General features: G+C 44.7%; 1 protein-coding gene across 1 annotated transcript; it reads left to right on the top strand.

Moving 5' to 3' along the window:
* Nucleotides 1-88,861: 88,861 nt before the first annotated feature.
* LOC149857762 (endogenous retrovirus group 3 member 1 Env polyprotein-like) lies at nucleotides 88,862-127,576 on the top strand. The gene is made up of 2 exons (XM_090063563.1): nucleotides 88,862-93,295; nucleotides 124,877-127,576. Exon 1 carries the CDS (start codon nucleotides 89,011-89,013, stop codon nucleotides 90,139-90,141), a length of 1,131 nt encoding a protein of 376 aa, XP_089919689.1. The 5' UTR covers nucleotides 88,862-89,010; the 3' UTR covers nucleotides 90,142-93,295; nucleotides 124,877-127,576.
* The last annotated feature ends 16,603 nt before the right edge of the window (nucleotides 127,577-144,179 follow it).

Raw genomic sequence — 144,179 nt, 5'->3', positions numbered from 1 at the left:
CAAATACGTTGCACCTGAAAGTTTCTTCCTTTTGAATGTACTCCTCCATTTCAGTACCCCACAAGAAAGCTAAGCCAATTACTCATGGACACACTGCAAGTCAGGGGCCCACTGGAAATATAATCCAAAGAGTTTCATTCTCAGTTCTCTGCTTTAGCCACTTAGTGCTGCAATGCAAATGGCCTCACCAAGACCAGGGTCTGCACTTCTGGGAGATCAATTTTCCAAAGTGATGGGGCATCCACATCTCCAGCTGAATTTATTGTCGAGATTCAATGCCACTGAAAATCAAGCCTACTGTGTCTTGAAATGGGCAACAGACAGTTTAGTCCTTCGAATATTGGAGTCACCCCCTTGAAGATGATTCTCTGCAACCCAACTGGCATGGTCACTGAAATGAGTGCAAAGTCAGTTGCCGGTAAACATCCCCTGAATCAACACAGGCATATACGAGTGCAGAAATTGCAACGCCAGTATCTATCTATCAGGCTCCCCACCTCTCCTGGAAGTGCCTGGGCTTTCAAACATTTCTCTCTCCAAGCTGGCATCTATTTTCTCTAGTGGCCTGTGTTTTACACGTGCTCATTTGCAAATAAGAAGTGGGGAAAGGAAAAGAAACACAGATCATATGCCCTTCTTCTAGGAGGAATCTTAGACAAGACAGACACTCAACATATTTTACTTGCCAAAAGCAGTCACAAAGGGAGGCAATACGTTTCTACTGTGCTCCAATGGACTCAGTCAGTCACACATTTAATTTAGATTTTGATCTCTTAAAATCTTTCTATGATGAGTAATATACTTCTGCTGGCCATAGCCCCTCTCAGGAGCATTCCCGTGCACCCTGCACATTAATAGGTTATTAATAACCTTGAAAATGCAATGAGCTCGCTGTCACATTCCTTGGCCCTCTCAACAGAGAAAGGCTTAGGGAATCCTTCCTTAAGATGCTCTACCCATACTATTAAGCAACTGAGAAAAACAGCATTGGTTGTTTTACCCGTATTCATAACCAGGGCTTTCTTTTCCGACTGCGTGGTTAAAATGTATCAAGTTGTCTTGATACATGTGCCTGAAGAACCAGAGATGTTCAGACAGAAGTTTATGCTGTTCATCTGATCCCTTCTCTCTGCCAGTGAAAGGTTCCTCCTACTGAGGACAGCAAAGCTATCAACTGAGGGAAGAGGGGGGCTTCATGCCTATTCCCTTCAGGGGTACCACAGCAGGGTCAAGATTCAGATACAAGAACGTGGACTTCTCCCCGGGGCTGGCCCCTCTACGTGGCTAGCCCTTCCATGTCACATCATCACACGCAATAACAATTCTACGATTTAACTTACAATTCCACCGATGCTAGACAATAGGTGAGAATTCAAGTGCCTTTATTTTTCTTTTCCCTGGTATTTCTAGACTGATGATAAAACTCTATCCCCTAAGAAAGCATTACCAGCAATAACAGAGAAAACTACTCTCTCTCCTCGGGTACTGCAGTTCAGAAATTTTTCATCAGAAAGGCTGGAATGGAAACGACCATCATTGTCTAAATTGAAACATCTCAAAAACATTCTTTTAGATAAAAATCTCATTTTGAGAAACATTGACCTGACATTTACTGAATGGGGCATGTCTGTTTATTCATTTTAGGGTTACTTTTTAAAATAAATTATTACGTTTTTTCCTATTAAAACATTTTAAAAAGGGAAAAATGAGATTTCTTTTCAAAATGGGGAATATATCACAACAAAGTATTCCCTTAGAGTGTATTTCAGGGCAGGGAGATTTCAAATGTTTTCTTTTATTCTGGGTTTTTTGTGGTTTTTTTTTTTTTTAAACAGAAAAAAAGAATATGGGAAAAGTGGAATTTCCTGTGAGATGGGAAATGCAGTTCCCTCCCAGGTTTAACTGCAAGATGCCCTCACTTCACACAGAAGTCAGTGGGAATGAAGAACTGGGCCCTTCTGAGTGGTTAAAAAAGCACGGGAGTCTAGTCTCTCTCTGAGCCTTGTAGGTCTCATTGCTATGGAGAGCAGCATGCATCCTCATCTCTCCAGGGGAGGGCAGAGGGACATGATGGGGCAGCACAGAAGAACTGGCACATCTGTTAACGCAGCTGTACCTGTGCAATGGATCAGTACTCCAGGGCTAGTTTGTCAATCTGGCACTTGGCACATGCACTGAATTCACTTACACGGATGCACTGTGCCCAAGCAGAAAGTTGCCAACAGGAATAGATGCAAACTGAATGGAAGACCTGGTATCACTAAACTTACAAACCCTCGGGGCACTTGCAAATGCACTACATTGAACCCTCCAGCCTTTCATAAGGAGGCAGATGAATACTTTGAAAAAAGGGAAATATCCTCACTGCAGACAATGAACTGCTGTGCAGACTGAAACCCATATTTCTTATCTCCCAGTCAGTTTCTGTCCGGGTGCCATTAGTACTGAATTCCCCTGATCATTTATAAACGTCCTTTGTAAATCCTAGTGCCATTGTTCTCTGCAGAGTAGATTACAGGGTCTGCTTTCTTCTTCCTTTAGATTACAGAACATGCCTTGGGTTTAATAAGGACTGTAGCATATTTTCTTTTCCAGGTGGTGGTCACCAACTGCAGCCCTTGCTGTACTAGGATGAACCGGCAACTCGGGTAATTCCAGAAATACTGCCGTCTCGCAAGCACCCCAGGAGGCAATGCGGGATATGTGTCCCCCGGATCTGTGCGCAGGGCCAGGGCAGGCTACTGCTGAGGGCTGGGGCAGCACCAGGCTCTTCCTAGTAAGGGGCTGGGCTGGGCTGCCCTTGAGGCAGGTGGCAGCAGCACTGGGAGGAGGCTCTGTGGGGGGGCAGCCACCCCAAAATTTGCTGTAGTACCCCCCTTAGCCTCCCCTCCCACCACCACTGCCCCCTGCCCAAAGTGCAGCCTGGCCCAACACCCTTGCACCCTCTGCTGGGAAGAGCCTGGTGTTGCCCTGGTCCCAGCCTGCCCTCAACCACGTGCAGATCCAGGGGCACATGCCCCCCATGCCCTCCTGGGATGCATGCAGTGGCAGGAGCCACCCCCCACCTTATAACCCCCGGACAAGCCATGGCTGCATCCTGTACCCCACCCTGACTGTGCAGCACCTACCTCTGCCCCTCCTTCTCCTTCACTGCTGGGGCCCCAATCTGCCCTCCCTCCCCTTCCCTCACAACAGACTTACCAGCTGGACCCAGATACTTTCCATGCTGCCGGGCAGCACTCCTGGCCACTGCCTGCTGCACTGTACCTGCGTACATGTGCAGGGCATTTATCAGCCACATTAATCAGCCACATCAGCCAAAAAAAGCCAATTGCCAATACAGTCAATTTTCCTTATGTCAGTGCTGATCCGATAAGGGACCGTCATATCAGTTCACCTCTGTAAAACAGTATTTTTTTTCTCATTTGTTCTGCATATCCCCTACAACCTTTAAGTACCCCTAGGGGTATGCATACTCCTGGTTGACAACCACTGCCTTATACTACAGTATACCCTGGTTTGCTTAAATGGAAAAAAAAAAATTCCTGTTGACTTCAGTGGACACAGGACAGGGTCCAATCCTGCAAGAGAGGTCTGACCAATCTTTAAGTAGCATCTTTCCTGTTTCCTTGTCCCCTGGGATTGCAGATGAATAATGCCCAGATCCTTAGCCATTGCCTTAGCTACACCAAGGAGAAAGCAGGGTATCTTTGCACCTTGTAGCTACACCAGCATAGCTGCCCTGCTACAGATACCTTGTGGACTCACACTACACCAGTTAGGTGCATTGGCTTGTATTGGTGGAAGGTTTTTGCTTTCTGTCTTCGGTTGACAGAGTACACAATAATGACAACAACCACTTTTAGGAGTCCAGCTTCTCAGCTGAGCCCAAGCTCTTCTTAGATGCAGCCATGCTAAATTTGGGACTACAAGGGCATCAGACATAGCTTGCAGGCCACAAGCCATCCAGACTCGATATAAGTTACAGCTGCAAAGGAGGTGCTATAGCTCCTGCCTTTGCAGCATTGCCATAGCTCACTGCCATAGCTCATTGACATTATACCAATGGAGGCTTCAGTCCATAGCACTATCCTTTCTCCTGAAAACTGACAACTGGCACAGATGGCAGTTACACCACCATAGCCAGCTTCACACCTAAAGAAAGTCCCTCTGCATAGGGGAATTCTGTTCTGACAGCTTCCAGTCTCTTTAAAGTTAGCTGTCTTTCTGGTTGCCAGATACTCCTCTAACTTCTCAAACAGTGGAGTTAGCTTTTCATGTGGCATAGGTCATGGCTTTTTTTTTTTTTATTGGGCCCATTACTGTGACGTTAAAAGCCTCTGACATCCAAGAGTTTTGCTATAACCCCGCAAAATTTACCTCAATCATTTATTTATGGCTCTAGACCTCCTACCTTGCTCTTCTGAATACAAAAGTCAACTATTTGGTAACCACGTCCCAGATGCATTTTAGCACTTCAGAACTTATCACATAGGCAGTGCAATCAGTCACTCTGTTTTTCATATGAGCTCTGATCAAAGCGAACAGCTGTTCCAGGTTTGCTTCCCTGTATTTGTTTCTGGGATTCATTGCCTCCCAAATGTTGGCATGGGTGTAGTCAGCATTTATTGAAAACCTCCCATCTTATTCTGGCTATTGCATCTTTTACTGGACAAGCCAGTGATTCATTTGTAATGGGACACATTCTCACATGCATCTTTCAAATTGAAATTCTGGTTGTCTCTCAACACGTGTCGCATAATTCTTCTGGGATTGTGGTCAAAGACAGAACATCTTTGAATAAAGTTAAGGAGATGTCACAACATTTGGACTTCATGTTATTTTATGCTATCTCTTAGGGTTCTCCCCACCCCCTTTCTCTAAAGAATATTATGTTTTAAAAATTTCAGGCTAGAACTGTGATAAGTGCATTTTACTGACAGTGAGTAACACTTACCCCAGTGATGGCACTACTTTGTTATCACACTGCTCCATGTGAGTAGGGAGATGACAATCAGGCACCTTTGCTTTGAAACAGATTTACTTATTATGCCCCTTCCCTGATTCAGCATTTATGAAAAAGAAAGATGGCATTTAGACTGAGCCAGCAGCACTGGCAAGGTATTCTTTTAAGGAAAAACTATGGATTTCATGAGTAGTTGCCAAAACTGATCTGGTAGGCCACAGTGGCAATAAGATTGGGCGTGTGGAGATTATGTCAGTAGGATAGTGGTATGAAGGTATCTGGCAACTCAGGCTGCTGGCAGGTTATCCAGCCACCAACGCAATGGCATTTTAAGTGCCTGGAGTATAAGCACTGCTCCAGTAAATGAGTCTCTACTGTAAATGCAGATCCTATGTGCAGCTCCTCTCTGCGAGCTGCAATACACAGTCCAACCGACTGTCCCAAAGTAGTTTAAATGTAGCTTTTCCCAAAATGCTGGCTGAAGGTGTGAGCCTTCCTACTGGCGGTTCAACTCCTAGAACCAGGAGAAAACAGGACTGGAAGGGACCTCCAGAGGTCAACACAAGATCATTTCCGACTAAACCATCCCGGTCAAGTGTACGTCTCATCTGTTCTTAAACTGCACTAACAACCCCCTTGGACAACTGTCAGGCACAATGCTCCGAACCACCAAGAACACCCAAGCCTAATAGGTAAAGTAAGGGGATGAGGATCTAAACACATGGTTGCTTTATTCAATACATGAAACATGAGAGAACACATAGCATCCGAAAACAAGCTTCCTGGTTGTGGAGGACACCCTTCCCTTGGGAGTCCCTGGGGGCATGTCTGTATTTAACAATGCAATCCTAACGCTGTCAGCCCCCCATTGTTCTCCAATTTAAGCTCCTGAAAATGGCTCAAAATGCCTCACCTTGAGCCCTTTAAATACCTTTCACTTCATCTGTCTGGTGACTCCCTGATTAGCTTCCATCATATGCTTTTCTTGCCAAGGACACATCAACTCTGACAATTCAATTCCCCCTGGTGACAGCTACTTTATCGTGTTTGCACTCATATAGAGGACCTTCTCCTTTTAACGACTCTCAATTCATAGGTCTGTGCTACTGCCCTTTGGGCTTTGAGTCACATGTGGTGGTGCAGAGAAAACAAAGGAGGCTAAAGGCAATACATTCACAATGAAGCTGGAAGTTTGGTGAAGACAGTGGAGCTTGCAGACTTGCAAAGAATATATAGGCTGTATAGAGGAGTTCTCTGCATCATCGCATGGATGCTACCAACTTCATGCTGATACTCTGCTAAAGTACTTGGCAGAAGGCTGGGTAGATTTGCAGTATACAGATTAACTAAATCAGAGATGTATAGCATCAGCTTTCATAAGCAGAGGACTCATTTCATCAGCTGCTGTACTTGGTTCAGCATGAGGACGCCCAAGGTGTTGGCTTTGTTAGAACTGATCTTGGGCATGTCTTTGAACACCCGACCCACTGCCCCCAGCTGTAAATTGGAGTGGATGATACACAAAACGTGACTGCTACACTTAGCACATCCTCACTGCTAGGCTGCTCACATCCCTCTCCTTCCTTGATATTAAGCACTAAACCTGCTAATAAGGTGGGAATAGTACATAAGAAGAAAGAAGAATATCCAAACTAAGGATCAAACCAAAAACCATCAGCTACCTCAGTACTAGGAGGCATCAGAAAAAAAGTGGCTGCTTGAGCTCCAGAACTGAGATGAGAGGGGGGCAAAAAGCAATTAATACCAGCTTTCCATTTAAAAATATAAGTGAAAGAAGACCTTCAAAGTTCATATATTTCCCTGACAGGGATTCAAACTCAACTGGAGAAACTGGATAATTTTCAGACATGCCCTAGGTATGCCAAACATTTTCCCTATGTAACATTTCAATCTGTTTTTGTATACTGCAACTCAGTGCTACGTGAACTGTGACTCACTCAGCAGGCTACATCTGCCCAGTATAAGGTGGTGGAGCTTTAAAACCAATAGACTGCACTTGCTTGCAAGCGTGTTGAATCTGGCTGGACGCTCAGATAAATGATGCCGTGTTTACCAAAGTATGAATGTGCACTACCACCACAGTGCTGACTAACAATATTTACTAAGCCACTGCCTAATCCAAACAAACAAATTAGTATAATTAAGGAATCGTGTGCACAAATGCAATAAATAAAAAGAGAAAATAAATACACATCAGTTCATTCTCATTCCTGTCATGCGGCACTGTCCTCTGATTCCTGTTCTTTGCAATCTGAGCATACTGGTATAATTGATGGCAACATTTATCATAACAGCAGCACAAAAGCATCAATCGCTTGATAAATTTATTTACTCCTGTCCAGAAGTGAAGCGGGGATGGGACCGCTTTATAACTATCAGATGATGCAGAACTGCATCTTATTGCACATAGAAAATAGAAGCAGGCATGAGGAGGTGGGGGCTAAAGGTTTATTGAACGGACAACCTCTTTGATTTGGGGACAGCGATTATATTTTGAGAAATATTCACACTTTGCTGAACACATCCCTAACCAGCAGCTGCAAAATTATTCACCTCTTTCTTTAGGAGGTTTCTTGTTCCATGCAGTGTTTCAAAACCACAAGACTCCCACAGGGAGGGAGCTGTGAAGGAAGCATCAATCTCCCAGCCCAATGTGACAAGGTCTATGGGCTTAGCAAAGCAAACGCATGAGCCACTTTCAATTCCTGTTCTTCTGAACCAAAAAGGACAAATGCCAGGCCCTTTGGGATGAAATAACTGCATGCACAAATACAGACTGGGAAATGACCAGCTAGGCTGCAGTACTGCAGAGAAGGATCTGGGGGTTACAGTAGACCATAAGATGAATATAAGCCAACAATGTGCCCTTGTTGCAGAAAAACCAAAAACGTCCTGGGTTAGCAGAAGTGTCACTTACACATGGAGGGAAGTGACTCTTCCACTGTCTCCAGCAATCACAAGAATTCACCTGGAGGATGGTCTCCAGTTGTGGGCCCCACACTTCAAGAAGGACGTGAACAAATCAAAGAGTCTTGTGGAGAGCAACAAAAATGATTAGCTGCCTGGGAAGTATGACTCGTGAGAAAAGCTTGAAAGAATTAGGATGGGGTAGGCAACCCCTGGCACAGATGCCAGAGTGTGGCACACAAAGACATTTTGCTTGGCAAGCATGCCTCAGGGCGGACAGTGGGGAAGGGACCAGGACTGCACTGCTACAATAAGGATCAGGCCGCTCATGGTTCCCCCACTTTTTGCCCCAGCATGCCAACATCTCACAAGTCAAAGTTTGCTTGTATTTTTGGCACCCTACCCAAAACTACTGCTTACCCCTGAACTGAGGTTATTTAGTCTGGAGAAGAAATAATGGGGGAATGGGTGGGAAAAAGACGGGGGAATTTGATAAATCTGCAAATACCTGAAGGGCAAATATAGAGAGCATTAGAGATGGGCTTTTCTCTGTGGCTGCAAGGGACAGGACTAAGGCCAATGACCTCATACAGCAACAGAGGAAATTTATGTTGGGGAGGAACTTTCTGACCACGAGGGTGGTCAAGCATTAGAACAAGCTACCTGGAGAAGTTGCAGAATCTCCATCCCTGGAAATATTCAAGATCAGGTTGGACAGACACTTGCCTGGGATGGTTTAATCAGGAATGATCCTGCCTTTATTGGGGACTAGATCAGATGACCTTGTCAGGTGAGGGCCCCTCCAACCCAACTTTCCTTTGATCCCCCCCACACACACGTGCTCCACACAGAGATCAGGGCCATGCTCTCTACTGCCCTGTGCTTTGCAGAGTCAGTCATACCTGTTCAAAGTCCTTCATTCTGGATTGGGATACATCACATACCCTTTGTGCCCTGATGACAATGCTACCTAGAGAACCCAGTAAACTCTCCTTTTGACATATGTCCACACTTGCCCTAGCTCAGAGTTGAACTGGAACTCAGGTGTCAGGCTCAGTTCAGAAGCAATGAAAGAAAGCTGAACCAAGTACTTCTCTTTAAAATTTAAAACATGGCAATTAAGACTAGGGTGAATCTATGTTGTCTCTTACAACTACCCAGTCCCCAGTGGCTCTTTTCCAGAGCGGTTGGATTAGGAAGTTTGCATTACGACCAACAGGCTGCTATTCCAAATGGATTCAATTCAGTTGCCCACATCCCAGCAGCACAACTAGGCATGAGTTCAAAATCAAAAGCCATTTGAGTTTCAGTGGGAGCTAACAACCCACCCTTACTGGCTCTGTCTAAACACCGAATATGGTGGCTAAGATTTTGAGGAATGTGGTCTATAGGTAAGGCTAGGAATCCACGTTTAAGCACCTGTATGTGTGAGCCCAAAATGCTGAGTACAAGTCACGCCTATTGTTTGTTTTTTTTTCCTTTTCCAATGACTTCAGCGAGAGGGCAGAAGGCACGGTTGAGATACATTTTATGGATTACCTAAATATGAGATGCATAAGCTTTTGTGAACCTGAGTTCACTAAAGGAATAATAAATTCACTTTAAAGCAACTGTAAAAAATTATAGACACACACATTATATATCCCACACACATTATATCTATTGATCTATTGATATAGCGATAAAGATACAATGCGTGGGGGATTATATATATAATTTACAGTTCCTTTAAAGTGAATATATATCCTGCACACACACATATATTTATTTATATGTATGTATCTATATGTATATAAAATACACACACACACTTCTCTTCAGAGAGCAACAGTTAGAAGTAAAACCACCTGGAAGTTACATTATGGACATTTTAACAAGCTTGGTAGCCAAACTGACTCACTTGAAGAAGCCTTCATTCATGCCTCAGGAAGACAGACTTAATAGTGAGATCACTGAACACTCAAGCCACACTTGCTTTCCATGTCAATCTTTAAGGGGCACTTGAAGGCAGGTTCTGTTTCTTCCACCAAAAATGGGTTTTGTGCCAAAGTCAAGGGCAACGTATGACCTTTCAGACCACAAGACAACACGAGCACAATGGTGTATGTCAAGGAACCAGCTATACCACTAGACAAAGAGCTGGACAATTTCCATTTCAGGAAATGGGGTGAGGACATAATGGCTGTCATCTTGCAATGCCTTCCCTGGTGTGCGGGGCACAAGATAGCATGAGCTATACTACAAATGCGCATGGATGCCATGTATAGACAGCAATGAAGTTAAATGTTATATGCTAGGCTCTGCCCTAAAGGTGCAGTCCAACGTGCTTCAAAGTCTATGGAAAGATTCAATGCATCTTCAACTCCTAAATTGGAACAGGTAGGATTATCAGAAAGCTGTGTGTGACCAAGGAGCCCAAGACCAACTTACTTTTTTGGGACTGGAGCTCTTCAGTGATTTAGCCGCTTTTAACAATTCCAGCCCAAAGCCCTAACCACCGTCTCTGGCACAACGTGCTTCCCTGGGATACATCCACCCACTGAGCCCTTAATATACATGTGTTTGTTTACCCAGAGCCTGATCCTGTCCACACTTGCTACTGGGAGGAGAGCTTGAAATGTAGCCCTAAAGGGGGTGAACACACTATCTCTGATTGTAGGTGTGCATGCTGGATAGGCCTTTAGGCTATAAAGGATCATCTATTATTGTGTCCTTCCAGTTCTGTACTGGACACAGCACACACCGATCAAATCAAGAATGATCAAAAGTCATAGCCATACAATGCTACTCTACTACATTAACCTATGCCAGACAAATTACGAAAGGCTTTGTTTCCAGTAAGAGAGGCATAGGACAAGGATGGATTACACAGACACACAACCTACCATGTCCTGCTGGAATCAGCTGCTGATGTTACATGCACAACACAAATCGGATGACAGCAGCGAAAACAGTTTTGCCCATTTGTGGCACAGTTTCCATCCTCTGTTAGTCTGCTGAGCACAGGAATTACTTAAGTCAACAAATAATTAGTCCAACCCCCAGCCAGTGCTAGGGATGGATAATAATGCAAAAGAAGTGCCTACAAAACCTAGAGTAAGCAATTTTTTGCTGCCCTGGTTGCTCTTCAAAGAGTAGCTCATCTGTACCTTTTCCTGAGTCTGCTAAGGATTATTTCACAGTGGTTGCAGAATGTTTTTATTATAGCAAGAAACAGCCCCTCCTCCTTCTGTAACTATTGTCTGGAGCTGTGGTACAGGCTTCCCAATGAACACAAAGCACTCTGCTTAGCCAAGATATTTCACACTGGCTAAAATCAGCTGCAAGTGCAGCCCACAGATAGCTTGGCACTAGTAGGATCTTAACCAGGCCCTTCATGCAGAGGCTGCACATACTCGATTGTGTGTGTGGGGAGCCTCCCTCTTGCTGCAGCTGGGACCCCTACCAGGAGCCTGAGATCCCTGGACAGCCATTCTGCAAGCTGAGCCAAATACTCCTCCATTCACCGATGCCAATAGGTGCCACACTAAGCCCGTCTCGGTGGGAGGTCACTGTCTGCCCATTTTACATAACTGCTTTGTTTGAGGCAACCGAGCTCCAAGCAGACAGACCGCCAAGCAGGCGCTTACCGTTATGTAAAGCTCCTTGGCGTCCCCTACACCCGTCTCCAACAGCCATGGCTGAAATTTTTCAAAACACAGGAAGTTTTCAGCACATCACAGGGTTGGACTAGATGACCCTTGAGGTCCCTCCCAACCTATAATCATAGTTCTGAATGTTGATAAGAAGGGAATACACATCTTTACCAACTCAAACCCCAATCCCCCCTACCCCACTTTTTGGCCATTAGGGTTGAGTCCTCAGCTGGCTTCCTTAGCAGTTTACACCAGCTAAGGACCTAATTCTCCTGGTGCTAACCTCAGCTCCACAGTCTTCTCTGCTATTCTTCTCTCTGCCACTGCCACTTCAACAATGGCAAATGAAAGAGGCAGAAAAGGCTTCACAGTGCTGTTCCCTGTTCTTGGCACTAGAAGCTGATGGAAATAATATATCTCAGGAGCTTCATTTCAAAACTGAAAAGAAGCTCGTCGCCAAGGGAGAGCTGTGTCTGTGCGAGAGCAGAACCGTACAGGTGGATAGTCAGCTGGCTGGTTGTGCACAGCAGCAACGGAAGACCTGGATGACTGACATTTTACAAAAAGGAGGAGAATGCCTTCCTTAAGTCACTTATGTTCTTTAAGTCCTTTTTAGGATAGGCACATGAGTGCAATTGCAGCAGCAGCTGTGAGCTTGTCATCTTGTGTGCACAACGTTGCATGTAAAACTACGTTACACACACCAAGGTATGCACGGGGTGGGGGTGGCTCCCAAATCCCATCAAAATGAATTATTTCTCGTTATTCTAGGCTGTGTTTGCGAACACACTATTGCAGCAGTTGCTCTGCTCCAGTAAGTGTTTACCCATTTCCCAGACATGTTGCTAAGCCGAAAGCAGCAACAAGCCCGATTCTGCAAACCCATTCATTGCACACCTACCGCTCAGGGCTGCAGTTACTTCTTCCAATTTCCATGTAAGCAAATTTGCAGAAGTGGGCCCCATTTCTATGCCCGGCCACGCAGTGGCTGAGACTGTAAGAGAATTCAGGATGGCTGCCTCATTTCTCTGGTCTGTTCCTGCTCAAGACAGGCAGATTGAGCTACAGCCAAGAGAAAGCAGCCCGCTCACTTCCCAATAGGCTTGGAAACTTCCTGACAGCAAAAGTCTGCCCCAAGTTTTCCCTGGGAGAGTGAAGGTCTTCACCAACCTGCTCTATCACTGCCTAAGCGCTGCAATTCAACTGTTTGTTTTCCATGACATGACAGTTGACTTGATTTCTCTGTAATTCCTACGAATTAGGAAACAGAAAGATAACAGAGACTTGCCCACGACTGCCTAGTTGGATAAACTGCCTTCCTTTGCCACGGTTTGGAAGTCACTGCTGGGACAGCAAGGTATGGAAGGAACGCCCACCCTAGTCTAAAACTAGCCGTGGCATAAAAGTCAGTTCAGTTTAACTGCTCAAATATTTCCCATACTTCTCAGGTGGGTTTTACAGCCCTCAGTGAGCTCCAAGCTGCTGTGGCTAAACAGCGACTGCTACCCAAGACTATAATTTAGACATATTCTCAGAGGCACCAGAGAAAAGGCAAATCATTACAGGCCAGATTTCTCAGCTGATGTGAATCAGCCTGACATCCAGGCAGGTTTAAACCAGCTTAGAGGACCCAGCTTTACCACTAAACAGTCCAAGATTCAGGCATTTTCTTGCTCCCCTTGCACCAGATGTTTCAAGAACCGAGCGTGTCCACTTTTAATTCCCTTCCCCTGTTCAAAGTCAGGCACGCATTTCACAGAACTGAGACAGATTCACCCACATTGGTTTTTTAATTGAATTCATTTAAGCCAACAGCACTGTCTCAGATTGTTCCCCCCTTCTCCAAGTAGCAAAGGGAGCATGCGCTACATGAATTGCATAATTATATCTGCAAATTCAGCTTCTTTCTTTCTTTTTTTTGCCATTTTCCCAACTTGTGAGGTAGATATTTTTTCCCCTGCAGAACTCCCCAAAGAGATGCCACAAAGCAAAGCAATCATGCAAAAAGATTTATGACAGTCATTTGTATACATGAGTATGCTCATAGACATTTGAGTTCCCTCTTCCGTCTTCTCATTTTATTTAGTGTGAAAGCACAAGCTGTTCCTGACTCACATGTATACATTTTTCATAAATCAGGTGCCACTGATATCATTTTAGAAATGGACTTTTTTTTTCCTGGGGTCCCAGTGCATTTCATGCCTTGCCTGGAACTTCTGGCAGACATTGCATTTAATACAAAGGGACACTCACCTTGTGGTTAACATTGCCCTGGAACGAGCCTTTGCTCAGTGCCTTGTATAAGAGCTAGCACTAGCCGAGCTGCCTGGGGAAAGAACTGTGATTCAGTCACATCTTCAGTGAGACTCTGTGGCTCCTTGCTGCAACTCTTAAAGGACTTCAGGTTACTTCCCCACTCAGGCTAGCTCACCTCCCCCAGCTCTTGGCTTCCTCTTCAGCCCCACACTATCCTCCCGGCCAAAGTTGCAGGCAGGAGAGCTAGGTACCTGCAGTTCCCTTCCCACCCAGTGCTAAGTGATGAGCATCCATCAAGAAAATGCAGCAAGCCTTTCTCATGTGCTGCACAGTATTTGGCTGTGCCCAAGAATAGTACAACCGAATGATTGGGAGGTGCAGGGAGTGGGAAGGGGTCTCCTACAGTTAAAACACTGGACTTGAGAGGCATGCCATTGTAAGCATGGTCTTCCCATACACACCCTCCTTGCCCAGTTCAGGTAGCAAATCAGGCCATTGAGCCTAGAGACTGAATTACCTTTATGTCTCCAAAAGAAGGTTTCCCTATAGAAGAGTCTCAGTCTCACATGCTCGTACGCTGCAAGTTTTCTTCTGAAGTAAGAAAACCGGACTCACAGGCCAGGTTTGCAGCTGATGCAGGTCACATCCAGGGATTGCACAAAATGATGCCAGCTGGGGACCTAGAGCTTGAAGCCCTCTCTTCACCCACCTCACAGGTCTTGGCATCAATCAGCTTCTAGGGAGTGCAGCAGGCATGTCAGATGCTACCAAAGACCTGAGGAGAGGCTCTCTGTGCCTGAAAGCTTTTCTAACCTCTAACATCATTCCTGGCTATAAAGTTAGTCCAACAGAAGATGTCCTCAAGCAACTTTGCTTTTTAACCTGGGCCCTCCTGATTACAACAGCACTACCAAAGCAGAACGGCCACCTCAGAAAATGGGCGGCGTATGCCTGCAGGAGATACAGCAAAGCAAGCCCAGAGGGAGTGCAAGGATTGAGCCCGTCCAATTCTGGACAGCTGGGGGAGCTGAGAAGGGCCTCTGATGTAATTATGACAGCTCCAGGGCTGTAGTTAATTCACAGGGGGCTGCACGCCAGAAAGTCTAAATTAACATGTACTATGTACCCAGTTAAAGGTGGTTGTCCTACACCTTGCCTTGCCCCTCATGGAGCAGAATGGCAGCAGGGGGGAGCAGAACCAGAAGCCTTGCACACTGCCTTACATCCACTTTACACAGGTATAAAGGACAGCCACAAGTGCCAGGTGAGGCAAGTCAAATCATACACAAGTCATCCTGAACAGATGGCCAGTAACTCACTTCATTACAGCATAAAGTAGAAATGCAGGAGCTGAATACACAAGTTCCCAAGCAGACCCCCTCCCTTATTAGGGAGGGAAACACCACCAAATAGATATCAGAAAATATAGATCTTACTGTTTTGCACATTCCTGTGAACATGTGTAGGCAGCACCTTTAAACAAAGGACAGAAGGAGATTTCAGACTGTCATAAGAGCAAATGGATTTAGACACTGCATCATCACATCAACATAACTCCTCCTTTTGCTGCTTTGTTCGGAAATGAAGGCTGGATCTGGGAGCAAAGCAGCTGAGAATGGCTCAGGGCAGCTGAATTATATTTCCAATACTGACACACACGTCTTGCGCTAGTCAAAGCCAGGGGCTTACCCCACTGCTTCCATTTCTTCAGCTCTACAAAAGGCCAGAATTAGAGCTAGTCAGAAAATGGAAGGAGCTTTTTTTCCTTTCTCCTGCAGAAAATTTGAAAGAAACTGTTTTCATTTTTGCCAATATTTTCAGGGCATTTTCCAGACTTTTTCTCCCAAAAAAATGAACTCTGGCTAAACCCAATGAAAACTTTAAAAGGGGGCAACTGCTTTAATTTTTGTTTTGTTTCTTCTTCCAACTGAGGAAAAACTATATAATAAATAATATAATATATAATGTATACTGTAATAGTATATTATATATTGCTACACAATTCACAATATATATGCTATATATAATATATAGTAAATAGTGTGCGTGTGTGTGTGTATATACACACACTATATATATATATATAAAAAATATGGTTTGTGTGTGTATACACACTCTCTATATATATACACATACACACACATACACGTGCGTTCTACAGCCAATTTGAATTTAATTGAAAATTCAATCGTAACCAGCCCCTAGAATTAGCACTTACATGTGGCTATTGAGCCTTCATTCACGGTTGTGGGGTCCATTGACAAAAGAGACCTTTTTTGTATAAAAGCAACACTATACATTGTTACAAAGGCAAATAGTTCAAAATAACAAGGAAACATCAAACCACTGGCGAAAAGAAGTGAAAGTAAATGGTGCTAAAACTGATTTACACCAACTGAAAAGCAGTGTCTGGATTTGAGTTCTGGGTATAAATATCTTCCATACTCAAATAATATTATTCAAAGCTTAGCAGGGGGGCATTATGTTAAAATAGCTGATCTCTTTGTTTAAAAAAATAGAAGGATAAAACTTATAGTGGAGAAGAAAAAAAACAGATAATGGATTAGACAGAGGAAGATCTTATAGATGAAAAATAAACCACAGTATTGAGCTAAGCCTCCTGAGGTGATTTCATTTCTAATCACTGGAAAAGTTCATATGGGGTGTTGTAAACCTAATCAAAATGTGTCTCTTTCTGGATCTATGGGATGTACAGGAGGTGGAATATTTCATTAGAGGAACATCTTCTAGCCAGAACAGCAATTGCTAGTTTAAATAATCCAGTAAAGATAACATGTAATGCCCTAATTAAAAACATTTTCCCATCAGGTAAATCATTTTAAAGGTATCTGAGGCTGAGCCTATGGGCATTAGAAATACCGAAAGCTCCACTTTGGGTCTATGCCAGCAGCATGCAAGTACATAATTTAATCTAATTGATCAATTAAATTAAAATAATCTTTTAAACAAGCTATAAGAAGAGTTGTATAATTTCAGTGCTCATATTATTTTCCTTACAACTTTTATCTCTTCTATTGCACTAAAATATTATTAGAGGTCCAAGCAGAATAATAAAATGGCAGCCCTGATGAATTCAAGAGAGGGTAGATGAGTGAGATAATGGCATCTGTCTTCATAATTAAAGAGGTAGATCTTCGCCTGCTCCTTAATCCTACATAGACTTACGTAGGTGCTTAACTTGAACTACATACTGTAGCCCTACAGACTCCTCTAGTCAACAGGTTAACTGGAAGCTGTTCGGAGCAGGTATCATCCATGATCCTCTCTTAGGGCCTCGAGGTGTTACCACAATACACATATGTGTAATAATCCTCATCCCCTGGTGCAAGACACAGCCCCATAGAGAAGTGGAACTGCAAGGGACCTTGGAAGATCATCTAGTCCAACATCCTACTCAAGGCAAGATCATACCTGTCAAAACCATGCTAGCCAAGTGTTTATCTAACTTCCTCTTAAAAACGTATAATAGAAATACCACATCCTCTCTCAGTGAAACTCCTTTGGTGTCTATGGAACAATGCTGATTTATACCAGTTCAGGATCTCATCTATCATGTCTGATGAGCAATTTTGGTAAATGCCAATGTCCATCGAAATACATGGTCCTTTAGTCTTCAAATGCAATGGTGGCTCTCTGTCACTGTAGAGTTCCCTTCCTGTAGGATTTTGCTGCTTTAAAGAAATTTGCTTAAGCATTCTGGACATGTTTTGTCACTCTTTTAAAGGAAAAATTTAATGTGTAAAACAGAAAGAATGATAACATCCTACTGTCATCTAGCACCCTTCATCCTAAAGAACTAGAAAACAGTGGGATAACAGCTCCAATTTACAGTTCATAGATGCCAGGACTTCAGCTTGGCTAGGGAGCCCCTGGGTGGGAACATGAGTACTTGGGCATGATGAGGAAGAAGGCCAAATGATAACCCCCAAACCAGCTTTCAGCTCCCAATCCTGAACTAGCCTACAAGAGTCCAGTCTCATCCAGTGTACTTTGAAGAAGCCCAAGGGCGGTTCTCTAATTTGACTTGCTGCCTAGGATCCCAGGGACAACTCCAGACATCATTATGTTACAGGGCACTAACGCGCCTGCTCTTTTAAGAGAAGAAACTGCCTAGGGAGATGGCTCTAGGAGCCAGGCAGAAACCCCACAGGTGTAGGGTACTAGGGCAGCTATTTAACAAGGAAATTAGCCTGTACCCGCAACCGGTCAGCTGACCGGAAGAAGGCAGGGCCCTGGGCACATATAAACCCCAAGGCTGAGGCTAGTAGGGGCTGGTTCTTTGGCAACAGCCAGGGGAAGGCAACTCTAGAGAAGAATTTCCCAGGGATGCTGTGGCTGCCTGATAAGCTGCCTATAAGACTAATAGGACTCCAGGAGCCCAGCCAGTACCCTGGGTTACAAGGCACTTAAGTCTAGGTGGGGAGTTTGACTCTTTTAAAGGGACATAGAACACCCTGAACTAGTTGTATTATGTTATAACCCAGTGGCTCATATTTTGGTTGCTGTTTATTATACTGGTGGACCAGACCAAAGCTATTGGGGAGGAGCCCCCATTAGGGCCACACTACAGTGCAGAGAGCCCAGCACCAGCATGGATGCAGAGACATGGCTGCGGAGAGCCCAGGACAGGCTGAGCTATATCAAGGCCTCAGAGGGACAATGTTTACATACTATCCCCAAGGCTTGGGGCATGGTAAAGGGGTGGTTTTGGAGCCACACATCTAGCCCATAAGGCTGAGGGTGTCCCATGAGGCATCCATTTGGAGTGGGACCCAAAAAGGGGTCCACAAACCCACAGGGCTCAGTGGGGTCCATCAGGCCCATGCCCATACATAAACTCAAGGGCAGCCTCCCTATATTAGAATTACCATCAAGACCTGGCAGACAAGGAAAAGGGTGCCCATTGGACAAGACTGGCATGGTCACGGAGCCCTAGGAGTGCCACTGCCATCCCTGGGGACCCCACACCATGACACTAGAAGACACATAAGGATATTTTGGCCCTAATTTCATCTGCCCACACCAAGTGGGTCTGATGCAAGGTAGGGTAGTCATGGAAGAATGGCAGGTCTATGCTAACCAAAGAGGCCCTTTGAAGGTCATTCACAAACCTGTTGACTTGGCTTATAGGGAAGCTTTCTCAGATGAATGTGCAAAGTGACTCCAATCCACACAGAAGAGAAGAAATGAAAGTCAATGGGAGCTGTAGTAAGCCTGACCAAGTCATCTTCAGAGATGGCACTTTTACTTTTATATAAAAAAAAAAAAGGAGCCCTTCATATTTTATAATCATTTCCCTAAAACTTCAAGGTAAATCTTGAGCAGTTGTTCTCAACTTTGTCAGACTCAACTCAGAAAATCCTACTTCTTAGCTTTCACTCATTTTTTCTGTAGTCAAAAAACAAAACAAAAAAAAACAGGGCAATTCTTCCTTTGCAAAAAACTCAAAAGGATCACCACAGGTCAGAATGCTTTGGACACAGTAGATTCCTAGTTGAAATCTATGTTTTTCTTGTGAATCACGTGTAGGGGTGTCAGTTCCAATACTGCGTGACACCCTTCAAAGAAGCACACAACCCCTGAAGGTGCCCCGCAGCACCATGGCTAAGAGTTGCTGGCCTGGTGTCTTGCTCTAGACAGTGTCTCTAATTTAAGAGCCCAACAGTTGCAAGCGTCTGTCCAGAAAATGACAGCACTTATTGGAGCCTGTCTTGGGAGGCTGACCTGAAGTTGGTGCATTGGGCATGATAGCCTTACAAATACCCAAAGACCAAATCTGTTTGTTCACATGAGTACAACATGGACATTTGACTTCAATCACTCAAGATCAATTGCTGGTAAAAAGATTCTGGAAATAGCAATGCAAAGACTATTATGATGAAGTTTTGTACTATAGATCACAACCATCGAGAAAGTCCTCAGTCATGGTCTGAAATTTATTCAGACGTTATAACCACCTTGCCTTACTCTGACACTGGGACTCCACCTGTCTCCTCTTGTTAATATCATTCGGCAACAGCTGCATTATATTAGCTGTCTAAAATTATTAATTCAATACTGTTTTAATGTATATTTATCATTCCACTGTCAACCGCAGTCAACCAATTCTGTTAGACATATTGATTTCCTGAAAAAAAAATTAAATGAAAAATATCTGTCATGACTTTTTCACAGACAATGCAACGATTGCAGACACTTGGCTTTCTGTGACACACTTGCTCTTTTAGTTCCAATAGCCTTCTAAAGACATTGGAGGGAAAGAAGTGCCACAAACTATCTTCTCAAGCTTTATTTGGTTTTACCCACCAGTAAGAAGTATGGCATTTTGCTGGATCGGCTTGCTTTTCCCATGGGATTGTTGCAATTAACTTCACTGGAATTCTTCATGTAGAATACTGCTTCAGCAGAACCATGCCCATGAATACGATAAGAAGTGTTTAACTGACCATCAGAAATAGCCATGTGAATTTCAGTAAAAGGCTAAAATGGTCATTAAATTCTGAAGATGACATGGTAATTAAACAGCTTATTTCTTTGGACCTTTCTTCCCTTGAAAATAAGAGATAGTCCCATGGACTTCACTGGGAAGAACCCAGAACTTTTCACCACAGGTCAAGTGCTTTTCAAGCACTGATCGGATAGGACTCATACCTGTTAGTAATGACTATGCATCATAAAATAGAAAATTAGGGTTGCAAGGGACCTCAGGAGGTCATCTAGTCCAACCCCCTGCTCAAAGCAAGACTATCCCGAACTAGATCATCCCAGCCAAGGCTTTGTCTAAGTGGGTCTTGAAAACCTTCAAGGATGAAGATCCCACAACCTCTCTGGGAAACCCATTCCAGTGTTTTACTACTCTCTTAGTAAGAAAATTCCTCCTAATGTCTAACCTAAACTTCCCTTGCTGCATCTTGAGACCATTGCTCCTTGTTCTGTCATCTGCCACCACTGAGAACAGTCTGGCTCCATCCTCTTTTAAACCCCGCTTCAGCCTGTCCTCATAAGCCAAGTATCTCAGCCCCCTCACCATTTTTGTTGCCTTCTGGACTCTCTCCAATTCATCCAAATCCTTTCTGTAGTGGGGGGCTCAAAACTGAACACAGTACTCCAAATGTGGCCTCACCAGTGCTGAATAGAGGGGAATAATTACTTCCCTTGACCTACTGGCAACACACCTACCAGTGCAGCCCAGTATGCCATCAGCCTTCTTGGCAACAAGGGCACACTGCTGGCTCATATTCAGCTTATTGTCCACTGTAACCACCAGTCCTCTTCTGCAGTGCTGCTCCCCAGCCAGTCAGTCCTCAGCCTGTACCGGTGCCTGGGACTGTTCCATCCTAAATGCAGGACTTTGCATTTGTCCTTCTTGACCCACATGAGATTCCTTTTGACCCTCTAACTTGTCTAAGTCATTCTAGCCCCATCATCCAGTATCTACTACCCAACTATTTGAGTTGGTCTAATAAAAGATATCAAATTTACCCAAATAATCTTGTCTGCTTATGTCCTTAGCCCAACACGGCTACAACCTATACCCCTGAAAATTGCTGAAGGTGCACCCTATTCCATCTTCCAGGTTGCTGATGAAGACACTGAACAAAAGCAGCCCCAGGACTGACCCCTGGAGCACTTCACTTGATACTGACTGCCAACTAGACAGAGGTAGTTGATCACTACCCTCTAAGTCTAATGCTCCAGACAGTTTTCTATCCACCTTCCAGTCCATTCATTCAATCCATACTTCCCTAGCTTGCCTGAGAGAGTGTTATGGGAGACTATCAAAAGCCTTGCTAAAATCAAGGTACATCACACCCACTGGTCTCCCTACATCCACAGAGCCAGTCACTAGGGCTGTGCAAAAATTCAGTCCCTGATTTGATTCAGCCCGATTAGGTGGCTGAATTGCCTAATTAAAGGCTGAGGACCCTTTAATCTCTCCAAATTGAATAGGAGCCCTCCAAATTGATTTGGAGAGACTCAGAAAGATTCAGTGATTCAGATGCAGACACAGCTTTAAATATTTTTTGCTACATAACTCTAGGTAGCAGGTGGCTTGTGAATGCTGCAATGCTGGGGCACATGAAGTGTCCCACAGAAGCGTGGGGGGCTCCCCAGTGCACTCGGCAGCAGACCTGGAGGTGGACCAGAAGCACTTCTGATCCACTTCTGGGTCCACCAGGGAGCACTTGTGGGGGCTCCCTGTGCCCCCACCCCCAGCTCAGCAACTGATGCCACCTGGGTCTGGGGGCACGGGGTGGGCACTCAGGGTCCCCCCACAGCTGACTGCTGAGCTGGGAAGGCACGGGGGAAGGGCAGGGTGCAGCTGGTGGACTCAGAAGTGGACCAGAAGTACTTCCAGTCCACTTCCGGGTTTGCTGCTGAGCACGTGGAGGCCCCCCCGCCCCGTGAGACACTCCATCTGCCCCAGCACCACAGCAATCACAAGCTGCGCTGGTACCTCGAGGTATGTAGAAAAAACTTTTATAGCTGTATCTATGTCTGAATCGCTGATTCTCTGAGTCGGCATCAAATTTTATGAATTGAATCAGGGACAGTGATGGGCATCAACTAATCAAATCGCTGTCCCTGATTCGGGCTGAACCCGAGTTGAATAGGGCCCATTTTGCACACCCCTATCAATCGCTTTGTCGTAGAAGGCAATCAGGTTGGTCACGCATGACTTGTCCTTAGTGAATTCATGCTGATTGTTCCTAATCACCTTCCTCTCCACGTGCTTCGAGATGGACTCCTTAAGGCTATGGTCCATGATTTTTCCAGGGACTGAGGTGAGGCCGACTAGTCTATAGTTCCCTGGATCCTCCTTTTCCCCTTTCTTAAATATGGGCACTGTGTTTGCCTTTTTCCAATCATCTGGGACCTCTCCTGATCACCATGAGTTTTCAAAGATGACAGCCAATGACTCTGTAATCTCACCAGCCAACTCCCTCAGCACCCCCAAGTGTATCCTGTCCAGTCTCATGGACTTGTATATGTCCAGGTTTTCTAAATAGTCCCTAACCTGTTCTTTCACCACTGTTGGCTGCTCACCTCCTCCCCAAACTGTGCTGCCTGGTGCAGTAGTCTGGGAGCTGACTTTGCCTGTAAAGATTGAGGTGAAGGAGGCAATGAACACTTCAGCCTCTTCTGCATCCTCTGTCACAAAATCGCTTTCCCTTTTCAATAAGGGATCCGCACTTTCCCTGATCCTCCTCTTGCTATCATTAAGACTCACTTCCCAGAATGGGAAATGGGTGCAAATGGAGAAGAAGCAAGTGTTAAATCAAAGGGTCCATAGTGAGCAGCTGCAAATATCACATGCAGAATCCAATATTCTGAGAAAATAAGCCATTTGCCAAGCAAGCTCTTTTATCCATTTGCTTAAAAGAAAATGATAATCAAATTCACCAAGCCTGAAGCATGAACTAAAATCTGTGGAGACTTCCGGAGGATGAGAGATGCATTAACATGGTGCCAATCATTTTGAGATGATGCTGAACGCCACTTTAGAACTGCAATAAAGTAAAGAGCAGCACAGCATAAGGGAGATGCAGCCTACATATGGATCATTTCTGTTTCCCAATGCTGGATAAAATAGCCAAACAAGCCCAGAGAAGTTTTATCATCAGTTCCATTCTGCTCTTTACAATGCCAGTTTACCCATCATTGTTACTAGTTGCTTGTTAATCTTTCCTAAATTTCAAAGGGCCAAAGATGCGAAATGAAGTTTCTTTTCAAAGACTGCACTGCCAGTATTTAAGACAGATGCTTTGTTGAACAATACCAAATGAGCTGTGGGAAACGAGCTGTTTAGGGCTGGACTTTCCATGCCATACATCAAGCTTTTAATGAGCAGAATACAATGCTTTGCAGGTGCAGTTTATTGCCTGGGCTGAAGAACATATGTGAGATGTTGCTGGGCTGTGTTACAGCTACAGCTGGGCAAATTACTTGAAGCATAAGAGTTAGGCCCTGATCCTACAACATGCTGCCTGCCAGATGAACCTCGAACTCCTGCAAAGACAGTCGTAGAACTAGGGAATTTATGGGGCACCATTTTCCAAACAGATGTCACAATAGGTATTTCTTCCCATTATTTATCTGGCTATTCATACGTGCATTTGCCCAATGGTAAATCTTTCCACATACAAGACTGGATTAGTATTTTTTGCCCGTAATTCACTCACTGCTGCAAACAAACATATAAATAAGTCAAGTAACAACTATGTCTAGCTTTTGCTCAACTTAACTATCCTCACTTCTGATGGGCATAGTGGAAGAACAGGTGAGTGCAGAGAAGGGCTTTGAAGGAGAAGGAAGGAACAGCATTATACAAAAAGGTGAAAAGAGTGTGCAAGGCATAAAAGGCGGCAAAATCACACCCATGTGCAAGAAGCTGACACCTCTGAAGTTGAGTACCAGGGGGCGAGATAAGACTAACAGAAACAGTGAGGACCACTGAAAGAGGACTGTAAGAAAAGAAACATGGTCAGACTGATACAAGGAAACTGTGCAAGTGTACAGACCAGAGAGAACGAGGAGGACACCAAGGAATTTGAAGCGGAGAAGATCGTAGTAGCTGTGATGAAAGGTGAGGAAGGTCTGGACAGGAGTTGGGGGGGGGGTGCGGAGAAAGTATGACCAAAACAAAAAGAACAGTTCCTAAAAATATTAAGGACAGAGGACCAAGGTCAGGACACAGACTACATAGCAGGGAGAGCCCAGAGAGGGAAGAGGTGATTCCCCACCCCCAAGTAACAGGCCTGAATAGAGTCCAGTACATTCCTGTGTATCTATCTGGAGAAGGTGTGAGGGTTTCACTGCTTCTTTTTCAGAAGAAGAGGCTGACTCTGCAGTTTCTTGCAGTGTTGATTTCATTCTCCTGTGCGACCTCCAGCTCTTCGTGTTTGACATTTCCTCAGCAATTTTTTCTGTAATCACTGAGACTCACAACAATGCTACTTATGCTCTAGTTATTCCCTACTTTGCTGCTGCTATTTGCTCTGGAACCAGTGCTCTTTACTTTGTCCGTATTGACTAAAAACTCCCACAGCCAAGAGCTATACATACACAATTTTCTAAAACTAAACAGTTAGATACTAGAATACTTTAACATCTTTCATTCTCTTACACACACAGCTTTTGCAGCTTGCTCCTATTGAAGTAAATGGAAAAAATCCCCACTGGGAGCAGCAATGGCCTATTTTTATTCCTTCTTCCCAGTGTTGAGCATCAGAGGCAAAAGAACATAAGAAATCCCCAGATAGTAAGAACAGTGGCACCATTTAGGTTTCATCCAGGGCCCATGCAAGCGTTCCCTTCCTTTCTCCAAGTAGTCCATAGGAAAAATGAAAACCTTAGAAGTGCGAGTGAAATTGTATTACAACCTCTAGCATCTCTTGAACTTGATACTGTTCTAAATACTTAGACGCACAGCAAGAGAAGCCACCTCAGTATTACTGCAGGGATTTGGGTGGATTGGCCTGGTGACAGGCCTCTAAAGTCTGCTGTTTGCCAATATGTAAGATATAGGCTCTGACATCTGTTACATGCCTACATAGAAGAAAGAGGAGCCTTATATCTTTATGGGAATTACCTAGTCCATACCTCTAGCCAAGCAGGTAGGTGTCAGTAGGAAGTAGGCAGGGATGGTTAGAGGCCCCCATGTCTACCAGCTGACAAGCCAGTGCAGCCCAGCTGATACTGGGAGGTATCATTAATATGGAATAGGCCAGAAGCAAATGGCTCCCCACAAACTTCCCCTGGAGCAGCAGACAAAGAAGGAAAGGAATTGCACTGCAGAAGGATGCCTCTGGGTCACCAGGTCTCTGAGGTCCACATGATGCCATATGCTTCAGGGTGCTCCTGAAGGCAAAGTTAGCCTTAAATGACTCTACTGGGAGCAGCTTTGACAGCTGGAGTTCAGCTCCTTGGCACATTGGTCATACCTGCTTGCCCCAAATGGGCAGTATTTGAAGTTCCAGCTGCAAGCGGAAATGCCACAGAAAGACAACATATTGCAACAGCAGCAAATGGGGGAAGAAATCGCCTTTCGTTAATTTTCCATAAGTAGATTACACCAAGCAGACTGTAAACAGTCCCATAGGCACCAATTACCAGGCTTATTCTATAACTGAATTGTCCTAAACAAGCACCATTTTTAATTTGAATATCAAATCCTTCACACAGCAGGAAAAAAAAAAGCAACAAAACAAACAATGCATTTGTTAGGGATTTCTGCAAAATTGCTGGGGAAACCTCAATGCCTCTGGTGGCTGCATGTGTACTCCCACTGCAAACACTCATTCTGTACATGCTGAACAATGGAATGAGACAGCACAGGTGTGGGCCAACACAGCTTACCATTAACCAAGTTCTCCCCAGACTTTTGAGAAAGTCAGATCTGTTAAAGCACCCCCAACCTCTTCAGTGCCACTTCCATTCCCAGACCCCTGACACAAAATTGGAGTCAGAGCTAACACCTAGTTTTCTGATTCAAGTCTTTTCCCTTAACTGAAAGATAATCCTTTATCTTGGATTCAGTCTCTAGGGAGAGTAACACCCCTAGAGGATGAAGGCAGGACAGGGTAGCACCTAAAAGACAATGGGTAGAAATGTCCCCTGATGTCTCATTTATGCTGCCATAAAAAAAAATTATGATGACACAAGTGGTGAGCAAGCAGAGTTGATACCCTTTGTCATTAGGCCTGTGCAAATACGGAAGTACTCTATTCTGATTCAGCCGATGAGGAGAACAGTGAATCAATCTGGAGGTTCAGATCACTGTCCTGAACCAGTTTGGCCAAATCAGCTGCAGGAGATTCTGTGCTTATTCAGAGAGATTTGGTGATGCGGATTGGCCAGGGAGAGGCAGGCACGGCTGGATGGCTGCATGTTCTCTCATGGCTCCTTTGGCTGTGCCTGCCTCTTCCTGGGTGGGGGGGAGCCGCAGGAGAAGCCCCCATGGCTGCCCTGCCCAGCCCCATCCCCCGCCCAGCCCCAGCCTAGTCTCTGCATTTAAAAAAAAAAAAAAGCCCCACACTCACTGGATCCAGCAGCAGTGATTGGGGCCTCTGGGCACTCATGGCAGAGCCCCAACCCATGCAGTACAGGGTGGTGGGGGCCAGCCAGGGGGCTCTGCCACGAGCGCATTGCACAGGTGCAGCATGGCTTGGTATGGCTCTGCGGACTGTCTGGGAACTGGAATGGCTCCAGCAGTCACCTGGAGCCTGGCAGCATTCAACTCCAGTGGCTCCAGCTCCCAGGCAGCATGTGGTACCCTGCCAAGCTATGCTGCACCCACATGATGTGACAGATGCCACACAGATGCCAAGCAGGGGGGGCAAGGGGTGATCCCTACTGCCCAGCACTGTGTGGGGGGACTCTGCCACGAGTGCCCAGGGACCCCAATCCTCGCTGCCAGTCGGTGATTGTGGGGCTTTTTTTAAGAGCCTGGAGGCTGGGCCGGGCAAGGGATGCGGCTGGGCAGGGCAGCATTCCCTCTAAGCTGCGTGCACAAGTAACCACGCACAAGTAAAAATCTTGCCACACAGAAACTTTTTAAGGCCGCGTATCCACCTGGAGAGGAGCTGGGCATAGAGTGCAGCAGAGGCACCAGGGCGGCATGGCACACTTACGGAAGCTCCTCGCTCCTCATGCAGGGCAAGTAGTGGCTCCAACCTGAGACAAGGATGGGGGCTGGAGCTAGCGCAGGCTCTGCTGGCTCTGGGGACCTGCTCCACTCCCCTGCATTGCCTCAGGGAGCAAGGAGGCATATGGCATCAGGGCTGGGAGTGGAGCAGTTCCCTGGAGCCGGCAGAGCCTCACGAGGGGCAGGCAGTGGCTCCTCCCTGAGGTGAGGCAAGGGCTGGGGCTGAGGGCTGGTGCGGGCTCCGTCAGCTCCAGAGAACTCCTCTACTTCACAGCACTGATGCCATGTGCCTCCTCACTCCCCGAGGCAATGAGAAGGAGCAGAGCAGTTCCCTGGAGCCTGCGCAGCAGTTCCCTGGAGCCTGCACCAGCCCCCCATCCCCACCCCTGCCTCGGGGAGGAGCTGCTGCCTGCTGTGCATGAGGAGTGAGGAGCTTACCTTTGGTAAGTGTCCCATGCCAGCCCCAGTGCCCCGTTTCAGTTCTATCGATTGATTGCGTCTGGCTCATGGCTGAGCCACAGCACTCCACTGTGCTGCTCTGGGCAGCAGTTAGCATGGAGAAGGATGGTGGCTGAACCCTGCCTGCTCCCACCTGGACACTTACTTTGGGACACTTACTAGCAGACCGCACTGTGCCAAAAGGGGGAGGTGGGACCAAAGTGGTGTGCTCATGAACCAAAGCAGCATGCTCATGGACTGCTACTCCTTAGAGGGAACATTGGCCATGGGGGCTTCTCCCATGGCTCCTCCAGCTCTGCCCCGGTGGTGGGAACTGTGGGAGTGATGCCCTGCTGCCACTTACTCAGCTAGCGTGGGGGGAAGGAGGGATACAATGCAGGAGGGGCTCACTCCAGGCAGCAGCAGGGCATAGCCCTCATTCCCAGTCTTGCCACACCCACATCAGTGCTGGAAGCAGGGGCTCTGCTCTGCTGCCACTTGCCCCCTTCCACCTGGAGTGAGCTGCACTCGCATCCCACCCCCCTGCCCCGGCTGGGCAAGCAGCAGCGGGGTACAGCCCCCCGCTTCCAGCGCTGCTGTATCTGCATCCCATGCCTCCCCACCTCCTCCTCCAAGTAACGTGTCCCCCATCGTGGCTGGGCAGCTTGTCCCTGCTCTGTGCCCCTTCCCTCCCCCACCCCCAACAGATTTAACCAGCTGCCTGTTTAATCTATGGCCAAATCTCCAAATTGGCTGAATCTTTTCCAAAGCTTTTCTGAATCGATTCAGATGCTTCAAATAGATTTGGAGCTTTTACTTGGTCTCCTGAGTTGATTCGGAGATTCAGTCCCCAAATTGAGCCAAATCAGCTCTGAACTGAATTGGCTACAGAAGCTTCGCATGGCCCGATTTTCATATCAAAGGAAAATCAGTGGCATGACAAAAGGTGGTAATAGCCTCTTCCACATTATTGATGCAGACATCTATTACTCCCTAGGCAGGTGCTCTGTGGGCTTGAAGGCCCCTCAAGCTCTGAGACCATCTGCCCACTTTTTCTGTGGACATTGAGAGGCACCCTGAGATTTCCTAGGGTTGGGGGTCCCCATTCAACTAGACCTGTTCTCCACGATGGCAGGGGAGCAGGTGTGGCTGCTTGGGAGAAGGCCTTGTTTTTCCTGCTCAGACTCATGACTGCAGGAAAACAGGGATGCTTGAGCAGGGAAAACAGAGAGATCACATCACCTCTTGTCCTGCACCACCAAGGGCGAATGGAGCGGGTCAGCTGTGCCATGACACAAGTGTGTTGTGGTTCATTGGACTGGTTCATTTGATTACATCTATTTCTAGCAAAAGAATTCAGACCAACATGGCTAAGTACCTCTTTATCATTGGAGGAAGGCATCCAATGATAGATGAGAACCCCTACTGATCTAAATTTCCAATACTGCCACTGACGAGGCACATTTTTTTTAGAGTATGTTTGAAGCCTCCTTTGGTACAGATTCAGCATTCCTCCCACAAGATATTTACCACTGAAATGATATGCACTGACAGACCATGCTGTAAATTGAAAGCAAAGTGTTTGCTGTACAACTCTTGAAGAAATAATTTGGTTCCTAGGTGAAGACAATGATGTTAATGTAACAGAAGCTCTGAATACTAAACAGCCTTTTTTTTCTGCCAGAAACTTTCTGTTCTTTTTTGTACAATTCACAGATGAATGGACAGAAAAGATCAGTCTTCCGGAAACTCAGTTTGGTCTTTGTCCAAAACCATTATTCATTACTGCAGTGGTTCTCAACCTTTGTAGACTCAAGGCACCCCTAGAGGGAGCTTGATTGGTTGGTAGAAAAAACACCCCATAGAAAATGCCAGCTCTTTGTTTTCACTTGCTTTTTCATTACAGAAAACTAATAGAGCAATTTTTGTGTTGCAAAGAACTCAGACCACAACAGGTCAATGTTTTTACCAGTATAGATTCCTATTTGAAATCTCTGGGTTTATCTTGTGAATCATGTTTGCATGCCTGTCAGTGCTAACACTGGGTGGTACTTAATTGCACCCATGAAAGAATATCCAGGTACTCCAAAGTGCCATAGCATCCTGGTTGAAAATCACCATTACCTTGTGACCATGGCAAAATCTGCATGTTCCTGCCTTATGGCTACAACATTTAAAGGAAAGGCCCCAGGGAAATTGTTATACATACAGTAAAACCTTTGAAGTTTGCACCTCTTCATCAGGTGTATCAGAAAGACAGAGGGAAACTTTTAGGATCTTTTCTCACTGGATCAGTACAGCGGTCCACGGAAATCACAGCATCCTGTTTCCAACCCTGGCCAGTACCTCATGTTTCAGTGCTTATTCCTTAAGGTCAGGAGGCCTAACATGGTTTATCTCACATATGTGTCCCTCCCCGTGAAGCAAATGATACTCGTCACTGGCAGAGATGAGGCAACTGGATTACATGGACCATAGATCTGATTCAGACTTGCAATAACCCTGTTCTTGTATCTTGTAGAAGTTTAATTCCAAAGGCAATTTTGAGATGTGTAAAAAAGCATTTTCTTTCATTTGTACTTTGTCAGACGTACACAGAAGAATACACATCTCTGCTATGAGACGCTCACTTTTCATAAGCATTAAATTCATGCACAAGTTTTAAGAACTGTTCCAGGGAAGACAAACTCCTTCACCTCAATGGAGGGGTTATCTGGAATGGCAGCCTCTGTGGGGCCTCCCACTCTTAAGCTGCAAGCTCTGGGACAGAACTGAGGCAGTATCTTGTCTCCGGCAGTGGAGTAATTTTGCATTAGAATTACTGCTGCTGTACGTGCTCTGTGGAACAACAGTGTATGATTTCAAAACTGAGGACTTTTTGTCTGGCACGTATAGCAGGGATTAGGCCTGGGCTTCAGCAGGCCCTTAGCTTTAGGTAGTCATGATGCTTGAGCTTGGGAAAATGCTGCAGTTGGGGTTAAGCTTTACTTTACAGGAAAATCCCCCTGAAGCTGTCTCCCTCACCCTACTCTTTGTCTTTTAATACCACAGCAGTGTTGAGTCATTAGAAATTAAAAGCACGGTGCATGCACTTACAGAGACCCATCACACTGGCCTTTAAAAATAAGCATGCTGATACAAGTCAGTGGGATCGGCAGGGCGTGATTCCACCCTGTTACATGCATAGACCTGCCATGCCCTGCACTCGGGCCCTCACTACATAGACTCTGTTCTGCATGTGCAGAAGTTGAGGCAGAGCATCAAGGGCACTGCCACACACCTTCCTGATGCACACCTGCAGAGGAGGTCCTGAGCGCTTGTATGCGCAGGAGAGGCAGTCCCTTTAGTCGCAACCTCCATCATACTTAAGGGCTGTAATGTTACCAGATCTGCCAGGCTGCTACAGGCACTCCTAAACTCTATCAAAATGACAAGTTTTCCCATTGCACCTCCCAAAAAGGACTGATTTCTGAAGCATGCGACTGCTTTTTAAGCTGGTGTTAGAGCAGTATTTCACTCTATACCTCACCCCTAGTTTCGTCAGATAGAAAAGTACTCTGTCCTTAACTCCCCACTTTCCAGCTGTGTCTGCACTAGATACTACATGGACATTTGCCCTCCTTACACTGACAGCAAGGGTAAAAAGATCCAGAGCCTGGGCATCATGCCTGGTCCCCAGTACGTCACCTAAGCTAAGGCCTACTTATCCTTGCCTGTGACACCAAGTGGTTTTTACTGCAAATGTAAATTGGGGTCTCAGTCTGGATTAATGCTATCACCCCTGCCTTGCCAATGGAGCTGCAACATTCGGCACACAGCAATGGGAGATCTCATGTCGATCCTGCTTTTGTGTTCTACATAAAATGGAGGCTGCAGCCACCAGAAGAATTCATTTTTCTATTTTATGTTAGGGAAACACACAAAACGCCTCCCATTGCCAGCACAAATACCCCTTTCACGAGTGAGCACAAATGAATGAGCTTCTGGGGTACTATGCTGAGAAAGTACGTACATTGTCCTAACAGGGTGATAGGATGGGCATGGCATTCAGCCCCTTACAAGCCAAGACAAGAGCTTCTCCTACATCCCAGAAAAGGTATATACCCTGGGGATGGTGGAACAGCAGCTTCCCAAGGTATATACCTTTTCTGGGTTGTAGGAGAAGCTCTTGTCTAAAAGGTTTTTAGATGCTACAGGGATGGGAGACTATAATTTCCTTAGATAGACTGTTACCAATCCTTAGGAGAGCAATTATATGGAAGTTTCTTTGCCTGCATTTATCAGGTGCTTGAGTGCATGTGCACTAAGTGCACACTTACACGACCTTCCCTTCCCAGTCACCACCATGTCCAGGCACCTTCTACGCTATGTTCCAGACCATGTCCTAGAGTCTCTGGTTCATTCTGGGCGATGAGATATACCACACTGAAAAAAAACCCAGGGCAATGAACAAATTTTGTCCGCCTCAACAAAGGGAACTTCTGTATATTTAGGACTCCAACATGTAAAGACTTCCTTTTCCCCATTCAGTTTCATTCAGCAATGGCTGGGGAGTAAAGCCCTACCCTAATGAAATGGCTTGTAATGAAGTAGTTGAAGAGGAAGAATAAAGTTGGGTTTTTCACATTACTTCCAGCGGGAAATAGTAAATATCTACACTATTTTATTTGCTACTCTTCATTTTTTCACATTCTGCTGTTTCCTACCCCCAAACAAGACCCTGTGGGATTAATTAAATTCCAAAAAAGGTTCAGAAGATAAGAGTTTTCTCACTATTCCATTGTCAGTTATTTCACGTTTGCAAGAAATGTTGATGAACAGAGATGGAGGACTCTGTACGGGAAATATGAAATGGGTCTGGTCTGCCATACTCTGCACAGCCAGGACAAAATCCTTGGCTTGCTGTTTGTATACTACCCAAGGGAGGGCAGAAGACAATGGAAACAGCCCAGAGCAATGTGCTCTGTTGCATTCTTTACTGACGCTCCAAACTGGAGAATGTGACTCTGTTTCCACCCCAAATACCTCAGGATGCCATGGATTAGAAGTAAAGTATCACTGAACCCATTATCTAGCCCATCCCAAATCCTGCATAAGCTCCCAGCAGAGTGATTTGAACTGTGTCCACCGATGCATTAACCTAAAGCTATGTAATCTGGATTCAACAGAAAGGATGGTTCAGTGGATAGTCTAATAGTCTGACACCTACATTCAAACTCCACAGGTTCACTGTGATACTTTGGGCAGGTCACTTAGGTTTAGGATATTAAAAGGTAGTCGGAAGCAAGTGAGCACCTTCCATTTGGAACGAGGCACCCTGGTGATTATCTGCATCTCTAGGTGCCTAAGCACACCTGTCTACAATCAGACCTGTGGACTTCCTGAGCCCTGATCCTGTATGAATGGTAACATCCCTGCCTCAGGGGAATTTAAAGGACAAACAGGTTAACAGTTGTCACGGAGTCAGACGGTGTTGTAATGGCTATGTAAATGCAAGAGGTAGGCAGACAATGTATCCTCTTGTTCTTCCTCCGCTGCCCCATGCACCTGGAAGTCAGAGAGCAGGAATTTGGGTGGTTACTTCTGGCCATTCAAAAGTAAAGTAAAAAATGAAAATTATTCCCCAACAGTGAAAAACCTCTTTTCAATAATAATCCCTCTGCAAACCCAGCCCCTCTACTTTAGTCTCATAAAATGCTCTGTGCATGTTGAACACATGCTAATTTGCAACAAGATTAGCTACCGTTTTTGGGTCACTTGTGCCAGTATTGGTATTAACACAGCTCAATCCTGTGAGCTGCAAACTCTCCTCTGCTAGACAGTGAGTTCTTTCCGTCTCAGTGATGAGTGCTAAAACATAACAGTTATTTCAGGAGCCATCACTTCGATTTGGCTGTGAGCTGCTGCATGCCACCTGGATTTTGGGACCCTGGCTTTCTATTGCCAGACTGTAGCTCTTGGCAGCAGGCATAGGGTCAGGAGAGAGAGAGACAGGGAGTCATAGTACTCACACAAAGGCTCCAAGAGGCTAGTCTATCTATGAACATTTAGGTGAAGAGCTGCTTTGCAGTTCCTAATTAGGGGACCTTCTCCCTTCCACACAGCTGGTGGCCAACTCTCCTGGCTAATGAGGAGAAGGAGGAGGGCCAGACTGCTGGCTCCTCCAGGCCCTTCCAGGGAGCTGCCAGAATTGACAAGTGACCCAGCTGACCCTAAAAAGGGAGCTCATCTTGCTGCAAATTAGCATGTGTTGAACATATGCAGAACAACACACAAGACTGCAGCAAGGGGCCGGACGGTATTGAATTCTAAGATGGTTTATTTACTCACATATTCCAGTCCTGGAACAGAGGCAATTGCAAGACATCTCTTTTCTTTGGGAACCTTAGCCTAGGACCACTGCCTTGTTCCCAGAAAATAGCTTTCCTTCAAAAATCACATCTGCTCAGGGCACAAGACAGAAAGCAAACTCTCTTGTCACTTCTACTGTTCCTTTCTCTCAGAATTAGTTCTATGCAAAAGCCTGCATAATAGGCCTGTGCAAAGTGGCTAGTATTCGCTTTGGATTCAGCCAGTTCGGGGGACAGTGATTTGATTCGGTGATTTGAATCACTGTCCTGATTTGATATGGCCGAATCTCCGAATCAGCCAGGCCCATACCCTGCCTACTCTCCCAGCCCAGCAATGGCTGCCCTGCCTGCCCCAGCTCCTGGCACTTGAATCCCCGCCGCCCCATGCTGCATGGGGAGTTCTGCATGAGCCCCCCTCGCTCCCCCAGCCCTCCCACGAGTGTCCTACCCAGGTCAGCTCTGGCTCTTTGAGAAAAAGAAAAAAAAACCCCAATACCCCAGACTTACCATTCCTGCCAGCGGGGTGTTATCCCTGCTGCCCCCCATTGCCCTACCCCATGTGGGGGGCTCTGCACAAGCCCCCAAGGCCACTGCAGGAGCAGTTAAGTCCCAGGGGTTTTCTTGTGGGGGGGGTGGTTCTTAAAGGGCCAGAGCTGGGATGGGCAGGGCACCCATGGGGGGGGGGCTGGGGGAGCAAGGTGGGGTCGGGGGGGCTCATGGCAGAGCCCCCCCATGCAGCATGGGGCAGCAGGGATCGCCCCCCTGCCCGGCAGCACCCAGTGAGCACTGGGGTTTTTTTTCAAATACTGGGAGCTGGGGTGAGTGGGGCAGACTTGGGGGGAGGCAGGAGGGTTGGGGGAGGTCAGAGGGGCTGGCAGGGGTCCCGCCATGGTCACCTCCCCCACCCCTAGTACTTACCAGCTCAGAGTCAGCTGCAGCTCCCTGCTGCAGCCACCAGGGACTGCCTAAATCATGGAAGCTCTCTGAATCTTTTCCGAATATTTGGAGAACTTTGAATCGATTCAGACCTTTAAACTGGTCCCCTGATTCGACTCAGATTCAGAGATTCAGCCACCTAAATTGGGCCAAACCTCCTCTGAACTGAACTGCCACCCAAAGCTTCGCATAGCCCTACTGCATAACTCAAAACTAATAACCATGCTGCTCATCTTCCCCGGAGTCATCTTCCCAAATGTCCACACTAAGAACATGGACAAGTATTTTGAACAGCACCACTGGTGATACCCATATCTTATCAGTCCACAGAAAGCACGTCCTAGAAACCATACTGATCCATCTTTGACCAAGCAGCTAGCCAGAGTTCAAGATCTTGCAAAGTTATTTCAGGTCAGAGAAGGAATCAATAATGAAGGCAAGTCTCTTGGCTGCTTGATGCCTTTCTGTTTAATTACACGCACATACAAAGTGCTGCTTTCCTGGATGCAGCAGGAATTGGATAAGCCAAGATCATTCTCCTGCTTGCAGCTTCCAACCTGGAAGCTTTCTTCTAGCCTATTCTCAGGGCCACATAGGTACTGTTCAGGCTCTCCCTTAGCTCCCTGTGCTCTTCCCCTTCACTCGCTCCACACAAGCTTTTCCCAAACATTGCCTAGCTGAAACCTCTTTTCTGTAGCATCCTACACCTGTACAGATTTTCATTTGCCTTGTTTTGGGGAACAACGTGTGCTTAAGTATCTCTGACAGTTATTTTAAATGAAGGGCAGTGGTTAACATGGCTTAGTCCCACCTCAGACTCAGGTCAGTATGTTTAAAGCGGTTCACTTGTCATGTCCTGTGACAAATTAAGATTAATACATACTTTGGAAACATTTTAAAAGGAGGAGCTCCAGAATAAAAACTCAATAGGATGCCAACTCGCCAGGATCTCTCCTTGCTTTTACAGGCAGAAAATCATTTAAGCTAGCAGACTACTGTCAATGTATTTTTCATGATTTTAAAATATGGTTGGATTTATTTTTGCACTCCCTGTTGTTTTTAAACCAACACCTTGAAGCCTGAGACTGAAATCTATTTCTTTATTAAATTCTTTTTATTTTCCCTCCATCACCCATGCACAGTGGTTTGCTTATTGAAGGTCGTTCATGTGTGCTGGGCTGCTGGCATTGATATATTTTGTTTTTTGTGCATTTTTAGGCATGCTGGTACATTTATTTTAGGATGGTGGAGGGAGAAAATAAAAAATTTACGCCAGTTCTAAAAACAGAATTGAGAGATGAGAAAGGGACAGGCAATGCTCAGGGTTTCTAAGGTCTTTGGCTAGGCCAGCTGACCATTTAGACTGTCCCAGGGCCAGGGCTGCCTGCACTTTCAAGGTTGATAGCTCCAGGTTTCTATCTCCTTTCAAAGGGCATTCCATAGATTTTGGTTTCTCTTCTTAACTGAAACAACCAGCTTTTGAAATATTAAAACAGAATTAACCATTCTCTGCTTAGGCTCCACCCACAAGCATTCCCATCATCCCTGTATACACTTTTAACCGGAGGAATGACCAGCTTGGCCCTCAGAGAGCCACGTACCTCAATGCTCCGACAGAGAAAGAGATATTGCTCCATCACACATCATGGCATGTTTCAGACAGAAAGGGGCAGAAATATTGTACTGTCCTCCAGCTACGGACACCAGGTCGATAGATCTAATCCAGTGGTTCTCAACTTTTTTGGGCCCAACGCACCCTCCATAACTTCTGTGAACTGACAATTTATGTACCAGAACACACCTGAAAAATAACATTTTTTCCTGCAGGTCTACTTACTCAGGGCTCCTTACAAAAGGTTCTCATCATCTCTACAACTTGGAGGATCAAGAACTCAATGAGTTTGACATAAATCCACACTGGCCATCATCTGGTTAAGTGCCATTGACCTCTTGGTTTCCCCAACAAAAAATGGGGAATACATTTCCTCCAGTGATACTAAAATATTGTATCCCCAGGTTTTTCCAGCTAAAAAGATATACATTCTAATAACAGTAAGTTGGATGAAGCTCTTCAGGTAAAGCAACCAGCTCATCTAGTCATACCAAACAAAGCCAATGAGACTCATGACTGATCATTCTGCGACCACACTCACAATGCCAACCCTACCCATCCTAGAAGCCCTGACTTGGGGGTTTTCCTTTCCCTCATCCCCACCCCTCACTCTGAAAATAGATTGAAATCTTTTCTAACAGGTACATGCTAGATTTAGCCTTCGGCTCCATACCCATAGGGTGAGACTAGCATGGTAAAGAAAATTGCTTAGGACACAAATCATTCACTTCATGTATAACTGCAGTTGATCCACATGTCCAGAAAGCAGCATCAAAACTAGAATGAAAAGGTCTTTGGATTGGCCCTAACTTGGGTAGCAGGCCTTAAGAGCAACAAGGAGTTGACTTCAGTGAGTTTACCTTGTGGCAAGACCAGAACTTGGTCTTCATTGTTTTTACCTTGGTATAGTTTGTACACACGATGGTGTCTGAAGTAAAAAATGCAATTTTCATAGTAATACAGAGAGGGCCTGAGATTCTCCAGGAGACTGGACATAAGCCAATTCACCTGTTCTCCTTTCATCCATTTATCAGTTCACTAATACATGCCTCATTCTAAGCACTCTTCATAAAGAAATGAGCAACAAGTTGTTTGTAAATGCTCCTGTATTGGCATCACTTCACAGGAGCACTAACCTCTGAATGAACTGGTAGTGCTCGAATGATCTGTAGTTACATGCACTTAAAATGTATCTGCAGGCAAACGTACCACATGTAAATTAGCTCTTGAATAAAACTAGCCCTTGGGTCCCCTTAACAGAAAACAGTTTCTTCTAAGCCTTTTGGTTAAGATCACATGTAGATTACTTTCATAAAGGATACTTCTTCTACCCAGGAGTTATATCCTATATTTGAAGCAAATGAATGTAATGATCCAATAGGCCTTTCTATTCCTAACTTTTATTACTAGGATTTAAATAATTTAAATGAAAGGTAACTGTGGTCCAAACTAATCCACCTATTATGTTAATGAAATGCAAGTACATGGGAGTGGGCAGTGAGGGCTTGTCTTTACTACAAAAAAACTCTACACATTTACCTCAGGGTAACTTGTAGGTATAAACCAAGGATGGGCAATTTTTCAGACCCAATGGTCACACAGGGAGTTTTGGTGATCTACTGAGGACTGGATCAGCACCACCCCCTTTTCTACCCACCCCTCCCCCACTCCCGTGGAGGGCCAGTCGGGAGTGCTCCTGTGCTGAGCCACCCACCCCACTGCACCCAACCACCTTCCAGGCTCCAAGTGTCTTCTGGCCAGATGTGAGAGGGTGCCTCACATCTGGCCGACCCCCTTCCTGGAGCACACCCACTAGCCTGGGGGTAAAGCTGCCACCACCCAGAGACGGGCTTGATTCTGGCACTGTACCCCCTGGGAAACACATGCCTAGTAGCCCTCAAGGGTACTTGATTCACTTCAAGAACTTGGGATGCTTCCCCCAGGCAGAAGCACACATAGCGGTCTCCCTTAGTCAGCCGAACCAAGGGGACCCCACGGCATAATCTAGACCCACTCCCAATAAGTCTCCCATGCTAGGTACAAAGGAGAACTTTATTGGTTACAAGGAGTAGGGTTGGAATAGGGTACAGAGTTGAGTAGTATCAGAGAAATCCCATAGAGCAAACAGGGTGGCTGGAGTAGCCTTTGATCATGCATCTGAGTTACTGCAAGATATATAGCTAGTTAGATCTCAGGTAGCTTACTCACCAGTATCATCCAGAAGCAGGTGGAGATTCCCTCTGAAGGCAGGCAGTTCCTTGACCATGAGTTTTGAAAGAGAGCAAGTTTCAGATGGTCCAGCTCTTCTCTCTCTCTGAGTCTTCCTCATGGCTGCTGTCCCCTTCCTCCTAGGCAGTCCTTAACTTATATAGCCCTCATGACCTCATTTACCTGGTCCAATGGAGGCCAGCACCAGTTTGCTGTCAGCCAACCAATTTGAAATGCATCACTGGTTGCTGGGTAGATTGTCAGTCTCTAGCCCACCAGGGAGCCCAAGCCCAATACCAAGGTCTGTGATGCCAGTCATGTAGGCAGAGGGAGCATCTAACCTCTGTACACACGATGGTGTGATGGTGTGAGGACTCCCTCAGGAATGTCTCCATCTCAGGTCACCTAAAGAGATAGGGTAAGGTGTGTACCCCCTGCAGGGCCCATCCTAACCAAATTGTCACAGAGCAGAGTTTTTGGGGAGAAATAGAGGTGGCCTTCTGCCACACCCCCACCCAGGCAACAGCCCACTAGAACTCCCTATGTGCCCCAGGGGTGGCATCCAGGAGCTGGATGGGTGGGTGGGATTGGGGCTGGGATCACAGGGCAGTGACAGCATGGTGTCAGGCAAGAGCCATGATCCTTGCATGACAAGTGCTGGTTTCATGGGCAAGGACATGTGGGGAGAAGATCACGGTTCTGTTCCAGTCCTGTGCTGTCACCGCCCTACGATCCCAGGCTCTTCCAGGACACTGTCCAAGACCCACGTGGGCAGGGCACGTGGCCAGCTGAACAGGACAGGGCAGTGGGAAGGTGAGGAGCTGTGTCTGGGGCCCGGGAAACCCTGGGTTCTTGGGGCAGTGACAGTGCAGGGTCAGGGTCTGGGGGAGAGCCGTGATCCATTCTGCGCAAACCTCTGGCCGCGGAACCAGCACCCATCGCAGGACCACGCGGGGAGCAGACTGTGGCTCTGCCCCAGGCCTGGGCCCTAGCAGTGCACTTGCACCACCCCAAGATCCCGGCCCCAGCCACTCGTCCCATCTGCCTGCTGCACACCCTGCCCACCCAGGTCCCACCCCTGGGGTGGATGGACCCGGGTACTCACGCAGCAGGGCCAGGGCCAGCAGCAGTGGCAAAGACTGGCAGCAGAAACTGGAAGGAGCCATCACTGCTAGGAAGAAACCCCATCAGCTGCACCGCCCCACCCCACTGTGCACCCAGGGGCAGCGGGACCGGCTGCACGTGCTAGCGCCCAAGCTGTCCCATGCACCGGGGCTCAGCACGCCCAAGGAACCTGCTGCAGGCGGACAGAATCCGTCGGCCATATTTTGCCCACCCCTGGTGTAGCCTATCCTGAAGTACAGACAAAGGAAGGACAAGGCAAGTTAGTGTTACCATGAGGAATACTCACCAAAGACAACCCTAGGTAAGGACGTAGCATTGACATCTACAAATTTACCTTATGGTAAAATGAAAGCCCCTTCTCTTCATCGTGTTCTTACCTTGGGATTGCTGACACGCATTACGTAGCCTGAGGTTAAACTCACGCCTTTTTACTGCATAAAGAAAAGCTTTCCATGGGCTCTACATCAGGCCCTGCATGCCGGATCATTTGGATATGGACACATACTTCTCCCTTCCTTACTATTTGTTATTCATATTAGAGCAGTGCCCAGAGGCCAAAAGGAAGCTTGAGGCCATGTTGTGCTAGTCACCCAGAAAAAAAGCCCTGCCCCTCAAGCTATTGCAGTCTGAGCAGAACAAGGACGGGAGAAGCAGCAGAGACAGACAGGCTTCCCTCGGGTCACACAGCAAGTCAGAAGCAGAACCAAGAATAGCATTCAGGGCTCCCGTGTCAGCGGCCAGCACTGCTCTTTGGACCACACTGCTTCTCAGGGAGTCCTGGGGCAGACATCTGGGCAGGATTTCTTGGCAGATACTCATTGCCATGTGATTAGACATCTTTACAATTCTGGAGGGAAATGTGGACAGAACAGTAATTTCAAAACCTTGCCTTAAATATGACTGCATCTTAAAAAGTTGTTCAGCACTGGAGCTTCCCTCACTGCAGCCCTCCTGTTGAGGACTTCAAAACCATCACACATTTTTTTTAATCTTTGTTCAGGAAACAAGGCTGTCACCCAGCTGCTACAATGGCAGGCTTGTGCAGTGATGAGATCTGCACTTTTAAATGTCCTCTAATTATACCATCTTTCAGGGCTATGGACTTTAGTGCACACCCTTTCTTACTGAATCTTTCTGCACATTTGCACATAAAAATAGAAAGCAGATCTCTCTCTCTCTCTCCCCCCCCCCACAAGTTTGAATATACACATTTTACCATCTGCATGCAAAAAATATCATGTGTGCACCCAAACAGAGGCTACCCAAAAAATTTAATCTGCAGCAGACAAACTTGCTCAGACATATACCAGCATCTCCACTGGAAAAAAAAAAAAAAAAAAGGAAAATAAAAACCCTGTAAGAAACCTGAGAATTTCAGACACTGCTTAAAGTCTCTTGTAATATCACAGATTATTATCCCTTCATATGTGTTAGACGAGTTTGGGAGAAAGAAGGAGGACTGCTGAAAATTGGCTTTTAAATCTGGCTTCCCCTGAGAAAGATGGTCATGCTCTGAGGTTTGTGGTATTACTGGATAAGCGGTGATTAAAACAGTAATCCTGAATTGTAATCAAAAAGCAGTCAAGGCTCTGAAATTACTTTTCACTAAGCTTTTTCCACTCTCAAAGACAGCCCTGTATGGGAAAAGATAATACAAACACAGACGCTTTTCCAATTTCATTTAGAAATATTTGATCCATTAATTTATAGTTTGGAAAGGTTTTTTCCTCTTCTGTTTGTCTTTAAATCCTCATCAAAAGCAGGCTCCATAGTCTAGGAGGCTGGAGGAAATTCTTTTGGAGACTGCAGCAGCATCAGAAAGAACGCCTGACATTTTTAGATGTCAGCACAATCTGAAGTTGTGCAAAGGTCTCCCTTTTACTCGACCAACTTTAGTCATTCCAACCAATATAGTGTCATCCTAGCCCATGTCAGAGCCAGCAGGGTAAAACCCTTCCCTAATTGAAATGGTTTCATTCAGAGAAGCGGGTAATCCGCAATTGATTTCATGAGTAAAGTTTACGGCTCTGACTTCAAGATGTTTTCTATGGTATCACTCGGGTGAGGATGACACAGAGTGGCAGGATTCAATAAAACTTTGACTTCAGCTCAGCTCTGCCAGAAAGACCAGCTTATATTCATTTTGCTCACTGCATCAAACAATTCCCTTACAACTCCAAGCAATTAACCATATTCTTGCTCGGTCGGCCCATGTTACCAACGTCTGCTGCTCCGGGGATGGGATTCCAGCTCATGACAGATGGATGCTGAACATGGCAAATGGACAGACTGCTGCTCAAGTCGTTTTGAGTGATGACCTATTGGAAAAGTGTCCTTTAGCAATGAAGAGTGGGACTTCTGAAAGTGCACAGCACATATGAGACAAGTCAAACACAAAACTTCCATCGAGTTGAAGGCTTTGAAAACCACCTTTTGATCTGGGTAAAAAATGCGGGGGTTCTCTGGTCTGGCGCACATTTTGCAGAAAGCTAGTATAAAGGAAAGCTTTTTTTTTTTTTTTTTTTTTTTTTTTTTTTTTTTTTTTTTTACTGTTAGCTTGGTGAGTTTTTAATCCCTCTTAATGGAAGGCTGGGGACACTTACCGCATCTGACTGTAAAAGGCACAAACTATTGGTGCACTTTATAAACTTGGTAAACATTTGCAACATCGTCACAAAAAGTAAAGACATTCACAATCTATTTCAATTCCAGCACCAAACAATTCAGGCCGTGGGCAGAAATGTTTGCTGCATCTTGTTTCATTGCCCCTTCATTGCGAAGAACATTTCTCCTCCACAACCATTTTGAAAATGATGACTGCCTTTAAGTTTGTCAGCTACCAAACCCCATTTTTGGCCAGGGACATTTCTGACTCGTAGGAAACAAACTGCCCCAGTAATTACAGACATCCCGATCAATACCGAATTGATTATTACTTAAAAGTTAACAATCTAATCTCAGCCTCCAGCCTCAATCCTTATTGGCAAATTATGGTCCACACTAATAATGCTACACAGAAGGACTAAAAAAAAGTGCTGCCATTTCCAATACACATTCAATTAAATCCAGCATTCTTGTTTGTTTTGCTCAGAAGAATTTCTGAAGCCTCAGCGATTCCCTGTGGCTCGTAGATCACTCACGGTCTGCAAAATGCACGAGACGGTCGACGGTAAGGAAGTTGGTCACATGTCGCTGCCTTGTTTCCGATTGTTCTGCCACAGAACGGATTAAGTCAATGCTTTTCTAATTGCACTTCCCTATATATGCAACTTCTGAAGTTGCAATAGGGTTGTTAAATGGTTGCACACATGAGGGAGAGCGTAGGGGAGATGGAGCCTGAGTGATAGCAAGTAGAAGGAATGTATCTATAAAACACTGAGCTATTAAGATGTGTTTCACACTCTAAAAACATTGAGAACCCCAGAGACCTGAGAGAGAGCCTACAAGGTTTTTTTTCCCCCCTGTATATTGATAACTCAGTCATACAAGTCAGCAATCCTAGTAACAAAACTCCTATGCCTTGATTTAAAAGGATTTAATAATAAAAACCCAAGCTATAAAATAAACGATGCTAAAACAGGTTCTCTTGGTTGAGAAATGCTTTATTTCAGTTCCCTTTAACACAGCTATGAAGTGAACAGGAAAACAACATATTCTATCCATTGACTAACTCAAAAAGTGGCCTGCATAACATAATTAAGGATATAAATCCTACAATGCAAAAATTCCCACCTGCTCTCAAAAGGTGAAAGTTGCCCAGTGAAAGAAAGTTAGAACGATCAAACTGATTACCGGTATATGCTACTAATGGGCATTCTGGCTTTCTATTTTCAAGCAGCTAGAAGTTGTTTTCCTCAATTTAGTATGGAGGAACAAAAATCCCAAGATGCATTTGTGTTTTATGCCAGTCTATAAAGCCAGCAAACTGAAAACTGTAAAATGGCTTTTAATCTGGCACAAGTTTACTTTATATAGCTTGAAACTACCATCCACAAGAAATGCCACGGGTTAAAATTGGAAAACATAACAGTGCCTGAGAAAACAGTTTCTAATGTATGGGCTATGGGATCCCATTCATTCTCTACGATTAAAAGTCCCGGAGCAAATAGCCTACATCATTAACAATAACTGGACAGACAAGTTAATATTCTTCTACACTAGAAGCAAAGCTCTATCCTTTGTCCATATGACTAGTCCCACTGGATAATGTGTGTGAATACAGTGAGCAATATACGATTCACAAAACAATTTCTACATAAAAGAGCGGTAACAAATAATGATTCTGATTTGCGGCTTTAGTCTCTACGTTTCTATGCTATTTGAAACCAATGTAAACAAAATAAATGTAACAGCATAAAAAGAAAACAGCAAAGTAATGAGCATGGCCCGTTATGTTGGGGATTACAAATAGCCATGGGTGAATCAACAAGACTTACCATTTATTTTAAAGAACCAACTTCAGGGAAACACAAACAATGAGCTTTGGACAGTGAAGAAAACGTTTCTATGGATTAGACATCTCCCTTCTTAAGTCCTTGTCCAAAGACATCAGCATTAAAATGCTGAAAGAATGGCTAGCTCGAGTAGCATGACCCAAAGCGTAGTCTCAGTGTTTACACTGAGCTGAACCACATACAAAACCCCAGTTACATATTCACCCACCTTCTCATAGACCACATGCATTGCACACCTTCATTGTTTGAGGTAACCTAATAATAATACAGAAATGTGGGAGCACAATCTGAATTGTTTTATCCACAGAAGGTCATTGGTACCACACTTGAAATTCAATTTAATCAGACAAAGTTTCCAGCTTAAATCGGACACATTTTAAAAACCTGAACTGGTTATACTGGATACCCAAGAGGATGAACAATCTGGGGCTAATACCATCCAATTTATGCTGATGCTGTTCCACGCAATCTGGAACATTTAATTATGCGGTTTAGACCTGTGCAAGAATAAACCACTTTGAACAGAAAGTATTACACAAGATGAGTTTTAAATAAAAGTATGACATATGTCAAAGTCTCGATGTGTTAAAGCTGATACGGTAAAGATGAAATATGTTCAAGAAGCGAAGCTCACTCCATTGAATTTATCTAACTGATAGCAGACAACATACCAAACCAAGCCTTAAGACACTACAAGGGCATTTCCTCCACCCTCTCCAGAAGGATGAATATAAACACAGTTATGTGTTGCTGGTTATTGTTATTTGGTATGCTGTGAGTGCAACTACACAAGACACAAAACCCATGCTAATATGCTACTGCACAGCAGTATTAAGCTACTGCACAGTTGCCATCTGAAATCACCTGTGTGCCTCCGCTACTCCACAGTGGCCCAAGTTACTGTGCACTGATTTAGTACTTGGTTATCCAAATATTAAACTTAAATGTGCAGTAACTACAGTGCATTAATGAGCCTGTAGACACACCCTGTGGTAACAACTTGCTGCATCAGTCAGGGATTAGACACAGTGGCACTAGGTACTGAAGAGCCTACAGTCTTTGAGCTTGGACACATTACACATTTTTACCAGTGTAATCACCCAATATGCCAGTGTAACCAAGAAGTGGGCAGAGAACATACACCTCTACACACTGCTATAATAACTGTCTCAGTTCCTGGAAAAAGTAAACCACAGGAAAAAGCTGTAGCAAGTCAGGTATACGTGTCACCCGTCCCCTATTGCCAGCAGGTGCTGTATTACAGTGCTTTCCCACCCATCTCAATGCTGGGCATGGCCCCATCCCAGCCACTTGGCTACACGCCCTACCCTCACAGGTCCTGCCTTCGGCGGTGGGTGCAGGGCGGACAAGCCGGGGTGCCCAGGCAGCAGGGCTGTGTCCAGCAGCAACAGCCAGAAGAAGCTGCCACCACAGGAGCTGCTAGGAAATGGGTCCTCCGCAAGCCCAATTTGGCCCATGGTCTGGACTTTGCCCACCCCTGCTCTACAACCATGCAAGACCCCCCTCAGCCATAGCTGTGTTCAGACAAGGGAGAACAAGGCTATGTGTCCACTGCTCCCCCCTGGTGAATCAATGGAGAAGGAGTGGCAGAGTCAGACCGTATCTGAAGAGAATTCTTGCTCTGAACTCCTTGGCTAGGTTGTGGAGCCTCCATCCTTGGAGGGTTTTTTAGACCCAGCTAGACAAAGCATTGGCTGGGATGGTATAGTTGGGGAGGGTCCTGCTTTGAGCAGGGGCTTGGACTAGGTGACCTCCTGAGGTCCCTTCCAACCCTCATTTTCTATGATTCAATTATCTAAGTTACAGGTATAGACCAGTTTCCAATCACTTATAGCGGTAAAAGTGTAATGTCTGTACCTGGCCCTTATGTCCCGAAGGGAACTGATTAATGTGACCCACTGGTCTGACCCAAGACAAAGCTCGTAGCCCCTTATCCATCATGTTACTCTCATGGCACATGGAGTGCTGCAAGCAATAGAAACCCGTGAGTAAATTAATCATTTTCTGTTTCTCCTGCACACAGAAAATGGACTAGGCCAGTGAGCAGCCAGTGCTTTATAAGATCAAGCTAATCGATAAAGATAATTAAAAGCCCCCAGTTAATATGCCTGTATTACTGTGCAAGCAGGCAGAATTTCAGCACAGCAATAGTAAAATATGCACCGTATATGCGGCCACATTCTCAGGCTGGGTGAAATGGGTGCAGCTCCCTAGAAAGCAGTTAAAATCTCAGCTGAAAAGTATAACATGGTCCCCACTGAAAACGACAAACCTGAACTTTTCTGAGCACTGAAGCAGCTCAGATCTAAACTTAGATCTTACCATCTGCTCCATCTGGATAACCCTGGATAATCTGGAAGACCAAGGTAAGAGTCCTTGATGTGTTTTGGTGATATCTTTTATTGGACCAACTGAGGTATGTCACTCATTTGGATTTTTTTGACTGATTTCTTTTTTTTTTTTATTCTCGTGACAGTTTTTGAAATCTCACATTTTGCAGGTTGAGAAGAAGGCCTCCCACTCCTCTCTAGTCAACACGCAGGCACAGAGGCCTACCCCCACAGACCATCTGGTAGGTCACAGCCCTGATACCTTGGGTCATCTCTACTAGCGGGAGAAAAAAACGGAGTGCAAGCAAGCCCACCAACTGAGGTCAATGGCCCCAGACCCACATCAGAGTAATGTGAGACTGAGAGATACAATTTAGACCAAAGTAGAAGTGAGTGCAAAGTTTCTTGCACTACTTTCAGCTGTCCCTGCTAGAAAGCTCCTCTTCTCTTTTAATTCTGAGGTATCTAAGGTTTTGATATTTAATTCCTATGAACCATACAGTTCCTCCCAGATCATCTCACAGCCCTGAGCAAAGAGGACAAGATAAACATCTCCGGCAAACAACAAGAAATCTATGGACCGCAGGCAGATCATCCAGCTAATCTCCACTTGTCCCACTTAAGTCAGGCTTTTTGCAAACAGCTATTGATTCGTTGTTCCAGAGGCACAAATCCTCAGCTAATTCTCAGTGAGAAAGCATTTTTGGGGAGAGAGAGAGAGAGAGGGGAACGGAAGTTGAAACAGCTCAAAAATGTCTTCAGTCCCTCTGCTACTTACTCAGAGACCTATAGCTTTTCCCTGTCATGCTGAGTACACATCTTTGGTTTGTACTTTCCTCAGTTAACCTTTTCTCCCAAAATAGGATTTTGATACGTACAGGCCTCTTTGTGGACTCCCTGATGTCAGTTCCACTTTTCATTCAGCTCATGTTTCAGAGCCTCTAACTTACTCTATTTTCCCTGTTTACCCAAGTGCCTTTTCTCTGGGACTTCCCTATAAAGCTTTTGTGACTTCCCTTCACTCCTGTATAATATGTTTCTCTCCTGGTGTCAAAATCAAGGTAACAGTCAGTGTTGATGACTCCATTCGAGTTGTCATCCTCTCATTTTTGCAAGTCCCAATATGCCGACACACATAGCAGCAGCTGGTCTAAGTTTTGAGGATGATTCATTGTTGGCTAGTAAAATAAATAGGTTTAGCTTTTCATAAATAAGAGATAATACCTGCTTTGATAAACGGTGGGGGGGGCAAACACAAACCAGTGGGAGCACTTGTAAATAAAATCTTTTTATTTTTATATACACACACACACACACACACGCACACACACACACACACACATATATATACTGTTTTTTTTCCCCTTCACCACTCCGCTCATAGCACTGTTCCTATTGCCACCAGCACTTCACAGCATGTCTGAGCTGATGCTATTTTCACATCTGCTGCTGAATTCTAAAAAAGTTGTTGAAAAGCATCAAGTGTTTTGAGAAGGGGGGGACTTGACAACTCAACCTGGCATCAACCCTTAGAACACAAGCAGAATGCATAGATGGAAGCAATACAGGGAAGAAACCGAACGTACCCAGGTAAATGCCCCTTCGTGATAAACACATGAAAGAAATAATAGAGAGCTTCATCCAAACATTCAGGGTCCTACGGCATGGATCGTAAGGCACTGCACCCTCATTCCCACTGCCGACTGATAGGCGCTTAAGTTCTTCCATTCCTTTAGTCCCACCAACTCCTTTTGCTTTTACATTGCTCAGGTGGACCTCAGGCCGGAAGGAAGATTATCCCATCAATATACCACCCCACTGACTCCAGTGGGCAGCCCATGCAGTTCCATCTGACGAAGGACCTTAAGCCCTTTGGGGCAGGGACCTGCTATTTTCCAGGTCATAAAGATACACGTTCTGCATATGCTGTGGGATACAGTGGTTAAATAGTAAAAGTATCGGGCTATGACTCAAAGTCATGGGTTCAATCCCCACTCTAGACTCAAGCCAAAGACTCCTCCCAATCAACCTAGCTGTAAATTGGCACTTGGTCATCTAGGCTGGAAACTAAAGGCACTTGGAGAAGATGACAGTGTACATCATTCCCTTGTGAGCTGGTGTCTACAGAAACTGGTGCACCTTGACTACTTCAGCCCTCCTGGACCTGGATGGACCTTTGACCTTTCGATAAACCTTTGTTTACCTCTCATCCAGGAGATGCTCAGATATGCTGGTGAACGGGCACTGAGACAGAATGGCACCTAGAGTTTATCTTGGCTTCACAACCAAGGTGGGAGAGAAGTAGATGGAATGGCCCTGTAAAGGAAACCGATACGTCCTTTTCACAACTGCAGTAAAATTTTGCCTCTAACAAGACGCTTTTTTCTTTATACGAAGTGTGTTTTGGAACTGAAACATTATTTAATGTCGAGTCCCTGTTGGCAAAGACTCTGAAGATCCCTGGCACCTTTTGAAGTTTTACTTAGGCCTATATAAACACACGGCACCTTCAAAAAACAGACTGCCCAGGAGGGCATGATTTTATAATCATCCTTGCAATTAGATAAAATTAGCTTTCGTGGCTTCCAGGCTACCTCAGGTCTTTGAAACAGTTCATCAAAACTGGAAGTGGAAAAGACCTAAGCAGTTCAGCTATTCAAGCTACTTTCAGTCCTGCTCTTTATGAGCAGAGGAGAGGTTCCTGCATTTATTCACCCTCCACAACACTTTGGCTACTCTGGTTCTAGAGGAGCGGCCGTCACCCCATTTTTCAGCTATGGTCCCAGGCTAAATCAGAGTAAGGGGCATTGTCTAACCCAGAAGTGGCCACAAGAAAATTGCAATGAACTCCAGCTAGCTATGTGGCTGGTGCAGCTTCCTTCCCCCTCTGCAGTGGCATGGTTGTGCTGTCTATTCTCTAAATCAAAAGTGCCCATGGCCCACCTGCATGGCCAGGAGAGTAGGCTGCACAGCAGCTGCCCTCTCCTGTGCTTTACGCCCTTTTATTTCCTCATGAGGACACAATGAGGAAGTGACAAGATGGCCCTTTGAGAGAGGTATTAAGCTAGCACATGGGATAAACAGTATCAGAAACATTTCATCCTCCCCCCAAATCTACCTCCAATCCCTTCTGGTTGCAAATAGAAATAATTAGGAATAAGCATGTAGGAAAATAACCATTAAAACAGCTTATCTAAAGTAACAGTACTGTTCCTCATGTAAAATTTTCAAAGAAAGTTCAATACCTAAATCGTATTATAATCCAGCCATAAACTATTGGCTTTAAAGCAGGAATTATGGGTGAAATTCTCTAGCCGGCACTATTCAAAAGGATAGAAAAAATGGCCAAAGTGGTATTTTTGGTCTGAGAGCCTATAAAATAAGGACTAAGATGCTTGAAGCAAATGAAAGGACTCACCATGACAGAAGTGTGAAAAGTGAAATATTCATAACAGCCAGTTATAAGATTCACGAGAGAGAGAAATCTCAAAGTCCAAATCATAAGACTGAAATTTATTTCACTGAATGCAAAACTCTACATCTGCAGAAAGAGTCTTCCATATTTTTTGTGTCAACCAGAAAAAAATACCATTTAATTGTTTTCATTTCCTTTGCATTTTTATTGTCTTAATTATCCAGGAGGTTTTATTATCCCAATTAACTTGGACTTTTTTATTATCCTAATTATCAATCTTTCCTTCTAACAATGGTAATAATTAAGATTTAAAAATGTTAAGACTTTCTAACAAATGACAACAAAGATGATGAAAAGATAAACCAAACTAACACCTTAGGGCCAAGGATGGGAAAGAAATTCAACATCCCAAATCCTTCTAAAATTCTGTAATTTTATTTTGGTAACTGACAGTCTTTCTGCTTGTGCAACCAGGGAGACCAAACGAGGAGGTCACTCACAGCATACTACCACTTTCACTGGGATTGCAAGCCCTTTGGCGGCAGAAACAACTTTCTGGTTCTGTATTTGTACAGCACATAGCACAGCAGGACTTGAACTGTGACTGAAGTGCCTAGCTCTTACTGCAGTACAAAGAATGGCAACGTAAACTGTTGATATCAACACTGTGGAAGTGACTGGGGGATTACAGACCTAATTTGGAAAATGCATTTTGTGTGCCATAAAAGTGCTAGATAATACTAAGTGACCATTTGCAGTTACTAAAAGTGGTCATAACTTGTTCCTATGGAATGGGATGCTAGATGGGCTTCTAGTCTAACAACAAAAATTACATTCTGCTCACCTACATTCCTTTAATGATTTTAATTGGATAAGGGATTGTCCTGAACTGTGTGTTGCACCTGCTCCACAATGTTGTGCATAACTATTGCATACTGGGGCTGTGTCAAACTTCAGGTGGTTATTCAGTTTGGAGGAGATTCAGCCCGATTCGGGGGCTGAATCTCCAAATCGAATCAGGGGACAAATTAAAAGGTCTGAATCGATTCAAAGCTCTCCAAATCTTTGGAAAAGATTCAGAAAGTGTCTGCAATTTGGGCAGTCCCTGATGGCTGCAGCAGGGAGCTGCAGCTGACTCTGAGCTGGTAAGTACCAGGGGCAGGGGAAGGGGGGCTGGGGGAGGGGACCATGAGGGGACCCCTGCCAGACACCATCCCCTGCCCACTCACCCCCCCCGACCCCCACCTGCTCCCCCAGCCCACCCCATGGCTGGCCCACCTGCCCCAGCCCCCAGTGCTTTAAAAAAAGACCCACTCACTGGGTGCTGCTAGGGGAGCGGGCAATCCCTGCTGCCCCCACTGCCCCATGCTGCATGGGGGGCTCTGTCATAAGCCCCCTTTGCTACCCCAGCCCCCACCCCCATGGCTGCCCCACCCAGGCCAGCTCCAGCCCTTTAAGAAAAAAAATGAGAAAAGCCCCACAACTCACCGCTCCTGCAGAGGCCTTGGGGCCTTGGAGGGCTCATGCAGAGGCCACCACGTGACGTGGGCCAGTGGGGGGCAGCAGGGATTGCCCCCCGCTGAGCAGGAAGCATAAAGTCCAGTGGGTTTCTTGGCTTTTTTTTTTTTTTTTAAAGGGCCAGAGCTACAGTGGGCAGGGCAGCCATGAAGGGGCTGGGGGAGCAGGGAGAGGACAGGGGGGCTCATGCAGAGTCCCCCACGCAGCATGGGGCAGTGGGGATCATCCCTTCCCCAGCCCGGCAGCACCCGCTGAGTTGGGGCTTTTTTTTCCCCCAAAGTGTAAGGAGCTGGTGCAGGTGGGGCAGCCATTGCCAGGCTGGGAAAGCAGGGAGGGGATGGGCCTGGCCTGGGTGATTTAGAGATTCGGCAGGAGCTGAATCTCCAAATCAGATTCAGCCGAATCCATTCGGGGCAGAGATTTGAATCACCAAATCGAATCACTGTCCTTCAAAACAGCCAAATCCAAAGCGAATACTAGCCACTTCACACAGGCCTACTTCATACCACACCGGGGTCAGGGTAAGTGATTCCTGTATATAGTTCTGAGATGCAGATTTGATTCTGTTCTCTCCAAAGTCAGTGATACTTTGGCACCTGATTCCAGCGCAAGCAGGTTTGGGCCTTCAGTTTTAACTTGGGAACCTTTGGTAGAAAGGTTCTCATCCAAGCATCAATAACTCCATGGTGAATACTAGGTTACTTCTGTCCTCAGGTCACACAGCAATAACCTCTTGCATTTACTGCCTGAAATGTCCATTCTGAAATGTTTGTGCACTCATAAAACATAGTATTTAAGGGTCTAGGAAGCTACTGAGAAGATAAATAGACTACATTAAACATTTTTTAATAGAGTATTTGGGATGTTTCTGAATTGTGGAATGAAGTTTCCCCCTTTGGTCAGGATGATTTTACGTTACTCCAGGGATAGAATCTGATCTCAGCAACACTGATTACAATGGGAGTGACTGGGTGAGGCCAGAGTAAGCGACTTGATCCCAGACTATAGCACATGCAAGTGGCACAGGTTTAAGCCACTCCTGTCCTTCCCCTTTCCTCCCCTGGAGTGAGTTGGTGGATCTGACATCTGCCACGTGCCTCTAGCCTAGTCCCACGACCCAGCTGTCAGTGGCACACCCAAGCAAGATGCTACACTGAGGTGAACAACTCTCCTGTAGCCAGCTTTGGTGCCACACGATGCCAGTCAAGTGAAATAAAGTCTGCTTAGTAATTAAATAAGGCCAGCTTCTGCCCTTTCCCATTTCTTACTTCTTTGCCACATTCAGTGACACTGAGAGCCAGTTTCTGATCCCTGCAGCACAATGTATACCTGGAGTGACTACACTGACTTGGGCCAAGTTGCTTCAGTTTTCTTCACTGAAAGCAGAATCTGCTGCAAAGACTTATTATGATACAGCACATAAAATTCTGGCTGTGCCTAGGGTTTTATTTTTAATGTATGTAAAACCCCATGGACAGAGGCGGGTATATATCCAACGTCAAGTTGAATTCTGGTGACAAACTATGCTATTATTTTGGTGCCCCAGGAACTACAAATGCCAATTCCATTTCTGCAGAGGGACATTTCTCAAGCACCCTCTGCAAGAGCTAATACGATTTCTGGGCTTACGTATAGTGCAAATTTCAGAAAACTGCATCCTGACCAGACATCTGGCAGTTCTGCATCACTGGCATCATGCACTTTGCATCCTCCAGCTCTCATTCAGATTCAGCTGACTGGGCACAAATTGTACACCAGGAAATTCAAGGAGCCTTCTGCATTTTAACTACATTATCAACTGTTGGACTGGCTCAGTGCTGCCCATCTGACAGGACTGTTGATTCAATTTTTAAGCCTGATTCTTAAGAGCAAGATACACAACTCAGAACCCACTGAACCATTGCATATGGAGATTTGCCAACTGTTTTTTGTCTGTTCCAATATGATCAAGCCTTCTCCTTCCCCCAAAGTTTATGGAGTGTCGGGAGGAGACAAATGTGCTGACAGGGGCTGAGAATTGCTCTTCATCCTCCCATGACAAACAGGATGAAAGAGGACAAGAAGTACACTCCTCAGCTCACTGTAATAGTGTTAGAGATGGGCCATGCCAGTGTGACTAGCTTTAAAGGAAATACAAGTACAACTGAATGGATGAATCACTCTGAGAATGGCAGCCAGGATGTTCCTGTATTTCTTTATGAATACACGAAAAGGTCCCATCCTTCCTGTGACCATCTGTGCTTGGCTCCCAGTGTCTGCTATATATTCTCACCCACATAGTCTTTTCTCCCCAACTCTCTGTTTAACTCTGTATCAAAAAAGGCCTTCATTAAAATAAATCTGCTTTGTTGTTTCAACGATTATATTAAATAAAAAGGACATAAATTTTAGACCTGGCCTCCAGTACTGCAACAAGAATTTTGTAAATATATATTACTTCCAGATGCAATTTTTGAAGTACAGGTCATCACGGACACAACTATGACAAACCACCCAATGGTGCTTACAGTAACAATGTGTGAAAACCAATCACTATCCTTTCTGCCAACAACCCTTCTGGATCGTTAAAGATCTATTCAAATTAGCAACCAATTGCATACCTATAAAAAGGATTTGCAAAGGTTATTTAAAAATTCTTTTGACAGATTGTTGACTTGTACAAGTTTTAGGAACAATTTTTATCATGTTATCACTATTACACTGATCTGTAGGGACAGGGACAAAGTTTCTGGCCCTGAATGAGGAATGAGAAAATAAGCATGCTTACTTACATATAGGGCAAACTCAAACAGTGAACAGCATGGGTGGAAAAGTATCAGAAACAAGTAAAAAAAAATAAGCATTTGTTTAAGAGCAGAGAGGAAGGTGAAAGGTCTTGTAGTAAGTCTTGTAAGATGAAATTCAGGACATCAGGCTTCAAATCCCATATTTGCCAGACAAGTCCTTGGTCACCTTAGACAAGTCGTTTGATCTCTCTGTGCATTAGTTTCTATCGATTAACTGATTCTGACAATACTTCTCACCTATGCTGGGACTGTAAACTTCTCAGGACAGGATCCATACTACTGTGTGACCGGACAGCACCTAAGGCAACAGAGCTCTGCTTGATTGGGGCCTCTGTGTGGTTCTGTAACACAAGTAAGAACAAGCAGAGACATTAAACACCAGAACCTGATGCATCTTAGGGCTATTGGCCTAGAAACAGTGACAGATTTAAAATTCAAGAAAATTATTTTATGGACAACCCTTTACTTTGGGAAATATTTCAATACGATGGTAACACAGTTTGAAGGAGCTTCATACTTGCTAGGGTCTTCCAAGGATAACTCAGCCTAGATAAGAAAAAGAATATTTGTCAGCAGCTGTGAAATCTTTCATATGAGCCAATGGTCATAACCCAACAAGGCTTCCCAGACAGTGAAATCAGGCCTAAAAATGAAACCTAAGCTGTAACAAACCTTGTGAGAATACAAAACCCAGACTATTCCAGTAAAACAGCCGAAGTTAAACCATGTGTCACAAAGACTTTAAACTTGTTGACAGAGTCTAATGTTATCCAAAATTATACAGCATCCCTGGGGGACTGCCTTGCCAATGCTCAGGGTACAATCTTCCCACCGGTTTCAATAAGAATCCCAAATGTGCAAACTTGGACCTATTGGATCTGTGACTTAATGGATTCATATATGGATTTTCTACATGACTACTAACCACTGCTTACAAATGACTGTAGTTTACCGTTGTGCTTGTTCAAGCGTTTAGCCCTCTCAAACCAGTTAGGCACTCGTGTCCCCTTGTGAGTGAGCAGTTTCCTGCTGGCATGACCCCTTAAGGTACCCAAGGAGTTTCTCCTGCCACAACTTTCTTGGAATAATTATTAATGGGAGGAAGTTCATAAATCCTTCCTCTCTTGGTTCCCTCTTGGTTCTCATGACCAGGCCTTGGTCCTGGGGCTCCATCTCCCCTACACCCTGCCTAACGCCAATCAATAAGATGTTAAGGCTGAGTCTGCCTTTCAGCTAGCACCCATAGATGGGGCAATGGCTCCTGTTTACCAGCAGACAAAGTTAGAGTCTGTATATAGTCTCTTTCAAGGAGTCCTTATTCCTCTTCAGGGCCTCAAAGTTTGCCTGACTCGCCTCGTCTTAAACCCTGGGGGGTGTATCTTACCTCAGCCACACTTCCCCAAGGGTACTCACAGAGTTTGCCACCTTTCTGTTTCTTTTCCCTCTGCAGGCTCACTGCCATCCCAGTCTCTGCCTTTGTCATCTGGGACCCACAGCTGTTGGGAAGGTAAGTATCCCGTTTCCTCCAAGCCAGCTTTGGTTGGGCACCCAAACTCTCTGGGTTGCCACCAGTCACCCTGCCAGGGCACACAGTCTTTCCCTGCTGCTCTGGGTCCCCTGGAGGATCTACTTCTGGTCCTTTCCAGATGTCAGTTGGGGGTGGTTTTTAGCTCTTTTCTGGAGTGCCAGATGGCTAAATCACTGGCAGCACACATTTACAAAGTGTATCCATCAGGATGCTCTTTTGATCTGCGCTGGCATTTTGTTGCTGCCGCTTCTCCCATTTTTCCCGCGCTGGCGGTAAGTCTGTTTTCATGGTGGTGTCCCCACCACAATGACCAAATGTGGATGCTCCATGTCACTTAAATGATATTATTAATAACCTCTGTAGAGAACCCACATTCCCTATAAGAAATTTCCTCAAGCACCAGTTAATTCCTACAGTATGTGTGCACACAGACACATCCCAGCAGAACAGTGGCACTTGAGTGATAGAAGAAGAACAAAACCAGCAACGACAACAACAAAAACCCACAGTGGTTATGAACAAATTACTGACATATTATCTTTCCCCATAAGCATTACTAAAACAACTGGTTGGAAATTTTCCGACAGAACATTCTTCTGTCAAAGTGCAAATTCATTGGAAGCCAAACATACTACAGCAACATGTCATTTCAGCTAATCTTTTAATGGAAACTTGCTTCATTACTTGCCAACTTCCCTCCCAAACTCCAAGCTTTTGGTGTTTCTAGATCAAAATATTACAGAATTCTACTCCAGCAACAAGTCAAGGTTTCAATTTCACACCTGATTCAGGAAGAAAAATGTTTAAAAACCTGGACATATTTATCAGAAGTGAAAATAAGTTTCCTTGCCAACTCTAATTGCCACTGTCATCTAATAAATGCCTGGCAGAATGCCTGGGTTACAGGCCAAAATATTATTCTACAAGCAGAGCAAAGAATAGCCAACAGAATGCTATTCTGAATGATGTATTCTCTTCTAGAAGCATTCTGTCTCATGGGTGTAAAACAGCTACAAGATCTACACCACTTCCAAAACCACTGGAGCTAGAAAAGGACATTATGCAGAAGTTGTGTCCCTTGTGGTTCATAAAGTGGCATGCCTTCACATAGTTCTTGGTATTTCCTCCAATTTGTTTTGCCAAACCTCAAGACTTTGTCATATGACTTAAAATATTTGAGTTTTCTTCCTGGAGGCAAGGAGTAGGTAGGGATTTGAGCTTTCACTTAATAAAAAGAAAGATTCTTGCCACTATATTTGCAAATAAACAACTTGAAAACCTGACCTGAAGCTCAGGCTCAGAAATCTGAATGCAAACAATGAGAATATAGTTATTTTTATTATTATTATTTTCAAGCCAACCTCATTTTTTCAGAGTTGGAAACTTTATGGTGATGAATATTGTGTTCACAAAACAAACACTATACACCTTGGTACCTTCAGATCTCAGAATGTGTAAGTAGATTGAGCATGTGCCTCAAAAGAAACAGTGGGGATCCTCTGCTCTTCCTTCGGGAGGTATTCCAAGTGTAGATTGTGGATCTGATCATCAGTTGCTGGAACAAATCAGGCTGAGGATGATCAGAAGAGAACACTCACTAATACATTATAATATCACAAGCATCCAAAACAAGTTCTCAACTGAGATGAAAAATAGGTCTCAAATATTGTTAAAAATGGTAAAACAACATCATCGCTTTGAGTTGAGGAAAGAGAAAAACGGGTATGGAAGAATACAAATGAAAGACCTAACCCTAAATAAAAAGTGCAGAAACATCCTTGGGTGATACATAGGATAAAAAAAAAAAAAAAAAAATCTAATAAAAGAACACAAAAAGATCAAAGCCATGGATGAGACAATCTGTAAAATTTATCATCATACAAATAATTGATGAGATGAGAAACTCTTTTAAACGGGATGTTTTTGTATACATTGAAAAGAAGTGTAGAATGATTGAAAAAAAATAATCTGCAGTGTTTAACATTCCATCAAGCGCTCCTGTCTATCATTAAAAAAAAATTGTATGGTCACCCGTTTATTGAAAGGGAAGATATAAAGGAAAGATGGGCCGTGCTCTCTGGGACACTGTATACCAGAATTAGAATGAACGTTAAGGATCAGGAGACAAGGAACATTTGTTTACCAGCACTCCAATCACTGGAGGATGAAATATGAAACAGTCAGCTAAGAAAGGGATGTCACCTAGAGCCGATGCTATCGCAGTGGAGCTCTAGAAAAACGGACAAGAAAGATGCAAAGTTGTTACTGGGGGTGGTGGAGATTCTCAAGACTGACCTAAAGATTGGAAAGGCTTTTATGAATCCCCACAAATGGCAACCTGCAAAAGTGTGAATTATTAAACTATAAGCCATCTCATCATAAATCTTACTTTACATTATCAACAAGAGAACACCGAAGGAAATGAAGGAAGAGGTAGCCACAGAGCAAGCTGGTTTCAGAAAAGACAGAGGAAGAAGGAACTAAATCACCAACCTATGTAACATTATCAAAAATGTCATGAATTTAAAGTACCTCTTTATATCTGTTTTGTCGATTATGCAAAAGCTTTTGACTACGTTGATCATGAAATACTGTGAGACGTGAAGCATGAAATGGGATTGCCTAGACACGTCATAGACCTGATAAGAAGGTGCATGTTGGCCAACAGACAGCAGTGAAACCATCATGGGACTTCACAAGAAGTGTTATGATTGATTGAGGAATTCACTACAGATGTGTGCTGTCTCCTTGGTTTTTCAGCTTAGATGCTATGTCAATAATGAAGTATTACAAAATTTTGATGGAAGAATCACATTCAGAGGCTATTGCATTACCAAGTTACAGTATGCAGAGGATGCTACACTCCCTGTGGGAGCATGGAAAACTAACAATATTATTAATATGAGTGAAATAAGTTAGAGCTGAGGAAGGTTTACTGCCAAAAGGTAGTAGGACAAAGATTACAGTGCTTCGTGATGAGTATGACCCACATAACAAGGTAGTTATTGATGGAAACATTATTGAAGAGGTGACAAGTCTTGAATATTTGGGATTTATGATAAATATTAAATAAAAGAGTGTAAAAGTCAGTAGGGAAGATTGACTTCTGTAAGTTAACACCTGAAGAACATGAACATAATTTGTAGAGATGTACCTTAAACTATGACTTTTGAGGCTGACAATGTTTTCAACTATAATTTACAGTTCTGAGTCCTGGTCATTGAAGAGAAATGATAAAAGGATTGATACCTTCAAGCTTCAGTGCTATCAGAGATTACTAGAGGTTTCCTGGCAGGAAAGGAAAACCAATGAATGGGTACTTCAGAACATCCACTCGTCTGAAAAGGAAAATGTGATTCTTTGGATATATAATTAAATACAGAGGTTATCTGTTATGGCCTGATAGAGAGTAAGCAAGTATTTGGAATACCTCATGTACATTGAATAGAGGACAACAACACTATGGTGACAAGAATGCAACTTAGAGTAGAAAAATATTTTGAATGGCATCACTTGGAATCAGATGCAGTGGCCTGCCAGGACTACTTGACTTGAAGAACATAATGGGGCCTGCCTACCTTGTGATTTTCTTTTATACCTGGGGTTAACAATATTGTGTCAGGCCATTTGTAATACAAGTCTACAAAGATACCCAAGCAGTCTCACAGCAAGTCAACCCTTATACTTTGTTAAGGGGTCAGATTCCAGCCCCGCTCCGTTCAGGCACTTGCCTGCCACCCCTTTGATGGGAGAGTTTAAAGATTCATCCCGAACAAAATCACGAGTGGTTCTCGTGGTACTTTTAATTAAGCCTAGGACTTTGTTTTATTTACAATCTTTCTCACCCTTAGAGCAGGGTTACATGGAGGCAACTGACCTGGCTCCTCACTGCCTCTCCCCCTGTGCTCCATAGCTGCCCTGTAGTTAACTCACTCAGTAACAGCTTCTCTTTCTTCCCTTTTTCACAGGGAGCTCACATCCCTGTCTCCAGCCAGCTGCCACCGCAATCAATACAGCTAGTAAGTATCCAGGAACCCAGCTTTTCCTCCAGTCTCTTCATCCTCTGCGGCGTGGGTGGTAGTTTCCCTCTGGCATCTCTGGGTTCTGGGATTTCCTCCCCCTCAGTAGTCTCTCGCTCTCTCCAGTACCCTTCCAGGCAATTTTGCTTCTTTTGTGGTTTGCTTTTATTGCCATCATTCAGCATCTGGGGCTGATGTCAATGTCTTGCAGGTGAGTGATTCTGCACAGCTGCTTAATTAGACAACGTTATTCTGCCCTTCCCTAGCCCCACTCTTGGCAGCTGCTTCTCAGTGTCCCTGAGTAAAAGGGTTAACTGTCCCTGTTACATACTTATAAAAGGTCCCTATTATTGTTCCCATCATCCCTCATTATTTCAATTAAAAAAATTCAAGTAGAAGGACAATAACAAGTCCTTTCTTTGACTCTGAAGAATATGTTTTGCCTACCTTAAGGTAGTGCTTCCTATTAGGATAGTTTCTAAACATATACCAAGCTTGAATACATTTATCTGCACAAGACCTCTGTGAAATGAGTCAATGCCCCAAGACCCCTTTTACCAATGATAAATGAAGAACAGAGAAATGAAGGTCCTTAGAGAAATTTAGGCAACTACCATCTTTTAAGTAAATTCTCTCTCCTAGCCAGGTAGAGCCCCTATGGCCTAAATCCTTATAGGGAAGTTAGTAGTGAAACAGGGAATGGAGCCCAGGTTTCCTGGGTTACAATTTAGTAACCTAACCTTGGAACCATTTTTCTTTAGCCCCTTCAGCTCATCCCTGTTCACCAGGGCACTTAAGCCAATGCTTTGCTCAGTCTGTGCCTGGAACAAGGCTACTGTGCTTTTACAAGCTGCCCTACAGGCTGACTTCTTTCACATACAGAGCCACAAGCTACCCACACATCCAATAAAGTAAATAAATGACTGGAGTGCCTAACTGGGGGTTCTCCATGGACACAGTGCTACAGTAAGCTTCACTAGGTTAGTGTCTGATATTTCCAGGTTTTGATTCAGCTAAATACTTACTGTGCCTGGCTGCATAATATATAGTAGTACATAATGAGGCTTGCCTCAAATGCAATTCTGCCTCATAAAAAATACCTAGTTAAAGAGGCAAACCTATAACTTATTGTGTTCACTGAACATACCGTTCCAATTCTCCTCTCACACTGACCTCAAAAGAAACTCCAGCAAAATCAGTCTGCATAAGGGTAAGGTTCTGTGAGATGACCATGGCTTCCCTTGTATTTCCACTGCAACAAGCTGAATGAAGAAACAGTCTGTGACAAATAAAACGTAGCTAGTAACGGGCACAAAGCTAGTTGATGACAAGGAGTTGGCAGTTGGTGAAATCAGACACCCAAAGACATATCAAAGCCTTGACAAGGAAATCTACTTATAGCATGATTAATGCCAATCATTCGCTCTTTGCCAGTCCCCACACACATTCTTCCAAGAATGGCATTCTTCCCACACTGGCACCCGGAGTATAGCTGACACTGTGTGGCTAAATGGCAGGAATGAAAACAAAAGAATGCTTGCACAATGCCAGATGGAAGCTGAAGAATGGCAGATATATGTTGCCTAAGAAATGAAGATGATTGCAGGGAGGGCAATTAGCAATCTGTGCGTCTGTTCCACTGTGTCTCCCTGGGTCAGAACTCAGCCACATGGCTTCCTTCAAAATGGCAATATTCTTATGAACTAAAAAAAAGGCATACTAAGTTAAAAGAAATATTCTGTTTCTTGCTGGCTGGTCTGTAGGCACATTAAAAAGCTTTGAGCTCCTTCCCGAGAGCCAAGAGTGTTGGGTAGCTGTCTTTCTGGCAGGAGACCCGTTTCACTCTGTTTTGTCAGTCCTGTGCTGAGAACAGTGGAGTCCTGCTCAATGGTTGTGGCTTGCTGATGCCTGGGCAATTTCCTCTGTTTGTGGGACAAGCATTCTTCCTGCTGCAGTTAAAGCTAGAAGGAAGACTGAATTCAGAGACAGCGACAAGTTACACACTGGTATAATTCAGTTAGCTTAAATGGACATCATGGAACAAACACAGCATATTGGGCCCAGTTCTCAGCTGAGGCCTGTTTCTCATTTCCCTCATGTACAGTAGCTGGCAGCTTTCTAAGAGGTCCCAAAGAAATCAATAGGCAAATTCTGTCACCTTTGCTGACACTGAGTGGCCCTTTAGTCCTTAAGCAATACCGTTAAGTTAAATAGGATTATCTGATGGACATGAATAAAGGCAGAAGAATCAAGTCCTTGGTATTTGTGCAGTGGTATTTGTGCACTGACTTTCACATAGCCATTTGGCATTCATTCTGCAAAATGCTAAAGAAGGTGACTGTAACAGGTCTAGCGCGCTTGAGCCTTTCTGTTGGTGGCTCTGCCTTCCTGTCTTGGGCTAACCGCCTGCTTACTCGCCTGCCACGCGTTGATCTTAATTGATTGAGTGATGTAATTAGCGGGAGGCTGCCCACTTTATATGCCCCGTGTCAGGGGGCACTACCTGCGGCTCCTTTTCCTCCCCTACACCATAGCCCAAGCCTCACAGATGGTACTTGACATGGTTTGCCCTATGCCTTGGCCCTCTTCTTTATTTCTGGGGCCCCTCTCTGCCCCCTCCTGCTCCGGGGCTCCTCTCTGCCCTCTAGCTCTGGCCTTCTCACTGCCCCTCTAGCTCCGGGGCTCCCTGCTGCCCCCTAGCTCCGGGGCTCCAGGGCTGGGGCCAATGCACCCTCAAACAATGCTGCACCCTCTCCAGTGCCAGGAAACCCCATGCTACCGTGACGTCCCTATGACACCTCCTCCACCCCTAATAGCCTCACCTGGACCTCCAGTTAAATAGTAAACACAAAACGCAAAGCCCCTGGGCTATAACATAAACTAAACCGCCTGGTCAAAAATCCATGTTCTGTCCCTACCAGACTTCAACTCAGCCACAACCAGGGGATGCTCCTGCAGTCTATCTTCCCCTTTCCCTGCATACTGGCCGAGCTTCCCCCTCCTTGGCTGCCAGAGGGGAACTGCTCTCCTGGCCTTATGCTTGGGCTTAAGAAGGGGCCAAGCCCTGCCCCTTCCTGTCAGCTGACCCCCTTGGTTTCCCTGGCACCCAGCACCTGTGCTGCACTGGTGACTGGCAGTTGAGCCTCCCCCTTCTCACCCCAAGGGTCTCTCCTGCCATTTCTGCTTTTAGGCCCAGGGCACCCGCATGCACTGCGACAGTGACCAAGTGCCTTTCTGAGTAAGGATGGAATTGTGCCCATGCTTAAAGTTAAGCACTTGATTTACAGAATCAGAGCCTAAGCTGGCACAAGAAGAAAGAGTATGGTAGTACCTGGAAAGGGGGAAAGGAGTCATACCTGGGAATGAGAGAAGGGGGTAGGAACCCTTTAATTGTTTGCAGTATCTTTTATTATTACAATTATTATTATTATTGTTATTATTATTGCAAGATCTTTAATGCATAGAAAGCTCACAGGAATTCAGCTCATTTTCTCTTTTTTCCTGGATATGGTTATATAAGTCTTTTCTCTTCTCTTTTCTTTTCTCTCTGTTCTTTTCTTTAACAATCTAATATATTCTTAACATGAAACATTTAATGCCTGTTGCACAAATGTGTAATAAAATTCAGCCCTGTGGCTCTTTTACTGTCGAGCTAAATAGGATCCATTTGAAACAAATGCAGAGCTTTAAAATTTCTTCACCTGAATATTCCTGGCATTGAAAGGAATAATTCTCTACTCCTGTCCCCTACAGACCAACAGGGATTAAGGGAACAGCAGGAAAGATATTACAGATTCAGCTTTGTTGTTCCAGCCCAGAGTTTTAGATGACAAAGTTATACCCTTCTGCACAGGAGAATACAAATCCTCTCTCACAATGCATTTCAACTGTTCAAAGCAAGAAGCAGCTCCAGTATTTTTCAGATGGAGGAAGCAAAAAAGGATTTTGGAGGTACCACACAAAAAGAGTAAGTATTGAGAATGCCGCGGGGACCTTGCTTTTAACCTAGAAATCATGTCACCCACAGGCAGCCCACCACCAACATCCAACAGTAGGGCTGTGCGAAGCTTTGGCTGGCGATTGGATTCAGAGCAGATTTGGCCCAATTCAGTGGCCGAATCTCTGAATCCAAATTGAATCAGGGGACCAATGTAAAGGTCCAAATCAATTCAAAGCTCTTTGAATCTTTGGCAAAGATTTGGAGAGCTTTGATGATTTGGGCAGTCCTCAGTAGCTGCAGCAGGGAGCTGCAGCCATTCCAAGCTGGTAAGTACTAGCAGCGGGGGTGAGGGGTCTGGGGGAGGAGGGAGGGGACCATGAGGAACCCCTGCCAGCCCCTCCAACCCCCCCACTTCTCCAGCCCCCCCGAACCCCGCTCACTCCCCCAGACCCCCTATGGCTGCCCCCCACCCCAGCTCGGTACTTTAAAGAAAAGCCCCGATGCTCCCCAGGTACTGCCTAGGTTGGGGCCTGATCCCTGCTTCTCCCCACTGCCTGATCCCCCCACCCGCTCTCCCAGCCCCACCATGGGTGCCCTGCCTGGGCCAGCTCCGGCCCCTTAAGAAAAAAACAAAAAAAAACAAACAGGAAAGCTCTGGGACTCACCCCTTCTGGTGCAGCCTCAGGGCTTTGGAGGGCATGTACAAAGCCCCCCACATGGTATGGAGCAATGGGGAGCAGCGGGTATCACCCTGCTGGCAGGAGCAGTGAGTCCGGGGGGGGGTTGGGTTTCTTTTTCTTAAAGGGCCGGAGCTGGCCTGCGCAGGAGCTGGGCGAGTTGGGGGGGAGGTTGGGGAGCGCCACGCAGTGGGAGGCAGCAGGGATCATCCCCTGCCTGGCAGCACCCAGTGACTGGGGATTTTTTTAATATAAGAGCTGGAGCAGCCATTGCCAGGCTGGGAGAGGGGTGGGAGATGGGCCTGGCCTGGCTGATTCAGAAATCTGGCTGCTGCTGAATCTCTGAATCAGATTCGGCCGAATCGAATCGGGACAGTGATTTGAATCACTGAATCGAATCATTGACCCCCAAATTGGCCTAATCCAAAGTGAATACTAGCCGCTTTGCACAGGCCTATTCAGCAGTAAACGATCTGGTAGTAAGAAGTCCCCACCTATGTATATGGTCAACAAGTGCTAATCCTGCTAGAAAAGGAGTATGTTGTTCCTGTTGACTGACTAAAGGCAGGTGAGTTGCTATTATTTCTACCATCTGACTGGGGAGGGTTTTGGTGGCTGTCTAGACCTGCCAGGGTGGAGGCTGATCAGTGATTGGGATGCTTCAAACAGGTGGTTAAAAGGTCAAAGAGTAAAAACTACTGCAGAAACAAATGGATGGATTTGTCCAGCCTTAAAGTCCCTCATTTCTTCTATGGCAACCCATACTGACCTGGCTGAAAAGCTTTTTACCTTTTCACATGTTGCAGGTTTAAGGATGTTAAAGTTAGGAGTATTGCAGAAAGGCACCATTTCCCCACCATCGCCTTCTGACTTGTCATCATGGAAGAATATAACAACAGTATTTGAAATACAGCGTATAACTTTTCCTTCTTTTCAGAAATTATATAGAGTATACAGCACACATTTAATACTCTAGCCTGCAGGAAATTGCCTGAAATTTTCCCTCCATTCTAAGGAGAACAGCCAGCCCCTGGTTTTATATAGATATATGCAAATATATGCAAATCTGCAAACTAGGATTTTGTGGGGGAAGGGGATCAGAGCGTAGGTAGCATCCACACATTCTTTCATATAATTTGAGCTAACAGGTGCTGAATACTCAAATCCCAATCCAAAAGGCATTTAAGCACATGTTTAATTTAAACTAGTGAATAGTTTTACTGCCATCCAAAGGACTACTCCATTAAGTTATCACCTTGAAGGACTAGGCACAATAACATGTGCCTAGAGCTTCCTAGACCTGCAAGCCGCCAAAGATCCAAGCAGCTAATAAACAGCAATCTGGGCCTGACTACATATTGTCTAAGTATGCTGCATGGAATTACCCTTTTCAACACCGTTTCATTAAAAAGAACCTAGGAATAGTCCAAATCCTGACATGGCATTAGCTGTTGAATACAGTAGAGCTGTACCTTATACTAGCTCAGACTTTGTCCCAATACTGTTGACGTTACAATGCCATTATGGTAGGAGTCACCAGATAACACTGTTGCACCAAACCTTATAAAATACTGATTTTCTAAGCTCAGCGGTTCTCAAGCTTTTTAAACTCAAGGCAACTAGCGTGAAATGCAAGGCATCCTGGAGAAAATGCCAGCTCTTAATTTTCACTTATTATTTGACAGTGGAAAAATAATAGAGCATGTTTTGCTGGAGAGAACTCAGAAAGACCATACCGGGTCTGAATGTTTTCAGCACAGTGGATTCCTATTGGAAGTCTCTGAGTTCATCTTGTTTGCATATCTAATAGCTCTAATATTAGGCACATACAGAAGTGACAATTTGTGCCTGATCTGGCCCCTGAAATTGCTCTGCAGCCATGACCAAACACAAGTGCATGGCTGCAGAGTGCTTTAAACGGCCCAATCCTGCCACAGTCTGAACCATCACTATATGAGGGTTCAGATGAAGGCACCCCAGCAGAGCACGTTCATTAACTTCTGTCTGGGCATGCCAGGATCAGGGCTTGGCTGACACAGCTCAGCACTGCTCCCAGCACTGGTTTCAGAATAGGACTGGGGGAAGAGAGTGGAGGGACTTCATTCTGGGGGTTTCCCAGCTGGTACGGGAAGGTGGGGTGGGCGGATTGCAGCCCTGCCCTGAGGAGGATGACTCCTATCCACCCAAGCCCACTCCAGGATAGCTGGGAAAACCCCGAACAGACCTCATGGTCTTGATTGACTTGATTGAGAGTCACTGACTTAGCTTGTGAGTAAGTTTTTAGTATCTGAGGACATTTGTACACATGCTTTGGGAGTGGGGGGAGGAGGGGGCTTTAATTAGAGCGGCTCTGAGAGCCACTCTAATTAAAGTGCCTGAAGCATCACGTGTATCAGCGTCCATACACTAAAAAAATGGCAGCAGGCGCACTTTAACTAAAGCTTGTTGAATGAGCTTTATTTAGAGTGCCCCTGCTGCCATTTTGTAGTGTGGGAATGCAGATACACGTGATGCTGGAGTTTGCTGGAGTGCGGTAATTATCACACTCCACCAGACTCAATTAATCAAGTCAGCTCCAATGCACTATAATTACAGTGCATCAGAGCAGCCTTCCTGCACGTATATAGGTGCCCTGAAAGAACGCTCTTTTTGTGCTACATCCTCTTAACACTGTCATTCTTGGAGAAAAGCTGTGAATTTCTGCTTTTCTCTCTCTGGAAGTAATTTTTAGGGCACAAAAGCTTCCTTGTGGGCACTGTTTTATCAGCTGGTATTTCTGGAAGAAATATTTCCATGTGTTGTTTTGTTATCACCTCCATTCCGGCAACAACATGTCTAAATAAATCAAGTTATATGTACTCCACCCCTGAGTCATGCATTCACATGGATGCCAACTCACAAAGCCTTAGTGCATTTGCTACTGCTCTTCTGCAGGGCTACAACGATATCTAAAGGGGTAAATACCTGGAAATGAGGGAAGGGGGCAGGACTCCTTTAATTGTACTTTATAGTCTGGATGATTATGCTTTTCTGAGAAAGGAAAAATACTAGGTTACAAAACTATTCCCTGATTCTGACAACATTTACAGTAGCTTGACATTAATAGGTCTATGCTGAGCATAGCTTTATAGGGTGGGGCTCTAGTGGGTGGGTTTAAATGTGAACCATTAAGTGGAAAAAAGAATATCATTAAGCTGTGGTTTCATGGCAGTCATAAGTAGGGAGCCTCAATCCCAGAGAGAGACAGATAAGGAGAGACAGAGAGAGAGACTGCACCCACACCAGCATTTCAATCTCATTCTGATGTTATACAAGTTGCAAATGAAAGTTCCCTTCCAACTTACTTTGAAACTCTATTAAGCAATTAGACAAAACTGTAGCCAGAACACGTATAAATGATTTTTATTTAAAATTGCAAGAAAACTAATTTGTGTTTCCAAAGAACTTGCTAAAACTAATTATAATCACACCCTTGAATAATTAACATTACTATTTGGCAAGCACACGTTACTTGCCTCATTCTTATGTGGCATGAGGATAACAGTAGAACAGCAAAAATGTGTGAACCGTTTTTTACTGCTGCAAAATACTTTACATATAAGGCTAGTGGTAACCTCCAGGAATGTGAAAATATTTCAGTAAAACTCTAAAGGTTTCTACAGAAACCTGTTTCAATAAAACTCAAAAGTTTTCTATAGGGCATATGATCAAGTATGTCAATATATTCATTCCATTTTAACCTGTAGTTTCTTTCACAGTGCTGCCACTTCTGACCATACTTTGACCTCTTCCATATGGAAGTTATTTCTCACTCTCTGAAATCTTGCATCTTCACACGGAAAGACACAGCACGAACCAAACAGCATTTCACGGCTGTAGTGCTGTTCTCTGTAGCAACCAGCCTCAAATCAGGACTGGATCACTAGGTGCTATACAAAAAGACACTGAAGTGGTCAACACCCTAAAAGTTTCACAGTATAAAAGTCGGTTTCACACAATAATATTGGGATGGCCTTTGGAGACAGAGATGCAGGAGCTGATTCTTTAAGAACCTCCAGCAGGGTGCAGGATCATACCTTTCATCCCGAAATAATTATGTTCTCCTTAGAATCAATATAAATCCAGAATAACTCAACTGACTTCACAGGAGTTATTTATATTAGCGCTATCCAACTTCAGAGTTTTGCCTTATCTTTGCTGTTTGCTTGCATTTCATTCTATAATAATTCTTTCAATAATGATGTTCCAGAATGTCTTTTACTGTGTTACTGGGCAGACAGTACTGATTACCATATGTATGGTTCAATAGCGATCAATACAGGCCGGGAGGAATCACTCCCGAGTGACTAATCTGTATAACTGGATATATACCGTCAAAATATTAATACCTATTAAAGGGCAGTGTAGTTTGGATCGTGCCGGTCCTCAGTAGATTGGGTTCTGTTCCAGGACCTGCTCTGACTTGCTGTGTGACCTCTGGCATGCAACATTTCACCTCTTCGTCGCCGTTTCCTTCCCACTTCTTTGTCTTGCTTCACAAGCTATTTGGGACTGTCTCTTATTCTGTGCTTGGAGGACTGAATACTAGTGGGCTCTTTTATAAGCTAGGACATCTAGGCACTATTACAATATGCTCAAACACATTATTAAATCAATTGGTACCCAGGTGCATGTGTGTTTCCAGGGTTAAAAATAAAAACACATTCCTGCCAAGGTAGACCCTGAAATGCAATATGCTGTCACATAACCCTTTATCCACTCTAATTTCTGACTCCTATTGCCAGTTCAGTAAAAAAAAAAAAAAATCTAATTCAGATTAACTGTGATAAACCCTAGATGCTTGTATTAACTATTCTGGCTTTCTGGAATTCCCTTTCCATTTCATCCTTCCTTGTTGCCTATCCATACTATTTGGATACAGTTTGGGGTTTTTTTTTTAACTAGGAATAAGAGTTTAAATAGCTCACACCTTGCACATATATTGATCAATCTAGCAAGAGAGGATGCAAGGATGTGATTGATGAACCTACCTGTTCATTTAGAATACGTCTGAGGCAGCACTGAAATTTGTTGCTGACTTTAGTTATTTAGTCACAAAATTATGCTCATGTAAGTAGGAGAGAGCATGATTCTGCTATTCTGCTGTGCTGCAGAAAATCAACACTTGGTGCTTGTGGAAAACCCCCCTGAAAACTCAGTGTTTAAGTTATTTGCTTATAGCAATTTGGACAGCTCAGTGGCCATCTTGCAGATTTATGGAGGAAACCTAGAGAGGTAAGGGTGGAAAAACACTGCTTTCTAGCTAGTGATAAATCATCCCATGTAGGCTTTGTGAAGCTGTTATGTACAGACCAAGGAAACCACTTTCCCTTTTCAAATACACATTGCTGCTGAGCAAAAATTACAGTACTCTACTCATAGAGTGAACCTTATTTAGAGTAATCTAGACACCTCCAACTACAGAAATAGCCTTCAGAGGCCTGACAATATCAGTGCCTTGTCTGGGCTTTCTTTCTCTCCTTCTCTCTCTCTCAGTATTGATAACTGGATATTAGGTGATAATTTGAGGCAGTCTCTTAAAATGAGCCATTACCTACCACATCTGGGTCTCTTAAATGGACACACAGACACAGATGTTCACCCAGCGCAAGCAGACACTGGCCCCTGCCAGTCCCAGACTGCTGACGCAGTTCACGTCTACATGCCAGGAAGAGCTGGTTCAGCACATAAAGCTTTCTTGTTAAGGATGGCAAACAGCCCTCTCTCCACCTGCTCTCTATGGAATGACTGGCACAACGCCTCTCCGACTTCTCGTAATAGCAGTGCTTTCACACACTGTTCTCTATGGAGACGTGACCCTCCAAGGTACCAAACAGCCCGTAACGTTATTTCCGACAGCACTCCTTCCAGAAGGTGATCTGTAACCTCCCTGTAGATATGCACAGGTGTACTTCCAAATGCTCGCCTTCCAAAGCAATGTTATGAGAAGGACGTTTGCTGTATTTAACAGCAGCTGATTACCAGCATCCCATATCCTTGTTTCTCAAGAACGTAGACAGAGGCTTTCCTCCCCTTTAGTAAGTAAGGAACTATTAAAAGTTTGTGAAAAAGGCCAGTCTGACAGCTCTGCAGAGTAGGGCAGCTGTAGAATCCCCCACACGGCCCTCACCAGAGAGGCCACTGTTGAAAAAGATGTGACAAGCAGATTCTTACATCCATTTAATCCTTTGTTTCTGAACTGCCATCAATGAGGCAAGCAGAGCTGGTCAAATCCTACACAGTTCATATTTTTCTGCAACTGGGATATTTCTCCACCCTACCAGGTTAAGAGCAACACCTCAGTACTCCTAAGGGATCTCAAGAGGTAGCAGCAACTCAGTCTCTGCTAACCAGGGTAAACTAGGGTCTCTTCACATAAGAACAATAGCTTTGTATTCAATGGATATTTCTTCTAAGTGTTCCAGCCCCCAAGGCCACACTTCCTAGCATATTGTTGACACTGAAAAAACAATAGGCAAAAGCATTTATTTTAAAAGCTGTAACTCCCTTCAGTTCTAGCCGTGGGTCAGAGATATGGCAGGAAGGAACATGAACAATCGTTTGATGCCTATGGATACTTTTCCTTTAGCGATAACAATCTGTCATGGTAATGGGGTTCACTGCATCTGCCTACCCCTTCTGGTCTCTGAGGGTATGTCTATACTGCACGATGCAGGGCTAATTAGACCAGACAGAGTGCAATCCCAGTACAGCTTTCCACTGCTTCTGGAATCAGCTCAAGTATCAGCACAACACTGCAATGTGCTGTGTAGGCATACCCACCTCGGGGGTATAGCCTGTTGCCCTTACATGCCTTGAGGTGGACTCCTGCAACTCTTCTATTCTTAATCTGGCCCCCAGCAGACACGCTGCTTCTCATCCTGCAGGCCTGACTCAGCTCGCGGCACTTGCATTTTCTCCCTTTGGGAGAGACCAAAAACCACCTCACATAAATGCATCTTCACTTAAGAAATGAAGATAAAAAAGCATTTGGGGCGGGACTCTTAAAAAAAAAACAAGACAGAATCTAGATGCATCGGTTAAATCTTCAATGTAAAATATGCCTGGGTGATCAGCACCCAGGTTGGCCTACTCTTAGCGGGAACACTATGAAACCCTATCTAAGTTACCATGTTCTTCTTGGTGTGCATATTTCTGTCTGTGAAAGATAGGCTCTTTGGACTTTTAGCTTGAGCTGGATGAATAGCACTTTTCCTCTTTTTGCTGCAAATTTTAAAAAAGTCTGAAAAAAAATAATCATTTTGTGCCAAACACCAAAGTATATTTTGAAAAACAGGGAAAAAACAGCTTCATTTTCAATCACACTAACCATTGTTTTCAACTCAGAAAGTTACATTTCAATATTTTCAACAACATGTTCTCTGGATTTTGATGTGTGTGACAGGGGGCCTTCCTGGGGCATGACCACAAGTTAGCCTGCCCACCTGCCTAGGGCAGTCTGCTCTGACTCTCCTGCCATGACTTGAATGTTTTCATAATATATTACATGGGAGGCCGCCCATTCACTACCCCAATGCCAGGGGCACTATCCATGGCTCTCAACCTTCCCTGTACCATGGCCCATGCCTCGCAGATGGCATCCTGACTATTACTGCTCCCCAGCTTCAGGCTGGGGCCAACTCAGTTCACCATTGGAACTCTTGCACGCTCACACTCACTCTGCCCCGCTCTCACAAAGGCTGCTCACATACCAGCCATCATTGGGGCACTCTCTACTGCCACTGAGTGACCCCCTTTGGGCCATCAGGCTTCACTACTCACACTCTGGTAGGACACATGCAGCCCTTCAGATCCTTCAAGTTTACCTACTCTACATGGCCTGACTCCACCCCAAGCCCCTCACTGGACAACTTGACTCTTCTCTCACTCGTGGGGTTTGGCCCATGTACTGTCCTTTAGGCAGTCCTTGCCGCCCTTCTCAGTATCCCCCTGGTGCAGCCCTTCAGGCATCTCTTAATGGCCCTACTCTACACCCCACACATGCAGTCTTTCAAGTGCCCTATTTTGCACACTACTCTGCGTGGGCCCACACACTGATACTACTCACCCTGGGTCTCTAACCCCTGCTGGAATCAGGTGCTTCTTCAAAGCATGCCTGGCTCCTACCAGTACTCCCTACACTATCCACCAGATGGCAGGAGCTGGGGTTTTGTATTCTCCTTTCCTCCTGATAACTTCATCTGTGGCTGTCACCAATTGGTCTCTCTCTGTGGTTGTCATAGTGTCCATGTCCTGTGTTGTCAGCACATTCCAACCTCATCACATGCACCCTTCCCAAAACAGGAATTTTAGGCCCCCCTCTTTGACCTTGTGAGCTGGTGCCACTTCATCTCATGTTATGGAACAAACAGTGTGGTACATGCCCCCACTTTCCCAGGCTGTGTGTGTATCCTCCGGCCTTTTGTTTCAGACAGTCTACCTGCTCGTGAAGGCTGAGAAATCTGTGTATGTGAGACCCAGGCTTTAGAAATCAATTAACCCCTGCTGCCCATCCTGAACCATTCTAATATATTACACACACACACACACACACACACACACACACACACACACACACACACTGGCAGTCCTCAGACTTACAGCACAACTGGCTCCTGAAAGCCACAGGTTAACTCAAAACATCATAATTCAGAACCAATTTTCCCATAGGAACAATGTTATAAATAGGTGATTGGTTCCTCTACAATGCTCGATGCAGCTGCATCCAGCTAGTAAGTCTGTTGTGGTGGAAGGCGAGGGGGAAGAAAAAGGTGGGGGGAGCAGATCAATGTCCCCACCATGAAAGAAGGATTGGGGCAGGGGCAGGGGCTGAGGCAAGCGCTGCCCAGCTGGGGCAGTGTGGGTGCAGGATGAAGGTGTGGCTCATCTGGGGGAGGGAGGGAGGCTCCCACCACTGCATGCCACTAGTCTAGGTGCTGTTCATCTGGCGGCTCCTTCCACTGCTCCCTCTGCTCATCCGGGAGGGCAGAGGAGGAGGGGGCAGGGCGCGTGCCAGCAGGCAGGGCTGGGGTGCACCACACTGTGCACTGGGCAGGTGGTGGGGGCTATGGGGGGTCTATAGCAAATTTTTTCGTGGCTGCAGCCCCTCCATAGTCCCCGCTCTTCTGTCCACCCCACCCTGATCCAGGGGCACATGCCCCCCCAACATGCTTACCCAGCCAGGGCAGGACAGGTGTGGGACAGAGTCATGGCTTGTCCAAGGGGCGTGGGGAGGGGGGTTGGCTCCTGTTGCTGTGCACTGCCTGTCCAGAGGCGGGAGTGGCGGCAGGGCGTAGCCCCTGCTCCCAACACCGCCACACCTGCTCGGAGCACCAGCCAACCCACCCCACACAAATCCAGGAGCACACTTCTCTCTCCCCCACAAGCAACAGGAGCAGTGGTGGGATCTGCCACACAAGTTGCTGGACCAGCAGCTCCTGGACCAGCAGCATGAAGCAGTGTGAGCTGCCCCCCTGCTCCCCGCATGAGCTGCTCCTTAATTCCAGGCCCACCCCACCCCCAATCCCTCCTTCATTGTGGAGGCCTTGATCCACCCCCACCACGCCCCTTCCCCCACAACAGACTTAACAGCTGCATGCTGATGTATCGAGTGTCGGAAAGCCGAAACCCACATCAGAACCTCGAAACATGATGTCAATTGATAAAGATCATAAGTGTCATTCGTTGTAACTCGAAAAGTTGTAAGTTGAGGACTGCCTATATATATAAGACCAATGATATTTGCACTTATGATGTGACGAATATGCTCCTACAGAAGAGTTTTTAAATAGCATCATTATCAGCCCTTATCCAGAAAAATGGGCCAGGATTAATAAAGTATGAGAGAGAGAGAATATTACAGAACATATTTTAATTCCACTATAGAAATCAGTGGTGTCCTGTCACCTGGAATATTGTGTTCAGTTCCGATTACCCATCTCAAAAAAAGATATTCCAAAAATAGATGGGGGTTCAGTATGAAATGCTCAGGATGATTAAAGGCAAAAATCCTCTCTGCTAGGAAACAAGATTGATAGGTTTGGGATTGTCCCTTGGAGACATGAATTAGAGGAGATAGGATAAAAGTACACAAAATAATGAATGCTACGGGGTAGGTGGATTGACAACTTCATTCTCTCTCTCAGTGCAAGAACAAGAGAACCAAGAATGAAATGGAAACATTGGAAATTCAAAGCTGATTAGAGAAAGGACTTTTTAGATACACTGCATCATGGTCTTATAAAATTCATTCCTAGAGGACTGTACCTAGGTCAAGACCTTCACAGGATGTAAAAAAAATAAAATAAAAAAATAGCTGTTTATGACTCCAGATAACCTTGCTATCTCTACAATGACAGTACATTAAAAATAACCAAAGGCTTCGGAACAGATGCAAATCCAGTGTTTGGCTTATGCCCTGAAGCATGAAGTGCTGGGCATCAGGAGGAAGGTTCCCTGAGCTCAGCTTAGTCCTTTACCAACTGGAATCTTTTGTGCCTCCCTCCAAAGCATCTGGTGTTGGTCATAGTCAGAGGAGCTGGTCCAGTATAGCAAATGTCATGCCGCAACCAAGGTAGCACATACTGGGGAATAAAAAGGAATGCATAGCAACTGTCCATTATTTATCTGCTCCCACGTCATCTATTTTCCTGGCCTCTTTGCTACGACCAAGCATCTTGGCACATTTTTAGAATTCAGAATTTGCCAAGCTGGAGACAAAGCACATCTTATTTCTCTGCCTGTCTTTTTATCTGTCAGCACCACTAAGGGGGCTGTTGTTTACACAGCCGTGACAAAAACCTAATAGGAACATGAGGAAAGCATCTTCAAAGGGGTGTGGGGGCAGGAGGGAGAAGACACCCTGAAACGTCTGATCCCTTCAGATCAAACGCTATTCTCTCCCCTCCCCCTCGGGATGTACGTGGCCACACCGATTTCCTGGCAGCGTCAAGCAGGCACAGTGGGATCTGAGAATTCCTGATCACAGTAACAAGAGGATCACGACAGAAACAGGAACAAACACTGCCCATTAAAAGATGACTTTAAGTTGCTTTTTTGCTGGTTTTCTTGCTTTAGGCTGATACTTTGGTATTCGCTCCAACCACTGATGTCTCTTATCAGGAGTAGCACAGCCGAGAAGTGGAAACGGGGGGGTGGGGGGAGCACAGACAATCGGAGCTTCCTTAGAATACTCCTGAAACAATACTATGAAATGTCTTAATTTTAAATTTCCTGCCCTCCATAATTATCTTTGCCTTAAGGCATGAAATGACAGAGAGAAAGAGAGAGGGGAAAAGAAAAGAAAGAAAACATGTTTTGGAAAAAGCCTGGAACAAATAGTTACAGACAAAAGTTCCTCTCCTGCCTCCTGCTAATCAGCATCTTCCTATAAAGTGGAGGAAAAATGCTTGCTTCTCAATCAGGCTAAATACAAAATTCCACTGAAGAGTTTGCCTTTCTTGCCTACTGGAGACCACACAAAGGACAGACCTTAAAGAAGACACCACCCCCCAACGCAAGACAGCTAAAACATCCACCCCCACTAAGAAAATTAGCATGGATCACTGTCAAGATTGACCCACGAGCGAAGCAATTCCGGTGGAAAGAAAGGAAGAAATATTTCCACCGAGCTTCTTCTCATTTAACCATAGACAGAACACAGAACTGCAAACTGCACTGGGAGAAGGGATGGACAAGAAAACCGTGCATTTAGTTAAAATAAAATAAAAGGAAAGGCCTGAAAGGCCCAGTAGGGATCAAGCCTCCTGTGTTGCAGAGAAGCAAAGGTAGAGACCGCCTCTAAGCCCTGTAGCTGACAGCTGAAATAGTTCAGATGGGCAAAGGATGGAAGAGGATCAAATGCACAGGGAAGAGCTGGGATTTGTTCAGTTGTGCAGCAGATAAACAGCACCTGGTCCACTAGCATACTGTGTTCCTCCACGATTGTGTCTTTCAGGTCCTTAAATTTCCATGTGAGCCGGATGCTGGTATGAAGTAGCAAAATTCATTAACTGTAACTGAAGGACAGGGCAGGCACTGTGGCTTACAGGGAACAAGGTCAGCAGCCGGGGGGGCTCGGGAAACTGGGTTTTATTCCTGGCTCTAGTACTGGCCTGCTGGTGAATTCAGCCAAGTCCCCTTCCCTAGCTGTGCCTGAAATCATACAAACTTCTGTCATGATATGCTTTGAAATCTATGTATAGAAAGGATTACAGACGGTCTAGATAAATAGACCAAACCTAACACTGCTGTATGAGTCACCAACCACTTGTCTTATTGAACATCAGACTTGATTAATCAGTTCTGTGTGGGCTAATTCAAGAGACTCGAAGAGATGGCAAAATGTGACCTTCCCGCATTACTTAACAGCTTCTGAGGTATAAAATTGCCTGATCAACCTGCCAGGAGCGTCCCAGTCTTTTAAACTCTCATTTGAACCCATTTGGATTTTCAGGTAACCAAGAAACTCATCTTTCTTTGTAGGCAATTTCTTTACCAGCTGTCTGTAATCTCCCAATTTCCAGACTGAAAATCATTTAAAAACAAATGAGCTTCCTCACAGATAAAATTCAGAATCTCTCTCAGCTTTCAAGATCATACAAGTAAAAGGCAATATTAACTTGAAAGTGGAGATGAGAAATAAAGAAACCCAGCAACGTGCCTCCCAGGAAAATCCCATCAAGTTGCTAATTTAATCTTAAGGCTAGAAGAAAGGGGCAGAGAGTAAATTCTTAATCACTGTACGTCACTTCCAATGTTACAGGAGTGGTGCAAGTACAGCAGCAGGACCCCAGGAGCTATAGCTTGTGAGCACCATTTGTGTGTGTGTGTGTGTGTGTGTGCGCGCGCGTGTGTGTGTGTGTGTGTGTGCGCGCGCGCAGGTGTGCGGGTATGCATATGTGAAGGAGAACTGATATCACCACCCACTTCACAGAGATAGAATTGCCCTCTCCTTCCCTTCCCTTCCCCTCAATCTCTCTCTCTCTCTCTCTCTCTCTCACACACACACACACACACACACACACACACACACACACACTGTTATTTGTACTATGCTAGAGTCTACAGACCCTCTGAGATTAGACACCATCATGCTGGGCATTTGCAAAAAATAGTTTTATATATATTCCCAGCCCTGGGTTTTATACTGTTGGTTTGCAGAAGCAACGAGTAATTGGAGGTGCCTATGATATTTAAGCATCATCATAAAGCAACCCAATTATTAGCAGTCTCTGGAAATCACATTCCTCAGGCTGCGTGCCCACAAATGGATTTACTCCATTACTGTCAGTACCTTGTGAAAAAAAGCTGGCAAGCATTACCAGTGGTTTTCAACCTTTCTTCATTTGTGGACTGCTCCACAAATTTTTCGTTTGTGGAAATTTCAAATGGAGGTGAGGACCGCTTTGGAAACGTCAGATAGACTCCTTTGAATTGTAAGCGTGGGTATTCACATACTTTTGAGTGATCTTTGTCATCTTTTGCAGACCCCTTAGACATAACCTGAGGACCCCCAGGGGTCTGCAGACCGTAAGTTGAAAACTACTGCATTAGGCTGTGTGTGAAGACTATAGGTGTCCTTGTCCTGACATTTTGACCATGTCTTCTGACTAACTTCTGGAATCAAACAGCACGTGGGGCTATTTCTAGCTAATAAAACAATCCAGCCAAGGTTTCATACCCTCTCTTTTCTCCAGTACTTTAGTGTTTGCAATGAACAGGAAATCTGTCCTGTATCACGCTATGGCTTGTCACTCATACACTGAATTTTATAAAGCTCTAATTATTATTGATAGATATTTCAGAGACTCTTCTTACTGCACATAGGTCAAAGGCTCTCCAAGGTTTTACTGAAGAAGGTTATTCCCTAGATGTTAATTATACCTCAAAAACTTCTGTTCATATTTATGTAGGATACAAGGCCATGTGAAACAAGTTTAGAAATGCAATGCAGGAGACTGGCTGGAGGTAAAATAACTAACTAAATTATCTGGATTGCAGATCATGGATGCTAGTTTGCCTTAAACATGCTACAGTGCTTTACTTCACATGCCAAATGTTTGGCCCAGGGACACCAATCCTTCTCCCCTTTAACAAACAGCAAAACTCCCTTTCAGTAGAGCATTTGTAGATACTGGCCGAGTTCAGCTTACCGAAACAAGTCAGCCATAGCAGATAAGGGGATTGTATCGCTTTTCTCGACCATTCTTTAGCTTATGATCTGAAAGTCTTCTACCTATCACACCAAGCCAGTCATGACAAAGCATTTGTCTACACAGTTAGTCTTTTGTAGCTGTGTGGGTACACATATTCCAAATGAGCTTAATCCACTTTCAAAGTGAATTTAGATGATGTTGAATATGGCATTTATGTTTCAGAATGAGAGCCATCTACACAGGAAATTAATCGCAAGTAGCTGCTCCGCTTCAGATTCATATCCTACCTTAGTCTGAACTAACATCCTATGTCCAGCAGCCCTGAATGCTGATCAGAAGAATCACTGTAATTGCCATACTTGGGCTTTTCCCTTGGCACTAAATAATCAATCCACAAACTTCTAACTGAAATATGGGGCACCCAATTATATATGCATCCTTTTACAAAATATTTGGGCTTCAACATAAACCTGGTATCAATGGTCTGCTTTCTGTTATAGATTTGTTTTTATATTGAGCATCAGAAGCTAAAACCGGACCAGTAGCAAGGTAATTTTTAGACAGCGATAAGTATAGTGAAACCCTTCCAAGCAGCAATTTGAAATGGAAGCTTAGGGTGCAAAACTGGCTGTATTCAATTTGGATTTGGATTTGGATTCAGCCCAAATTGGGGACAGTGACTTGATTCATCAGTTCGAATTACTGTCCCTGATTCAATTCGCCCGAATCCGAATCTGAAGATTCATGCTGATTCAAAGAATCCGCTATTCCACCATAGTCACGGCTTTAAATGTTTTTTCTACATAGCTCGAGGTACCGGGTGCGGCTTATGAATGCTGTGATGCTGGGGAGGATGGAACACCCTCTGTGCCCCCCCGGGCAGACCTGGTAGTGCTTCTGGTCCACTTCCGGATCTGCTGCCAAGCGTGCTGGAGAGCCCCCTGTGCTCCTCTGAGACAATCCATCCACCCCAGTATTGCAGCATTCATGAGCTACTTGGTACCTAAAGGTATGTAGAAAAAACATTTAAAGCTGTGTCTATGCCCAAATCTTTCCGAATCCATCTGAATCAATTCAGAATGTTTCGATTCGATTTGGAGAGATTAAAGGGTCTCCTGATTAGATTCCGAGATTCAGCCACCAAATCAGGCAGGATCTCCACCGAATCAAATCAGGGACTGAAGCTTTGCACAGCCCTAGTGTTTATACATGTGCTCCAGGAGGCAGGAGGGGGTGCTTTCATTAGTGCAGCTCCAAAAGCTGCGTTAATTAAAAGTGCCCAGGGTATCACGTATATCAGAATCCCTCCACTGACAAACGGCGGCGGGTTGATTTGAACCAAAGTTCATTGAAAGAGCTTCAGTTTAAAGGGCCCTGCTGCCATTTTTCAGTGCAGGGACGCTGATACACATGGCACCAGAGTTAATTTCCACACTCCAGGAGACTCGATTAATCAAGTCTTCTCTGACGTGCTGGAATTACAGTGCATCTGAGCAGGCTTCTTGCATGTGTATAGGTGCACTGACTCAAACTGACAGTGACATGCGGGTTGTGTGCCTTCCCCGATGACTCTCCCACCCACCCCACATCACTACGGTATCAGTTAATCAGTGGGAAGGGGGAACTTTGTTGGCTACAATGAGTAGAAGCTGCATCCAAAAGGGAAAAGAACATTTTTATTATGTGTAGAACAAACAGTGAGACCTTAAGACTATGGGGCTATTTGTGGCTTTGCCAAAATCCCTTAACAAAGAGCACATCACCAGGCTACTCCAAGAACAGAACTAAACAGACCAGGCCTCGTTCTCACTTTGCTCCAAGAGCTAGCACTAGCTCTATTATCTTCACGTCTCCCCCAAGGCATCTTTAAAGTACCAGGTTGCCACTTGTTCCTTTTTAAGACTTTTCCTATACTAAGCCTATTTTGCTCATTTCCCTATCTAAAATGTCCAGCTACCTCCAGTCAATGATTAGACCTTCACTCTTGGCCAACCTTAATTGTATTTCCATAATGTCTCTGTGGCATTCTGTCATCTTTCTCCCATGTTGTCGCCATCCTAAGCTTTGCAATTGCAGCGATACCTGGGCATTGATTTCACACTGTACGCAACCACCATCTTCCTTTTTTTCTTAAAATCATTCTGTTTCATGCCTGCTGTCTTCCAAAGAACTCTCATCTCTACTGCTTCTGGCCTTTTGATGTCTGCTTTATCTAATGCGGCGTTGCCAATCCATGTAGTAACACTGTTAGTACAGTGTTATGTTAAACTTGCACTTTGATACCCAGCTGAATGCTTTTTTATAAGTTCATAATTTTGTCAATTTCTGTATAACACTTGTGCCTAGGGCACATTTCCTTTTAACCTAATCCTTGATTCAAGCTTCCCGGATGCACATAAGGATCTCCTTGATCTATAAATCAACCACTGTCACATGTTGACATTATCCATTTGGCACTAGTTCAAGATACAGCCACTTCATTCTCTTGAAATTTATTTTAAGTCTGAGTCACCTAAATCAGTTTTCCAAGGTAGCAAAGAATATCACCATGAATTCAAACATGTCTGCCAGTTGTGTGATACATAAACTGAAAAACTGACTTCTAAATCATCCAATGCCACGCCCTCCAAGTGCTGTAACATTCTTAATGGGCAGCGTAAACTCATGACGGAAAGCAACCATGATCCTACGCCCCCTTGTATTACACCAAGCTTTGACTTGAACATGCTACTTAATTTGCCACCTAGTCTTCTGACACTGCAAGAGTCTTTGGATATTGTGCTGACAGAAGCTATGCTCTTCTTTGGAACGTCATGTGATTTTACAGCTTTTCCTAATGATTTCCTCCAAATCAAACCAAATGTCTTTGCAAAGCCACGTGGCAACAGCCAACATTTTAAATGACCACTCTCACATTCTTTTCTCATCAACTCTCAGAGTATAAGCATCTGTTCAATGCAACTTGGGCCTGGTCAGAAATGGCATTATTCTTTGCCTGCCACTTCCTCCAAAACTGGCCTTAATACACAGACACCCACTATTGAAAATTACTTCCTTCTTTACGCCAGTTCAGTTTCATCGGCTACCAAGGACAACGTCCAGCAGAGAACAACAAAAATAACTAGCAGTATAGGAAATATAATTTATGATAAAAGACTGGTGTTATTTAATCTGGAGAAGAGATGAATGAGGGGGGAATTTGATAATAATCAAATACGTGAAGAGGGTTATAAAGGGTGCGACAGTAAACTAGTCTCTGTGGCTACAGAGGACAAGGTAAGAAGTAACAATCTTAAATTGTGACATGGGAAATTGGTCAGATATTAGAAAGAACTTTCTAACCATTAGGTTGATTAAGCATTAGAACACGTAGCCTAGAGAGACTGTGGAATCTCTATCTTCGGAAATCTTTTCAGGGCAGATTAGACGAATACTTACCCAAGGTAGCTGAAAGAGGAATGACCCTGCCTTGAGCCAGGACTTAGACTAGCTGACCTCCTGGGTTCCTTCCAGCTCTATTTTTCTATGATTCTATATGGGAAAGTGAAAATAAGGTTGAAAGTGCTCTTTCCCCCTTTTCTGCAACCCACCATATAAGTACTGCATATAGCAAAGGACTTGATGCTCTTTTACTCCCTCCCTCCAGGGTGCATGCACTGGATTACACTGGCTTTTTGTAGCCAACTTGGATGCTTAGGTGATCTACTGACACAGCTGTGGAGAAAGAGGAAATGGAGGCTGACATTAATGTAACAGGAAAGAAGGGAAGTATCCAGGAAGATTATAAAGCTAAGACACAAAGGCATGTCCCAAGGAGGAGAATTTTTATTAGTCTCCCAGAACTTGTTTTAATGCCGGATACATATGGAAGCCAACACCCTCTTATTCTTTTCAGCTCTATGTGAGATACAGTATGGATCTTATAAAAAAAAAAATTAAGCCAAATAAAGTGGCTATTGTACATGCAAACAGCTCAAGAAAATTAAAAACAAAAAGCCAGAAAGATAAAACAGACAGCATCATGATTCACGCAGAGTGACTATAGATCTTGCATCCTAGCATTTCAATGGGAGAGCTGGGAACTCAGCTGCATAACAAAGACTGGAAACAGTATCACGTTTGTGGAAAGAGTACAAGGAATAGCAGAGACAATAGGTTATTCCTATAATGCCAAATCCTTTGATGATAAACACAGCCTTTTCCTCTTTTCTCCATTTCAATGCTGTGGGGGGAGAAGAAAGGAGAAAAGAATAGGGACTGCTCTGAAGTCTGCAGAAAATACCTTTGTACCAACTCTGTTGCTTGTGCAAAGGAACTGGGTAGAGATCAGATTCTGAAATTCAACATGCCTTGAACCATTACAGCAGCATTGACTGCTTCTGATTTCCATAATTTGCCCCCAGGCCAGTACTCTGAGATAGATGTGGCTTGATATTTGTATTAGTCTAGCCGGGGTGGTAAGTAGAGCGATGAGGTGCCACGGATCCTGGGTGAACAGCACTGTGGCTCTGCAGAACTGTCCAAGAAGCTTATGAACATGGCAAAGCTACTTCAGATTTTCAGGTGGAGATGGGGAAAGTGGTGCAGCTACTGTCCTTTGACCTCCTTCTACTAGTGCTAATTGCAACAGACACCTGCTCATCAGTCAGTGCTGCTCACAACAACAATAACTCATCATCTTCTGGTATCCAATTTATGACAGCACAGTTCATGAGGAAACCCAGCTCCCAGAAGAACCACACTAAGGCTAGCACAGGTCCCCTAGGAATATACTTTTCAATCCATGGCTTTCAGGCTTCCCTTCTATCATGCGCATAAACAACATGTAGGGGGCACGTGCTCCCCTCCCCCTGACAGTGAGATCTCTGGCTGGTAGGGGGGCATAGAAAGCACCAGACTGCCCCCGAAATTGCTCCATTGGTGGCATGGCAGTGGCTGGCCAATAGGCCCCCACTGCAGGCCCAGTCACCAGCTGGCTGCTGGGGGAACCTGCCCCATGGTCCTGCCCTGCCGTTGCCCGCCCCCAGACTCAGGAGGCAGCAGTCGCCCATGATCACGTGCATCACTGGTGGGTATAGAATCCTTTTTTGCAAAAACCAATGCAAAAAATCCCCCCACCAAAACTTGCTGTAGAGTTATTGGACAGTTGTTAGAAATATTATTAAAAATGCATTATCAATAGCAGATTTAGAAAAAAAAAACACAGCTGCTACCCCTCCTTGTCTCCTTAATGGGAGAGGGAAGGGGGGGGTTGGAAATTGAAGGGAAAAACCACCAAAGGCCCTTTGTACTAAGGTATCACTCCCTCTCTGTTCTGCAAATTTACTATCTCTTTGTTACACTAAATCACACTTTCTTTCATGACCCCCACATTCTTAGGCTAAGATAAGAGCAAATGCCATTTTTGCCTTCAGGTTGAACCTTGAGTAACCTTGGGTCCCATCTACGCACGCGTGATAACCTAATGCATATTAAGCCTACCCGCCCCGCATACTTAAGTAGTTAATTATAATGCACATGGGACGTATGAAGCGACATGTTTACATATATGTTTGTATGAACCGGAAATGAGTTGTAAAAATTCCTCCTTCTGCACACGTGGTCAGGAGAGAGGGGATAAAAGCCTGCTAATGATTGTGCCCGGGGGCAGAGTGATTGATCTTTTGTCTCTCTCTCTGACCCTATTTGCAAATATATACCTTTTGTGTTGCTAATAAAGTGTGTCTGTAGCTGAAGATTTTTTTCCGCCTCCCGAGAAATGAACCACGATTTTAATTCAATAATTGGCGCCCAACGTGGGGCTTCTCGAGGACTACCCCGGAATTCAGTGACGGAGCACCTCCGGTACCAGGGGTTTGTGCACACCGAGCCGACTTTGGACTCGCCCTGGTATTTGAGGTTTAAGTCCAAATATCCGGGAAGTTAAAGGAAGTATCCTATGTAAATTCTGAGTTTCTGGAGAGGCAGACACACTTTGGAATTTGGATCGAGATCTCTGGGGTATCTGAGTGAGTATACGAATTCCCTTTGCCCAATCTGGTGTACGGATCTAAAACAAAGGATGTGTACGTTTGCTGAGAAATTCTAGGCTTAGCTCTCATTGTAAATCATCTGTTGTTGAGATCTTTTTGGTATTTGGTGTGCATTGGGCGCATTTTTGTGGGCAAATGGGTACGAGTAGCTCTCGTGTAGAAAACAATATTGATACCCCTCTAAAAGTCTTATTACGTCATTTTAATAAATTTACAAAGCCGGCCGATTATGGAATAAAAATGAAAAAAGGTGATTTAACTAAGTTTTGTCAACTCGAGTGGCCAACATTTGGGGTCCACTGGACCCCGAAAGGATCCTTTGTGCTAAAAGAAGTGATAGCTATCCATGAAATTGTTATGCAAAATGGGTATTGGAATCAGTTTCCTTATATTGATTGTTGGTTGTGGGTGGTTCAAAATCAGCCACCTTGGATTAAGAATTACTTAGCAAAGTCTCATGTGATGCTTGTTAAGAAAAAGGCTTGGGGGGGGCCGCCTGTACTTCCTGAGTCTAATGACGGGGGGGATTCTGAATTGGCTAAGTACCGGACCCGTGCTCCGGTTGCCCTGTCGGGTAGCGAAGATGAGTCAGACGCCTCCTCGGCATCCAGTCCTTCTGCACCACCGCCCCCTCCCTTAGAGAGACCACCACCGACGTACCAATGCATACCTAATGAGTTAGAGTGTGAGCCTCAGCCAAGTGCCTCATCTGAATCAGGACTGCAGAGGGCAGAGAGCTGAGTGCACGGTATTTGGGAATTATAGTGGAAGCAATGGGAAAGGCAGTGCCTCGGATTACCAATCTGTCTAAATTGTATGAGGTGAGACAGGGAAGAGAGGAGGATCCCTCAGCTTTCCTCGGGAGGCTGTATGAGGCGTTTCGCAGGTTTTCAGATCTGGATCCAGAAGCCCCAGATAACCAGCGCATGGTAAATCTTATGTTTATTGGTCAATCTGCTGCTGATATCCGTAAGAAGTTACAGAAAACTGAGGGAGGTGCTGGGAAACCAATTTCAGAGCTGGTGGAAATTGCATATAAGGTGTATGGGAATCGTGAGCAAGTGCAGGAGCGCAAGGAGGATAAAAAGGCTCAGCGACAGATGGCAGCACTAGCAGCTGCTATAACTGGAGGGAACCCTGGAAAGGCTGGGATACAGAAGAGGAAGGGAGAAAGAGTGGGAGCAGATGTTTGTGCTTATTGCAAGGAGAAAGGACACTGGAAGAGGGAATGCCCGAAGTTGAAGGAGAAGAGAGAGGGGGAACCAAGAGGTCACCTCATGCGGGCAGAAGACAAGGGTGAGGATTCAGAATGAAGGGGAGAGGGATCTAAGACCACTACCCTTCGGGTTGGAGCCCGAGAAGATCCCATGGTAACCATTAGGGTTGGTGGCAAAAACTTTGAAGCCTTGGTGGATACTGGGGCTACATTTTCAATGATTCCAGAAAAACCCCCCTGTGCAGGAACTAGTGAACAGCATGTACTTGTAGAAGGGATTGAGGGAATGCAAACTCGACTCCCTGTTTGTAAACCACTCCTCACCAAGGTGGGAGACCATTTGCTCGAGCACTCCTTTGTGTATTCTCCAAGTTGCCCGGTTGCACTCCTTGGGCGGGACTTACTCACAAAATTGCAAGCTGAGATCTTTTTCAGAGACGATCAGATGGTGGTCCAGCTACCTGTCAAGCAGAGCTCGAACTATCAGATGGCTCTCCTGGAGGACCGACGCCCTGCAGTAAGTCCAGAAGATCACATGACTGGAGTAGACCCCTCAGTATGGGCTGATGGAACCCCTGCGCGAGCTAAGTTCGTCTCCCCGGTAAGGATCGTACTCAAGGATGGGGAGGGGCCCGTTCGGGTAAAGCAGTACCCACTCAGCCGAGCGGCCAGAGCTGGACTCAAGCCGTTAATAGAGAAATACAAGAGGTACGGATGGCTAGTGGAAGGGTCTTCACCCTATAACACCCCCATTCTTGGAGTGCCAAAGGCAGATGGGGTCTCATACAGACTGGTCCAAGACTTACGGGCAGTAAATAAGAAGGTCCTTTCAGACCATCCTGTAGTCCCGAACCCTCACACGATTTTGACACAAGTACCGGGGGAAGCTGAAATATTTTCAGTGCTAGATTTGAAAGATGCTTTCTTCTCTATTCCTCTTCACCGAGAGAGTCAAAAATTGTTTGCTTTTGAATGGGAGGATCCAGATACTTTCCATAAAGCCCAACTCATGTGGACAATTCTTCCACAAGGATTTATAGCAGCCCCCCATATTTTCGGACTTGCCCTTCAGAAGGACTTGGGGGAATGGAAGGGATCACACCCTGCAGTGACTCTCCTCCAGTATGTGGATGACCTGCTAGTTGCAAGCCCAAGCTTGCAGCTCTGCGAGGAAGCCACCAGGTCACTCCTAAACACTCTGGGAAAAAAAGGATATAAAGTCTCTAGAGAAAAAGCCCAAATATGTCAGCCTGAAGTCACATTTTTGGGATATAAGCTCTCAAAAGGAGTCAGAGCCCTGAGTGCAGATCGCATACAGGTGATTCAAGGTCTAACCCCACCTAAGTCACCCAAGGAGCTGCGAGCATTCCTAGGGCTAACTGGGTTCTGTCAACTATGGATACCAGATTACGGTGGGAAGGCTAGACCACTGTATGAATCCCTGACTAAGGAGAGTCTCACTAAATGGAAATGGAATAAAGAAATGCAGCATGCTTTTGATCTGCTGAAGGCAGCATTAACCCAGCCCCCAGCCTTAGCCATCCCAAACAGTAAAAAGCCATATCGACTGTATGTTCATGAGAATCGAGGGGTTGCATCAGGGGTGCTGACACAGCCATCGGGCCCGACCTGGAGACCCGTGGGATATTATTCAAAGGTTCTAGATCCAGTTGCACTCGGGTGGCCAGCCTGTCTTCGGGCTGTGGCAGCCACAGCAGTGGTTGTTGAAGAAGCCCAGAAGATAGTCATGGGTGCGGATATGGAAATACTCACTCCTCATGGAGTTCCCCAGATCCTAGGGACTGAGGGAGGGAAATTTCTTAACCCCTCCAGACAATCACGGTATGAGATATTTTTGCTCTCTAATCCAGGACTTACTTTCAAACATACTACAGCCTTAAACCCTGCAACCTTGCTGCCAGAGCCAGGGCAACCGACGCATGACTGCCTTGAGGTCCTGAATCAGACCACGCAGGTGCGACCTGATCTTGCTGAGGACCCAATTGAAGACCCAGATGTTGAATACTTTGTGGACGGCTCCAGCTCTGTCATCGATGGAAAAAGACGAACAGGATGTGCAGTGGTAACCTTGGATAAGGTACTTCTAACAACCCACACCGCTGTAAAGATTACTGGCCATGATAGTTGGATACACCATACCCGTGTGAAACGACATCCACAAGCGTCAGAGGACAACATCTCCCAAGACGAACTCACTCCGGAAGCTGAGTCGTCTTCGGAACAAGAAGCCAGCAAGTGGAGCTGTGAACCTACTGGTGATCTCCAAGTGCGCCTGAGACGGCTTAATCAAAGCTCAGAAAATTAGACAAGAAAGTAAAAGGGAAAATATGGTGGGAATCTTAATGTGCCTTGTTGTTATCTGCATAATGAAAGAAGCAGAATTGAGCAGCCTTAACCGCTGGCTCACACCCTCGCTTTCCCAAATTGCTCCCCCAGGGACAAATTTGTATGTTGATATGATGGAAAGAATTGCAGGTACTTTTAATCTTACCAACTGCTGGGCCTGTGGGGGGCTTCGGGAGGCCAGAGGCCAGTGGCCTTGGAGGGCTTTTCCTTTGGCCCCGAAATGGCTAGTAAGTAGTAAGGCAGATGTTAAAAGTACTAGTCAAAAATGGGATGAGAACCACAGTTGGGAACTTTCCCAAGTGGCGTTAGGAGAGTATTGCATCAGTAATAATGGTACAGGAAAAAGGTTGGGACACAGCCGTTGCATATGGACTTTAAAAGTAAGGTGGATGAACCTTACAAGATTAGAACGGCTTTATTATCCTAATAGCCCAGGGTATAATCGGCTAGTGTGGCAGCATCCCAATGGAACAATTGTGTGGTTTAATAAGTATTGGAGTGCCACAAATCAAAGTGATGATCGGACAGATTGTACAGACAAGAACCAGGATGGGCTATGGGAATGTTCCATGAAAGGAGGCCACGCAGTTGCTGGTCCTTTGGGTCCAGAAGGAGGCTTGGGGTTTCCCGAGATGCCCTATGGTTGGGCCCCTCCAAATGCCACCAATAGAGAAAATAGGGCCTTAAGAGGATACTATTGGATTTGCGGACGACGGGCCTATACAATACTACCACAGGGGTGGACAGGAACTTGCTATATGGGAGTAATTGTACCAGCTTTCTTTTTGTTACCGTCTGAGGTTGGAAATAAGCTGGGAGTCTCTTTGTATGATGATTGGAAAAGGGCCAAGAGAAGTATTGATGTAAGTTTGACACAGGGTAGCTCCCAAAAGTGGAAGGAGGATGAGTGGCCTCCTCAGAGGATTATTGAGTATTATGGACCAGCTACATGGGCTAATGATGGGAGTTGGGGATACCGGACACCAATATATATGCTGAATAGAATCATCCGGTTGCAGGCAGTCTTGGAAGTAATTACTAACCAGACCGCCACTGCTCTCGAGTTATTGGCCCGACAAAGTTCTCAGATGAGAGCAGCCATATACCAAAATCGGATGGCCTTAGACTATTTACTTGCAGAGGAAGGCGGAGTCTGCGGAAAGCTCAACCTTTCTAATTGTTGCCTCCAAATAGATGACAACGGGAAAGCAGTCTTAGAGATTGCCAAAGAGATTACAAAAATAGCCCATGTACCAATACAAACGTGGGAAACCACATGGAATAAGGACTGGTGGTTTCAATTATTTGGAGGACCCTGGTGGAAAAAGGTAGGGTTTGTGCTTTTGTGTGCTCTAACTGGTTTGATTTTTATCCCTTGCCTTATTCCTTGTCTCACTAGATTGATAACCACCACAGTAGAAGGAATGCAGGTCGCAGCAGTCCCTCTAAAAGCACAGACTGCTGCAAAGGTCATGGTCCTCAGAAAAATTCCTCGTAATTATCTTGATATGCCCGAATGAAGTAAAGATCAGAAAGCATCTCGAGGGGGGATATTGTTAGAAATATTATTAAAAATGCATTATCAATAGCAGATTTAGGAAAAAAAAACACAGCTGCTACCCCTCCTTGTCTCCTTAATGGGAGAGGGAAGGGGGGGGTTGGAAATTGAAGGGAAAAACCACCAAAGGCCCTTTGTACTAAGGTATCACTCCCTCTCTGTTCTGCAAATTTACTATCTCTTTGTTACACTAAATCACACTTTCTTTCATGACCCCCACATTCTTAGGCTAAGATAAGAGCAAATGCCATTTTTGCCTTCAGGTTGAACCTTGAGTAACCTTGGGTCCCATCTACGCACGCGTGATAACCTAATGCATATTAAGCCTACCCGCCCCGCATACTTAAGTAGTTAATTATAATGCACATGGGACGTATGAAGCGACATGTTTACATATATGTTTGTATGAACCGGAAATGAGTTGTAAAAATTCCTCCTTCTGCACACGTGGTCAGGAGAGAGGGGATAAAAGCCTGCTAATGATTGTGCCCGGGGGCAGAGTGATTGATCTTTTGTCTCTCTCTCTGACCCTATTTGCAAATATATACCTTTTGTGTTGCTAATAAAGTGTGTCTGTAGCTGAAGATTTTTTTCCGCCTCCCGAGAAACGAACCACGATTTTAATTCAATACAGTGATGCCTCACTAAGCCTGCTTTCTCTGAAGTTGTGGAGGACCTTCTGATGGATTTTAAAATGCTTTGGATCATGGCCATCTTCTGGACTAAAATAGCTTTTGTACATCAGCAAATCTGAACAGTCTGGTTAGGCCTTAGGGAAGGGAGTAGATACAAGAGAGGTAAGACAAGGTGTGTTTGGCTGCAGTATTTGCCAACTGGTAAGTTCATTGCTCTTGGTGTACTCTGCCACTCGCAGTACTATTCCCTAAGGCTACATACAAACAGTTAAAAAGCCTGAGGCTGAATTGATTCAGTCTTTGCAGGTTAGTCTAAGCTGAAAAGATTAAATAAGAAACAACTGGACACGTTCACTTTTGATTCAGGAAATGCAGCCATGTACCTGCTGTAGCTTAGGCCAGGAGCTGGGGGGGTGCAAGAGCACAGCTCTCTGGCACGTAGCCAGCATGGACTGTGTGTTCACTTCCTCTTTCTGCTGCCCCTGAAGTCTCTGGGATTTGCAGTCCAGAATCAAAGTAGCAGGACTCTCTAGGGTTGACATCACTTCGTCTTTCTGCTTCCAGGTGCCTCTGGGATTTGTAGTCCACAGTTGCAGCCAGCAATAAGTTTCAGTAAGTTTAGCAGCTGGGAAGCTCTGTAATCAGAGGAAGGTAGGTTTAACCCCCTCCCTGGTCCCAGACCCCAGCTGAGGTTTGCCGGGGGGTGGGGGCATTCCTTGCCCCTACCCGCCCCCCAACCTTTGTCTGCTGGAACAGAAAATACAGCTCAGCCCAGCCCAGGGTTGGAAAGCATGCTGGGATGCTGGTGGATTGTGGTTTAACTTGAACCAGGAATGGGTCTGGGACAGAAGTTTCATAAAGCGGTTTGATCCAAATCAACGAAGTCTGACACTATATTCAACCGGTTTATCTTAAAACAGTTTCAGCCATTTTGAAACTGCCTTATGTGCACTGAGCTTCTGTTCTGCTACAGGTTTAAACCAGTTTCTGATTACTTAAACCAGTTTATGTGTAACTTCCATCCCTAGCCTAAGACACTGTGGCTAGTATTTGTAAAAGCCTGAGAGAGTGAGGTTGCCAAAGCCTAATGAATTTCAATGAAATCCAGGCATCTAACTCTCCACCTTTCCAGCTTGTAACCTTCGTTCATTACCAGCATGCTTAGATCACACAAACAGGCTTTTTTCAATCTTTGACTATAAAAGGTAAAATAAACAGAATAAAATTATCTCCAGTTCAGTGAACTGTATAAACAAATGGCGCTCCCTTTCTCCCCAATCCTGTTCAAAAAGATTTAATAGCAGAATGCTGTAGCGTGGGTCTCAGAATGTCAGCAATTTATGATTTGATTACAAAATATACTGCTTTGCATTTACTGGCATTTTATGAACTGTTATAAATAGTTACAACTATATTTAAAGTGTCAGAATAAATTAATGATGTACATTTTGCGCTGCATCATACTTGGTTTTTTCATTGTGTTCGTTTACTCAACAGCATGTAAAATGTAGTCATTCCCACTGGAATTCCAAGTCTAGCAAAGGAGTAGTGGATTTTACATTATTTTACTAAAACAGCAGTATTCCAGGACTAAGTGCTAGGATTGCATTGGGGTCAGCGGAGGTATTCATGGATAATGTTTCCATTTAATTTGGAAGCATTGAATTGCAGAATGTACTGTCTAGAAGAGCTTTTAGAATAAGTGGAAGCAGCCCCAACACTGAACCACTGCCCTTCAAGGAGATACATCAGCTGCACACCATCAGGGCCCACAAAGACTTCATTGATGGCTACTGCCAGATCTTTCTCCAGAAGATGGAAGAAGAGACAGAGATGGTAGCCAATGTGATGGCTAACCAAGACCCACCCAGAGTGACCTGGAAGACAGTCACCTCATGCTCCAGGAAACCCAGGGCCAGGGCTGCTCCTCCCCTGGCCCTGCACAACAGGTACACTCCCCTCCCCACACATGAGGAGGCTCCAATGGTGACACCAGGAGTGGAGGAAGGTAAGCAGCTTGCTGCCACCCCCAAGAGGAGGTGCAAGGTGGTGGTGGTGGGGGACTCCCTCCTGCAGGGCACTGAGGGACCCATCTGCCATCTGGACCCCCTAGCCTGTGAGGTCTGCTGCCTTCCAGTGGCTCACATCTGCAAAGTAGCAGAAAGGATCCCCAGGCTTGCCCAGCCCTCCAACTACTACCCCATGCTCCTCATCCATGTGGAAACTAATGACACAGTTAGGAGTAATCCAGTCTGGGTCCTGAGGACTCTGGGAGCTGGGCTCAAAGGGTTGGGAGCCCAGATAGCCTTTTCTTCTGTGCTGTCTGTTGCAGGCCACAGTCCTAGAATGGAAGGATGAATCAAGGAAGTGAACCGGAAACTCGGACTGGTTGCCACCAAGAAGGCTTTGGATTCCTTGACCACAGTGTGCACTTCAGGAAGAGAGGAGTCCTGGGAAGGGACATCCACCTCATGAGGAAAGGTAAGTCCCTGTTCACAGCCAGGATGGCAGATCTTTCGGACAGGGCTTTAAACTAAGATTGTTGGGGGCAGGGATACACAAATTCAAACATGTCCAGGGACCACCATACAAGTAAGCCCAGTAGATAGGGAAACTGGGAGAGCCACTCTTGTGTGAGCCGAGGGAATAGTTTTCCATCAGCAGGATGGGAAGATGGAGGAGGACTCAGATGCCTATATACTAATGCCAGGAGCATGGGGAACAAGCAGGAGGAGCTAGCCCTCCAGTGTGTATTATGATCTAATAGGAATTATGGAGACCTGGTGGGACTCCTCACAAGGCTGGAGTGTAGCTATAGAGGGCAACAGGGACCAGGTGGGGAAAAAAGGTGGAAGCATTGCTGTCTTTGGGAAAGAGCAGTATACCTCCTTGGAGGCTGACATCAGCTCCAAAAGTAGACAGCTTCCAACCCTCTTGAGAGAGTCCAGAGAAGAGCCACGTACATGATCAGAGGTCAGGAAAACAGAGCTTACGACAACAGACTGAGAGCCACAGGGCTATTTATCCTGGAAAAGTGCAGACTCGGGGGTGATCTGATGGCCACCTATAAGTTTATCAGGGGTGACCACCGGTATCTGGGGGAACATTTGTTCACCAGAGCGCCCCAAGGGATGACGAGGTTGAATGGTCATAAACTACTACAAGACCATTTCAGGCTGGACATAAGGAAGAATTTCTTTACTGTCCGAGTCCCCAAGGTCTGCAACAGTCTGCCAGCAGAGGTGGTTCAAGCACCTACATTGAACACCTTCAAGAGCAAATTGGATGCTTATCTTGCTGGAATCCTATGACCCCAGCTGACTTCCTGCCCTTTGGGCAGGGGGCTGGACTCAATGATCTTCTGAGGTCCCTTCCAGCCCTAATGTCTATGAAATCTATGAAAGTTGCAGGGGTGGTGGGGCACAGCGAGAGAGACCTAACTGTAGGTGTATACTACAGACCACCAAATCAGGGGGAGGCACTCAATCTGGAGTTTACCTGAGAACTCACTGAAGCTGCACGTGCACTTAATATGGTTGTCATGGGCAATTTTAATTATCCTCTCCTGGGAGGAACACTCGGCCAAGCTGGAACAGTCACGAGCCTTCCTCACCTGTGTCAAGGAGCTCTTCCCAACTCAGAAGGTACATGGGCCAACCAGAGGTGACACTCTGCTAGACTTGGTCCTGGTCAAAGGAGACAACCTGATGACTGACTTAAATATAGAGGGAAGTCTGGGAGAAACCTTTATGTTCACTGTCCAACATAAGGCAGACAAATCAGATAGCAGGACTGAAGTCTTGGACTTCAAAAATGCAAATTTCAACAAGCTTAGGTCACTAGTAGGGCAAGTGCTGCAGGACGAGGGACCAAAGGTGAAAGGTGTGCACAAAGAGTGGTTGTTCCTTAAGGACACAATCTTTGAAGCACAAAGGAAGTCCATTCCCACGAGAAGAAAAAGTAACAGAAGGGCTGGAAAGCCCTCTTAGCTAACCAGGGAAATAACGGTCCTCTTAAGAAAGAGCCTTATAAACAATGGAAGCTCAGGGCAGGGCTCAACGAGGACTATTCCAGGACAGCCTGCATTTGCAGGGAACAGATAAGAAAGGCTAAAGCGGTGACCAAACTCAGATTGGCAACAGGAATCAAGAAAACAAGAAGTCCTTTAGGCACACAGGGAATGGGAGGAAAACAAATGGGAGTGTGCCATTGCTCAACAACTCAGGAGAGCTGGTTACCGGCACCCAAGAGAAAGCTGAACTCCTGAATGACTATTTTGCCTCAGTCTTTCACCAGACCAAGGGGTAAACCACACCAGGTAGAGTAGAGGATGAGCACGGTAGGAATAATCACCTTCCTACTATTGCCATAGAATTGGTGTATGACCAGTTAACACAATTAGAAGTATACAAGTCAGCAGGACTGAATGATCCTGAATTAATCCAAGAGTGCTGAAGGAGCTGGCTGAAGTCATTGTGGAACCCCTGGCAAAATTCTTAAACAACTTTTGGCACTCTGGAGAAATCCCTGAGGACTGGAAGAGGGCCAATGTTGTGCCCATCCATAAGAAGGGCAGGAAGGAGGACCCGGGTAACTATAGGTCAATCACCCTAACTTCCATCCTCGGGAAAATCCCAGAAAAGTTCATCGAGGAGTCTATTTGAGATATACTTGCAGAAGGTAAGATTCTGAATGACAGCCAGCATGGTTTTGTTGCAGGCAGGTCTTGACTTACCAACCTCATCTCCTTCTATGACAAGGTAACCCACCACCTGGACACAAGTTGCAGGTTGACATTGCATACCTAGACTTCCAAAAGGCCTTTGATCTAGTATCCCATGATGTCCTCATGAGAAAATTGGAAGATTGTAGGCTTAACTCCAAGACAGTCAGGTGGTGAGAAACTGGCTGCAGGATAGGACCCAGAGAGTTGTAGTGAATGGATCTGTGTCATCCTGGCTAGAAGTAGGCAGCGGTGTCCCACAGGGGTCGGTGCTTGGTCCAGTACTTTTCAACACCTTTATTAATGGTTTGGATGTGGGGGTGAAGAGCTCACTGGCCAAGTTCGTGGACAACACCAAGTTATGGGGAAATGTGGTCACTCTTGAAGATAGGCTACAGTTACAGGTGGACCTAGACAGGCTGGCAAGTTGGGCGATTTGGAACCTGAAGGGTTCAGTGTTGAGAACTGTAAAGTGCTCCACCTCGGGTCAACCCTCAATACACCTACAGGCTTGGTGGCACCAAACTGATTACCACCACGAATGAAAGGAACCTGGGGGTAATAATAGACAGTATGAATATGAGCCGGCAGTACAGTGATGTAGCCAGTAGGGCAAATAAAACTCTGGCGTGCATCTCCAGAAAAACCAAAGAGGTGATTCTTCTGCTCTACTCAGCACTGGTGAGACCAAAGCTGGAAAGTATTGCATCCAGTTCTGGGCACCGCACTAACAAAGATGTGGCCAAGCTTGAGAGAGTCCAAAGAAGAGCCACCCGTACGATCAGAGTTTTAAAAGGCAAGCCAACTTGTAACAGCCATCACCTCCCTCCCCCAAAAACTACAATGCTGTTTTTAATGGATCCAAGGCTTATCAAATCTAACTTGTAAAAATGTACTACTGGTAGTTAAAAATTCACTCCTGTCAGCTGGGGCCTAATTTATCTCTCCCCTGTAGATTCCTAGTACCTTTTTCAAAGTGTTTTGGCATTAAGAAGCACAGGCAAAAAAGGCAAAGTTTTCAGTAAGACTTTTTATCACTGTTCATCTTTGTACCAGTAATTATATTTTGGATCAAAAAGAAGAATAAAAGGTAAAGCTTCAGATAAGGTTACTTCTATTAGTACGTACAACATCTCAAACACAGAAGTCTTCCTAGGGTGTCATCAAGCAACTCAAAATCTATTTTACCTTTAGAAGTGTGTACTATCTAGCAAAGCTGGAAACTTTTTCCATCCTGGGAGACTGAGTTTCCACACTGAGATGAAAGCCAAACCCTTTGGGAATTTTCACAACCACAAAACCAGAGGAGGAGACACAACCAAATAGCCAACAACATGGCAGGCAGGGCAATCACACAGGGGATAGGTTTTAGTGTCTGTTCCAATGCAGGCACAGCATGGACTCAAACGGGGATTTCTTGAAACTCAAATGAGTGTCCTTACCACACTGGGCCTAACATCAGTCTCTTACACCCATTAAAAATGTATATGAAGTGGAACAGCTCCCACAAGAGAGACTGAATTGGGAGACCCAGTACTCATGTGAGATGTCGTACTTCCACAGCATTTCCTGGGGGAAAAATACTTTCATCTAAGATTGCTGCCTGGCTCTACAACCAGCAAACCCCTTCCCTGCATACACTCTTTAAAGCCAAAGGCACACTGTCGACTCTGGATATGCAGAAGAACACGTACCTGAGGAGTACAAGTGCTGTCATCTCAAGGATCAGACTAAGGGAGATATTTTAAGCAGTTACATTTTTAATGCAAGGGAATCAAGGAAGACACGGTGGACCTTCTCCTTTGGACCTGACTCAACCAAGGTCTTAAATAATATTCTTAAGTTGCATAAGCTTAAGCCCACACTTAAGTTCTTGGCTAAAATGTGTTGATGGAGTAGCTTCGAAGCCAGACATGAATAATTTTAAGCAACTATATCCATTCTTCTGGAGAACGATATATACCAGGAAGCAAAATCATGTGTTGATGCAATAATAGGGAAGGAGCACAGTTAACAGAGATCCTAAAATCCCAGACAGGCTCTGCCTGAGCTCAAGACCCTCAGGCAACGAAAAGATGGGTTGAGGGATGGTCAAAGTGATGTAAGAGGCCATAAGCTCTACTATGGGAAAATGAATCGTCTGAGCATCCTAAAATCAATAAATGAAAGCAGAAGGAGGTTCTGAAGGCATCTTTTCTCCTGTACTGCAGGATGAACCTGGTCACTACAGACCATCCAAACAGAGTTTCCAAAGCTCTTTTCTTATTGCCAGGGTTATCTACTCAGAAAAAATGTACTGCTGCTGAGCCCAACAATGTTCCCTCATCTCCAGCAGGCTTTGGGCCTGAGCCAAAACCCCTGGAGGCAATAGAAAGAATGACTTCAGTATCAGATCACTCATTCAGTCTCCAATTTACCACTGGATCTTGGATGTGTTCATAGGGATTTACATTTTTTGGAAAAAAAATGCACATTTTTGCTTGATTATTTACCTGGAAAACCATCCCTTTCCATAGAGGTTTACATAAATCTGCATATTTCATTCAGGTACAAATTTTGCTGTATTCATAAAAGAATGCAAGAACATTTTCCCTTGGCAGTGCCTTATTTACTTTATGTTTATGGGAGAGTGTGGCACTGTTTCCAGATGTACATTTAGTCATTTACCCTCGATAGATGCAATGTTATTCAAGCCAATGACGTACTCAAGTGCTTAACATTAAACACATGCTGTACACAATATCTTGTTGCATTGAAGCTTCAGAATATAAGCTTTTGAGGACAAGAACTATCTGTGTTCTATGCTGTGTCCTCCTCCAAGGACATAGTTCAAGATATCCTTAAATTATAAGATGTAATTTAAGGATAACAGATTCCTATACTGAAATTCTAACCCATTTAAGTCAATGGCAAAATGCCCAATGTTTCAGTAGGATCAAGTTTTCATCCATGGCTTTTAATACCATTCTGAGCATCTCCTCTACCCTCCTGCACAGTACACTCAGGAGAATTGCAATCAGTAATTCCTGCACCAAAAGCATGGCTTATAAAGTTGTGAATCTGTCTTAATTCATCACTGTTTATAACACCCTTGGGACTCCTCTCAGAAGGAAATGCTTCATCTAAAAGCAAAGTCTTTTTTTTACTCCCTTTAAGTTTTTTTAAAAATACACAGTAATAGCACAGATATTGGCTGAGGCCCAGAAATTCACAATGAAGACAAAAAAATCTGGCCATCACATCTTCTTCCTGTGCCTGGTCTCATAGAAAGGAATTTAAAAAGTCTCTTCTCAATTCAAACTAAATTGTCCTGCCACTTTAAAACCAAATGGAAATTCTTAGATTTTTTTTTCTTTTTTTGCATTAAGAAAAATGCAAACCGCACTCACTTGGAATCAATGCAAATGCCAATCATTTTCTCATCTCTCCAAGTATGGAGGGAATTATGGCACTACACTCCCTTGAAGCACTTTTGTGCGCATTGTATTTCCTCAGCGTGCCACCTCTCCCCTCTGATTGAGGCTGATTAGTACAAAGAACAGGGAGTGGAACTAAAGGAGTTGAATGAAGGAAGACAAGGCTAAGTCAGGCATTTTGTGTAGTGAAATACAACAGATGTTGAAAGGAGTGTTGCATAAACCTTCCAATGCAAATCATGCTGGTTATCTAGATTTAGCATGATTATCCAAGGCAACTGCAAATTAAGACAAATAAAACATTTGCTAAATCTATACCACCTTAAAAAGAGGCAGCCACAGCGAACTTTCTACTGTGCACTTCTTCCTTAGGAAGAAGCATTAGTTCTACCAGCAAACAGAACTGAAAAAAGCAAGCCACAAACCTAGGTTATGCCATATGGAATTTTATATATCACAATTAAAGGCGGTTTTTGTAGAGCTGTGACAACGTGTTGTATATCACTCTCTTACAGAAACAGTAAAGAATCATATACTGAACAAGGCACGTTTGAAAATAAAGGGAGACACCACATTTGAAACAAATGCTTTTGATCTTAAAAAAACTATCAAAGAGAGTTAATTGCTTTATCATACAGGGAGTATTGAAGTATGAAAACAATCTGCAGTTCTGATAATGGTTCTCAGTCCACATGTTGAGGTTTTATTCCTTTCAAAAAAATCACTAAATTAAATTCCCTCTATGGCTGTCTGCTTACATTAGATCTTTTTACATCTTAATAGATGCCAGCTCCATTCTGAACGTGTTAGGAGCCAATGAGTCAGAATGACCACTTACACTGGGATATTTTGGTTACGAGTTGAGCTTGTAACAAAACTGCATTGCATGAGGCAGTGGCAGTAAAATTAGAGTGCAAAAAATGACCATCCAGCCATTAGAAAGGAGGGAAGGGACTTAAAAGGAACTCCAGATTTTTTTTATACTCCTCCCCAACTCAATTTGTTTTCAATATCAGATCATTAAGATGGAGCAGCCAGGCAGAAAACAGTACATTCAAAACAATTTCTATCAATCAGATGCTTTTAACTTTTTCACAAAAACAATAACCAAATCCTACAATCCCCACCGTGACAAGAGGAGAAGGAAGTGCTCCTTAATAGTATTGCATTTGGAAAAACACGACAAAGTGCTAGGCATTATATTGCTCAGTTCTGCCAAGGGCTGAATAGTTTGAGCCCCAGTTTCTGGCCAGGTCAGATGCTAATAATCAAAATAATTTCCACTGGGAATATCTTTTCTTTGATCAAAAATGTTCACCATTCTTTTGCATTTGAAATATTTCCCTCTGTTCTGCCTTCTTGCGCCGTACATTTTACACTGAAAGGGATACATGGGGAATATAGAGGAGGAATTGGTGTTTTAGGGTATTATTAACAAAAAAACAGAAAGAGAAAACCAAGACCTCAAAAGGTTTTTTTTTTTGTTTTTTGTTTTTTGTTTTTTTAACTGAAAAACGTTTGTGGCAGTTTCTGTTCCAGAACCAGACCATTTTGTAGCAGCAAATGTGCCTAGTCCTACCCTTGAGCTTCAGTGTGCTAGGCTTATTAAATCAGGGGCAGATTATTCAGCACTTTGTGTGACCATGTCCATTATTATTAGTTATTGTGTTACTAGACCATCCCCTTGTCAAGTATAGAACAGGGGTGGCAGTTCAGGAGGAAACTGCAATAAGCTCCTTGTAGTTTTCCTCCTACTACCCACCAGGAAGGTTGGGTTTTCCTCCCTAAGGGAAAAACCAAGGTCATCTTGAAATTTGGTCAATCTCCAAGGAGCTACAAAGAGGTCCCCAGCTGTTCTCATTCTCCACAGCACCCACAGCTCCTTCTGCAACTCTGTCATTGATCCCATCGTGGTTATTTAGTGTAAAAGGATTTAATTGCACTTAAAAATAAGATCACCCTTGAGCAGCCACCCTTATGGGAAGTTTGCATTGTGTCTCTGTAACTTTGCCATTACATAATAGGCACTTTGGAAGATTTATTAGATATAATGCATGAGGAAAGAGCATAAAATTGTCCAGTCCTTCCCTAATATAGCCTAGCAGCATACTTATTGAACTGCTGTTGAGCAGATGTCCTTACTGTGCTGTCCATCTGGAAACCAAAATTAATTCAGAACTCATCACTCATCACAAACAGTTTAAATTGTGCACCATACCTTGTGCTCCTCTATATTAATTCCATCTGCCATCATGTTGTCCATTCCCAAGTTTTCTAGGTTACAAAATTCCTTGTGCAACCCTATGTAGTGTGGAGTCCATCTGATCATTTCAAAGGCATTAAAATACTAACCTGAAGTTGATCTAAATACAATTTCCAACCCATCCCCTTATTTGCCAGCATGCACTGTACATTTTCCCACACTTCCCCAAAATAAACATGCTTCAAATTGTCAAATTAGATTAAATATTGCCTGCCTTCTGCCTGAACCGTATCTGCCTGCTGTGGGGGCCAAACAACAATGCAGCCATTAATAATGCTGCAGACCGCCACATCATCCCCAATAATAGGCAGATTCCAATGGCAACATGCATTCTCATTGTAGACACTGCATTGGCCTCAGAGACCCCAATCACTGGAAAATTCAGCTGTGCTAATGGAAAATGACCAGTCTGCTTCTCTGAAAAATGAGAGCCAATTTATATGGAACCCTGTGTACCACAATATTTCATTTCTTCAGTCCTGACTTACATTGATAAGCTGTTAGCCAGGTCCCAATGAGGGGGAGGGGAGGGAAGGGAGCATGCTCTTCAACTTTTTAACTTTAAATTAGCTGTAAAGTGGACTTACCCCCTCACTAGCTTCAGGGCCGGCCCGTGCCTTTTGTAAAACGATATGAAAACTGGACCGAGATTTCAGGTATGAGGAGCCCCAAGCTGGAAGGCAACTGTCAAGATTTATGAGCCTTTTACTTTTACCCATTTCCTCTCTTTAGCGAATCAAAATTCATTTAATTCATCTTAGGTTGAGCGATATATTTCATTCAATCTTAATGAAACATTCTTTACCATTTTTAAATATTAATTTTAGCAAATTTCTGAACACACTGAAATTTGAAATGCTGTGTTTTGATAATATCAAAATATCATCCTAGTACGATTTACTAAAACTACCCACCACCTCTGACCTAAAATCACAAAGAATTTCAGTCAATCTAGAGCTGCAACATTTGGCGAGTAAACTATTCACCCCCAAATTTCACCCAATCCTATTTTTCTGCAACATCCTGCAATTTGACTGCCCTTTGAACTCCTCTTGAGCTGCATGCAGTAATTAAAGCCAAACAAACAAACAAACAAAGGAAATTCCTGTATCGTGTTTGAGGGACCTGATGGGACCCAACTGAGCCATTTTAAAACCGTTTAATGAATATTCATTAAATTAACATTCTCCCCAGCAGCAAGTGCAGCAGTAAAAGATATAAGCAGAATAGCTTTAAATGGCTTTTCATGTTCTCAGGGCTCCTGCTGTCTCGTTTGGTTCAAACAGCTTGGATGCTTTACCACTTTACTCCTGGGAAAACAGAGCGGACTGCAGAATGGCTTCATGCTTTTTAATTTCTAGCATAAACAACTTCCAACCGTAAAAGCAGAGAGACACGTGTCAAACACTGGTAACTGGGATTATAATGAGTGATAGCTCATCCCCTCCCTTCAAGGCAGGTGTGCGCTTGATGCAGATGATATTTTGGAGGGTAGGGCCATGATGTCACAGCCATCACATAAGGGTGGTTAAAGTCCATGTAAAGACCCCATATATAGGATAGTGCCCAAAAAGGCCTTGAGAGTTTTAAAATAATACATTTCCCAGGGATCATTTTTTCTCCTACATTTTGACTTCTACAGATTAAGGCAATTTGCTAGATTCTGGCTACAAAGTAATTTTGGCATGGGGCAGGAGATTACAGGCTACACTATGTGCACCTCTTTGGAACTGCTAATTTACAAAAGACGACTATATTTAGAAAGGCTTTGTGAGTGATACAGATTTTTTTATTAATCTTATGGTATGTTTCAAGGGCTTCCTAGTGCTTGCCCACTAAAAAAAAAAATATGTTCTTGTGTAAGAACAAGAACATAGCTGATTTAGACTTACTGTGGGAGTGTTACTTATATCCTTGTTAACAAATAACTGCGTCTCCAAGGCATTTTGCTGCAATACTTTGATGAACATAAAAAATATTCCGCGCTTGGTTTAACGCTGACTCATGCATCGTAGCTAAAATGTAGACATTTTGCTTTGATTTACAAAATAGCTTTATTTTTAAGAAGTCTGCAATGCTGGTTGCTGATTGGTCAGTGCACCTGGTTCAAGATGCATCTAAATGCACTAGGCGCTTTGGAAATGAAAAGTGATAAATGTTTAATACTAATGCATTGTAAAGTATTTGACTATGCCTTCAGAATCAGCCATCTGGTGCAAAACATGAGCAGCATGGACAAAAGGAAATGGGGTATAATAAGAAAACTAAATCTAAGCCATCACTACATTAAGGACAACGATCTCAGAGAGACGGTTGTCACATAACTACTCCCCATAATTAATCTGAGCTGCTGGCTTCAGTGTCAGGCAAAGCTGAATTGAAAGTATAATTTATTCATGTTTGTGTTAGATTCTGAAACGTCTGAAGAACCTGAACATGCCAAATGGACACTGTAAATATGAAAACGGACATATGCAACAAGCAAAGAGAAAATAAAAGCTGATGGATGGGAGGGAAGAGAGGTGTCAGTAGACAAACTAAAGAGTCGTGTGACCTTAGGGCTAGGTACAGACAGGCAAAAAGCCCAAGGCTGAATCAATTCAGTCCTTGCAGGTTAGTCTAAGATGCACAAATTAAATTGGAACAGACATTTTACCTTTGATTCAGGAAATGTAGCCACATGGCTGCAGTGGCTCAGGCCAGAAACTGGGGGATGCTAAGCACAGCTCTCTGGCTGTGTGTTCACTTCTTTCTGCTGCCCCCAAATTCTCTGGGATTTGCAGTTCACAATCAGAGCAGCAGGACTCTGCAGGGCTGTTCATCCCTTCCTCTTCCTGCTTCCAGGTGCCTCTGGGATTTGTAGTCCACAGTTGCAGCCAGCAATAAGTGTGAGCAGGGGAAGGGCTGTTTAACCCGCCTCCCTAACCCCAGCTGGGGTTTGCCTAGGGAGGGGAAGAGGGGGCAGTCGTTGGAGCAAACAGCACAGGGCTGGAAAGCATGCTGTGTTCCTGGGGGCTGCGATTTAACTTAAACCTGGAAGGAGTCTGGGACAGAAGTTTCATAAACTGGTTTGATCCAAATCAGGTAAGACTAATACTCCATACAACCAGGTTTATCTTAAACCAGTTTCAGCCATTTTTAAACTGGTTTAATGTGCACTGAGCTTCTGTTCTGTTACAGGTTTAAACCAGTTTCTGATCACTTAAACCAGTTTGTGTATTACTTCTGTCCCTAGCCTAGGGGCCCATGGTTCTTCAGATAGGTGCCTTGATTTGTTGGGAGAACTGGATGCTCAGGCATCCTAAATGGTTTGGGAGGGGTTGTTGGTAGTAGTACAGGTCACAACCAAGATCAGGCCTCTGTGTCAGATGCAGTAAGAGACATCCCCAAAGTGCTTATAGCCTGGAGAGACAAAAAATTGAAGAAAGAATTATCCCTGCTTATGGAATACAACAAATGGACAGAAAGACTGAATAACTTCCTGAGAATCACACAGGAGGGCCACAATGGATTAAGGAACTGAAACCAGGACTCCTTATCTCCAGGTCTGTTTTGTAGTCACCAGACATCTGTATTTAATTTGTAAGGCTAGGGATAGAAATTACACATAAACTGGTATAAGTGATCAAAAACTGGTTCAAATCTGTAACACAACTGAAGTTCAGTGCACATAAACCACTTTAAAAATGACCAAAACCAGTTTAAGATAAATCTGGATGGATGTAGTATCAGATTAACTGATTTAGGTTCAATTGGTTTATTGAACTTCTGTCCCAGATCTAAGAGTTCAGACACACTGGCATCTCTCTGTAGCATGCCTTTTAGGGGAAATTTGCCAAGAGGAAAGGAAACCTTCAAAAAAACAGGTTCACAGAGTCATTAGCAACCCATCAATCTCTTCTCAGTGCCAGGTTTTACTGCCTTTACTCAGACTCTTACTTAGCACCTTCATAGATTTCATAGACATTAGGGCTGGAAGGGACCTCGGGAGATCATCGAGTTCAGCCCCCTGCCCGAAGAGCAGGAAGTCAGCTGGGGTCACAGGATCCGAGCAAGATAAACATCCAATTTACTTGTGAAGGTGTTCGATGTAGGTGCTTGAACCACCTCTGATGGCAGGCTGTTCCAGACCTTGGGGGCTTCGACAGTAAAGAAATTCTTCCTTACGTCCAGCCTGAAATGGTCTTGCAGGAGTTTATAACCATTGGACCTCGTGATCCCTTGGGGCGCTCTGGTGAACAAACGTTCCCCCAGATCCTGGTGGTCACCCCTGATAAACTTATAGGTGGCCATCAGAGCCTGCGCCTGCGCTTTTCCAGGCTAAAGAGCCTCATAGATCTCAGCCAGTTTAGAGGATCTGTTCATGAAATATGCCATTCAACCTGGTTTAAGAGGACCCAGAACTAGCCAGCCCTCTACAAACAACTGTGAAAGAGCAAGGCAAAGCAGGAAGGAGGAGAACTCAAGAACTCTGACAGGAATCTGAGTGATCTGAAGCACCTGATTCATTCACACATAACATCTTTCAGGGCCAAGGAAATCTAATTGCAAGGCTCATGCAACAGAGGTGACCCTGACTGGCCTCAAAATAGAGACAGGCATCTGACTTTAGCACGGCACTTTTGACTAGGGTTTTCTCTGGAAGCAGCTGGAGCCCCACAGCCCCACCTGGGTTCTTTGTTACATTACAGAAGAGGGATGCAGAGAAAAGGCTGCTACTTACTTTTACAGAACAACCTGCCCCTAGGAATGCAATACTGAAAGGACAGCTTTGTACTGCCTGCTGCAAAGATTATTTGGTTGTAGTTCCATTTGGTCTATCCCTTGGTCATTTGTTATGGGTGGTCCTTTTCTGGAGCACGTAAAGTGCTAATTAGTAAGGGTGTGCAAAGTGGGCCCCATTTGATTCAAATTCAGATTTGGCCTGAATTGGGGATAGTGATTCGATTCGTTGATTCAGATCTCTATCCCCGATTCAACTTGGCCAAATCCAAATCTGAAGACTCAATGCCAATTTGGAGAATCAGCAATTCGGACATAAACACAGCTTTAAAAGATTTTTCTACATACCTTGAGGTACTAGCCTGGCTCATGAACGCTGTGATGCTAGGGCACATGGAGCATCCCACAGGAGTGCAGGGGGGCCTTCTACGTGCTTCCAGTCCACTTCCAGGTCTACCAGACAGCACGCTGGGCCCCCCCACCACATCTCCCTGGCTCAGTAATTGGTCACAGGGGGATCCCGGGTGACTCCCCACCCCAGGCCTAGGAGGCACCAGTCACCGAGCCAGGAGGGGGCAGGGGGGCCTCCCAGCGTGCTCCCCAGCAGACCTGGAAGTGGACCGGAAAGGCTTCTGGTCCACTTCTGGGTCTGCTGCCAAGCACACTGGGGAGCTCCCCGTGCTTCTGTGGGGCACTCCATGTGTCTCAGCATCACAGCACTCACCTGCCTGCTACCTGGAGGTATGTAGAAAAAACATTTAAAGCCGTCTCTATGTCTGAATCTCCAAATCTTTCCAAATCTCTCCAAATCGATTTGGAGGGTTCTGATTTGATTTGGAGAGATTAAAGGGTCCTTCAATTTGATTCAGATTCATAGATTCAGCCACTGAATTAGGCCAAATCTCCTTTGAATCGAATCAGGGACCGAAGCGTCGCACAGCCCTAGTCATTAGGCAAGCACAGACAAATTTAAAAAAAAGAAGTGGGGAAAAAATGATGAGGTAGAAGGAAACATATGGAGGAAACCAAAAGCAGGTGAAACTAAGGTGGTATAAAATAGCTCTCAGGCTTTGCATTTAGATTCTAAAGCAGGCCATAATACTCCATCTCAGCTCAAGCAGCTCTACCAGATATTGTCTAGTCTTTAGAAATTGTTTTTACACCTGTGATGTAGCTTTCACATTCACCACCCTGCCTGAATTACCATAAGCTAACATGGTAGCATCAATCACTGAGGGACCCTGTGCCTAAGAAGACGTGCAGGTAGGCACGCCAACTTGCACACAGCTTTCCTTCCTCGGTTCACTCTTGCTCCGGGGAACATGGTTTTTATAGCCCTTGAAAGGACATAATTTATTTTCCTGCCTCACAAAAGCTCCCTTCCTCCTTATGTTTCCTTGATCCCCTACCTCCCTCAGCCATTTGCAGTGAGACAATATTATGAGCCAGACCTGGACTCTGCACCAGAGTAGCAAATGGAGGAAAATTCTCACTCCCTTGTTTGGGTGAATAAGACAAAGGCCAGCTACCACTTGGACTGTAACATTCGCTACACTGCTCATTTTGCAATGTTGATGTGCCTCTTCTAGGGACTTCACATACATAGAGGTGGTCACTGCCTTTATCAGCAGTGCTAGAACAGGAATGACTTCTAAACAAGAAAAAGAAGTAGGGGGAACAAGGGAGAAATATCCTGTACTATATCCATTCAGCTGCTAAAGCAGGGAGCAGCTTCATATTAGTTCAGCCACTCTTTGGAGCAGACTTCCTAAACACTATTGATTTTTAAGATGAGTTAATTTGCACAATCCTCTGCCATTTAGCATCTATTAGCTGAAGTCATCATCAGCTATTCTGTGAAATTCAGAAATCCATGTTCTTTACAAACAAGCTCTTAGAAGAAACTGCAAACACTGGACCCGTGTCAGCCAGTGTTAGTGACTACAAAAGAACAAATTTCCCCCTGAATTCAATCTATAAAGCTCTGTCTCCTCTGTTACAGATTTAAATGCATTTTTACATTTAACATCAGCCTGGGAAGTGTTCGAAAAAAAGATAATATCTCATCTTTCTCATCCGCTGATTTCAAAGTACTTTGCAAAAAAGGCAAGCATCCCATTTTACAAGCGATGTAACTGAATCAGAGTTGCCCACTTGCATCCAAAGTTCCCCACAGGCAGAGCCATGGGCGACTGGTGCCATCTGAGTTGGGGTGGGGAGCACATGCCCCCCCCCAGTGACCAGTCAGCGACTGGGGGGGGGGATGGGGAGCCACAGCCACTTCCAAGAGCGCTGCAGCCACTTCATCCACAGTTTCATTCCAGCCGGCGCTTGCAGGGGGGGCACCAGCACTCCCGCCTGCCCCCACCCGTCACCTGCATGGCCTGACAGGTTTTGCACCAGTGCTCTCAGGGGGTGCACATGCACCATATACCACCTATGCATCACCACTGGGCAAAGCCAAGAAAAGAGTTCCCATCTCCTGAATCCTGGCACAGTGCACATTTCCCTAAGCACTCTACATTTCAAGAGGCCACAAAAGGCAGAACCACCCATATGTATACTCTAAGCTCTCTATTAAGGGCATGATCTGTGTTTAGTAGTTCAACATCAGACACTTAACATGCGACTTCGTTGGGGCTGTTACATGTGACTCCCTATGTGTCTGCAGTGCAGTATACTTTGAAGGTCAATGAGTAAATAATACAGCACTCTCATGGAATAACTTTGATATTCAGTGCTTGCTGAGGAAAATTCAGTGGCATGTATTTGCTGACCACTGCAAAGGTTGGGATGACTCACATTTAGAAGGAGCCATGAGCTTCAATTGAAGTGTCAGCTGGTTACTCCATAGAGCAAAATGATCCTGCCCCCTGCTTCCCTCAGCACCACTGAATGAAATCGCAGAGCCCTGGTGTTGCAAAGATTCGTGAATCTTCCATCCCATCCAGGAGAGCACGTCACAACTGCAAATGCTCCCTCTGCCTGAAGGAAGGTGTTTGCACCCAAAAGCTTGAAAAGAAGAATTTTTCCAACTAGTTTAGCTGGTCTAATAAAAGATAGCAGATTTATCCAGAGAACCTTGTCTGCTTAAAGACTCATGAGAGCACCTAATCTTTTACACTGCGAGTGATCCCTTTAAAGTCAATGAGACCAGTTGCCATGTGTTAAATTTAAGCTGGTTAATAAGCGTCTGCACAGTGAGCCTGGACTGCTGCGATTGCACCCCCAGACCCTGCTCAGGTTTGCAACAGAGAGAAGTTCTGTTTCACACAGTGTGTAGTTACCTTGTGGAACTCATTGCCCTGGGATGTTGGGGAGGCTGACGCTTGAACTGGATTTGAGAGGAGAATGGACAAATTCAGGAAAGACTGGTCTCTCCATAGGCATTTCAGACAAGAGCTAGGAGTGCAACCCAATAATTAGGTCTTGCTACCTGTCTGAATTCTGGAATCTGGAAGGGGAGAGGAGAAGGGAATAGACTGCTCTGCATATATTCTGCTTAACTACTTACCATCTGCAGGTTATCAGGCTAGATCCACCTGTGACCTGACCCAGGTTTTGACACACTTACGCTCTTAACTCTCACCAGTCCCATAAATGCATAAGGATGAAGAACCCTCAGATGGTGTATACATCATGAGAAGACATATTTTATTGGGTCCACAAAAATTAAGGTGCGGTGACAATGTTACTGACAGCCCCAGGGCTTTGTCACATGGCTTTATGGAAACAGTCTTGTACGTGAGGCTGGCTCAGCTCTGTCATCTTGAGCTGATGGCATTTTCAGTGGTATGACATTGTGACAAACAGCCCTTACCATATGGTTCTGAAATATCTCAACAAGTGGGAGGAAATGAGGACACAAACAGCATTGTTCCTAAAGATTTAACTTGACAGAGAATGAACATCGCTGAGTTCATTCTTTTTTTAATTAGCCATCATATGCATCCTTCTTGAAGTGCGGCGCCCAGAATTGCACGCAGTACTCCAGCTGCGGTCTGACCAGCGCCCGATAGAGGGGAAGTATCACCTATTTGTCATGCATCTGCTGATGCACGATAAAGTGCCATTGGCTTTTCTGATGGTTTCGTCACACTGCCGACTCATGTTCATCTTGGAGTCCACTAGGACTCCAAGATCCCTTTCCACTTCCGTGCCACCCAGCAGGTCATTTCCTAGGCTGTAGGTGTGCTGGACATTTTTCCTCCCTAGATGCAGCACTTTGCATTTCTCCCTAGATGCAATTTGCATTTCTCCTTCATATGCCTACAATGAGCCCAATCCAACATAGGTGCTGACATCAGCATGCAGGAGGAGAGCAGATCATTTTAACCCATCCAGGCAGTGAAAGGAGTGGGACTAGGGCAGACAATAAATAGCATCTACTGAGGATTTACCCAAATAAGGCACTTCACTTCACTGGGACCTGGGCCTGGGACACAGGAGACATGTTAAGGGGAATGCAGTCCTCAGTGAATTACTATGAAAGCAAAGCACCTCTCAGTCAAATATGCTAACAGATAGGCAATTTGCAATATAGATAAAGACGTTCCATATGGCTAGAACTACAGCTCGTGGAGTGGTGGCCCTTATATAACCTGGGAGTCTCACCCAGGTCTCCCTCTAAATTCATGAAAAATAGAGTATGCCTACATGGCAATTTCATCCCAAAGGGAAGGGATTGCAGCTAATCAAAGCCCTGAATTGATTTTTAAGAAATTACTTCTTTAAAAATGCCTCTGACCATCCTGATGGGAAGATCCATCCTGGGTCTTGTCTTGGGTCTTGTCTTTATACAACACCATTTAGCATTTCCTTCATGCATCTCCTTATCACTACACCTGGCTCTCATTTTCACTATGATCAGGTAGCTGCTGAAATCTGGACTCAGACCTTCCTGCATAATTCCTCTCTTTTGCATTTCATATATGTTGCATGCACCTGCTTCTCTACCTATCACCAGGTCTCTCCAGGCACCTCCTTAACCCTCCTCAAATGCAGCAAAGCTAACCGATCCTCACTTTAGTACAGTGATGCTCTATCTTTTGCTTGCCTGGGCCAGGGCCAGTCTGCATGCGAGATACAGGGCCAGTCTGCATGTGAGCCATGATCAGGTCCTGCACTGCCTCCTGAAGACCAGCTCCATCTCCCTCAGCCCCAATACGAAGGATTGGAGACCTCCAGCTGGCCCCAATGTCCCCAGATCGGACCAGGACCATTTCTGCCCATGGATCCAGCACGTTATCCAGCCCCTAAGGCTTCCCACAGGGCAATTGCTGGTACTATGCCCCCATCACCAAATTTCTGGACCCCAGAGACTCCTGCAGGGAGTGGATTTGCCTCATGGGCCAGGATTGAGCACCCCTGCTCTAGCAGATCTAAAAGAGAAAGGAGGGAATGATCTCCAGATATGATGAACTTTCATAAAAAAAAAAATCTCTGCCAGAGCCTGCTCCCACTGACAACCTGGAAACATCTCCACCGATCCCAGCACTTCTGGTCAATATGATCCCATCTTGTGTCAGGCTTTTTACCTTAGCGCCAACAACTTGGTATCCATTTCTAAGTAAACCTAACGTGCACCTCTCCACAAGATGCATCACAGCAACATAAGTTGCAGGAGGACAACAGCAGGGTTAAAAGCAAGATGCCTCATTCAAGAGAAAGTGTCACAACACTCTTAGTGTTCAGGTGCATTAAGACATTGCCGTGGGCTCACAAGCAAGCAAGAAGCAGTCAAGAATCGAACACACTGAATTTGTGCCTCTACATTCCCAGCTCTGCTGCACTCTCTCACTAAGGGCTGCGCACAAATCCCATTGATTTTTCCGACTGCTGCCCACAAACCACCAGTATAATCTCTATTTTGTTCAGATGGAGTCACTGGTTCAGTGGTGAGAATTATTGTGTAAGACTTCACATATTTATCAGGTCTGTGCGAGGCTTCAGACCGTGCTTCGGATCCAGAGAAGCTTTGGACGCGAGAAGCGGCATGTCTAGATCAAAGCACTGGGTTTCTTAATGTAAACCACTACAGAAAAGCTTCAGAGCCACTTTGGAGCAGGGGCCACCATCCCTGCAGCTTTCACCCTGCTGTGCTTTAACACACAGTGTCACCCTTGTCATGAGTTTTGCTCGTCTGCAGCTTGAGGTGCAGTTCCCCCCAAACCCCTGCACCGATCTTCTTGAAACTTGGCAGGCTTCATGGCCTCACCAAGGGCCATGACCCCTGCAGTTTCCACCCCCCTGTGGTGTAACATGTACACATGACATGAGTTTTGCTTTCAAGAATTTGGGGCGCAGTTCCCCCCAAGCCCCTCCACTAACCTCTTTGAAACATGGCAGGCTTCATGCTGTCAGCATAAACTACAATCTCCATCCAAATCAGACAAAAAACAACAACGTTATAGATATCTCATTGATTCCCCGTTATACTCTACGGCCAGATCTCCGAGATGGCTCTGAAGCTTCGGAGCCACTTCAGCCAAATCAAAGTGGGAACCCAGTCCAGAGCTCTGGATCAGATCCCTGGCATCCAAAGCAGCCGGATCCAAAGCCAGATTCAATAGCTGCCTACTCGCACAGGCCTAATATTTATATGTATTACAGAATGTGATGGGTGACAAGTTTCTTCACAAGCCAGACAGGTACAATAATGTCTCTTTCAAGAATGTAGGATAAAGATTTATGGAATGGTTATGCAATTATTCTATTGTCTACTTGGATAAATGACTTTTCCTCAACTGAGAAAAGTCTTTAAGTCTGTAGCAAACAAACTATGAGAATCACTGCACTTATGTCAGTGGGCTTGCTCCCATGCTTGAAGTTGGGTGTATTTTTAAGCACCTTTATGAATTGGGCCAGCACTGATTCTTCTTTCAGATGAATCAGTAAGGGCGTGTTACACAGATGTGTTAATGTGCATTAGCCTACATTAATGCACATTAAGGGCATGCATCTACACACGTGCACTCTTAGTGACCATTAATTTAAGCTAACTGCAGCTAAATTTGATACCAGCAAATGCAGGTATCAAATCTAGGAGCGATTAGTTAATGTGCATTAACACATGTGTAGACGTGACCTAACAAGGATAAATACCAAGCCAAATTCTTCTTCAGTGAAATCAGTGGAGGTATACAATGGTGTAAACCTAAACTTAGCCCTGTGTCTGACATTGTTTGGCATTCATATAAAATACTGCAATAAATCCCCAAACACTGTACCCTAACTTCTCCCATCACATTTAACTGTGACAATAGTCCAGACATTTGTCAGCATTCTTTCCATCCAATGCTTTATTTTTCATATCAAGGGTATCTAGTCAACAAGTACGGTACATTGATCTGTGTTTATCTACCTCTGGTTATTGCAGAAATCAAGTCTTTCTGAAACCATGTCATCTTCAGTCAGCAAGATTAAATGAAACCTACTTTCCAATAGGCTTAATCTTATTACTTTGAATGGAGTATTGATTCCAGCTAATTTTATCAGTCCATTTTGACAAGTTCTTTGGCTGGCTGGCTGGCTGTCATTTTGATAAATGGGAGCCTATCCATGACTGAAGGGGGAATATGACTGGTATTCATAGCAGAGGCTGTACCACCTGTAAAGTCATCAGGAGAAACAGCACTTCCTCTTAACTGAATAAGCAGAGATGATTAAGAGACATTAAGATGGTTGTTTTAGTTTGATGAATCATAATCACATTGTGCCTTAAAGCAGGCAAAGGTCAAACCAATTCAAGAACGTATGAATACTTCAAATTCCATCTCTTCAGCGATCACTGAGGCCCGGCGTGTGCTTGGCCTCCAAATGAGTAGCATCTGCCGTTTTGAATTTCAGGCACCCTTTTTCAATCACAAAAGCCTCATGGACACTGATCATACTATTTTCTCCATTTACAAACTGTCCAAATGTTGAGGCGTGGATACCAGATAAAGATGGTCTCAAGAACTAAATTAAGAAGGTGTATCTTAGCCATTCTAGCATTTGGATATAAATGTTGTTCTATCACCACCAGCCCTTTGTAAAATTAGCAGCTACCTGCAACATAGTATCATAGTACTTAGGGTCAGAAGGGAATTAAACAGATCACTAGGTCTGACCCCCTGCCCCGAGCAGGAATGGGTGCCGGGATCATATCACCCCAGCCAAATATCTGTCCAGCCTCCTCTTGCAGACCCCCAAGGTAGGAGAGAGCACCACTTCATCTGGGAGCCCATGCCAGAGCCTGGCAGCCCTAACTGTAAGTAATGTCTCCTGATGTCCAGCCTGAACCTACTCTCTAACAATTTGTGGCCATTATTCCTAGTAACCCCAGGTGGTGCCCAGGGGAACAGAGCCTCCCCCAATTCTTGCTGGCCCCCCGGTGAGTTTGTAAATGGCCACCAGATCCCCTCTCAGCCTTCTCTTGTGGAGGCTGAACAGGTTCAGGCCCTTTAGCCCTCTCAATGCTAGCCTCATCCCTCTTGAAGTGTGGCACCCAGAACTGGATGCAGTACGCCAACATCTGGTGTTAGAGAGCTGTTCAGATTCATCATTTTCACCTGGGCTCCTTTCTCCTACTTGCTAAAGATAATATCTGCTAGGACAGCATTTCTCAGCCTTTGGGTCACAGGAATATATGAAAGGGTCGCAAACAAACTTAAAAAAAAAATGGATCAACAAACTTTAAAACTGGATTCTCCTTTAAAAAAGAACAGTGTGGGAAACCATGGGTTTTCCCTTGCAGTCTAGTAGAGTTCCAGCCTGCAAGGGGCTGCTTGAGTTCCCCCTGCCCCACACACGGGGGGGGGCTGGGAACTGGGGGCAGGGAGTAGTGAGTCAGGAGTGAGCGACACCGGGTCAGGACTGGCCATCAATGTTTACAAATGGGTCCTGGTACAAAAGAGTACCACTGTGCTAGGGAATATCTAACCACACTATATTCCTTCTACACTTGACCAGATTAGTTATGGTGCCGAAATGCACAAACGTGGATGAATTGCAAGCTTGGGCAATACAGTCTTTACCTCTTCCTAATATGAACTCTCACAGGCCCTGATTTCCAGCCAGCTTTAAAACTGTCCAAATGATTAATGTTGGCCTTTTCCTACCACACTGCATCTTTGTTTGAATAGGAGGAGGACTAAAGCATATGAAATGCCAAAAAAAAAAGAGCCCAAAAAACCTCTTATATTTAATGAGTGCAAATTCATGCAATACAGTGTTTAACCCAAAAACTTACATAATCTTTAGATTCTGCTCAATTTATATATCCACAGCTTTCTGTATAAAGATGTCCTTTTATCTGGTTTGCTACCTAATGATAGTTTGAAAGGTATTAAAAGGGCTGATCAGCAAATATTACATTTTAATAAGGCAACTGCCCAAAAAATCAGGACGTCTTTGAAACAGATTTAAAGAAAAGACAGCTTCTTGAGTATTTTCAGCCACCAGAGTCCAGTCTCATCAAAAGATTTGTCACTCTTGGTTATGCAATTATTCTATTGTCTACTTGGATAAATGACTAAAATATTAAAACATCATCAGAGTCTTCTTGAAGGAGGTAGAAACGAGCGCCAAAAGCCTTGCATGTATAGATTATAAATCTGCTATCTATATTTCTGAACGTGTCAGACTACAATACATCTAGATACAAAAATCTGTTTACCCGATATGTGACCTTGATTGTTCTTTGGATGCTTCTCAGATCCACTGTACCTGATAATAATATCTGGTATTCTATTATAGTGTATTTTTCAAACCCAATTACGATACTATGGTTCCCTTCTGAAGTATGAATCTCATTCCTCATTAAAGCAAGTTCTTATCTTCAAAAGTTCAAAGGAATGAATTTTATTCTTCCCCTCACCCCTTCTGCTTTGCATAGAAATCCTAACAAGATCTTATTTAGTTTTTGGAAGCAGAATTGAAAAAATATAAGCCTTTTGACTTGCCTCACGCCAGCAGGAATACAGGCTATTTCTTTGCTGCTGCTAAATATAAGACTATTTAACATGCATTGGTCTACCTGGGGCCCAGAGTGACTAATGTATATATGTGCTGTAAAAAAAAACTAGGCAGCCCAAACAGGAAAAAGATGAGAGCCTTCCTTACCATCCACAATTTATCCCCTTTCTATTTGAATCCAAAAGTGGCTTATCCCAGTGTACAATTAATTATACTTTACCTGTAGTAATAGCTTGGGAGGGGGGGTTCCTTTGCCCCTTTCCTCTTCTCTGAAAAAGAGAAAGGACTGACAAAAAGCCTACAATTTTATTCTTACTATAAAGATTCAGGATGATTCATTAGAACCCTTAGCTCTCTAAACAGTGTGGGATTTATTTATGATCTTGGAGATGAGGCGACTAGTATTATTTTATCCTTTTCAAAGATGAACAAACAGAAGCTCAGGGAGCTGGATTCTGGAGGGCTCTGACATGTGGGTATAAAACTTGACCATTACTTCAGTCCCAGGGACCCAAACATATATTCAGACGCTTTCCTGAATAGTGAAGTCAGACATTTATCCGCAGTCACACGTCACAGTAAGTCCATAATAATCAGTTCATGAAAGGAATTGTATAAGTTAGGGCCTGTCATAACCAGTTCCTTCCAGTCCTCTAATCCCATGAATGTAGAACCAAGAACCCAGAAGCCTTGGCCTTAGCTTTATCCTCTGCCATGTGTTTTTTCCCATTGTTTCTGGAGTATACACTTCTTAGATCATAAGGAAGGGACTACAATCTGACTTTCCATGTAATGCAGACCAAACTAAGCCACCCAGTAATTCCCACCCCAGAGGTATCTATTCCTTCCTTCATTTAAGTTAATGGGAAGATGCATACAGCTATTTCCTCACTTCGTATCTGAAAGGACGGTTTATTAAGTTCCCGTTTGGTTCCTGATTTGATCTTGCATTTGCATTTGCAATGTAAAATCCAGCTGAACTAGAAGATTGTATTATGCACATCCATGCAGTAACAAATTCCTCAAGATGTTTATTTTTTCAGTGTCCCGGACTATCCAAAAATGCTTATTTACACGTATGAATAATGTTATCATGAATATTAAGGACCTAGTTCAAGCTCAATATTTGCTTAAAGTTTTACTGTGTTCTGAGAAGCAAACAAAAACAAACAGGGAAAGCAAAAGAACTGGATGTATTTCAGGCCTTAGTCACCAAAAGACTTCAAAGTCTCAGGAAGAGACCGTTGGGAATTTGATCCAAATTTATCCTTCTTGTGCACAGTGCACTTTAAGGCTTCCTATTAAACAGCTACCTCTAAAACCATACCCAGCATCTAACACAGCATCTGTTAGTCACAGAGGAGCAAGAAACTAGAAGGATTCAGACTAAAGCTCACATGATCCAAAGTCAAGTCCCATCCAGCAAAGATGTCTGGAATGACCTTGGGGAAGACATTTAACTTCTGTCTAGTCTCTTCAACCAAAAGCTATTTGTGACTGGGGCTGCTTATTGCTCTCCATGTATGTAGTACCTAGCTGAGTGGTGCCCTGAAATCAGTTGACGTCTCCCAGGACTACAAAACCATCCCTGTGGTCATAGTACTGTCATTTTATCCTATTTAATATTTGAAATGTTAGCCCATGCAGTGACATATGACAGCAGCTAAAGGTGTTCAGCATTTCTGATGGGGTACTAGATACCCTGCAAGAAAGAGAATTTAGCTTTGCATTTGGCTTGTGGCAGTGCTTGCCATTTACCACCACCAAGCCATACTACTGTGCATATATACATGCATCTCTGCACACGCACATACATACACTGATGGAATTTGCATTGAGCAGCATTAAAAGGTTCCTTTTTCCCTTTCCTTATTCTCAGCATCCATCACGATCCCACCCCTATTTTCATTTTCATTTTCCGGAAGGAAAATAAAATTTAAAAATGCTCTTAGACATCAGATGTCGCCTGCATGCAAAGTAAGTATTAGACCACCATCCTCCCACCTAGACCTGATGGTCTCTGTTCTAATGAGCAGACTGTACAGTCCCTCCCAGCTACAGCCACTTTCAAAGCAATTTATCAATACATATAGCAATGTCAAAGATGACTCTTTAAATTAACTTGTTCTTTCTTCGGGAAGAAGGGGAAAAAAAGCAATAGTGCAACTTATAATAGAGGAAAAAATAGTAGCCAGCTGAAAATCTCTGTCTCTCTAGCTTGCTTATTAGCAGACATGTTTCTTGACTGCAGACCTGCCCTCATAGTAACCAATTTTTCTGCAGTGCAGTCCACATGTTTTGCATAATATCACGGGACTGGATTTGTTCCACAAGATCAGTGGCCTTTTTGGCTGGAAAAAATCACATAGGAAGGTCAAAGTGCAAGTGCCACAGCTTCCGTCCTGAGCAAAACTGCAGAGACTACATTATTGAGATCCGGAGGAACACATGGCCTCAAACAAGAGACAGAATAGAGATGAGATTATCAGCAGAATGAGAAAGGGAAAAAGAGACTTACACTGCAAGAAGATTCCAACCTCTAAAAAAACCAAAAAACTATGCCATTTTGTAAAAAGAAAGAATTTACAAAATGTCTTGGAAAGGGCAAAAGCAAAAATAGCTTAATAATAAAGCATTTGGTTACAAAAATATTCAGGCAAGATGGAGCTTAGAAGAACAAACTCTGTCCTCCCAGCTCAGCTGTGGTCCCCAAGACTTCTAAAGTCCTGGCAAGTCTGTTGGGGAGCCCAGGCTCCTAATATCCTGGGCCTGCGGCAGACAGCCTGGAAGCCCGGAGACCACCAGCATATGGCACGGTTCTCAATGTTTCCAGACTCCCTACTACAAAGCAAAGGACTTGCACGGTCACAGCTCCAGTTTTGAGCTAACTTGTTTCATGGTCAGTCTCTTCATTCATTCCTTTACATTTCTGGGTCACTACTCTAGTCAAATATGCTTCATAGCATAATGCTAAGAAGTTATTATGGCTCAGCCAGGAAAGATCACTCTTGTGAGAGCTCCACAGCTAGTCTGTGCTCAGTAATGGCCCGGACGGCTCATTTCGTAAGGGCTTTCCATCCATCTCGCTGAAATGCCACTTTGATCTTGCTCAGCGTTAAACAAAAGCCTGGAGATGAAAGGGCTGCAAGTCCAGGTACTTATTTAAAAGTGCCTCTTTGAACTTGGCTGAGCAGTAAATTAATTAAGTTCCTTGTCTAAGTAAAAATGCATTGGCCTGAGACTATGTTGGGTTTCAGGCAATCTTAATGTCTTCCCAAAAGTGATGCATAGTTAAGAAGGGGTGTGAGGAGGGATGGAAGGATTGTAATTGCACGGTGCTTGCATTTGTAGACAGTCCTAAAATATTAACAGGAGGTCGCAAGGCTCTGATCCCGGTGGAGGGAAGTGAAGCACTAAGGCACAGCATGCAGTGCAGATCAGCAGGATCGTTTCATCTCCTAAGAGGACTGTGAGATGCAAGATGAGTGACCTCAGCCATCGAGAGTGGGAAGGATCCACTAAGCATGAATCACTCATCTCTCATTGCCATGGAAATGAAAAGGGAAGCGATGATACAAAACACGTCAAAAGCGGGGAGTGGGTCACAGCAAAGTGCACCCATGAGGCACCAGAACATAGGGGATCCTTGCTCTGTCACAGGGGCTGTCTGCACCATAGCTACTGCTTTGACTCCAGCTTGTGCAAGCATACCCAAGCCCGCTGAGCAGAAAGACTGGAATCGGCCGAGTAAAGAGACTGAGAGGAAATGCAGACCCTAGGAGTGGGGCATTACATTCAGATCAAGGGCTGAAGCAAGAGGACCCTGTAACTTGGCATCGGTGTGGCAGGGAAAAAGAGGGAGAAAAAAAAAGGCAGACAGGATGACTAGTTGCAGCCCTCAGAAGCTGGGACAATCCTAGTGAGGGTTACCTTAGGACTGACTTACTCATTTCAAAGCGAGCTGGGCTCCTAACCCCTGTGGCAACTTTTGAATTTCACAGAGCAGCACCTAAAAACCTTTGCAATCCAGGGTTCATATTTTCTGTGTTTCAGTCCCGCATCTGAACAATGGTGAAAAATAACAGGTTTCCCTCTCATAGCTGCTGAGAATAACTCTGCTCTGTTTGGGAAGTTCTCAACTGGCATGGCCCTAAGTACCTAAGACAGAAGTATACTGTATACATTCAATTTGTACACCTGTTTTTTTCTTGAAGGAAAAAAAATCAGAGATTATTGGAGATACCAGCTGCTAGCCAAACCAGCTACAAAGCACATGGCCATTATCATTCTTGCCCAAAAGTGTTTAATGGCTCTCTGCTAACACAGCTGGTAAGATTCATTATCTTGAGAAGGAGGTTACAGAAATGGCGAGTGGTCCCTTCGCAATCTTGGTCACATAGGCACTTATATCCCAGTGGTTCACACGAGTGGACTGAGAATGGGCAACGACCGTGAAATACTCTGTTTGCCAAACTTGCCCTCCTCATCTCAACTCTCGTGTCCCACTTAACAGTTTTAAAACCAAACTGCAAGCAATGGCTGAAGCACGCCACTCCAACCGGCTGCGAGATGCTTTAAGGCGTGAAATACTGAATATTTTATGTTTGATGATGATGATACTGAGCATGCTTTCAAAGCAAACACCTCAGCAGTCCTAGAAAAAGAGCTGGCTTCCAATGAAAGGCGAGGGCTTGCTGATGCCTCCATTTCAAAGAACAGTCTACTACTATATTTTGAATAATTCTCATTGATATCGTTTCAGATGAAATCTATGCATGTTTCATACCTTATCTTTTTCTTAGGAGAATGCTTCTCTCCGGGTGTTTGCTTTCCTTTCTCTTGCGGGAGTTTTCAGGCCTGAAGTTTGTTTTCTGTTCTAGTGTGCCAATGAGAGCTGGTAAAGGTTATGCTATATGCCGAGTCAGGAATTGCGCTTCTGGACTTCACTGACAACCTAAGGAAGTTCTAATGATGGATGTCTTGACATATTTTGTGTCACACACCACGCATTTCTTAAATGCTATTGTTTTGAAACGTCTTATAAAACGCAACTGGAGCGTCCCATAATTTAATCTTTCCTAAGTTTTACAAATGGCTGCGACTCCTTAAAAGAGGGCAGTTGTAGTTCACAAATTGCACTAGAGCAATTAAAAAAAAACCCCACTTATGACTGAGGAACTATTTCCCTGAATAGCTTCATTTTTTCAGCTGTGGTGACAAAGCTGTTCTTAAAGATAGATACACAATAAAGCTCTTTTTTTTTTTTCCTTATTAGAAAATTTTAACTTCCCCAAAAGCTGTTTAATACTTGAAAATAACACAGTCATTTTTTTTTTTATTTGAGGGTGGGAGGGAGAAGAGGAGAGCAGAAATGGCTCTTGGATGACAGTAAAAACAGGAGACAATGATTTTTATAAATGGGAATGCATAGGGAATGTTAAAATTACAGGCACTGCTCTACTGTCTACACATTTCTATGGCTATGGGTCAATAACCCAATCTCTGATTGCAAAACAAATAAGTAAAATTTGCCACTTGCATCACTGGAAATGTATTTCACTACAGCAAGTATGCGTCTTAAATAGGGAGCAGGAGCAGTATAGCTCCCTGCATGGACTCCATCCCAAAATAGCAGACATTCAGTTCTGGGAAAATTACTTTATTTTTCTTGAGTCAAGTGATAGGTGTTTCATCCAACAACAGCACTGCCATCCCCATTATGCTCATACAGATAAACCCAAAGCAACAAGTAGTTAATTGTCAATAACAGCACACCGTGTTTATGTGTTTCAAAAAGTACCAGGACACACATTTGCCCATCATGTATTAAAATGCACTGCTATAAAACTGACTGATTCCCTAAACCACTTCCTGGGGTAAAGCAACAAATACAATGCCAAATGGTTAATCAGTCCCTCACTGCTCCTTAATTAACAACTGCAGGAGACCTCCTTAATTGGTGTCTGACAGTTGATTTGAACAGACAAATTAACTGTCATTCAGCCCTTGATTGGCAATCAACTTTGTTTCCTATAACCTGGATATAACCACTGAAGATCATTTCTGAAGACCAGACTAACTCACCAGGTCCTTACCTTGACATAGTTAAGTCTTGATAGTCTTCTATCATGATTTTAGTGGTGATGTTGAATTGCAACACTGCATATGCTCTACTATTGCTCAATATGGTCTATATTAATACAAGCAGTAGGCTGTCACTGTTCACAGAGGAGGCAGTAACAAGGAGTGCACTGGTTATTTTATAACTGGAATCATTTATTATTGAACAAGAGAGTTCAAAAAGCGCTATAAAATCAATTAATAATTTTATGCACTTCATCTAGGCTGAAAAATGATTTTGTCCACCATTGCTTTCCAAGCTGATCTTTCAGGGAAAAAAAGCAAGACAGGAAAACCTTGTAAAGTTGCATTTTGGTCATCAAGACACTCTGGAAACCTAGATTAAAGATGCCATTAGTTAAATGCTTAAATTTGTTTAGGAGACAAAAGTCTTCTACATATGTAGAGGGTCACAGATAACCAACCTGGAAGAAAACCAACTGGTTAATGAAGAAATTCACTTTGAGGACGTGACCCAGAGCTTGGCCGACTTGTTGTAGCTGAAGACCCGACTCCGTTTTGTTTACTCATTCAGGTAATTGATTCAGAAGAGCATATACCTGCAAGATACTGAAAGTTATAAGAGACTTGCCATTTTTGCACTTGCGCAAAGCAGAACTGGAAATAAGCACTTCTGGAAACAACAATTAGATCAAGTGCAAGTTCTTCAGGATAAGAAATCTGCAATACCATGAAGTTAAGTGAATACAGCTACATGAAGACCCAAGGTCTTGTTCTGACCAGGTTTTAGAGTTACGATGATAGAAATCTAGACCAAGTTGCATTTTAGTATGTGCTCATCTAGTCAAAATTCAAACCCTGTTGTTGTTGGGCTGGAACGACCAATGTTCATGCTTTAGGTCTATAAAACAATTTAAGTAACTACAAGGGGCATCTTTAACTGTGGTTTCCAGAGTGTGCTGCAGATCAAAACTGAGTTTTAATAACCTCCCCTGAGGCTTATCTCACTACACACATGCTAAAATGTGATCTGCTTTGTCCTTACTCAATTTCTGAAGTTAGTTAAATGCCGTTACAGAATGGCTACCAGTAGCCCCAAAGGAATAGGTAAATCAATTTGAAACCATTGTGGAACTCTACCCAAATCTTGATTCCTAAGCTTTGTTGTGGGGGGAAACTTACTTTGATTTCAATATCTGTGCCTACCTCCCTGTGTTCCAATTCCCCCAGAAGCCAAAGTACCTAGATTTAGTATTGTATTTCCAGCTCAAAAGCAAGCAGAAGGAACCAGAGATATTGTAAGGCAAGTTATTCTAGTTAGATATAACATCCCAATATTACAGACGTCACAGTTTCAGAAAAGCATCCTGCATGAATGGATCCTGTAGCAGGGCACTAAGGTCAGGTGACCGGAAGGGGCGGGGCCTAGCTCCCATTTAAACCCCAGGGCTGAGGCCACGCAGGCAGTTCCCTGCTGGCAATCAAGGGGGTGGGAGTTCTGCCTGAGTAAGGAAAAGGAAGAGGTCCGAATGCCTGAACAATGCAATACTGGTGAGAGATGGAGAAACCCTGGAGTGGCTCGAATGTTGTTATAGTCAGATGGTTTAGATTTATGTTATAGCCAAGGAGTTTGTGCTTTGTTTACTGTCAGACCGGAGGTTTGGGTGAGGCTATTAGGGGTTGGAGGAGGCCTCATACGGGACCCACAGCCACATGGAGATCCCAACCCCAGAGAGTGGCAGCAAGAAGCCCCAGAGAGGCAGTGACCGACGAAGGCCAGAAAGGCAACATGGGGAGTGAGCTAACCCCAAATGCCAAAAAGAGTGCAGTATTTAAGAGTGTGCCAACTCCGAGCATGAAAAGGACACAGTATCGGGCATGTGCCAACTCCGAGTGCCTAGTAAGGCAGAGAGTGACAAGGTCACTGAGGGCCCCAGCACCCAGGGAGGCGCAGCAAGAGAGACAGGGCTGCAGAGGGCCCCTGTGAAAGTGAGGTGTCAAGTAAGACCGAAGAACATCCAATACATCTGCGAGGCTTGGGGCACGGTATAGGGATGGTTGGAGCCACGCATAGCCCATAAGGCCAGGGTGCATGAAACGCCCATTAGAGGAACAGGGCAAGTGATAGCAGAAGAACCATGGACAAGAGGATGAAAGGCAGCCTCTCTTCAATATAAATAAGACCAAAGATGTGGCGGGTGAAATAGAGGCTGCTCGTAGGCAGCTTGGCGCAGTACAGAGGGCAACTAGGGGAGAGCATGGCGACCCTAGATGCTCCTCCTGTTACAGATCCCTTGGCTCTTGTGTGCTAATCTGATGCTGAACAAGCCCAAACAAAAATGGCAGGAGGATTTGAAGATAAAACACTGGCCATTTTCCATTCTCTATTTTCTACTGTCTTTCCCAATCTACTGAATTTTACAAGTGAGATGTTCTTTCATTTCCTGAGCAAATTAAAATTCTGTAGTGTTCCCCCATGTGCCAACTCCTCTGTCCCCACATACAATTTACAACCCTGCTCATTCCCCAACACACACAATCACATACATTAGTGCATGGAACAGTACATTATAAAAGGTTTAAAAATGGGACATATCCCCCCCAGCAAAATAAGAAAATGTCAAACTGACAAGAGTTGGACCCATTCTTGTTGATCAAAGGCCCGAGGGCAGGCATAAACATGAGTGTGTAAATCCATTAAGAAGCACCAACATAGCCTAGGATCCACTCTCAATTATTGGCAAGGCTCCATCTTCAAAAACATATTCCTTAAGGTGACATAAGTTAGCAAGACCATGGGTCTTCATGTAGCTGTTCCATGCACTGACAGGAGTTAGTCAGTTAGTATGATACTTAAAGTGACTGACAACTAAAATATGGCTGCTTTCCATTTCCCACAGCTGGTGACAATGGAGGCTCATACCAAGTTCAGTGCATCACCTGAAGACTAAAGCACGCACTCCAATTTTATAAGACACATGCTGCATTTTTCCTTTAGCTGCCTTAATATCTTGCACTTATGCAAGAAACATTTGGCTTTGCCTCAGATACCATGTGTGGGACAGATGAATATACATCATGAACCTCATTTTGCAGAATCTGATGTCCACGTGCATCAAGCTAAAGGAAGAAGTGGGATCAAATCCCAGGTGCTGCAACGCCATTCTCTATTAGATTGGTATTATCTGGTATTTCTTAACCTCCTCTGACTGGCAGCCCTTATTCCAGGGTTGCTCAACCCACGGCCAATGGATCCACATCATCCAGCTGGCAGAGCTCCCCTTAGATGGTGGATGAGAGGCAGCAGCATTAATTGCCACTGCCCAGTTGTCAAATTTCTGGACTCAGAGGGAGTGCTGTAGGTGGATAGCGTGGCCCTGAACACTGGATTGAGTGCACAGTGCCACGGCTGTGCAGGGCATGATTCAGGCAGTCTGAGGCCAGAACCAGGCATGTGGGGCCTGAACCAGGTGGTGCAAGACTGAATCTGGGTGCACGGGACCCAATCCAGGTAGCTTGATGCAGGATCTGGGCACACCGGCCCCAACCCCACATGGGATCCAACCTGTGGACTGGCTCTGCACTGCTCATGTCACCTACAGGGCTGAAGGTTTGGGCACTACTACCTTATTCCAAGTCAGAAATCATCACAACCCCTTTACTTTTTATATAAACATAAGAGTAAAACAGCATCGATAGCAACAGACAACTGATTCAATGATTTTGCTGAGAGGCTGACATAGAAGACCTGACCTTGCAGGGTGAAGGATGTTCAGAAAGTGAGGGAGTGAGTTTTTTGTTAGTTTCCAATTGCATTTAATGGTCATCACCTCACAACCCCACCTCCTGATCACTTCACTGGGACACAGGAAGCACCCAAGAAGAAATGCCACACTAGACCACCAAGGAAGAGAGGACAGGCTACAAATGGTCTTTCATTTCCCCTTTTAAGTCGTTAGCACCACGTTACTGTTACTTTGAAATGAGAAAATGAAAACCCACTACATGTCAAGCTGTTTGAAAAACAACCCATGCACTCTTTAAAATTTTACATTAGTCAAATCACTGTAGGCAAATGTTGACCTGCATTAGAACATCAGCCGCCCATAGATGACAATGAAGAATAAATGCAGCTCTTCCCACTTCCTCAGCTGTCAAGCCATAATTATTTACATTCATTCCATTTCCAATTGATCAAAAGCAATTGCCTTTGTCACTGTGCTTGGTGACTGGGACCGATTTGACATCTGTGGCTACTACTTCCAAAGAGAGTGGGAAACTGCTTGGAAGTTAATGATATATAGCTGCAGAAAAATAAACCTCGCCTGAAGTTTAGCTGGTGGAAGAAAATGTATAGTTTGTTGAAGAAACCTTGACCCTAGGAAGTGGTAGCAGACAATACTTTTGTATGGAAGTTCAAATTTTGCCAGGTCATTTATCAGCCATGACAGTGGCTACAGTAGAAGGATTTAGTAGAAAAATCTACACAAAAGGAACATTATTTTCCTCCTGCCTAGCTGAATGGAAACAACTGTTGGGATGTCATCAGTGCATGGTATTTTGAATGCCCTATGTGACATTCTGTAGAACATGTGTGTACAAAAGGTGCTTGTAAATGGTAGTGGATGAAGAGTCTGAAAATGGATATTGATTTTAATAAGACAACCAGCTTTTTCCTCTTCTTTCAACACTGATAGGACTCTTCTATTGTTGTAATGGCTGGTTGGACCTTCCACGTAGGTGAAAGGCTGTTGTATTCAATTCTATCATGTCTTTAGACTTCTCTACTAAGAAGTATCCTGAATGCATTATGTCTCTCTGCGGGAATGATCTAACATACAAGACTTTATTTATTTATTTTTTAGATGTCTGTGTTGTTTCTGCTGAAAATTTTGACCTCCAAAAAATTGCCTTTCCCTTTCTTTTGGATTCAGCGGAATCTTTTTTTATTAAAAAAAATGAAATATTTCAGCTAGAAATAGAAATGCTTTGGTTTGGAAATGCTTGTGCTCTTTCTTTCTTAAAGTTCGGAATTTGTTAAATCAATTATCGGGAGTTTTTCTGAAGAGAAAGCTCACATAGAAATTTTTGGCCATCACTAGACAATATTTTTTAAAATGAGAAGGAAATAATGTCTATATATGATGACTTGTAGGTAAGGGGTACCAGACCACTGCTGAGATGACTGAAATCATGACACCTAGCAATGATACAACCATCTAAAAATCTCTACCTGCCACACAAGAACAGCAAGCTTTCTTGTCCAGCAGTTGACATCTCTGCAGTAGCCACTAGCTACCAAATCCAGTATGAATGCAATCCAGACCTGGTCATCAGGGCACATGGTTCTGGACTAAAGATAGCTTGAGCCTAAGCTTATCCTTATTGGTACCTTTATTATACCCTTATCCATTATACCCTTGGGTAACAGAGGCAGATCTTGTGGGTTGGGCAATAGACATACCCAGGGGGCACAGTCTTCCTCCCAGGAGTTTTCCATGGGCTTGGCCTAAGCTATTACAAAGGCTTCCTCTCCCTCCTTGCCAGCAACACAGCACCAGGAAAATGAAATTGTCAGTGCTTGAGGGGAGGCTAATACCTGCCAGAAACAGAATTATCTCAGGACCTGGGCTAGGAATCATCCTGAAAATCATATTTCTTTCAGACCCTGGGCCCTACCACATTCAGATCCAAGCACAGAAGTAATTTGCTCAACATCTTTCCTGTGGTAACGTCATGAAGAAATACTACAAGTGAACAAATCATTCCTCCAAGGAGAGGAATTTATATTTGCCATCAGAAAGTAAAACTGGGCTGGAGAGGCTCTGAGAAGAGAGAGAGAGCTCTATCCATAGGTGACTTGTAGGCAGAGCATGGGGGGACATGTGCCCCCCCCGAAACTCGCCACCACTGGCTTCTGTGGTGGTTGCTGCTCTCTGCCACTCCCCCTCCAGCACACCCACTGCCACCAACACTGGCTTCTGAAGGCGGCCACCACTCACCACCCCGCTGCTGACACTGCTGCCCCAAAATTGTGCCCTCCCCCCTACACACAGTCTTGGGAGGCACCAGTCGTTCATGGCTCTATCTCACTTATGAGGCTCATTAGTTCTGTACCAGTAATAAGATAGATGATGAATCTGTTCCTCCACCTACACGCCTGAAGAAGATTGCCCCAGCAGGGACAGCTGATCAGGAATTACCATCAATTTTGCCTGAATAGGGACTGGGATAATCCCGGAACTACCATCTTGTAGTCTGGAATTATCCCCAGCCGGAAGATTCAAAATTTTAAAAAAATCAGTTCAAGAGCCCGGAAAAAGTCCAGCCGAGGGATTGGCTAGGCAGCTCCCCTTAACCCCGGGGCGTCTCCCCACCCCTGGGGCGGGGGGGGAATAGAGAGGCACGCGCCAAGTGAAAAGAGTTGGGAAGAGCCTGCAGCGTGGTGCCGCCTCACGGGTGCCTGCTGAAGCCTTAGTGACCAGGCAGGAGGCCAGTGCAGCTCCTGAAGGGTCAAGCAGGACACAGCAGACCCTAGAACGAGCCCAAAGAGTTCATGAGCCAGCTTCACAAATCCCTTTGGGTGCGTAGCCCTGGGGAATCCCTAGAGAGCAGGATGCTGATTCCCTTCTGGGTTTGGAAACTTGAGTGAAAAACAGTGGGATAAACCCCCTGTGTGAGTGGCCGGGGTAAAAACTGTGGCGAGGCTCTGTCATCTTGGTGGGGGAAAGAGATGGCAGCAAGGGAAAGTTCCCACGGCACCTGTGTGGGCTGAGACCCAGGGAGGCACAGCCCGAGGAGAAGCCTTGGTGTGCCTAAGTGCCTAAACGGGGAATGAGACCAGTGGTGCTGCCTAGCCTGCCTGTGGCAGTGAGCTCTTTCTCCATGTGCTTAATTGCCTAAATAGCTCTGTGGGATTGGACTGGCAGCACACAGGCAGAGAAGCATGTATGGAGGTGTGTGGGGAAAGAATCTGGGTTTTTGGTTGCAGCCGTGGAGGTCCAAGGACAGAGACCTGTCCTAAAGAAGACTTCCTATGCCTGCATAGGAAGACTTCAGGGTGGTTGCGCCTGAAAGCTTGCTAAGAACTTTTTTCCAACTATTCAGTTAGTCTAATAAAAAAATATCTCATCGACTCAAAGAACCTTTCTTGGGGAAGAATCTGTGTTTTGCGGGGGTCTGGAGCGAGAACAGCCTCTGCAGACCGTGTGACGTCTGGGCCTATCTGGGATAGACCAAAACAGCTGAAGCCCTCAAAGCACATGATGAAAGAAGTGCCCCTCCCTCCATCCTTTGGGCATAAATCAGGGTAAATGGTTATTAGTTGTGAATAATTAATTAGGAGATTACTATAATAAGTACTTAGCATAATGCATAAGTTATAAGCTTTGTAGATCTGTCAACTTGATCATCCTTTAAGTGTAAATAGTTATAAGCTGCTATTTTTGTATAAACTCGCCCTTGTTGTATTGTAAATAGAGTATTTCAAACTTTTGATCTCATTTAATATTCATCTGCATGTTATAATTATTCCCTGTATATAATTAAAGTCTATAAATAATTACTCCTGAGTCTGCAAGGTCTCTCTATTATAAAAGGAAGCCTCTTCTCTCAGGGAGCCTTGGCCACTCATAGGTGAGCCAAGCAGGGGTAAAGTTTCCTGGCACTCCAGGTCCTGAACATCTGGACGTGGCTGTGGGTAGCACCGCATGCCAAGGGTTACACCTATGATGACCTTTAGCAAAGGCTCCCACAAATTATGCAGAAGAGATCAAGGTCAGATTTTCTAAACTGCAGATAATGGTCAAATTCCCACCGACTTTGGCAAGGAGAGAGTTAGGTAAACATGAGTGTACTGAAAAATCCAAGCTTTGTATTTCACTTTTTTCCCCTTATTTTTTCTTTTATTCTGGGGTTTTTTTGGTTGGTTGGTTGGTTGGTTGACTGGTTGTTTTTTTTGGTGGGGGAGTAGTGGCAAGGATAGGAACTGAGGGACAAGCTGGGAGAGAAAACAGGCACATGTACAGTGGGTCACAGTCTGTCATAGGATCAGAGCAGGCAGAACTTACTTTTTGAAATTCATCGGTGGCATTTCTGTTTTTGTGCTTCAGGGAGTTTTTTAAATACCTCAGGGAAACATTCATAAGGTTAAAACAATCAAGACCTTGCTTTCTCAAGATATTTCAGTATTAATGGGTTGTGGAATTACCAAGGACAGATCAGAAATCATTCACTAACTAGTCCCAAAGGCAATAAAAGAAAAACCAGGGAAAAGCAATTACAAATACTAAGGCCTGACTAGTACTTTGTTTTTTGTTTTGTTTTTGCTTTAGTCAGGTTCCTGGGGGATCTAAACGTACTAACATTAATTAACCTTAAACAATCACAGGACTTGTAAAGTTCTGCACAACTTCCAAACGTTATACAGATATCAGTTGATGAATCCACAAGAGAACCAGTAAAGCAGGTCCAATTCTCAATTTTTTAGAGCTGGTCGAACCTTGGAATTTCGATTTTATGGGAAATTCTCACATGTCAAAAGTTTACTCCACACTGGAATAAACTACAAGAAAAATTTGAAATTTCCTGCAACCTGAAATTTTCAAACTGATTGTGTTTCAGATCAACTGACATTTCAATAAAATCAAAATGCTGCACTCTGATGTCAGTATTAACATTTCACACGATCAAAAAATAAAACATATTCAAACATGGAAATCAGAAGCAAAATGGGAAATGAAATGTTGTTGCAAAATGAAAAACCAAAACTTTGCAACTGACCAGAATGAAATTCTTTATTTTGATTTTTTCTGAATTAAATTCCATCAGAATTGACTCATTCACACAGAACATTTCAATTTTAACGCAACTGCATTTTTCAGCAGAAAAATGTTCCCTTGGAAAAAAAATTCCACAAGCTCTGTTCTCTTGTAAAAGAGGAACGGGGATAGAGAGAAGCCACAGCTGTGCTGCTGAAGATTATTCAGTGAATCCAGGGGTGGAATTAAAACGTAGAAATTCGTATTTCCAACAGACCTGACTGATTAACATTAGGTATGCAAAGAACAATTCATAGACAGCGTTTCCAATAAAATATCTTCAAGCATCAGCCTATACAATTCAGCACCAAAAATGGAAAATGCCGACTGCAGTCAATAGCAAGCGCAGAATAAAAGATGTTCTGTTGCTTATGCTTCTCCAGAACTGACGCATAATTGTCAATAAATATAACTGTCACAAAAAGAAATTTAATATGAGCCATCCTGCTCAGCTAATGGGAACTTCTGTGTAACACACTTCCTAGGGAATTACTATTCCTCCTCAAGCCATTTTCTGGGGTATGATTGTTTTGCAGTTATTAATGACAGGCACCATTCAGGTCTCGGATGTAGACTCAAAGTTACTAAGCCCTCCAAAAAAATTAGCAAGTTTTAATTATGCCTTCATCAACTGCAATCACAAAAGGCTTGGACTTGCAGCTCAACCACCCTGTGCCTCAAAGTGATGCTGAAGGCAAAGCCTCTACTGAGTTAAATCACCCTGATCAGTGGAAGCTGGTGTCACATGAAAAATTAAGAGTCCTGGAGCTTCTAAAACATTCAAACCAGCTAGGAAAAAATAACCAGAAAACATCAGCAGGACTGCATTCTTAGTTCTCCCTCACCCCCTTTTTATTTATTTTTTTGTTTGTTTAAGCTAGGAAAGCAAACACCTGCATGAGCAAAGCAGATAAAGCTTGAATAGACAGGATTAATTAGAAACAAAATAGTAATGGGAATAGCTGCCGCTTTGTTTTGCTTTGTTGTTACCTCCAGCAATTTTCAGCTCATTCACTGCTTGTAGTAAGTGGCCACTTCCAAACCCCAAACAAAACACTCACAAAAATCCTGGCATGGATGACACCTGCTTTGCTCTCCATGAGTAATGAACCTATTTTCTTGTTCCTTGAAGATAAGGCAACTTTTGGCCATGAGAAATATATAGTGGAGCCTTTTCTATTATAGGTATGGGTCAAGCTATAGCACAGAGGCAGAAAATTACTTTGCAATAGTCGCACGAAGTTGTGCAAGATAAGTTTTCCAGATGTGGTGCTCCATTCTCTTCTTTTTCAATTACTGGGCTTTCAGGGGTAGGCATCTAGAGATGTGGCTGCTCCCCAGTGAAAATCATTCACTGTACAGAAAAAAGGAACCAACCACTGGGAGAAAGGCTGAATCCTGGAGGTTTCATTTGGCAGAGGGCCTAGGAAAGAGGATCGATTAATTTCTCTTTGGTTGATTTCACTTCCCAAGTTTTGATTTTAGCTTCTAATGAAACCCAAACTACCAAAACAGAAGTCAGTTGAAACTTTCAAGTGTTAAACAGTTTCAATTCTGAGGCCAAAAGAAAATTCTTGCTTCCCTGCTAACTGACCAAGGTTCACCACAGCCCTTATTTGTTCTGTGGAAACATCAATAGTCTGTTTCATCCCCTCCAAAGTCTTTGGAAGAATAAAGCTGTTCTATTTTCCTCTCCCCCTGCCCCCGTCTTCTCACTTTGGATGGGTCCAGGCAGAAAAGACTCACCCTATCTTCAGGTCTAGAGACAGACTTTCAAAAATCCTGAGCCTGAATTGATTATATTTGCAGGTTAGCCTAACCTGACTAGGTTGTACCAGTTTGTAACCATGCAGACTGAAGAAATGTAGGCACATGCCTGCAGTGGCTCAGGCAAGAAGCCAGGCAAGAGCAGCCCTCCCTCTCTCCCACAATGCTGAGCTCAGGGGGGGCATGGCCAGGTCCCAGCAGCACACTAATCAGGGAGAGGTTCCCTCTCCCTCAACCTACCTCCCATCAGACCAGCGGGGAGTTGATAACACAGTGTCCATCAGCCCATTGACAAAACTAAAGCCTCTTTCATTAGTTCAAGCTCTTCTTAAACAGCTTTTTACAAGGAATGGAGGGACATTACCAGCTATCTGTTGAATAGTTCCAAAAAGTCTTAAGCTGACACTGTCCCATCTACCTTACCCAGACACCTCTCAGCATTAGGTAGCATACCACATGCTGGCTATGTCCCTGCTGTGCGAGTGGGGAGCTGGGAATCCCTGCTTCAGCAAGGAGTCGTGAGGTGGTGGGGGAGGGCAGAAGGAAGCCAGGAAAACACTTCTGTGCCTGCTGTCTCTGCCAGAGCTCCAGCCAGGGAGCAGAGGGGTGGGAACTCTGGTTTAACTTAAACCAAGAAGGGAACTTAAACAGACATTGCATAAACCAGTTTGACCCAAATCAGTTAAATCTGATACTACATTCAACCAGGTTTATCTCAAATCAGTTTCAGCCATTGTCAAACTGGTTTATGTGCTCTGAATGTCTGCTCTGTTGCAAGTTTAAACGAGTTTCTGATCACTTAAACCGGTTTATGTGTAACATCTGTCCCTAGCCCAGCAGTGATGAATTAAACCCACTAACTAAAAACTCTGGATTTAAGAAACTGATACAGCAGCAGGTTACAAGCATCTCCCACCCAGAATATGGAAGTAGCAGACCATGCCACAAACTTGCCAGCAAGAGCCAATCCAATATTGTCATCTGGAACTTTTTTTTTGATAGAAAGTAGCTTTTTGATTAAATGATACATTTCTTTTTTTTAAATACCCTGTGTTTTTTACTCTGGGTTTTCTTTTTCCTTACTACCCATTTTTTTAATGGCAATGAAAACAACAATGAAAAATTGTTTTCACCAATATTTTTTCATGGTGGGGGAAGCATTTACTGATCAGCTTTACTGATCATAGAAAAGTGGTTGCTGCTTGGCAATCTCTGGACTACTGCATGCCAATTTATTAGTTTGGCACAAAGCATTTGGCATCTCCTGGGTTTCTGCCTTGCAATTAAATTGGAAGGAGGAGAAGCCACTTAACTACTGCCATTGCTGTGTTAGAAGCTCCTAGCAGACAGACAAGGGAGAAGGAGTAGAAATATCCCTGCCTCTAGATCCTGACATCCAGGAAAGTTCAAGATATCATCTGGCAGCATGATCCTTACATGCCATTGGCTTGGCAAGTGTTTGTAACAGTCTTGGGAACTTGAGATATGCTTGTACCCCAGTCCTTAGATCATATGTGGGAAGTGGCAGGAACGCTAGACTTTGTTACAAAAGAGTTGTAACTCCAGTTGTCACAGACTGAAATTCAGGGAGTTAGTAACTCCACACAGAAAACCCAAGCTCCCTTTTCATTTTGCCCTTTGGGCCCATGATAATTTAGGAATCAGCAACTCTGTAGACTTGTACTAACTAACTCAGCCATACATCTCTCTGACTGAACCAAGTATGTGAGTAAAAGTAGATATTACTGAGAGGTCAGAAGAGGTGTGCCGTTATCTTGGCCAAGGAACAACACAATAGGTGTTAAGGGATATGAATTCAGGCAGGCAGCTGAAAACTGAAGCTAAAAGATTTTTCCCCTTGGTCAGCATAAATCTTGGAAAATGACATGCATCCAAGGTACTGCTGCCACCAACAGCCACCTCCAGGCTAAGGCAGCAGCCAGGTAGCTACAATGAGCAGGTTGGCTGAGAGGAGAAAGAGCCCCTCAGGCCATCAAGTCTAGTCCCCAGCATTCACAGGTACCCACTTATTTACAGAGTCCTAAGAATCATTTGCTCCAGCCTCTCACAGAGACCTCAGGAACATGGCACTTTTTGATACAGTTTGCTTGGTAAAACATTGGAAATATCATCTCTCTAGGTATTCTTATTGTACTGAGATCTCTGTCTGGATACAAATTATTTAATATCACTAATCAAAACAGATTTTGCAATGCTGGTAATGTTTGAAATGTTTAAACACCAAAAAAAATATTATTTTCAAAGTTCTCAACTGATGAGGAGACCAGCTGAACAGTGTGTGCGATTCACCTCCCATTTCCCAGCTGAATCCAATGGTCAATTAAAAAGAAAAAAAAAAGTGTAGCTCACTGGGATTTTATTTCAACTTCCTACTAGACCTACCCTGCTGGCAGTTACCACCCTCAACTATTTGTCCCAAACACCTAGAGTCCTCTAAATGTTGGAATACTCAAGACCCATCAAATAAGGTATATGTTTTACCTTTACCTACACGAGAGGCTGCAACATGTGACAATGGACATTATGATGATTACTGTAGCATTAAGTGGCTGTATGGCACCTCCACCATATGTTGGTGGTATGATATTTCATTTCCCCCCCAACTCTTGATGTGAAAGAAAGGATATGGTCCTCAAGAACTCAGCCATGAATCAGCCAGCAAGCAGTTTAGAGATGTCTTTGTTCTTCCTAAGAGATATGAAATAAGTAGAAACAAACCTTTCCACATGCCTGTAATATTTCATTCTTTTTCCTTCCTACAAACAAAGGGTAATTGTTTCTTCAATCAGGGCTTGAGACTTCCATCTTTGCTCATGTTGAATAGTATTTTACTCCCTGAGCCATCTTACTGTGGTCAACCAGAAGAGCTGAGAAATGAGGTATATCCCAACATGCAGGTGCAGCAGAACTTCACCCTTAAGCAGAATAAATATGCCAGAATTGCACTCACGTTTCTGATCCTACAAGCAGGTAAAAAATTGATTTAGTCACTAAGGCTTTGAAGTGACGGATAAATCAAGGATTTTACTGTTACCTACCACAGAGAAATGCCAACTGTGTGCAACTCCAAGCAGACAGATTGCAGGAGAAGCCCTATTAATACCAAGCTTGGGGTCTTGCGGTGCAGCACCTCTTTCACACAGACACTATTCCAATGTGACAGGGTGACACTCACAATAGATGGGGAAGGATTGTTCAGAGGCAGCAAAGAAAAAAGGAAAATTGAATTCCCTGTCATTGTTGCAATGGGTATAATGAAATGACAAGTGAAATTCTTTGGGGGGAAAAAGTATCAGTGTAAACCAATGCCACTAGAGTGAATTCTGGAAAAGAAACGTGAGCACAATGTGAAGTTTGCCCCACAAGCTACAGAAAAACACGTCCTTTTCTACTGCAAAGTGACCCTGTGGCCCTGGCAGCATGGGAGGAAACTGGGCATGAAGAAGAAGGTAGGGAGGAAGCCACACTCTCATCCAGCAAGCCGGCATCCATACCAACTGAGCATCATCCAGTGACCCAGAGGAAGAGACATCGGGTCATCATCATAGGGGACTCCCTCCTCAGAGGAATGGAGGGACCCATCCACCACACAGTACACTTCCCTCACACTGGGGTCTGTCTCCCAGGAGCCAAGATTGGGGACATCACAGGGAAGATCACTGACCTCATCCAGCCTTCCAACTACTGTCCTATGGTCCTCATCCATGTGGGAACCAATGATGCGGCCCGAAGTAGTCTGGACCAAATCATGGATGACTACAGGGCTCTGGGGGCCAAGCTTAGAGAGTTGGGGGCCCAGGTGGTCTTTTCGTCCCTCCTCCCAGTCAGTGGAGGCCATTAGTGGCACAGCACCTGCATCCATGAGGTGAACTGGCGCCTCCGGAGTTGGTGTCGTCACGCTGGATTTGGCTTCCTGGACCATGACCCACACTTCAGATCAGAGGGTGTCCTGGGGCATGATGATCTCCACCTCCCCCCAAAGGTAAGAGTTTGTTTTCTAACAGGCTAGTTCACCTCCTCCAGCGAGCTTTAAACTAAGTTTGTTGGGGGATGGGGATCCACAGGAGCCAGAGAAAACTCAACCAGGTGTAGGACCTCCCCAGGTAAGAGCTCAGGTATATACCAAGGGGCCAGTTGTCTCTCAGGTGGGGGGGGGTGCCCAGGGCTGGGGAGGCCGTGTGTGCAAAGGATGTTGTGGTCATGGAGGATATGAATTACCCTGACATCAACTGGGAGAGCAGTCAGCCAGGTCTAGCCATTCACGAAGGTTCCTGACATGTGTACAGGACCTACACCTCGTGCAGGAGGTACACATCCCCACTAGAGAAAACGCCATACTGGATCTGGTGTTAGCCTCTGGGGATGACCTGGTGGGGGAGTGCTAGTACAAGGGAGGCTAGGGGACAGTGATCATGAAATGATCCAGTTTGCTATTCAGAGAAAGGTGGGGAGGGTAATTAGCACAGCGCAAATGCTTGACTTTAGGAAAGCCAACTTCAGTGTGCTCAGGGCAGTAGTCAGGGAGGCACTCGGAGCCCAGGGGTAGCTAGTATGGGGGTCCAGGAAAGGTGGTCCTTCCTCAAGGAGGCTATCCTTGGGGCACAGCAGGATGCAATTCCTCTGCACAGGAAGGTGGGAAAAGGGTCCAAGAAACCTTCATGGCTGAGCGCAGATATCCAGGCTGGCCTGAGGGCAAAGAAAAAAGCATACTGGCGGTGGAAGCAGGGGGCAGGGACAAAGGAGGAGTACACCTCCCTGACCTGAGCTTGTAGGGATTTGGTAAGGAAGGCTAAAGCAGCACTGGAGCTTAGATTAGCTTCTGGGATTAAGGATAACAAAAAGTCCTTTTTCAAGTATATAGGTAGCAAGAAGAAGTCTCAGGGTAACATTGGACCCCTACGGGGCAGGGCGGGGCAGTTGGTGACGGATGCGCGAGAGAAGGCAGAACTCTTCAACAAGTTCTTTGCCTCCGTGTTCCTGTCTGCTGACAATGGGGTGCTCTCAGGTGACAGCATAGAGAGGCCCAGGAAGGATGCGAGTCCCCCGACTGTTAGTTCAGACCTAGTTAAGGATTACCTGGAGGGCTTAGATGTGGCCAAGTCAGCGGGCCCGGATGACCTTCATCCGCGGGTGCTGAGGGAATTGGCTGGTGTCATTGCGGAGCCATTGGCACGGCTGTTTGAGGACTCCTGGTGCTCGGGCCAAGTCCCTGAGGACTGGAAAAGGGCCAGTGTGGTCCCTATTTTCAAGAAGGGGAGGAAGGAAGAGCCTGGCAACTACAGGCCAGTCAGCCTCACTTCTATCCTGGGGAAGGTCTTTGAAAAAATTATCAAGGGCCACATTTGTGAGAGCCCTGCAGGGGAAGTGATGTTGAGGGGTAACCAGCATGGGTTCTGTGCCAGGCCAATCCTGCCTGACTAACCTGGTCTCTTTCTATGACCAGGTAACAAAGAGCTTAGATGTGAAGGAGGAAGTCAATGTCATCTTCTTGGACTTCCAGAAGGCCTTCGACACAGTGTCCCACCCAATTCTGGTGGGCAAGCTGAGGCGACTGCGGCTTTGATGAATGCACAGTCACATGGGTGGCAAACTGGCTCCAGGGGCTCACCCAGAGGGTGGTGGTGTACGGGTTGATGTTGACCTGGGAGGGTGTGGGCAGTGGAGTCCCCCAGGGCTCGGTCCTTGGGCCAGTGCTGTTCAACATCTTCATTAGCGACCTGGACAAGGGTGTGGAGAGCACCCTGTTCAAGTTCACTGATGACACCAAGCTGTGGGGTAAAGTGAATACACCGGCAGGCAGGGACCGCATCCAGGCAGACCTGGATAGGTTAGAGAAGTGGGCGGATCTGAACAGGATGCGGTTCAACAAGGACAAGTGCAGGGTGCTGCACCTGGGGAGAGGGAACCAGCATTATGGTTATAGGTTAGGGGCTGACCCTCTTGGCAGCACAGAGGCAGAGAGAGATCTTGGAGTCATGATTGACTCCAGGATGAATATGAGTCGCCAATGCGATGAAGCAATAGGCAGAGCCAACCGCACCCTGTCATGCATCAACAGGGGCATTACTAACAGGTCCAGACAGGTCTTGCTCCCCCTCTATGCAGCGCTGGTCAGGCCGCAGCTGGAGTACTGTGTCCAGTTCTGGGCGCCGCACTTCAAGAGGGACATGGAGAACCTGGAGAGGGTCCAGAGGAGGGCCACTCATATGGTTGAGGGCCTCCATGGCCAGCCCTATGAGAAGAGGCTGAGGGACCTGAATCTCTTCAGTCTCTGCAAGAGGAGACTGAGGGGGGATCTTGTGGCTGCCTACAACTTATCAGGGGCCAGCAGCAGGGACTTTAGGGAAAGTCTGTTCACCAGGGCCCCCCTTGGAGTCACCAGGAACAATGGCCACAAGCTGAGGGAGGATAGGTTTAGGTTAGATATTAGGAAGAACTACTTCACGGTAAGGGTGGCCAGAGCCTGGAATAGGCTTCCCAGAGAGGTGGTGCTCTCACCTTCCCTGGAAATCTTCAAGAGGAGACTGGATAGGCACCTGGCTGGGGTCTTATGACTCCTCCCATCCCCAGTGCTCCCTTCCTGCCCATGGCAGGGGGTCGGACTCTAAGATGATCTGGTCTAGGTCCCTTCCCACTCATTGATTCTATGATTCTATGATTCCTAGAACATCAAATGCATGCATCAGCTGCTGTGATCCTAGAGCTCTCCAGGTTCTGCGCTACGTAACACCAAGTCAACAGCGAGTGAACTTCTAAGCCTTGGCAAGCACCTACATCTTTTATTGTTATTTTTTTTTGCCATCTCCTGCCTTCACTTCCCAGGGAGCAACTCTTCAAAAAGGTACCAAATATCAAATTCTTGTTCAGTTCAGATTTGGGGCTGCGCATACAACACTGGTGAAGTCCAGGGAACGGATCCCACCGACACCAGAAATTCTGTTCAACCTATTTTCCATGGAGCATTGAGAAACCTGGGACAGAGTCCTTGGCAGTGGAAGTTCTGGCCAGAAGTAGGGGCAGTTAAAGCCGGCCAGCGCAGTTCAGAGAAAGAGCTGGGTCAGCTGCTCTGGGGACAAAGTTAGGGCACTCTGAAAACAGCCTTACTGGGCATTTTCTCTCAAGGGGACCTCTACACATATTAAAAGCTACCCTCCACAGGTGGAAACCCAGAGAAGGTCTGGTGTTGGAAACAGATGGACTGTCCCATCTAGCACTGAAGCAGGAGGTACAATTTGCAGGGCTGTGAGACGGATCCACATTCTAGATCAGAAGTCAGCCAACAGTCCCCAGTAAAAAATGATGGCAAGTACAGAGTCATAGCAGCTGCTCAGCATCGCACAATAAATGTCAGTGTGTGCCCTGCCAATGAAATCACCAGGGCGTGGACAGAAGTCACCCCACGTTGCTCCTCTCCTGCTTCCCAGGATTTCCCCGCCCCCATCGCGAGTGCATCAGCTACAGCGACATGATTCTCAAAACAACAGACTTGTTCTGCGGTGGAGAAATTCCACTGGCCCCTCTTGTATTATTGCTGAAGTTACAGTAATTAAGCAAACCAGTCCAGAGCTTGGACAGAGCTGGCTCGCTTCCAGCATTTTTAAATGAAGCAAAGCTAGGCCCAGACACTTAATTAAATCTCAAATAAAAGGCAAATGCAGTTTGTTTCATCACCAAAGAGCCCGGCAGCCCAGGACTCCACTTCAAAAAGCCCCAACCAGAAAACACAAACATTTCAGTGACCACCTCTGAAGATGAGTATTTATTATTATTATCATCATCATCATCATCGGCTAGGCTTCTCTTTAATTGGTCTTTTTTTCCCCCTCAGTGGTGCTATCATTGACTCTGTCGTATTTTATGACTGTGGAGACAAGGCTTGGAAAGTACGGTGTCACAAGAAAAGGGCCAGTTTTCTTTGGCTCTGCTGCGTTTCTACTAAATACTCGCTATAACTATGGGGTTTTTTTAATTGCTCAGGCCCTCGATACATACATGAGGGACAAAGAGTGCACATATTTAAAGAAAGGCTCGGGAGAAGGGAAGTCTGGTAACATGACAGGTACATGCCAAGTATGTATTCAGGAAAGACCTGCGGACATTTCCAGCTAAGAGTTAACACGCTTCTTCCTACTTTATGCCTTCAGAGAATTCCACCCAAAAGACGAAGAAACAAATTAAGAAAAACCTCCAGAAACATCTCTATTCTTTTACATCCTCTATGCACGTGACTTTAGGGAGCTCAGTTAAAAAGACCCCATGGCTCTCAATCAGCAGTTCCGCTCCCCCGCCCCTCCCGGCAAAATTAAAGTTCCTGAGAAGGTTTATTAGGTTCGTCTTCAGGGCATTGTTAGCATTTAACCTTAACTTCACAGGGAACTAGATGACATTACAAAAAAAAGGGAAGGATTGCAGTTATTGTTCATGGCATTTATCTACCTGAACCCCTAGGTTATCATAGTGGGTCCACAGGGGCTTTAATGCTCTTACTCTAATTTCCATAGCTATGGATTTTGTGATTACAGCAGCATTCTGGAGAGGTGCGTTTAGCCGACCGTTGCAATAAGCTAGTCAATTCAGCCGAGCCAAAGTCGAAATCCCGGTGAGGAATTCTATTGTGTCATCTACTCTAATCTAGTCTTTATGGCTTTGCCCTTGTGTAAACACACTGCGTGTTCCCACGTGCAGAGACAAAATGTAGTCCTGCCTGTGTAGCTTCTTTGTCATGGCTTCCACTCTCAGGAGCATGGTTTTTGCTCCCCGCCATGTCTCAGTGGTGCTGGACCTCACACCAGGCACTGTGCCTCCAAGGGAACCCTTTCAGCGGGATCTCCTTCCCCTAACCAGCCCGAATCTCCTGGCAGGGGATGGGGCTGTTAGCCCTACCTTGCCTAGCTGCCTCTGGGGAGTCAAGTGCAGCTCTTATGTCCCACCTGGGACTAAACACAGCTGGCTCCGAGTGTTACACTCTGTGCATCAAACTCTAATGCAATAGACTGAGAATAACTGACAGATGAGCAGCCTAAGCATAGGCTTGGCAGCCAGAGCTCTCCAGGGGCCAGTCTATCCTGAAACTGAACCCCTCCCTTACAGTTTCCCCACTTGTAACATTCACACAAGGAGCTAAATTCAGGGCTTACCATTAGTTTTGGCCCAAATGCTGAAGAGGGGATTAGCTTTATGTTAAGTGCTAAGACTCCTAATCTAATCTACTGAGAAGAAAAAAGGATTTCCTAAAACACAGCAAGGGCTATTCCCATGCTTCATCACTCCATGCCGCCTTTCAGAGCAATGCAACAACGCTGTAATGAGAAAGAGTGAAAAAAAGATTTTGGCAGGAATTTTAAGAAGGGCCACAGGCACGTAGACAGCCCAAGCCCATTGACTTCTGCGGGGGGTTGCATGCTTACGTCTTATAAAGTCCTTTGAAAACCCCAGCCTGGGTATCAACTGGACTCCAAATGTTCACTCGTGTAGCTGTTATCCTGTATGAACCAGTCTAGAATTCAGGTCACGTGTTTGGGATAAGCTGCAACTGCAGACATTTCCCAAAGATGCTCCTTTTGGCTCAAATGACTCACTACCTTCAACCCCCTCTGTCTCACTAATGCATCTTTGTGACTCATTTGTCTGCTTCTCCCATCACCATGGCATACTGTCCTCAAACCGATCCTTCAGGCTAATCCTGATCCACTGCAATGTCATGAAACGTGAGTCAGAGTCTCTAAACATGGAATGTCTATCACTTCTCAGAAAACTCCACTGTTACCAATGATGCATTTAATTAAGAAGCCAAAGTTGAAGCTGAGTATTAAAGAAAAGGTCTTGTGGGATTTTTTTTTTTTTAGCTGCTTATTTATTTGTTTGTTTTAGAGAAGACAATTATGATGAAACGTGCAATACGTTCGGAGAGAACATGGAAGCCTGCATGTTTAACACAGTAACTTCTGTAGAGATTAAGAAAATATTTCTCTTCCTAATTAATGTCAAGAGTTGTGTTTAAGTGTCAGCTCCTGCATGACTGCTTCACACTGTGAACTCCCTGTAAGCCTATAAAAACACAATTTCTGTTCTGTAGCTTAACATAGCAAAAGCTAAATTGCCTCCTGGACAGAAAGAAAATGGCTGGAGCTCAGATGGATTTAATTGAAAAACAACTCTTCATTCACCAGTGCAGGCATGAATGAGCAAAGCCCTGCAAGTACACCTGATATACTTGCTTCAGAGGCAGGAAAAGACCTATGATCTGTAGACTGAGCACAGCCGGGCTTTCCTCAGGACAGCTCCCATGATTCACCAGCATGGGGCAGGTGTTCTGGGCAAAACCTGGACCAGTCTTTCAAGGAACTACCCAATTTATCGTTAAAATCTCCCATTCACAAAGCAAACAGGGGAGCTATGTGCCCTACTAAGACTCGATCTGGATGGGTACTGAAAATGTTGACCTGATTTACAGTTTTGGCTGACAAAACTCACAGCTTTGTAGAGCCAGCGTGAGAAAGTAATGAATAACTGAAGGGAAGCAATAGGATATAACTCGAAGTGGACATGTCTACACAAAACGCTTTACTGCACAGTAGCATAAATTACTGCTCAGTAAGCATGTGCGTCTACACATGGACATGCTTATTGCTCAGTAAACCTCAGTAATCGCGAGTAAATTTGCTACAGTTTGCTTTTGATTAGTAACAGTGCAGTAGCACTCACATAACTGCCTAACCGGGAGCAAATCTACTCCTGGTCAGCCAGCCACTGGAGGCGGAAAATTGCTCCCTTCCCCTAGGAGCTGCCTTCTGCTGCCACCGGAGCCCAGCCAGGGACTATGTCCCCCTGCCCTGGGAGCTCCAAGCCCCCCACTCCAAGACTGAAATCGGGGAGCTGGGGGCTGGGAGACGCTTAATGCCCAGCACCAGCTCCACGACCACAGAGCCAGTGCTGGTAGATGAGGATCTCCCAGCACTGGTCCCACCACCGCGGAGCTCGGGCTGGGAGATAAGGGTCTCCCAGCCTGAGCCCCACCACCACGGAGCTCGGGCTGAGATAATGATCTCCCAGCACCAGCCACTCGATTGCAGAGCTGGCCCTGGGAGCCCCCCACTGGCAGGGGCTGGGGGGCCTGTTCCCCACCCAGCTCTGCGCTCATGGGAACAGGTCCCCAGCCTCTACCCCACAATCACAGAGCAGGGGCTGGGAACTATCCTGGCCAAGGGCACGTCCCAGCCCCATGATCAAAGCACAGGGCTTAAAAAGAGCTACAGGGGTGGGATATGTCCTAGCCTTCTGCCCTGATCTGCATCCCCTGCAGCTCTTTCCAAGTCCCCTGACCCAGCAGCAGACAGCCCCTGGGGACAGGGTGTAATGTCCTGCTAGCCCCTGGCTAGCACCCAGGAGGAGCCTGGTGGCAGCAGGGGCCCATTGCAGGGCCTGAGGAAGCAGGAGCCATTAGCAGCAAATTTGATCCTACTTCCCTGCATGTGCCTGCCTGCCTGGGAGTGCTTGCTTACACGTAGTTTACTCGCAAGTAAACTGATCCCATATTAAATGCATGTGTAGACACGCTCAGTGAGAAATGATAAAAGCCAACCATGCAAGCATTATA

Source organism: Crocodylus siamensis, chromosome 9 (genome assembly GCF_052110815.1).
Source record: "Crocodylus siamensis isolate JL-2025a chromosome 9, ASM5211081v1, whole genome shotgun sequence".
NCBI classification, from domain to species: domain Eukaryota; kingdom Metazoa; phylum Chordata; order Crocodylia; family Crocodylidae; genus Crocodylus; species Crocodylus siamensis.
Note: the sequence above shows the minus strand (reverse complement) of the source record. Positions and strands in the feature narration are given on the sequence as shown.

Coding starts and splice junctions, on each gene's coding strand:
- LOC149857762 (XM_090063563.1), top strand. CDS start 89,011: ATGAACCTTACAAGATTAGAACGGCTTTATTATCCTAATAGCCCAGGG.